We start from the raw sequence: 144,179 nt of genomic DNA, 5'->3' as shown, positions 1-144,179 counted from the left end.
ATTGTGGTGTATTGTGGAATGTTGTGGTGCATTGAAGAGCATTATGGTGCATTGTGGAATGTTGTGGTGCATTGAGGAGCATTGTGGTGTATTGTGAAATGTTGTGGTGCATTGAGGAGCATTGTGGTGTATTGTGGAATGTTGTGGTGCATTGAGGAGCATTGTGGTGTATTGTGGAATGTTGTGGTGCATTGTGGAATGTTGTGGTGCATCGAGGAGCATTGTGGTGCATTGTGGAATTCTGTGGTGCATTGTGGAATGTTGTGGTGCATTGAGGAATGTTGTGGTGCATTGTGGAAAGTTGTGGTGGTGCATTGTGGAATGTTGTGGTGCATTGAGGAATGTTGTGGTGCATTGTGGAAAGTTGTGGTGCATTGTGGAATGTTATGGTGCATTGTGGAATGTTGTGGTGCATTGTGGAATGTTGTGGTGCATTGTGGAATGTTGTGGTGCATTGTGGAATGTTGTGGTGCATTGAGGAGCATTGTGGTGCATTGTGGAATGTTGTGGTGCATTGAGGAGCATTGGGTGCATTGTGGAATGTTGTGGTGTATTGTGGAATGCTGTGGTGCATTGAGGAGCATTGTGGTGTATTGTGGAATGTTGTGGTGCATTGAAGAGCATTATGGTGCATTGTGGAATGTTGTGGTGCATTGAGGAGCATTGTGGTGTATTGTGAAATGTTGTGGTGCATTGAGGAGCATTGTGGTGTATTGTGGAATGTTGTGGTGCATTGAGGAGCATTGTGGTGTATTGTGGAATGTTGTGGTGCATTGTGGAATGTTGTGGTGCATCGAGGAGCATTGTGGTGCATTGTGGAATTCTGTGGTGCATTGTGGAATGTTGTGGTGCATTGAGGAATGTTGTGGTGCATTGTGGAAAGTTGTGGTGGTGCATTGTGGAATGTTGTGGTGCATTGAGGAATGTTGTGGTGCATTGTGGAAAGTTGTGGTGCATTGTGGAATGTTATGGTGCATTGTGGAATGTTGTGGTGCATTGTGGAATGTTGTGGTGCATTGTGGAATGTTGTGGTGCATTGTGGAATGTTGTGGTGCATTGAGGAATGTTGTGGTGCATTGTGAAATGTTGTGGTGCATTGTGGAATGTTTTGGTGCATTGAGGAATGCTGTGGTGCATTGTGGAATGTTGTGGTGCATTGAGGAATGCTGTGGTGCATTGAGGAGCATTGTGGTGCATTGTGGAATGTTGTGGTGTATTGTGGAATGTTGTGGTGCATTGAGGAGCATTGTGGTGCATTGTGGAATGTTGTGGTGCATTGAGGAATGCTGTGGTGCATTGTGGAATGTTGTGGTGCATTGAGGAATGTTGTGGTGAATTGTGGGATGTTGTGGTGCATTGAGGAATGCTGTGGTGCATTGTGGAATGTTGTGGTGCATTGAGGAATGCTGTGGTGCATTGTGGAATGTTGTGGTGGCTTGTGGAATGTTGTGGTGCATAGAGGAATGTTGTGGTGCATTGAATAATGTTGTGGAGCATTGAGGAATGTTGTGTGCATTGAGGAATGTTGTGGTGTATTGAAGAATGTTGTGGTGCATTGAGGAATGTTGTGGTGCATTGAGGAATGTTGTGGTGCATTGTGGAATGTTGTGGTGTATTGTGGAATGTTGTGGTGCATTGTGGAATGTTGTGGTGCATTGTGGAATGTTGTGGTGCATTGAGGAGCATTGTGGTGCATTGTGGAATATTGTGGTGTATTGTGGAATGTTGTGGTGCATTGAGGAGCATTGTGGTGCATTGTGGAATGTTGTGGTGCATTGAGGAGCATTGTGGTGCATTGTGGAATGTTGTAGTATATTGTGGAATGCTGTGGTGCATTGAGGAGCATTGTGGTGTATTGTGGAATGTTGTGGTGCATTGAAGAGCATTATGGTGTATTGTGGAATGTTTTGGTGCATTGAGGAGCATTGTGGTGCATTGAGGAATGTTGTGGTGCATTGTGCAATGTTGTGGTGCATTGTGGAATGTTGTGGTGCATTGAGGAGCATTGTGGTGCATTGTGGAATGTTGTGGTGCATTGTGGAATGTTGTGGTGCATTGTGGAATGTTGTGGTGTATTGAGGAGCATTATGGTGCATTGTATAGCATATGTGCACCCCACCAATGTTAGAGTGAATGTGTACAGTAATTCCACCCCAGGGGGTTCCATTGTACACAACCCAATCCTCTGGACGTTTAGCTGCATGGGGAATCAAAGAGCAGAGGAACGGGGTAAAATCCTTACCCTCCCTACCCATCTGTTGGGGGTCAATGGTTGGCCCATCTATCTAGCCCACTGGAACCTCTGCTGCAATAGAGAAGCTGTGCAGCAAAACCAACAGTGGTCTGGATGATTGGAAAGGGACCTGAGACAAATTTCCTGCTGCCCTGCACCAGCTACTGTGGTACCAATGCACACAAGCACATCAGGACTACAGCATTAGACTACCTCTTTGTCTGACCATTTGTCTCTGCAAAGCCTCTTACAGCCAGGGAGGAATCCATTTAGAACTGGAGTGGATGTTGACGCTACAATCTAGATAGCTGGGCAACAGGGCAAGCCAACTTCATATGTTTCCTTTAATCTAAACCATTAACCCCCAGTCCAAAAGCCATGCTACACACTCAGCCTTCCTCTAGCCTATATTGTCCTGAATAGCTCAGTCTGGGCAACGTTTGAAAACATTTACACTTTGTGTTGCTGTTGTTTGGGTTGCTGTTTTTTTTTTTTTAAGAGAGATGATTTTCTATTTGTTGTCTGCTAATAATTACATGCACCAGTTTCACTTTTAAATATCTGCTTTCAACAGTGTTGAGAAGAGCAGAGTGTTATGGAATAAAGGCTGTTATTATAATTATAACATGAGATAATGTTGCATCTTATGATTTATTTATTACATGGTCCGTTTAGCAAAACACGAGTCACAAAATATGTTTTGAGCTGGGGATGCTTCTTAGGGGGGGACATTTTGGGGAAGGAAATGGGCGTTTTAGAAACGCATTTCATGCATGCACCCACTAACTGTAAGTCGCTCTGGATAAGAGTGTCTGCTAAATGACTAAAATGTAAAATGTAAATGCAATTCTACGTAATTTACATGATAGAAGACATCAGCAGAATATTTTTTAACACCAACACAAGTGGCCAAATGCAGGCTACTGTGCAACTCGCTATTCAGGTAGTGTCACGATCGTCATATATAGAGGAGGACCAAGGCGCAGCGTTGAAGGCGAACATATTTATTTATAGACTGATCACACGATCAAAACGATGACGTGACAGTCAATGGTAATACACAAACCAAATACGAACAAGAAACCACAATGAATGAGTGCCAAACGGCTACCTAAGTATGACTCCCAATCAGAGACAACGAGCTACAGCCGTCTCTGATTGGGAGCCACCCTGGCCAACATAGATCTACAAAACCAGAAAGTGAAACCTAGAACACACATAGACTATACACACCCTGGCTCAACATATTAGAGTCCCCAGAGCCAGGGCGTGACAGTACCCCCCCCTAAAGGCGCGGACTCCGACCGCGCCCACCAAACACCACAGGGGAGGGACCGGGTGGGCACTCCGCTTAGGCGGCGGATCCGGCTCCGGGCCTGATCCCCGCTCCCTCTCCAACCCCCCAAAGTACCCCTGGTCCGGTCTGGCCCCGCTGGCCGGAGCTGGACTGCACACTGGTGGAGCGGATTGCTCTAGCTCCGGCGTGAAGCATCTGACCGGTGCCGGACCAGCCACCGGTGGAACAGGCACGGGCCGTGCCGGCCTGACGACGCACACCACTGGCTTGGTGTGGGGAGCAGGAGCGGGCCGAGCCGGGCTGTCGAAGCGCACCACTGACTTGGTGCGGGGAGCAGGAGCGGGCCGAGCCGGGCTGTCGAAGCGCACCACTGACTTGGTGTGGGGAGCAGGAACGGGCCGAGCCGGGCTGACGAAGCGCACCACTGACTTGGTGCGGGGAGCAGGAACGGGCCGAGCCGGGCTGACGAAGCGCACCACTGACTTGGGGCGGGGAGCAGGAACGGGCCGAGCCAGGCTGACGAAGCGCACCACTGACTTGGTGCGGGGAGCAGGAACGGGCCGAGCCGGGCTGACGAAGCGCACCACTGACTTGGTGCGGGGAGCAGGAACGGGCCGAGCCGGGCTGACGAAGCGCTCCACTGACTTGGTGCGGGGAGCAGGAACAGGCCGGACCGTACTGGGGACACACACCACTGGTCCTACGCAGGGATCTGGAATGGGCCGGACCGGACTGGTAACACACCCCAGTACCTCTCGCCGTGCCTCTACACCTTCCACCCCCTCTTCGACCAGTGGCCCCCGTAACCTGGCGGCCTCCTCTGCCAATCCGCTGGGCCGCTCTGCCGCGGTCTCCTGCTGGCCCGTCGTCCACGGCGTTAGCCCCCCCCCTAAAAATTTTCTGGGCGTCTCTCCTACCCGTGGACCAGGTCTCCATGTCCCTCGCCAGCCTTTCGCCCTTCTGCCACAATGTCAAGCCCTTCTCTTCCTCACTCGGCTTGACCCAGTCGAGGAGGCGAAGGAGATCTGCTAGAGATCTCCCTGGCGATGGCTCCTGGACACGCTGCTTGGTCAAATCTTGGTGGTTTCTTCTGTCACGATCGTCATATATAGAGGAGGACCAAGGCGCAGCGTTGAAGGCGAACATATTTATTTATAGACTGATCACACGATCAAAACAACAAAACGATGACGTGACAGTCAATGGTAGTACACAAACCAAATACGAACAAGAAACCACAATGAATGAGTGCCAAACGGCTACCTAAGTATGACTCCCAATCAGAGACAACGAGCTACAGCCTTCTCTGATTGGGAGCCACCCTGGCCAACATAGATCTACAAAACCAGAAAGTGAAACCTAGAACACACATAGACTATACACACCCTGGCTCAACATATTAGAGTCCCCAGAGCCAGGGCGTGACAGGTAGGATGCAATTTTGTTTTATCATTATTATTACTGTATATCATTATTACTGTAGGCCTATTTATTAATCTAAACCAGTTCTTTAAATATGCAAATCGTGTTTTGTTTCATTCTGTTCAAACATTTTCACTGGCTAAATTAAGTTAAATCTGTCTTTTTAATTGTGTGCTCCGTATTTAGTTTTAGATAAGTAGGCCTTTTGTCAAATAAATATCATTAGCCTATTGCTGTCATTTGTTGGGTTTGGTAGGCACTAGCCTTTATTGGTAATTGCGGCAATATAGCCTGTTAAAAACTTTTGTGAAGGTTTTCAACCAGTTCGCAACGGTTTTGTTTCATTCTGTTGAGACATTTTCTTTGGCTAAATTAAGTTCCAACTGTAATGTTGTGTTTGCCGCGATATAATAATCCTGCTCGTATTTTCCCTATAAACAATGGCTTGACTTATTTTTGATATTACTGTAATGAAGTTTATAAACTTTTGTGAAGGTTTGGTGTGGTGTGGCTATTAGCCTATTCTACTGCTGGCCTATGATATGAAGGCAGTGCGCACCGGCACTCCAACTGACTCTGACAGTTGTGTTTTAGGCCTACCAGAGATACTCCTATGATCTAACAATATAATGCTTATCTTTATAAAAAATATTCTGATCGAAAAATAACGAATAGCCCGTCTGTACACCTACAGTGTATATCTGTATAACAGATGCAGTAGCCTATCTGACAAGGGTAAAGAAATACATGTTGGTGTCGTAACATGCCACCGGCATATCTCTCTCTCTCTCTCACTCGCTCTGGGGCTAGGCCTAAGCTTCTCTTCCTTTATATGTATGTTTAAATATGAATATCATACAGTGGACGCCTAAGCCTATAGGCCTATTCATTCATGCAATGCCCTGATGCATTTAGTGCTCAAATCTCTGACAGCTGAACCATGAGATCATACCAGTTCAGTCAAACCACCAGTCTCCATAAGCAAATAGACTCTAAGTGCAGATTCAAATTCACAGCAGGCCTAGGCTGTACTTAAAAGGTTACAATCAGATTGTTAGCCTATATGTCAATAAAATATGCACTTGAATGTAGATCACAGGGTCAATCAGGAATGTGTGTGTGTGTGTGTGTGTATGTGTGTGTGTGTGTGTGTGTGAATAGAATAAAACAAATAGAATAGAATAGAACAAAACAAATCTGGGTGGAAAACATAACCTTCAGAAAAACATCACTCACTGTAAACCACCAACATTTCCATTTTGAAGGTGCAGTGGTAGAGCTCTAACCACTACAATATTCAGAGCGCACATATGCACTTGCCCGTTATACGTGAAGCACTTGGATGTAGGTATCGAGGGCGAATCAGCATTTCTAATCAATATTGGACACAGCCATATGCAAAGTAGCCTATCAGTTGCAACAATATAACAATTCGCTGCTGTGTTACTTGTTTGCTGTGCCTGTAGAACTAAAGAAGGGACAGCTAGCTGGCAAGTATGGCGGCCTACGGCTACACAGTAACCTGTAGCCGCTATGTGCCTTCCTCCTAGACTACTTCAAGCTTGAGTGGGGTGTCCAACTATGAAGTTTATTCTAGAAAAAATGCATTTGGAAAACAAATATAAAGTAAATGTAATGTAATTTAGAAGTTTCTGCCATAATGCTTCGACACCCCCAGCCTAATAAGACACATTGTTTACCAAAACGAGTCGAAGATCAATAATAGCTGTAGGCTATGCAGTGCACAGTCCACATTTATAAAACCATTCATAACAGCATAAAGGTCCGACCCGAAAAAGCTGTCTAAAACCCTACAACAAAAACTTCTAACAGCAACAGTCATTGGTTACCACCATATCATCGGACCTATGCTACTGATTCGAATAGGAAACGCTTTATTATGTGTAAGACATTAACAGAAGTATAGCCTATAAGACTTACTAAACAATTCAAACTTACGTAAAAACAAAGAATAAGGTGGTGGATCCCACAAGAAGAGTGGCAGCAGTAGATACCGGGATGTATTTTGTGGGTTTAAATCTCTTTCCAACGCTGTTGGGCATTCTGTAATTTCCACATTCCTCAATTATTTATTCCAATTGGAGATGCATACAGATGTAAAGATCCAGTCTGCAATATCTATATTTAACGATTCAGCCAATCTGTATCTAATACGGTTAAACGCACACAGATTCAAAGATAGACAGGCAGAAAATACAGCGCTCCAAATGCTTGGAAATCTACTACTATTCTGCTAGCAGCACTAACGATATCACTTTTACTATGGTAATGAAGAAACCTTCAAAAATAAAAGTCCGCATTTCAAAACATTGCAAGGTGGATAACTCAATCAAAAGATAATACATTTTAATCAATGTCGATTTTTATTGTGCTTATAAGCAATTGCAAAAAGGAATTTATGGAAAAACATAAAAATATGTTTTTAAAAACATTATTTTAGGACCACTATTGAAAAATACAATGTTCAGACTGGTATGTTGACAATATTGGTTTTATATTTCAAAACTATTATTTGTGCCGATGTAAAAGTGGGGTTGGGAGTACTCAGTAGGTTCTATAGAATCTATATTTGGTGTCATTTCATGGCACACTAAATAATATAGAATGTTGCTGGCCTTTTACTTCCACCCATTACATTGGCCACAATGTAAATCACTGTATATGCATTATATATTGGCTTGTAAATTTTAAAAAAATGATTTGTGCCGACCTAAAAGTGGGGTTGGGATTACTCAGTAGGGTCTGTAGCTGACATCAGATCTTTGGCAGCCAATATTGGAAGTGACATGGGGAAGGATTCTTCAGTAATAAGGAAAATTAAAGGTGCACTATGCACAATTCTCTCTGCCATTTCCTGGTTGCTAAAATTCTAATAGTTCGCCTAATTTCCATTTATGTGACAAACCAAGTAAGTAAAGTGTAGAGAATCATTGTACCGTGTAAACCGCAGTGAAATATATTTTCCATAACCCGAAATATTGTATTTTCAGCAGTTTGAAGCTGGTGTACAAAACCGAAAGTAAAAGACGCAAAAACAAAACTTAAGAGCGGGAAGCATAGAAATAGTGCACATAGAACAGATCTACCACTTCTTATACTTGCTTTCAATGAGAATGACAGATATATAACTCATATTTCTATGTGAATTTGGTTGGGTCACCCAAAAAGTTACATATTGCAGCTTTAAGATAATTAGCTTTACTGAGGGGGAATCAGACTGACATGATTTGACAAAACACTCTGCTGCATCTTGGGATGCCACTGGATGCCACCCAAATCTAAAATCAATTGTATACAATGAGATAGTAGTAACATAATCGAATGGTTTCGTTCCAGTTGTATTTATGATTAGTGAGGAGCATACCTAGAGAGCAATTGGGTATGCAGTATAGAATAAAGAAAGGGATGTGTGTGGCAGCAACATAGTACCTGCACAAATGAATAGTGATAGGTCCATAGCACTGCTACATTGCTGCATCCAGGGAGCATTTTCCTGCCTGAAGAGTTTAATCGTGTTTTAGCTGACTGAGATACAGAAAGAATTTTCATCATTGTATGCAAATAAACAAAATGATCCACTGGATTTCATCGACCCACTTCTCTCGTCTTTAATGGGGATACTATAGACGAGTATCTGAGACAATGTTGGAAAATAGTGAAAGGAGAGGCTACTCCATAAGATCTAGATTTCTGTGTCATACCAGCGTGTAAAAGTCATTTAATGCAACAAGCTGGTCAACTCTGTAGACAAGAGTACAGTAAGAAGGAATACGGGTACAGGATGGACATGTACATCTTCAGTTTATTACTGAATTCCACAAATCTTGTTGACATTTGTGACATTGATGTTTGCATAGTTCTTGGTAGCAGACATAATTCCACATTAGTAAGCAGCTCTATTAACAAAATCAAGAAACTAACAAACATTAGATCTAAAAACTGACCCAGAAAATCCAGATTGTAAATCCTTTGATGAACTCCATTTGCTGATGAATTTGAAAGTGATAAACAATGAACTCCAAAAGTATTGGGACAGTGTAAAATGTGTTGTTTTGTCTCTGTACTCCAGCACATTGAAATGATACAATGACTAAGAGATTAAAGTACAGACTGTCAGCTTTAATTTGAGGGTATTTTCATCCATATCAGGTGAACCATTTAGAAATTACAGCACTTTTTGTACATAGTCTGCGTGCAATACTAGTGTTTAACATGATTTTGAACGACTACCTCATCTCTGTACCCCACACATACAATTATCTGTAAAGTCCCTCAAAGACAATGTTTTCCAATGCCTTGCAAAGGGCACATATTGGTAGATGGGTAAAAAAAAGGCAGACACTTAACATCTCTTTGAGCATGGTTATTCATTACAATTTGGATGGTGTATCAATACACCCAGTCACTACAAAGATACAGGCGTCCTTCCTAACTCAGTTCCCAAGAGGAAGGAAACCGCTCAGGGATTTCACCATGAGGCCAATGGTGACTTTAAAACAGTTAGAGTTTAATGGTTATGATAGGAGAAAACTGAGGATGGATCAACAACAGTGTAGTTTCTCCACAATACTAACATAAATGACAGAATGAAAAGGAGGAAGCCTGTACAGACTACAAATATTCCAAATCATGCATCCTGTTTGTAATAAGGCACTAAACTAAAACTGCAAAAAATGTGGCAAAGTAATTAACTTTATGTCCTGAATACAAAGCATTATGTTTGGGGCAAATCCAACACAACACATCACTGAGTACCACTTCATATTTGTAAGCATGGTGGTGGCTGCATCATGTTATGGGTATGCTTGTAATCGCAAAGGACTAGGGGATTTTGGGGGGATCAAAATAAATGGAATAGAGCTAAGCACAGGCAAAATCCTAGAGGAAAACCTGGTTCAATCTAACAGACTTTCAGCAGGACAATAACCTAAAACACAAGGCCAAATATACACTAGAGTTGCTTGCCAAGACAACATTGAATGTTCCTGAGTGGCCTAGTTATAGTTTTCACTTAAAAATCGGCATGAAAATCTATGGCAAGACTTGACAATGGCTGTCTAGCAATGATCAACAACCAATTTGACAGAGCTTGAAGAATTTAAAATAATAATGTAATCTGCAAATATTGTACAATCCAGGTGTGCAAAGTGCCTAGAGACTTAGCCAGAAAGACTCACTGCTGTAATTGCTGCCAAAGGTGATTCTAACATGTGTTGACTCAGGGGTGTGAATACTAATGTAAATTAGATATTTCTGTATGTCTAAAAACATGTTTTCCCTTTGTCATTATGGGGTAGTGTGTAGTAGATGTTACATTCCCCAGCAAGTAAACCAAAAATGCAGCTCAAACAGAAGGAAGAACTAATAGAATCACTGACCAACAACCAAAACGAAACAGATGGGATTTTATGATGGGCTCTGAAAGACACTCATGGGGGTATCCACTGAAAGTTGACTAGCAACAACAACTGGAACCTAAAAGACACCCACCATGAGTGCCCACTAAATTTGCCCAAGAAGAGGCAAACAAAAGAAAAACCCACACCAAACTTAAAGACAGGAAGCAAACCAAAAAGGTGGAGCAAAACAAAATCAGACAAAGGAATGTTTTTTCTAGAACGCAAATAGGACGAGCCAACTTAAGGTGTTGACCCTCCACATTTCTCAAGACAACTGGAGCACTGGGCCAGCCACTCTTTAATAGCACCTGGGCCAGCACATGTGGAACACCTTCCCACTAACGAGATGGCAACCAGCACAGGTGTAACACATACTGACTAACGAGGTGACACCAATCGTTGCGCCCTACGTGCTAACGTGCTAAAAGTCCAACCTCAAAACATAAATGGAAAAACCAAAACCTGTAACTTAGATGGTTGAGATTTTATTTGTATGTAACACAACAAAATGTGGAATAAGTCAAGGGGTATGAATACTTTCTGAAGGCACTGTATGTAAAAAATGAAATTTAAAAAAAGAGCCAAAGACAACAAATTGACCCAAAGCCTGAAGAAAGTTGGAATAAAAAAATATATGTACCAAAACATTTCCACAGGTCCTTTCACATGCCTCCTGATATCAATTCTAAAATGTTTTCTCTGAATAATAAGATAAAGAAGAATAATGTGACAGAAGGCTTCAATGAACCTTTCATTCTTGATACCAGACCTGAGCAACATCCCTCTCTCCCTCACATCCCGGAGGGCCTGAGCCCTAGGATCATGCCTCAGGACTACATGGCCTGATGACTCCTTGCTGTCCCCAGTCCACCTGGTCGTGCTGCTGCTCCAGTTTCCACTCTTCTGCCTGCGGCTATGGAACCCTGACCTGTTCACCGGACGTGCTACCTTGTCCCAGACCTGCTGTTTTCAACTTTCTCTCTCTGCCGCACCTGCTATTTCACCCTCTAAATGCCAGGCTATGAAAGGCCAAGTGACATTTACTCCTGATGTACTGACCTGTTGCAACCTCTATAACCACTGTGATTATTATTTGACCCTGCTGGTCATCTATGAACGTTTGAACATCTTGGAGAAAATTCTGGCCTTAATGGCCATGTACTGTTATAATCTCCACCCTCCACAGCCAGAAGGGGACTGGCCACCCTTCAGAGCCTGGTTCCTCTCTAGGTTTCTTCCTAGGTTTCTGCCTTTCTAGGGAGTTTTACCTAGCCACCGTGCTTCTACATCTGCATTGCTTGCTGTTTGGGGGTTTAGGCTGGGTTTCTGTATAGCACTTTGTGACATCTGCTGATGTAAAAACGGCTTTATAAATAAAATGTGATTGATTCATTGATGATCACAACCATATGTACATTCTCTAATCGAAATCAGAACTGTTGGCTAAATTCAACACTGCAATCTTTTTTATTTTTTTATTTTTTTACAATCTTTGATGCATCTTCATGTTGTAAAAAATTATTTAGGAAATATAGACCCACACTCCATCACAAAGTGTACTCACAAAATAGATAACTTTGCAAATGTTTTACAGACAGCAGCGCTGCATCCAGGGAGCACTTTCCTGCCTGAAGAGTTGAATCGTGTTTTAGCTGAGATACCCAAATAATTGTTATCTTTGTATCCAAATAAACAAAATGATCCACTGGATTTCGTCAACCCACTTCTCTCTTGCTTAGATATGCTAGTGATCAAATCTGTGGCTAATGCTATGCATGAAGATAGCTGTGAAACTTGTCAAACCAACAGAATCCACAATGACCCAAACTTCACTTCAATGTTTAGCATTCCACTTCCAGACATAAAAGGGGCACTTGAAATTATTTTCAAGAAAATGAAATACAAAGTGAGAAGCACACAAAGTAAGTTACATGTGCAGCAGTAGCCTACTCAGTACACAAACAATTTGGACCAGCACTCCAGATATTCTTGTCCTTTATGTTTCTCGTGTAAGGTCAGTCTATAACATATTAAGCAATGACAACAAGTGGTCTAATGACAGAATAATTGACGGGTACCATGATCTGTTGAAGTTACATCTGAAGCAACAAATTGTGTTAATATGCCCTGCGTATTTTGAGAGTTAGCAATTACAGAGTCTGTTTTGTGATAGCAAAGAGGTTATGCCAAATGAGCCTAGAACGGCCCACAACTGGTGGGGTTTTAATGCCGCGTTCAAAACAACTGGGAACTCTGAAAAATACGAGGTCCAATCATGATGTCAGTGATCTTCATGTCGGAAAATTGGCGCTCTAGAAAGAGGCCCGAGTTGCCGAGATGGAATTCCGAGTTGGATGACTGTTCAAATCGATTTTTCCCAGTCGGAGTTCGTTTTTTTCCAAGTTCCCAGTTGTTTTGAACGCACTGAAGTCAGAAGTCGGAGATTCCCGAGTTCCCAGTTACAAGTTCCCAGTTTTTTTGAATGCAGCATAAGCATGTGATAGTGCCTGTGAACTTAATGTCACATTGGACCGTTATAGGCATAGACATGCAACATAAAGTCAGTAGTAGTAATTGCATTACTTTAAATCTTAAAATGATGGATTCCTTAAGCCAGTATGAAAGAGAATTAGAGGATACACTACATCCAATTCAGAAATACCTGGCATTACAGTATATGGCAATGCATGGGGTTGTGTAACAACCTTGTAACAACCGTTGAGCATCTGATCTTATGGTTGATTGTGGAGGAAAGGGGTTGAGTGTGTTAGAGTATGTGCGTGTGTGTGTGTGTTTATCCCACAACTGTTGCAAGGGGGTAAGGATGTTAGGGTGAATATAGGATGAACCACAATAATTGTTTGCTAAAATAATAATTGATTGACAAAAATGTAACGTAATACAATGGCAATCCGGGTTATAGGTAACAATCCTACGCATGAACTGCCAACATTATTACGCATATTAATTGATAATGATGGAAATTAAGATATGCAAGATATTTGAATAGATATATATATTTTTAAATAGCTACAGTGGGGGAAAAAAGTATTTAGTCAGCCACCAATTGTGCAAGTTCTCCCACTTAAAAAGATGAGAGAGGCCTGTAATTTTCATCATAGGTACACGTCAACTATGACAGACAAAATGAGAAGAAAAAAATCCAGAAAATCACATTGTAGGATTTTTAATGAATTTATTTGCAAATTATGGTGGAAAATAAGTATTTGGTCAATAACAAAAGTTTCTCAATACTTTGTTATATACCCTTTGTTGGCAATGACACAGGTCAAACGTTTTCTGTAAGTCTTCACAAGGTTTTCACACACTGTTGCTGGTATTTTGGCCCATTCCTCCATGCAGATCTCCTCTAGAGCAGTGATGTTTTGGGGCTGTCGCTGGGCAACACGGACTTTCAACTCCCTCCAAATATTTTCTATGGGGTTGAGATCTGGAGACTGGCTAGGCCACTCCAGGACCTTGAAATGCTTCTTACGAAGCCACTCCTTCGTTGCCCGGGCGGTGTGTTTGGGATCATTGTCATGCTGAAAGACCCAGCCACGTTTCATCTTCAATGCCCTTGCTGATGGAAGGAGGTTTTCACTCAAAATCTCACGATACATGGCCCCATTCATTCTTTCCTTTACACGGATCAGTCGTCCTGGTCCCTTTGCAGAAAAACAGCCCCAAAGCATGATGTTTCCACCCCCATGCTTCACAGTAGGTATGGTGTTATTTGGATGCAACTCAGCATTCTTTGTCCTCCAAACACGACGAGTTGAGTTTTTACCAAAAAGTTCTATTTTGGTTTCATCTGACCATATGACATTCTCCCAATCCTCTTCTGGATCATCCAAATGCACTCTAGCAAACTTCAGACGGGCCTGGACATGTACTGGCTTAAGCAAGGGGACACGTCTGGCACTGCAGGATTTGAGTCCCTGGCGGCGTAGTGCGTTACTGATGGTAGGCTTTGTTACTTTGGTCCCAGCTCTCTGCAGGTCATTCACTAGGTCCCCCCGTGTGGTTCTGGGATTTTTGCTCACCGTTCTTGTGATCATTTTGACCCCACGGGGTGAGATCTTGCGTGGAGCCCCAGATCGAGGGAGATTATCAGTGGTCTTGTATGTCTTCCATTTCCTAATAATTGCTCCCACAGTTGATTTCTTCAAACCAAGCTGCTTACCTATTGCAGATTCAGTCTTCCCAGCCTGGTGCAGGTCTACAATTTTGTTTCTGGTGTCCTTTGACAGCTCTTTGGTCTTGGCCATAGTGGAGTTTGGAGTGTGACTGTTTGAGGTTGTGGACAGGTGTCTTTTATACTGATAACAAGTTCAAACAGGTGCCATTAATACAGGTAACGAGTGGAGGACAGAGGAGCCTCTTAAAGAAGAAGTTACAGGTCTGTGAGAGCCAGAAATCTTGCTTGTTTGTAGGTGACCAAATACTTATTTTCCACCATAATTTGCAAATAAATTCATTAAAAATCCTACAATGTGATTTTCTGGATTTTTTTTCTCAATTTGTCTGTCATAGTTGACGTGTACCTATGATGAAAATTACAGGCCTCTCTCATCTTTTTAAGTGGGAGAACTTGCACAATTGGTGGCTGACTAAATACTTTTTTTCCCAACTGTATATATATATTGAGGTGAGAGCATTGGAAATGCTTTTGGCAGTTGACCTGCTTCTGTTTTGTGGGTGGCACTGTGTGCTGTTTTTGATGGATGGGTCCTGGCCTCTCGGGGGCCTAGGGTTCCAGGGGGACAGGGGTGGTATGCCGATCACTGGGATGACGGCCCAACTTGGGAGGTGGAGGGGCTTCAGCGGGGGGAATAGTGGAGAACAATTGGAAGGTTACTGTCACGATCGTTTACGAACGAGAAGGACCAAGGCGCAGCGTGATATGCATTCATATTTATTAACGACTAAACACACGACAAAACAACAAACGAAACGTGAAGTCCAAGGTAGCATACAAACAACATACCTTACACGGAACAAGATCCCACAACTAACTCGTGCCAAAAGGCTGCCTAAGTATGGCCCCCAATCAGAGACAACGAGCGACAGCTGCCTCTGATTGGGAACCACACAGGCCAACATAGATCTAGACATACTAGAATCTAACATAGACAAACCCAACACAGAAAATACACACCCTGACTCAACAAATACAAGTCCCTTGAGTCAGGGCGTGACAGTACCCCCCCCAAAGGTGCGGACTCCGACCGCGTCACATAAACCTAACAGGGTAGGGGCCGGGTGGGCATTCCGCCTCGGAGGCGGATCCGGCTCCGGGTGTGACCACCACTTACTCTCCACCTCCCCGTTGCGCCCCTGGTCTGGTCTGGACCTTGGTGTGCTGCTTCCTCTCTCCTTCCTCCCACGAAGTACCACGCCCTGTCTGGACCCTGGTGTGGGAGACCCCGAACCTGGAGAGGGGCTGACGTCTGGGTCTGGACTGGAACCGCTGACTGGAGCTGGACCCGACGACGGTGGATCGAACTGCTCTGGCTCCGGGGTGGAGCCGCTGACCGGAACTGGATCAGGCACCGGTGGAGCGGACTGCTCTGGCTCCGGAGTGGAGCCGCTGACCGGAGCTGGACTGGACCCCGGTGGAGCGGATTGCTCTGGCTCCGGAGTGGAGCAGCTGACCGGAGCTGGACTGGACCCCGGTGGAGCGGATTGCTCTGGCTCCGGAGTGGAGCAGCTGACCGGTGCCGGACCAGGCACCGGTGGAACAGGCACGGGCCGTGCCGGACTGGACACACGCACCACTGGCTTGGTGCGGGGAGCAGGAACGGGCCGGACTGGGCTGACGACGCGTACCCCTGGCTTGGTGCGGGGAGCAGACGGGCCGGACTGGGCTGACGACGCGCATCACTGGCTTGGTGCGGGGAGCAGGAACGGGCCGTACCGGACTGGCGACGCGCACCACTGGCCTGGTGCGGGGAGCAGGAATGGGCCGGACTGGGCTGACGACGTGCACCACTGGCTTGGTGCGGGGAGCAGGAACGGGCCGTACCGGACTGGCGACGCGCACCACTGGCCTGGTGTGGGGAGCAGGAACAGGCCGGGCCGGCGACGCGCACCACTGGCTTGGTGCGAGGGACAGGAACAGGTCGGACCGGGCTGGCGACGAGCACCACTGGCTTGGTGCGAGGGACAGGAACAGGCCGGACCGGGCTGGCGATGCGCACCACTGGCTTGATGCGAGGAGCAGGAACGGGCCGAACCATACTGGGAACACCCACCACTGGCTTAGTGCAGGAATCAGGAACGGGCCGGGCCGGACCGGACTGGCCACACGCACCACTCGATTGGTGCGAGGAGCGGGACTGGGTTCCTTCATTAACCCCCGCTCCTTCTGCTGCCTAACCAGCTCCTCTCGCCGTGCCTCTACACTTTCCTTCTGCTCCCTCTGAACCAATGACCCCCTTAATCTGGCGGCCTCCTCTGCTAAACGGCTGAACCGCTCTATCGCGGCCTCCTGCTGCCTCGTCGTCCACGGCGTGAGCCCCCCCTAAAAAAATGTTGGGCTTGTCTCTCCCCTGTGATCATGGCCTCCATCCCTCTTGCCAGACTCTCGCTCATCTCCTCCCAAGTCCATCCTCTCTCCTCGTCACGCTGCTTGATCCAGGATTGGTGGGATCTTCTGTCACGATCGTTTACGAACGAGAAGGACCAAGGCGCAGCGTGATATGCATTCATATTTATTAACGACTAAACACACGACAAAACAACAAACGAAACGTGAAGTCCAATGTAGCATACAAACAACATACCTTACACGGAACAAGATCCCACAACTAACTCGTGCCAAAAGGCTGCCTAAGTATGGCCCCCAATCAGAGACAACGAGCGACAGCTGCCTCTGATTGGGAACCACACAGGCCAACATAGATCTAGACATACTAGAATCTAACATAGACAAACCCAACACAGAAAATACTCACCCTGACTCAACAAATACAAGTCCCTTGAGTCAGGGCGTGACAGTTACTTAGTAGCAATGCAAATATCATGGTACAGCTATATGGACACTCAATCACTATGGTATTTTTTATTGGTAAATTTACAAACATATATAATGATAAATAGATTTGAAACTTGTATCTCATTATGGTATGTGGTGAAATAAGTATAGCCAGTTATAATTGTAATGGCTTAGCAGATAATAACAAAAGAAGAACAATATTTACATGGCTCAAAGAGAAGGAATCTATTTTTTACAAGGAAACTCATTCAACAATTCTAGATGAAATTGCGTAAATATACTTCTCCCATGGGCAAAGAAACTCAAAAAGGGTGATGATATTAATTAACAGTAATTTCGATCCAAATGTGCAAATTGTCCAAACAGATCTGCAAGGTAGATGGATTATTTAAAATATGTTATTGGACCATAAACAGATATGGCTCATTAACCTTTACGGACCAAATAATGATGATCCACACTTCTTTGACAATATATATAATACATTATCAACCCTGCAAGCAATACAAGACTCTATTATTATGGTGGGAGATTATAATACTTTTTTAAATAGCTCAATAGACCGTAAAGGAAATCACACTACAAACTATCACCCTCATGCTCTTAAGGAAATCGTGAATGTCATGGATACATTAGAACTAGTAGATATATGGAGGCTTAAATATCCTTCTAGTGAGATATACATGGCGGAGACTCAATCAAGCTAGTCGTCTTGCCTTCTTTCTTATGTCATTCTCGTTGGCACCAAAAGTTTAAAAAGTGTTGATAGGGGACAGAATGCGGTCGGACCATCATATAATTTACATTACATTACATTTACGTCATTTAGCAGACGCTCTTATCCAGAGCGACTTACAAATTGGTGCATTCACCTTATGATAGCCAGTGGGACAACCACTTTACAATTTATTTATTTTAAAAATTCTAATTTTTTTATTCTTAATTTTTCAAGTATATTTATAATTTTCATTTGTTTTTTTATATATGTATTTTTTTTGTATTTTTTGTATTATTTTTCAATAAATTATTATTTATCTTGTACCTTTTTTTATTTTTTTCTGTCATAATGTTTATTTTATTTTTTATTTGGTATTCTTTTAAAATTATTTGTTCTATTATTATTATTTTTTATTATTATTTTTTGTGGGGGAGGGGTGGGGGGGGGGGTAGAATGATTACTTTTATACTATTCCAGGTATTCCTTAAAGAGGTAGGGTTTCAAGTGTCTCCCGAAGGTGGTCAGGTGACTCCGCTGTCCTGGCGTCGTGAGGGAGCTTGTTCCACCATTGGGGTGCCAGAGCAGCGAACAGTTTTGACTGGGCTGAGCGGGAACTGTGCTTCCGCAGAGGTAGGGGGACCAGCAGGCCAGAGGTGGAAGAATGCAATGCCCTCGTTTGGGTGTAGGGACTGATCAGAGCCTGAAGGTAAGGAGGTGCCATTCCCCTCACAGCTCCATAGGCAAGCACCATGGTCTTGTAGCAGATGCGAGCTTCAACTGGAAGCCAGTGGAGTGTGCGGAGGAGCGGGGTGACGTAAGAGAACTTGGGAAGGTTGAACACCAGACGGGCTGCAGCGTTCTGGATGAGTTGTAGGGGTTTAATGGCACAGGCAGGGAGCCCAGCCAACAGCGAGTTGCAGTAATCCAGACGGGAGATGACAAGTGCCTGGATTAGGACCTGTGCCACTTCCTGTGTAAGGTAGGATCGTACTCTGCGAATGCTGTAGAGCATGAACCTACAGGATCGGGTCACCGCTTTGATGTTAGCGGAGAACAACAGGGTGTTGTCCAGGGTCACGCCAAGGTTCTTTGTACTCTGGGAGGAGGACACAACGGAGTTGTCAACCATGATGGCGAGATCATGGAGCGGGCAGTCCTTCCCCGGGAGGAAGAGCAGCTCCGTCTTGCCGAGGTTCAGCTTGAGGTGGTGATCCGACATCCACACTGATGGGCATAATAATATTTTACTGAATTTCCACGTGGGCGAGAATATTGGAAATGTAATCAAAGCCTATTGGATGATAACTTGTTTTTAACTAAGACAGATTTTTCCGACATAACATAGGTACAGCAAATCCCTTTATTGTATGGGACACTTTTAAATGTGCCTTTAGAGGTACTCATATCGAAAACAAAAGCAATTTTGGTCAAAAGAGTCCATACTAACAAAGGAAATAGAAGGTCTAACAGAACAGATAGATAGCCCTTAAAAACTGTAACATAGAGGCTCAGAATAAATTAGAGGAAAAACAAAAAGAAATAGAGAAACGTATTCAAGAAAGATCAAGTGTAATATATTATAAAAAATAAAGCAAACTGGATGGAATATAGGGGAAAATGCAGCAAATTATTTTTTAATCTTCAACATAGAAATGCTACCAAAAATAATTTACTGAAACTGGTTACAAATTACGGAGTCACCCATGATTCACCAAATTATATTTTGAAGGAGGAAGCAAAGTACTTTAAGCATATGTTTTCATTTCAGTCGCCTCCATCTCCTCTAACTGAAACTAATTGTAGAGATTTTCTTTCTATTGATAATGTAAAATTAACAGCCATACAGAAAGACTCATGTGAAGGTGAAATTACAGAGGAGGAGCTTCTGGATGCAATTAAAGACTTTAAGTCCGGGAAAACTCCAGGATTGGATGGCATACCAGTCGAGGTATACCAAACCTTTTTTGATATACTCAGAGGACCGTTATTAGCATGTTTTAACCACTCCTATGTAAATGGTAGATTATCAGACACTCAAGAAGAAGGTCTGATTTCATTATTACTGAAACAGGATACAAGTGGAAAATATAAAGATCCAGTCCATTAAAAAAATTGGAGGCCCCTTACACTTCAGTGTTGTGATGCAAAAATTCTAGCAAAATGTATAAAGCATAGAATAAAAAATGTATTGTTGGACATTATTCATTCTAATCAAACAGGTTTTTACATGGACGATACATTGGAAATAATATAAGGCAAGTACTGGAAACAATAGAACACTATGAAAAATCTGGGAAACCAGGTCTGCTATTCATAGCAGACTTTGAAAAGGCTTTTGATAAAGTACGACTGGGGTTTATATATAAATGCCTGGAGCATTTCAATTTTGGAGAATCTCTTATAAAATGGGTTAAAATCATGTATAGTAACCCTAGGTGTAAAATAGTAAATAATGGCTATTTCTCCAAAAGTTTTAAACTGTCAAGAGGAGTGAAACAAGGTTGTCCACTATCGGCATATCTATTTATTATGGCCATCGAGATGTTAGCTATTAAAATCAGATCCAACAATAATATCAAGGGATTAGAAATCCAGGGCTTAAAAACAAAGGTGTCATTGTACGCTGATGATTCATGTTTTCTTTTAAATCCACAACTTGAATCCCTCCACAGCCTCATAGAGGATCTAGATACATTTTCTAACCTCTCTGGATTACAACCAAATTATGATAAATGTACTATATTACGCATTGGATCACTAAAAAATGTTACATTACCATGTAGTTTACCAATAAAATGGTTGGATGGTGATGTGGATATACTCGGAATACATATCCCAAATGAAATAAATGATCTCACTCCAATAAATGTTAATAGAAAGTTAGCAAAAATAGATAAGATCTTGCGACCATGGAAAGGTAAATACAGTACCTGTCTATTTGTGGAAAAATCACCCTGATTAACTCTTTAGTAGTATCCCAGTTTACCTATTTGCTTATTTGCCTACACCTAGCGAACATTTTTGTAAATTATATGAGAAAAAAATATTCCATATTTGGAACGGCAAGCAAGACAAAATTAAACAGGCCTATTTATATAATTAATATGAATTCAGAGGACATAAATTATTAAATATTAAAGCATTAGACCTATCACTAAAAGCTTCAGTCATACAAAAGTTATACTTAAATCCGAACTGGTTCTCTAGCAAATTAGTAAGATTGTCTCACCCAATGTTCAAGAAAGGCCTTTTTCCCTTTATTCAGATTACAACCTCTCACTTTCAGTTATTTGAAAAGGAAATAATCTCCCAAATATCACTAGAGTTGTCCGGGTTTGGCCAGTGTAGGCCGTCATTGTAAATAAGAATTTGTTCTTAACTGACTTGCCTAGTTAAATAAAGCAAAAAAAAAAAAAGATATATATATATATATGTATATATATTTGCGTGAAGAAAAACATATGGGGGATTGGAAGTGATGTAGACAATTACACTGATGGAAGTTACAATCTATCTGCAATATTAAAGCTGATCTACCCCCTAAAAAAAAAAAAAAAAAAAAAAAAGAATGAATGGGGTTGTGGTGGATGTGACATTAAACTATGAATTTTCTCATCGGTACCCCCATTTTAGAAAACAGTTAGACGGTAATAGTTGTGGTGTTTATGTGTGCTTGTTCTCTAACTTTAGTCTTATTAAAGTGCAATGTGAATACTCTTTGTCACAATGGCAAGCGAGACTATGTTTTACATTAGTTATCGGAGGGGAAATTACTTAGTTGAAAGAAGTTAAGGTTTTAAGCTTGAAGAATACAGCAGACTGTCTCCTGTAATGCATTTTAAACTGTACAGAAAAGGCCTTTGCTGACCTTGGTAGATAATCATCACAATATAACTTGTAAATAATCTTCTCTCTGTTATTGTAATAGGCCTATGCCTACCTGGGCGGCAGGTAGCCTAGCGGTTAAGAGTGTTGGGGCAGTAACCGAAAGGTTGCTGGTTTGAATCCCTTCGCTGACTAGGTGAAAAATCTGTTGATGTGCCCTTGAGCAAGGCACTTAAGCCTAATTGCTCCTGTAAGTCCCTATGGATAAGAGCATCTGCTAAATGACTCAAATGCCTTCACTGTATACTGCTAACCTGTTAGGTATTACTTCTAAATAATTGTCTTTATTGCCATTCTGAAAGCATTACATTATCATTTTGACTAAAATGTTTGCCTTATGTGTTTGAGTGTGTATAATGCTGCTGGGTATTTAGACCTCAGTCTCCCATGAAATGACACCATACTGTATAAAGATTATACAGACCCTACTGAGTACTCCCAACCCCACTTTTAAGTCAACACATATAGTAATTATTTCTCTATAAGCCTATATGTAATTTATAGGCCTACAGTGTATTGCATTGGGACCACTGGAATGGGTGGAGTAAAATGTGCTGCTGGGTATGTAGACCTCAGTCTGCCAAGAAATAACACCATACACTCAGTGGCCAGTTTGTTTATTAGGTACACCACCCGTTCACGGAAATGGTTCACTCCTACAGACAGTGAGTCACTTGGCCTTGGCTTGCTCGATGCCCATCGAGGCATTCAGTTACTGTTCGATTGAATGTTGGAATGGGCAAAACGAGTGACCTAAGCAACTTTAAGCGTGGTATGATCATCGGTGCCAGGCGCGCCAGTTCCAGTATCTTAGAAATTGATGGCATCCTGGGCTTTTCATTCACGACAGTGTCTAGAGTTTACCGAGAGTAGTGCAACAAACAAAGAACATCCAGTCAGCGGTAGTCCTGTGGACGAAAACAACTCGTTGATGAGAGTTCGAAGGAGAATGGCAAGAATCGTGCAAGCTAACAGGCGGGCCACAAACAGACAAATAACGGCGCAGTGCAACAGTGGTGTGCAGAACCGCATCTCAGAATGCACAACTCATCGATCCTTGTCACGGATGGGCTATTGCAGCAGATGACCACACTGGGTTCCACTCCTATCAGCTAAAAACAAGAAGAAGCGGCTCCAGTGGGCACGCGATCACCAACACTGGACAATTGAGGAGTGGAAAAACATCGCCTGGTCCAACGAATCCCGGTTCCTGTTGCATCATGCTGATGGCAGAGTCAGGATTTGGCGTAAGCAGCATGAGTCCATGGCCCCATCCTGCCTGTTGCCAACTGTACAGGCTGGTGGCGGCGGTGTAATGGTGTGGGGAATGTTTTCCTGGCACACGTTAGGTCCCTTGATACCAATTGAACAACGTTTCCATGCCCTGAAGCATTCAGGCTGTTCTGGAGGTAAAGGGGGGTCCGACCCGTTACTAGATGGGTGGGTACACCCATCTAGTACTCCCAGTCCACATTTACATCGACACATAGAGTAGTTTTTTCTCTATAAGCCAATATGTGATTCATATGCAGTGTATTGCATTGCAGTGGGTGGAGTAAGGATTCACCAGCATTCTTTATTAAACCCGTTGCCCAGCACAATAGACCAATTTAAGTTTTGTAGACTCTATTGAGTAATTCCAATTACATATATTTTATTAAAAGTGTATTTATTTTCATTTAGCCTATACATTGGCCGTGTTCGAGAGGATCAAAACCGTAATGTATCATGGGTAAATTGTGACTACTGACTGATCTACAAATAATAATGAGTCGTTATTTATGATGGAAGGTGATTTGTAGATCAGTCAGTAGGCAGTTGCCTGCACTGTCAGCTGCAATGTCGAACAAGCCCAATAGCTTTCAACATTCCAGTATTGGTGTAAACTTTCTAAAGAAATGCTGGTATAAATAATACAATATTAAAAATAAAAGTACGTAAAATTATCCTTTTTTTAAAAGGTGGTTGCAATGCTGTGAAAAACAGTTGTACTGCACTAGAGTGCAAAAACAAAATCGATATTTCAAAAGTTTAGCATGTCTTTGTAGGGGGACTCTTATTTTGAAGAAAAATAATCCGGATCGTGCTGCCAACATAATATCCTGCTGCCAGGAGAACGGTAATTGGAAAGCCCACTAGCTATCCAGCCCGCGAGTGAGGTCAGAGATCCGCTTGAAAGGTGGAGCCTATATAGGCTGCGGTTAGACAGGCAGTCCAATTCTCCTGATATTTTGTGAAAAGATCTGATGCGATTGGTCAAAAGTGCAGGGGTATTCAACCGGGGGTCCAGCAACAACAGAATAAACACATTTTGAATGACATACCTACAGTAGAAAATAGTAGAATATTTTATTTCTAATGATGCCAAGTTTATTTCTCAACTCTAATATTAAGAAAATTACACTCATTGAAGCCAATTACACTCACTGGAGTATCTGACATAGGCTTTGAAAAAGCACCCGTGAATAGGCTACCAGTGTTGCAAGTGCTGCTGGCTGCTGGTAAACTTTCTTAACCTGGACATTATTTTTTGCCAATACATGGCTAACCTTTGTTTAACCAGCTAAACAGCCGCTCTTAGCGAAAATGTGTTTAGAGTTACATTTCTAGCTAATAGGCTAAGTTATAGTTTACACTTCCTCTTCCAATTATAATGTGGGGAGGTCAAAATAATGAAAAACTACCAAATATATTCATTTTAAAATATGTTGATTACTTCTCCTTGCCATTATCATTCACCTAATAAAAAATGCTTGAATAAATGGATTTATAGCCTATATTTTATTTTGTTATGTTTGCACATTGAAAAAAAGTCACTCATAATTTGTTTTGAGTCACTTATCATTTGTCCATCATTTGCTCACTCACACATAATATGCACATACATTTATACTGACTCTACACACCCGCACACTCACTCACATGCAAGCTGCTGCTACTCTGTTTATCTTATATCCTGTTGCCTAGTGACCTTACCCCTATACATATCTACCTCCATCACTCCAGTATTCCTGCACATGTAAATATGGTATTGGAACTTACTTTTTCAATATTTGCTGTATATAGTATGCTTACTTATTGTGTATTTCATATTTCATATTCTTATTTCTCTTGTTTTTTTTTCTAGTAATACATTGTTATTGATTATTGTATTGTTGGGCTTTGAGTTTGCAAGAAAGGCATTTCACTGTACTTGTGCATGTGACATTAAAACTTGAAACTTGACTGCAATTTTTTGTTACAAATATCACAGTCAGTTTTACTTGGGCCCTATTCATATGTTTTTCCCCACTAATTGGTCTTTACTGTTTCAGAGCTGATCTGATTGGTCAAAATATCAATTAGTGAGAAGGAAAAGATCAGAATTGGGCTGCCTGTGTAAAGGCAGACTCTGATTCCATGTGTTTTTTAAGATGTGAGCTCCCTCTAGTGATGCATTATTTGTTCGTTTTGTCCAGCGCCATTCGCGTATCGTAATACCTTCGCTAGCTGGTTCTTTGGCTCTAGCGAGACACCGTAGGTCCAAGCCCTGTGCGCTTTCATTTTGGTTTAGCTACTAGCTAAGTGATTCCAAATAGCTTCATAATCTTGACTGGAGTTATTTTTAGCTGGCGATTAAAGTGTTGTTGGAGGGTATTCGCTGTGTTCCTGTACCTAGAAAGTGTGTAAATCCACTGAACAGAGGCGGACCTAGTTAGGTCTGGATTAGCCGCTCCTCGAGACCGCTGGCTGCTCAGTTCTTAAAAGGAATCTCTTTACACGTTGGGTGTCATTAGCAAGTTAGCCCGCTAAATTACCTAGCGAACACATCATCGCTAGGTTTTTACAACATGTCATATCGGAGGACAATCAAACTTGTGTGTGGGTTCGCTGGCGGATCAGCGGTGCTTGTTGCCGCAGCGGAATCCCGTGGTTATTTCGGTGACACGCAAGGAGAGCGAGCAGGTCAGTGGAGTCGGTTCAATATTCTCCAAGCTGCACAGCCAGCGACATGGTCAGCGGGGAACCACACTGTTGCATCTACTCGACATGCCTGGGACTTCAACTGGGATAAGTATGACTCCTTTATTAGCTAAGTCTGATGCAGACTACTGTAAAACATAAAGGGTGTCTGATGGGATGTGGGTTAAATCAAGTAGTTTAGTCTACACTGAGTGTGATTGATATTTGCAGCCAGCAACATGTTGACAGCCTGACAGGTGGCTTGTCAGGGCTCTGGGCAGGTAGGTCATCAAGAGAAATAAACCACCACACAAATCACTGATTTGATCCCTCTGTACTGTACTAGGCGGGACTCGTCCACACTGTTGACAAATGGAAAGAAGAAGGAGAACACCAGTGAAGACCCAAGCTCGGAGCAGGAGAATGGCAAACCCAAAGCCACACGCAACATCCTCCTCATCAGGCACTCCCAGTACAACCTGAGTGGGAATGGAGACCATGAGAGAATCCTCACCCCTTTAGGTTCTGTACCCTGTGCTGCTGTGTATTCATGTTGCTAAAAGCATGAAACATAGACCTAGTTCTCCACTCTGCTCTACAGCTCAACAGTTGCGTTTTAGTGAATAAGAAGAGCATAATCAGCAGCACTCTTTAGAGGTGGTGAAAGTGGTATACGAGTACAATCTGGTAATTTATGGGACAATGTGTTGGTGTTCTGCAGGTCGGGAGCAGGCTGAGTTTACTGGCCAGCGGTTGGCTGCCCTGGGGCTGAAGTATGACATCATGGTCTACTCCACTATGGCCAGGGCCACCGAGACGGCCAACATCATCAGCAAGTACCTCCCAGGTCAGAACCCTAGACCGGCAGACTTTACAGCTGAGGCGTATGCCAGAGTCTATTCAATATTCAGAGACACGCTTGTCTGGTACCACGGGACTAACCAGTACTGTGCATCAGGGGTGACCAAATCTCCTTCTGGAGAGCTACCATCCTGAAGGATTTCCCAGCCTCAATCTAACACTCGTGGTTCAACTTTAGAATCACGTTTTGACTTCAGAAAATGGATTGGTTGAATCAATAGACCATGGGGTTAAATCAGGTGTGTTTGTGTAGAGCTGGAGCAAAAGCCTGCACACCCAGTAGCTATTCAGGAGGAGGGCTGGCTACCTCTGCTGCTATTCATGGTGCAGATATTTACAGTTCCTTCAGAAAGTATTCACACCCCTTGACTTTTTCCACATTTTGTTGTGTTGCGGCCTGAATTTAAAATGGATTCAATTGAGATTTTGTGTCACTGACCTACACACAATACCCCATAATGCCAAAGTGGAATTATGTTTTTTTACATTTTTACAAATTAATAAAAAATAAAAAGCTGAAATGCCTTGAGTAAGTAAGTATTCAACCCCTTTGTTATGGCAAGCCTAAATAAGTTCACGAGTAAAAATGTGCTTAACAATGCACATAAGTTGCATGGACTCACTCTGTGTGCAATAATAGTGAATGACTACCTCATCACTGTACCCAACATATACAGTTATCTGTAAGGTCCCTCAGTCAAGCTTTTAAATGTATGTATATCTGTCCTTGAGCCATTCTTGTCTATTAATGTTCTGAATTATGTCGTTTCATGTTTGGTGTGGACCCCAGGAAGAGTAGCTGTGGCTTTCGCAACAGATAATGGGGATCCTAATAAAATACCAAAGCAGTGAATTTCAAACACAGATTCAACCACAAAGACCAGGGAGGTTTCCAATGCCTCGCAAAGAAGGGCACCTATTGGTAGATGGGTAAAAAAAAAAGCAGACATTGAATATCCCTTAGCGTGGTGAAGTTATTAATTATACTTTGGAGGGTGTATCAATACACCCAGTCACAAGAAAGATACAGGCATCCTTCACTCAGTTGCCGGAGAGGAAGGAAACCGCTCAGGGATTTCATGATGAGGCCAATGGTGACTAAAAGAGTTACAGAGTTTAATGGCTGTGATAGGAGAAAACTGAAGATGGATCAATAATATTGTAGTTACGCCACAATATTAACTTAATTGACAGAGTGAAAAGAAGGAAGCCTGTACAGAATACAAATATTTTTCATATGTTTTTTTAACAGAAATTACAATTAAATCCATTTTAATCCCACTTTGTAACAGAACAAAATGTGGAAAAAGTCAAGGTGTGTGAATACTTCCTGAAAGCACTGTACATCACTTGATACCAAAGCTCTATCTCTGATAACAGCCTCAGAAGCTTCGATCTCAGATTTTCAGATGTAAAAGTTGTCATGAATAGATAATTATTTCACTACTCACCACTAACTAACTTTAATCTTCTGATTTGTTATTGTTATAGGGGTAGAGCTGGTGAGCTGTGATTTGCTTAGGGAAGGAGCACCCATCGAACCTGTGCCTCCTGTTAACCACTGGAAGCCTGATGCTGTGGTGAGAGACACGCCCATTCTCTGTCATATTACCTCCTGTTTAGTTTCCCTTTCACTTATTAGTTACTGCCGTCTGCATCATTCAATGCAATGTATTCCAATGAGAGGTCAGAGGTAATCTCAAACCCTCGTCTGACACGACCACTGTGGACCTCTACCGCTCTACAGCAGTACCACGAGGACGGGGCCCGGATCGAGGCTGCCTTCCGCCGCTACATCCACCGCGCTGACCCCAAGCAGAAGGAGGACAGCTACGAGATCATCGTCTGTCATGCCAATGTCATCCGCTATTTTGTGTGCAGGTGTGTTGGTCTCCCCAGGCAGGCTGAAGCTGGAGCAAAGCCTCATTCAACAAGATGATGCCAATCAACATGATGACTTTGTCCAGCAATTTCACTGTCTTGCTGATGTCTTTGCATTTCATGACTATAATGATGTGCTTTCCAACATCGCATGATGTGAATATTTGTTTTTAAAAATAGACCAGCTCTCATAGCATATTTAGGTTGCTTTTACAGGCTCTCTCCCTCCCTCTGTGTGTCAGGGCTCTGCAGTTTCCTCCAGAGGGCTGGCTGAGGATGGGGCTGAACAACGGCAGCATCACCTGGCTCACCGTGCGCCCCAGCGGCAGAGTGGCACTGAGGACACTGGGAGACTCAGGGTTCATGCCCCCAGACAAACTCACACGGACCTGAGAAATGTTCCACCTACAGTATTCATTCGTTCTCTCTGAGAGCTTCAGATGTCATCGTAGGGTGAACTGAATGGCTCTTGATTTCTCTTTAAGTGTCTTGAAAGTTACTTTTGGTGTTCTTTTTGTAAATTCAACGTGCAATGATGTACTAACTTTTATGTGGTGTTTTGTGATCAACTCCCGTGCCATCGTTTGCCAACTGCAGTGTGAAAGGGGAGTATACAGTATGTTGTACCCTTCCTTCTCTGATTTTGTATTAAACTTAAGGGGAAGCAGGTTTCTCAATGACTGAACTGTTGCTGTAACCAATCACTTAACTCAGAAAGCTGATGTGATGACTGCCAGTGCCCACTCATTGCTTATTATGAATGTAAACGGTATAGTTGAGGGACTGAAGGATTTTAAAACCAAAAGCGTTCTACATTTGTATGGCTTATTTACTGTAATGCTGTAAATGCTTATCATGTTCAGTCCTTTTGTATTTGGATCAAGGCATCATCTGAGGTTTAGATAGTTGTTGTATTCAGTAGAAACATGCAATAAAGGAGACATGTAAATGTTTTGTGTTCCTCACTAGTACATCAAATAAGTACTCTTAGTCATAAAATAGGGTTAGCTCAAGCTGGGACAAAAGTAATGATATTGTCTCGAGACTTAACAGCAAATCCAATGCACCTTTGTGTTGGCACTACAAAGCTTGAAAATTACACAATGTAATATTTGTTAGTAATTTGTTAGAGGACAAGAGTGCCACCACCATTTCAGGCAGTAACAATGTTAGCAAATGCTCAAAGGACAACAATTCAAAGCTGATGAAACATATTTATTAGTCGGAAGCAAATGAGAAGATCTGGACATACAGAAGACGGGAAAATTCGCGATGAATCCTTTTTTAAAACAAAGCACAGAATGCCAAAGCACAATAAGCATGTTTAAGTATTTAGGTGCAATTTGCAGAACTCCACATTCATAAAACATTTGGAGACCAGAATGAAATCTGTCACCTGTGAGCACCAGTACGACAGACAATACAATCCTCTCCATGAAATAGTTTGTGCCTCTGATGATCAAGGTTTTAATTCACATTCAATATTACTCACGTCTCTCATGCTGACCCAGACTGACAATATAGTAAGGGTGATTTCTATTGAATTTGGATTGATAGCTGTTGACTTCTAGATTAGCTTTGCTGGCTAGAAAACCATACATTTGACAGCAGTTTGTAAATTGACTATTTTTACAGTGATAGCGATCTTCATAGAGTTTGGCGATTGCAGGTTCTTGTATAATCAATGGCTGACTGAATGTGCATGAGTAAACATGTCTTTGCAGTAACCTGTTATGTACAGTTTGGTATTACTCTGACATATTTAGAAAATCCAAGACGAGTTCAAGAAGTTTTGCTTTCAGCTTTTGTGTGAGACTGACAGTTGTTAAAGAAGTAAAGTGTGAAGACAACACAGAAATTACCAGGATGCGCAAAGAAACATTGGTACCTGGAAAATGAAAACGTTTCAATTTATTAAATAACAAAATAAAAACATGGAAAAACTCGGAAGTGTATTATCATTTTCCCCATGTTTGCTTTGCAGCCATTTGTTGGGTTAGCTGCAGTAGGATGGTGGTTGCTATGCTGTTGTGTGTCAGTATGCATCAACTTTGACCAAACAGTACAGGATGTGGCTAATTCTGATTGGAGACTGACTGGTCCATCGTTTCTGAAAATTAAGGCAATTCCTGAACTGAGAAGAAACTAAATAACTGGCAGTTGGTTTTGTGCTACTGTCTGACATACCATAAATAACTCTACAATATATATTTTTTTTACTTTTTAAAAACATTTTCAGTTAGTGAATCCTATCGAGGATTCTATTCTGAGGTTTAACAAACATCTACTCAATCTTTTGGGGAGTGCAGCTGTATTACCGGTTATTCAAAGTAGACAGCTATGATGCAGGTGTTTCACACTTACTATGAATAATATTAATTAATGTCTATTCAACACTCATACAGTATGTAGTACAGACTGAAGGAAACATGTTTCTTTTTTTAAAGTCTGAGTGTACGTCACAACCCAACATACTGAGAATCTCGTATGTATGCAATATATAGAAGTAGAACCATACACCATTAATACAAATCTTCAAGACACTTGTGCATATTTTGTTAGGTAGGTGGTTTTGAGCTCTGCCATATTTAACCACCTTGGTGGCAGAGTTGTAGCCTATCGTTTCTGTCCAGGTGGGGTTAGGGGTCAGGCTTGGAGTTGGCTAGGGGTCATTGATGTGCCTGAGGCGGATGCGCTGGATGTAGCTGGCGTGTGCAGGGCTGTAGCGGCTGGGGCTGGGGAAGTCTGGAGAGCCTGTGTGCCGGGCGGGACTGAAGCGGCCACCAGCAGGGGACACCTGACTGCTGACAGGAGAGCCGTGTGTGAGGGGAGAGGCCTGATGTACCCTGGGTCTGCTTTTTACCACCACAGGGCTGGGCCAGCTGAAAGACAAACAGAAACAAAACCATAATTAGAGTCCGCATTTATTTGGTTGTTTCCATACGATAGCAACTTAAATTTTAAGCACTTGTCAATGTGTTTCCATATTTACAAGTTAACTTGCAGGCAATGACAACTGTTCATGTGCATGGAGGCATTTTTTGTTTTTGCTGTGAAGAATCGTCAAACCAACCTTTGCATGTCTGAAGAGGTGTATGTCTGCATTGTGCTTTTCCATTTCTGAATGCTGGGGAACTTCGAGGGGTCGATGTCTATGGCTTCTATTGCTGACAGGACCTCTCTGTCCAACTTGGTTGGTGAATCGCTGAAAGACAAAACAAGAGTGTTGGCAGATTTCATTTCTGTTGTTTAATTAAAAACCTCAGAATCTTCACCGTAATCCTCATCACTCACCCTTCAATGAAAAGTCCTCTTCTGATGTGAGGTGGGGTCCGTGCTAGGAACTCATGGGAGTTGTCCAGGGACGTATAGGAGCTGGATGATCCGGAGCTGCTCAGATCCCTCCCCCCGTGATCCCACGACTTAGATCTGGCGCAGAGCGTGCGCCCCGACACCGTCCCTGGCCCCCTAGTCCTCTGGCCCAGAGCCTCCAAGCTCTCCTCAGCCGTGAAGTACTCCTCCGAGCTGCCGCTTCCACCACTGGCCCAGTCTTCCACCTCTCCCTCCCTCACACACCTCTCCCTGTCCCCAGGCTCCAAGCTACAGCCCCTCTCAAACACAGAGTCCTCGTTGGTGTCACCCCCCAGCGTGAGGCGGCCCACCCCGGATGCCAGTTCGTCCCGGGAGAGTCCCTCCCTGTGTCCCCCGCTCCTCCTCCGCTCCCTGTCCCTGGTAAGGCCGTCCAGCCCGTCCTGCAGGGACATCCTCTCAAACTCCACCATCAGGTTGGAGATAGGCGATAGCAGGCAGGAGGGGGACGAGGAGGTGCGGGGGGACCTCTTGTCCCCATTGTGAGTCCTCTCTGCCCCCGTGGAGGGACACAGGCCGTTGTTGCAGACAGGCGAGAGGAGGCTCTCTGACATGGAGGAGCTCAGAAGGTCTCGCTCGGCAGCTGTCTCGATGAGGTCATCGGCGCCGTGGTGGGAAACGGGCAGGATGTGGAACTCACGGAGGCCCAGCCCACCCACGGCGCCCGCCAGACTGTCCTTAGAACACGCTGAGGTGATGCTGGTGAGCGCCGCGTTCTGACGGTTCTTTAACTCCTCCAGGCTGACGTCATCACCCTCGTCCAGGAAGGCCCCCACTGAGATGGAGTTGCAGAACTTTTTGGGCTTGACTGTGAATGGCAGAGAGGAGGGGAAAATGTTCATGTTAAGCTACAAGAAATACATTTACTGGTCAATCTAAAGTAGTATAGGAACATCAATTCAAGACTGTGATGGCTGCATCTCATCCCTCTCCTTTCTCAAACTTGATAATTGGAATTCAATACCACTGCTATACAGTTTATCAAGAGCAACTGGTGAGGATAACATTACCTGGGGAAGGGGTTCTGAAGCGGTTGCTGGTTACGTTCTCCCCTGCCTCTTCGTGTGCACGCTGACTGAAGTCCTTCTTGTTGAGGTACTCCTCCAGCTTACGGAGGCCGCCTGCAGACGACAGGTCTGTGAAACTGTCCAGGAAGTCCCAGTACTCAGCCCAGGGATGGCCCAGCTCCCTGGCAAGGACTCTGTAAGGGAACACATAATACACTGCTGTTGGAGAAGCATGCCTACATTGTAGTGTGTGTAAAAATGTATTCTTCCTTTTTTCGCTCGGGTTCTAAGATATTCAAATGTCAAAGTGACTGCACTGGTAAAGTAAAGGAGACACAGTAGAACATGGTTGTTGAACGTTGTGGACTTGTAGACGAACCTGCCCACTCTCTCTGCTCCACGGTCAGGGTCAGACTTCAGGATGTGCTGGAAGTGCCCCGCCCTGTCTCTGGGGGGGGTCTTCCACACCCGGCGGAACTCATCTGCCTGCAAGGAAGACACCAATTAATGTTACATACATCCTGTGTTTCTACAACAGCTTCCCACATGAAAATAAAGAAATAAGGTGTGAAAAGAAGACATAAAAGGAGTGAGGTGAAAGAGAACAATGTGATAATGACCTTAGATGGGCTGAGTGGGCCAGCGAATGCCCTGACTGCCATCACTGGATCCATGGGACTTCGTGTGAGCCTGGGAGCCAGCGAATGAGGAAGAGTTTCTGATGGCTCAGGTGACCAGGGAGCACCAATGACAGGCTGGGATGAGTTGTCTGTGGCCCTCAATAAGGGTATATAACAGCGATCTGTGACAGAAGAGAAGGTGTTATTGGGTAAATAGGTAAGAATAGGAAAACATAAGTCCTGTGATTGGGAGGCAGTGCACTTACCTTCCAAATAGTCACATATCTTCTGTTTCACCTCTTGGGTTTTGTTTTTTCTTTCACAAATAACCTGTCAGGGAAACAGAAGAATTTCATGAAAATCAAATAGTAATGTGGACTAATCAGCAGTCGGTAGCTAGTTTTAAAAATCTATATATATCTGGAGCAACTCACATCAGATGGTTTCTGGTCGTACTTGTTCTTGCAGTTTTTATCTGTATCAGGATGTGAACACAGGACATTCACCACTTCTGGACACCCGAACTTACAGGCAAAGTGGAGTGGTGTCTCAAAGCCCTGGGACAGACAACCAAAGTTAAACACATACAGCATAAACAGAGGCAATTCAATCCAAAACACACAAGTCGGTTACAGCTAAACCTAAACATGGAATAGGCATGCACTCAAAAAGTAGTTTCAAAGAGTTCACTTCATTAGTCCGTTTTTACAATTATTTTATCTGCATAGGGGAATAGGCTAAAAGGCTTATTCAGTGTTAAACCTACAAGGCAACAGGCAAGATACATATGGAGAGAGCCGGTGGTGTAGTGGAGGGTATAAGCAGGTATACGCTGTATACCCACTTTCTTTTAGTGGGCATTGTGTATACTCCCTCCTTAATCCCCACGATGCGTATCAAAGTAGTGTAGTGGAGGTATACGCCGTATCAATTAAGGCTGATAGAACAGATCAGAATGTTTAGCTTAAAATGTTGATCAACTATTATTTCTTCACATTTTAAGCGCAGCAATGTGCACACGGCGGTAGGCCTCACCGCAAATGTCCCAAAATGCAATTTGCGAGAAAACACTGTTCTAAAATGCGCACCGCACATGGACAGAGATGGAAATATCCACTAAGAGATTTAGAAAGAGAGACCTAAAAGATGAAACTACTGTATAATGGACCGCTAATTTGACTAAGATAATGCCTTTGGCTGCTAGACAATGAAAGAAAGTTGATTTGAAAACCAATTGAACAGAAGAGCACATATGAGAAAGTATTTATAAAATAATAATTTCTATGGTGGGATGATTTTGGCTAAATGCTACTTGAAGCAAGGTAAGACAAGCCTCATAATATGAAATAAAAAGTCCAGGTTTCAAACAATTAAGAAACAGGAAAAATATAGACGCTAATGATAGGCCTAACTATCTTCTGGTAGATGGAAAGGCTTTCCCAAAACCTTCTCAATTAAACATTAACTAGCTACAAAGTAGCCTATGCCTACCTGGCAGAATGATATCATGATTATTTGCATCAATCCAGTGGCCATTTGTTTTGCAAACTCCATCTCATGTGCACTACAGAAACACCGCTAACCAAAAAAAAAACTCTGCTATGTGCTTACACAGTTGAATTAAAAGGTAGGCCTAACTACACACAAAAAGGGGAAAATCAGAAACCTGTGAATTTCTGACTCAGTTGACAGCCTCATTTATCTATTTCAATAGCAGTCCTACTATTAGCAAGATACAGAGTGTCACTGTCAAAAAAATCTTCACACAGGTCGCCTTTCCTTCGCCGGGCACAATTTGAGTATACCCACTTCTCCAGGCACCACTACACCACTGGAGAGAGCAGTATCGTAAGTATACTCACAGCTTTGTCTGGAGTGTTGAGGTACAGGTCCACGATGTATCGGATGCGTTTCTGCAGCATGGCCTCCAGGTCATCAGGGTACATGAGCCTCATGAAGTCAGGGTTCTCCAGGGTGTCCAGCAGGAGCTGGGCAATCCCTGGCTCGTTCTCCTTGGCTGCCACGTGCATCACGTTGTACCTACACCCCTCCTGGGAACACAGAGGATTTAATTTAGTGTGAGGAAAACTTTTAGGATTAATTCTTCTGCAAACTACATACCGATTGATTTCATCCACACCACATCATATCAATCTTCATCATTACAGTATATCAATCTGGTGCAGTAGTATAGGCTATATTAAGATGGAGCACATCCACTATAGATTATTGTTCCACCCTGACTCACCTGCACTACGGTGGGGTTGTCTCCAGAGCCGATGAGATAGCGTGGGTTGCTCCAGACCAGTTCACTGAAGGCCACCTCATCCCCCTTCTCCACAGCCTTCCTTAGCTTGGCTGTCAGATCCTGGCAGCGAGGGCTTTTGAAGCCGTTGGCCCTCTCCCTGTTGACGGTGTCTACCTCCATGACAGGGATGTTGTCTACAGCGACAGACCAGAGAGATGGAGACAACAGATTAAAACAGATCAGCAGAATGCGATTAACAGCTTACTCGTTTGAGATTTGGACGTGTCCAAGAAATGAAATGCTATCCAAATACCCTTGAAAAGCACTGCCTTTGTGTATTTCTCTAGGAATTCTAAAAGAAGTACTGAGCTAATAAATTGTCCTCAGCCCAACACTCACCCTTGCAGAAGACCAGGCCTGGTTTGACAGGAGAGACACAGGGGGCAAATTTACTGGGAGAGGGGTAGTAGTCACAGATCCCTTTGGCAAATTTCTCAGCATCCTCTCGACTGGAGAAGGCTTTAAAGCGAGCTCCTTTCATCATCTTAACAGCCTGAAGAGCCTCCTTCTTATCGCCATACACGTGGGCCCTCTCTGGAACAGGAAGAACAAATAAACATTGAAAATGTATGTTTAGATAGCTCCTGATGTCTACCTACAAATAGAAACATTCCAGAATTGGATTTAGAATCGATCATGGTCAGATATGCCATCACAAGCAAAGCAGCTCAAAGTCTTACTACTGCTAAGAAAAATGGAGTCGCCATGCTAATGCAGAAGGCCATAAGGTGACAGATGTTCTATGGATCTCAACCACTGACTTCAAGTCAAAACAAAAATAACCCCTGAAGAGCATGATGTCAAATCAAACACAGCAACATAAAATGTTTGAATTGGACCTTGACTGTGGTGTGACAGCATGCAGGGTCAAGTTCATTCTCGTATCAACATAGCTAGCTTTCCAACAGTTCTCTGCCTTTGCATGTGAAAATAAATAATTACATAAACTTTTGACTGATTAACAGGCCAAAGTACATTTCAGGGATGGGTGATTCCTCACAAAAATTAGAACAAAGAAAGACGATGATTATTCATAGGTCTTTTGGAGGAAGGATTGTCGATATACATTTGAATCTTAAGCATAATAATTATGCTTTCAGATACAAATACATGACATATACACTATATATACAAAAGTACGTGGACTCCCCTTCAAATTAGTGGATTCGGCTATTTCAGCCACACCCGTTGCTGACAGGTGTATACAATCGAGCACACAGCCATGCAATCTCCATAGGTAAACATTGGCAGTAGAACAGCCTTACTGAAGAGCTCAGTGACTTTCAACGTGGCACCATCATAGGATGCCACCTTTCCAACAAACCAGTTAGTCAAATTTCTGCCCTGCTAGAGCTGCCCCGGTCAACTGTAGGCACTGTTATTGTGAAGTAGAAATGTCTAGGAGCAACAACGACTCAGCCGCGAAGTGGTAGGCCACACAAGCTCACAGAACGGGTCCGCCAAGTGCTGAAGGGTGTAAAAATTGTCTGTCCTCAGTTGCAACACTCACTACAGAGTTCCAAACTGCCTCTGGAAGCAACATCAGCACAATAACTGTTTGTCAGGAGCTTCATGAAATGGGTTTCCATGGCCGAGTAGCCGCACACAAGCCTAGGAACACCATGTGCAATGCCAAGCGTCGGCTGGAGTGGTGTAAAGCTCGCCGCCATTGGACTGTAGCAGGGCTGCCCAATTCCAATCCTGGAGTACTGAAACACTTCTGGGTTTCATCCTCTCCTAATCAAGGAATAATTCATACCTGGGACACGAGGTGAGCGCAATTAACTACCAGGTAGAAACAAAAATAGAAGTGTTCGGCCCTCCAGGACTGGAATTGGGCAGCCCTGCGGTAGAGTATATTATATTAAACAATATATTTTAAAAATTGGCAAATCAAAAAAAGTATATTTTAAATATGCATGTTTATAATTTTTCTATACTGATCAATTAATGTCAGATTTTTAAGAATTGAAATCAAAGTACTACTCATAGCAGAGCAAGTGGTACAGCTTCATACAGTGCATTCGGAAAGTATTCAGACCCCTTGACGTTCTCCACATTGTTACATTACAGCCTTATTCTAAAATTGATTAAATAAAAATTCTAATCAATCTACACACAATACCCCATAATAACAAAGCGAAAACAGGTTTAGAAAGGTTTGCAAATGTATTAAAAATAAAAAACAGATATACCTTATTTACATAAGTATTCAGACCCTTTGCTATGAGACTCAAAATTGAGCTCAGGTGCATCCTGTTTCCATTGATCATCCTTGAGATGTTTCTAAAACTTGATTGGAGTCCACCTGCGGTAAATTCAATTGATTGGACATGATTTGGAAAGGCACACACCTGTCTATATAAGGCCCCACAGTTGACAGTGCACGTCAGAGCAAAAACCAAGCCACGAGGTCGAAGGAATTGTCCGTAGAGCTCCGAGACAGGATTGTGGGGAAGGGTATCAAAAAATGTCTGCAGCATTGAAGGTCCCCAAGAACCCAGTGGCCTCCATCATTCTTAAATGAAAGAAGTTTGGAACCACCAAGACTCTCTTCCTGGACTGGCCGCCCGGCCAAACTGAACAATCGGGGAAGAAGGGCCTTGGTCAGGGAGGTGACCAAGAACTCAATGGTCACTCTGACAGAGCCCTAGAGTTCCTCTGTGGAGATGGAAGAACCGTCCAGAAGGACAACCATCTCTGCAGCACTCTACCAATCAGGCCTTTATGGTAGAGTGGCCAGACGGAAGCCACTCCTCAGTAAAAGGCACATGAAAGCCCGCTTGGAGTTTTCCAAAAGGCACCTAAAGGACTCAGACCATGAGAAACAAGATTCTCTGGTCTGATGAAACCAAAATTGAACTCTTTGGCCTGAATGCCAAGCATCACGTCTGGAGGAAACCTGGCACAATCCCTACGGCGAAGCATGGGTGGCAGCATCATGCTGTGGGTATGTTTTTCAGCGGCAGGGACTGGGAGACTAGTCAGGATCGAGGGAAAGATTAACAGAGCAAAGTACAGAGAGATCCTTGATAAAAATCTGTTCCAGAGCACTCAGGACCTGAGACTGGGGCGAAGGTTCACCTTCCAACAGGACAACGACCCTAAGCACATAGCAAAGACAACGCAGGAGTGGCTTCGGGACAATTCTCTGAATGTCCTTGAGTGGCCCAGCCAGATCCCGGACTTGAACCCGTTCCAACATCTCTGGTGAGACCTGAAAATAGCTGTGCAGCGACGCTCCCAATCCAACCTGACAGAGCTTGAGAGGATCTGCAGAGAAGAATGGGAGAAACTCCACAAATACAGGTGTGCCAAGCTTGTAGAATCATACCCAAGAAGTCTTGAGGCTGTAATCGCTGCCAAAGGTGCTTCAACAAAGTACTGAGTAAAGGGTCTGAATACTTACGTTAATGTCAACCTGCCCGCTTGACCCTATCCCCTCCTCTCTTCTCCAGACCATCTCCGGAGACCTTCTCCCTTACCTCACCTCGCTGATCAACTCATCCTTGACCACTGGCTATGTCCCTTCCGTCTTCAAGAGAGCGAGAGTAGCACCCCTTCTCAAAAAACCAACACTCGATCCCTCTGATGTCAACAACTACAGACCAGTATCCCTTCTCTCTTTTCTCTCCAAAACTATTGTGCGTGCCGTCTTTAGCCAACTCTCTTGCTATCTCTCTCAGAATGACCTTCTTGATCCAAACCAGTCAGGTTTCAAGACTGGTCATTCAACTGAGACTGCTCTTCTCTGTGTCACGGAGGCTCTCCGCACTGCTAAAGCTAACTCTCTCTCCTCTGCTCTTGTCCTTCTAGACCTGTCTGCTGCCTTTGATACTGTGAACCATCAGATCCTCCTCTCCACCCTCTCCGAGCTGGGCATCTCCGGCGCGGCTCACTCTTGGATTGCGTCCTACCCGACCGGTCGCTCCTACCAAGTGGCGTGGCGAGAAGCTGTCTCCGCACCACGTGCTCTCACCACTGGTGTCCCCCAGGGCTCAGTTCTAGGCCCTCTCCTATTCTCGCTATACACCAAGTCACTTGGCTCTGTCATATCCTCACATGGCCTCTCCTATCATTTCTACGCTGACGACACACAACTAATCTTCTCCTTTCCCCCTTCTGATAACCAGGTGGCGAATCGCATCTCTGCATGTCTGGCAGACATATCAGTATGGATGACAGATCACCACCTCAAGCTGAACCTTGGCAAGACGGAGCTGCTCTTCCTCCCGGGGAAGGACTGCCTGTTCCATGATCTCGCCATCACGGTTGACAACTCCGTTGTGTCCTCCTCCCATAGTGCGAAGAGCCTTGGCGTGACCCTGGACAACACCCTGTCGTTCTCCGCTAACATCAAGGCGGTGACCCGATCCTGTAGGTTCATGCTCTACAACATTCGGAGAGTACGACCCTGCCTTACACAGGAAGCGGCACAGGTCCTAATCCAGGCACTTGTCATCTCCCATCTGGATTACTGCAACTCGCTGTTGGCTGGGCTCCCTGCCTGTGCCATTAAACCCCTACAACTCATCCAGAATGCCGCAGCCCGTCTGGTGTTCAACCTTCCCAAGTTCTCTCACGTCACCCCGCTCCTCCGCACACTCCACTGGCTTCCAGTTGAAGCTCGCATCTGCTACAAGACCATGGTGCTTGCCTACGGAGCTGTGAGGGGAACGGCACCTCCGTACCTTCAGGCTCTGATCAGTCCCTACACCCAAACGAGGGCATTGCGTTCATCCACCTCTGGCCTGCTGGCTCCCCTACCTCTGTGGAAGCATAGTTCCCGCTCAGCCCAGTCAAAACTGTTCGCTGCTCTGGCACCCCAATGGTGGAAAAAGCTCCCTCACGACGCCAGGACAGCGGAGTCACTCACCACCTTCCGGAGACATTTGAAACCCCACCTCTTTAAGGAATACCTGGGATAGGATAAAGTAATCCTTCTACCCCCCCCCCCAAAAAAATTGTTTTTGTAAAGTGGTTATCCCACTGGCTATAAGGTGAATGGACCTATTTGTAAGTCGCTCTGGATAAGAGCGCCTGCTAAATGACGTAAATATAAAATGTAAAATATTTCAGTTTTTGCTTTGTCATTACGGGGTATTGTGTGTAGATTGAGGGGGGGAAAAAACAATTTAATCAATTTTAGAATAAGACTAACGTAACAAAATGTGGAAAAGGTCATGGGGTCTGAATACTTTCAAATGCACTGTATGACACAACACCAACGTTTGCTTTGTAGCACCTACAGATTAAATAATATAGTCTAAAAGGAGGTCTGGGTAAGGCCAAAATGTCACAAATATTCTAATTTAAATTAATTATTTCTCAATTATGCTTTACGACACGTCAAATATAAGTCAACAATCCTTCTTCCAAAAGGTCCCTTCAATGGATTAAATGTAGTAAAAAAAATAAAAAATCATGGTCTTCTTTTGTTCTAGTTTCGTGAGGAATCACCCGGATATTTTACATCCGTCCCAGTGAAAAAACTGCGTCTTACCATTTGTAGCCAAGACATCTTCCCACAACGGACACACTCCATAGAACAACGTTGGTGACATTTGTGCTGTCTTTGAAGGAGTCTTTGCTTTAGACTGAGAATCAGGGTCTTCCACACGGATATTACAAGGGGTCCTTGACATTACTGTCAGGCCAAGTTCCTCTTCCTCTGGGGGATTGAGCCCCATTCCGTAACCAAAGTCCACCTCATCACTGACAGCCTTAAGAGAGTCAGTGCCAGTGGGTGCTGATGTTGTGGCACATGATGGCACCGGTTTGGCCTGCTCTGCTGCACTGGCGGCCATTGCACTGCTGCCTGGGCCTGCAGTGGTGGCATTACTGCTACTGTCCGTCTCTGTGGCGCTGCTGCTGCCCTCGGCTTCTGCCAGGACGCGGGCCAACTTCCTCTCGAAGATGGCGCGGGTGGTAGCCGTGATTGGGCCGCACTTGAGGTCGGCCCTGGTGAATTCCTCTCGCAGCTCGTCTGCACTCAGCCCTCTCAGCCTGCTCAGAACCGCCTCCATGCTTCAGTTTGGCAACCTGCATGGAGGGTGGGGGGGGGGATTTGATATTCAAACTGCTGTGTAATGATATTGACACTAACAGTATAATACAATGATTAATGTGCCTAAGGCTACTTCTTAATCTTTGCATGGCAAGGAAATAGATTTTAAATGTATTTAAGAAGAATGAAAAAAACTGAACAGACCCCTTTTGAGCTTATTGATAACAAGTGCACCCTATTCACCCTGATCCCCTACTAGACAGCCCATAAGTATGGCTCTGCCATCAAAGGACAAAAAGGGGTAGCTGTAACTGTTTCAAAGACTGGAATAAATTATTTCTCATGGATATGAAAAACCCCTAAAATAAACCCTAACCCCACTGCAGCCCGCCTACGTGACGCTTGGTTTTTAAGCAGCTTCACAAACATGCAAGCCATAATGAACGGAACCGGCGATTCGAAAGCTTTGCGGGGGGGTAAATATAGGTTTGGATGGAATAAATCACATTTTAAACCCCTTTGTGTTCGATGTTTTTAAACATCACCGATTTCGGAGGAGGCGTGGGAATATTTAGAATCTTAATCGATTCAATCGCATGGTGTCACGCCCAAGTGCCATTCCTGTTATCTATTTTCGTGCATTAACAATTTGATACCTCATGTCTTCATGGTAATTTTACTGATATAATCTATTTTAACACAGACTTGATTACATCAGATTCCAAATGTATATCCCTACTTACCAGACATCATCTTAATTGCTTTTCGTTCATGACCTGAAATATATTTTCATATTCAGCAGCAAAGAAACTGTTGAAACAGACAATGCTCAAGACCGTCTGGAATCGTCTCATTGTTTACAAGACATTGTGCGCATGCTCACTTCCAAGGCACGGCTCATGCTAGTGGGGGGGGTTTGATTATTCTGGCCCGGGCTATACCAGCTATGGCCCGTAACTTCATCGGGCGAAAAGGGGAGGGAGGAGAGCCAGTCTCAAATCGAACAGTAATCTGGGCCGCTCGCTCATGTTGTCAACAAGGTGCATCGTTCATAAACATAGAACATCTCTTATCCATAAAATAAATGTTTGCATTTTCAAACAAGTTTTCATTGGGAAGGCAGATAAAGCGTTTTAATCAAAAGCAATCACTTTTGCATGTGAAAACAGAATCCTACTCACATTACTACACGTGCTTAATTAAGTATATTTTGTTTTGAGCCGACTTCACCGTCGGACAGAGCTGGCACCTGGCTCACGCCCGGGAGGCAGCGCGGTTCCAAATCGAATGGAATAAACTTTCAGCCGGTGCAAAACACTCCTACACTAGCTAGCCTAGTTATCAGTCCAAACCAAGCTAGTAATGGTGATGTTGCTAGAAACCGTTCACTGTGCAAGCGATGAATCTCGAAAGGCAATAATCAAGAGACAATGGGCACCTATCTATAACACCCATCTATAATTGGGTTCTAGCAAGTTGGATTCATCTCACAATTGTTAGCTGACTAAATTAGTTAAGAGTTTACTTGCTAGCTAGCTACACCGGAGGTTTAGCCTAAAAGCTAGCAAGCAACACACTTCCCCTATACAACATTGGTCACTTTTGGCTACGCGGAGAAAAGTATACCTTCACAACATTAAAATCACTTTGATCCTTCAGAAAAACACCACCAGTTAGCTACCTAATTTAGCTAGCAGTGTATGACTAAGTAGCTAACTCGGTAGACGTACGCTAGTTACTGTACAACCAACAACAGTTAGCTGTGCCAAATGTAGATTGAGTAAACAGGTTGGATAACACATGGATATATTTTGTTAATGCAACAACTGGTAAGTTTGGACTTGAAAATGACAACATAATCAACGTACACCTCCTTGCTTTCCTCCTGCCGTGTCCTGTCCTCACCGCGGCGGTTTCAAAATGTGACGACAAAGGACCAAGGTTTTGACTAACATAATGCCTGATCGAAATTGAAACTGTACTCTGAAGTGAGCCATGCTAGCCAGCCAGCCAGTCATAATCAATCATAAAAAAACGATATCCTAATAACAAATTGGATATGTATCTCCAAATATAAAAGATATCTATGGAAAAGCTAGTTTCGAAAAAAAAAAATGAAGCATGGGATCAATTAATTTACTAATTAAAGGTAATTTAATCAATTATAAGTCCTACAGCCCGTATAACTATCAAATGTTAGTGTATGAAATAAGAAAATGGATGAGCATTGACGAATAGTTCAACTTTATGAGAAATACAATTATATACAGTACCAGTCAAAAGTTTGAACACACCTATTTTATTTTTATTTATTTTTTACTATTTTCTACCTTGTAGAATAATAATGAAGATATCAAAACTATGAAATAACACATGGAATCATGTAGTAACCCAAAAAGTGTTAAACAAATCAAAATATATTTTATATTTGAGATTCTTCAAATAGCCACCCCTTTGCCTTTAATTTTTTTATTTATTTTACCTTTATTTAACTAGGCAAGTCAGTTAAGAACAAATTCTTATTTACAATGAAGGCCTACACCGCCAAACCCGGATGACACTGGGCCAATTGTGCGCCGCCCTATGACAGCCCTTGATGACAGCTTTGCACTCTTGGCATTCTCTCAACCAGCTTCATGAGGTAGTCACCTGGAATGCATTTGTGGAATTTCTTTCCTTCTTAATGCGTTTGAGCCAATCAGTTGTGTTGTGACAAGGTAGGGGTGGTATAGTCCCATGTAGCTCAGTTGGTAGAGCATGGCGTTTGCAACACCAGGGTTGTGGGTTCTTTCCCATGGGGACCAGTATGAAAAAAAAAAAATGCACTCACTAACTGTAAGTCGCTCCGGATAAGAGCATCTGCTAAATGACTAAAATGTAAATGTCAAATGTGGTATACAGAAGATAGCCCTATTTGGTAAAAGTCCAAGTCCATATTATGGCAAGAACAGCTCAAATAAGCAAAGAGAAACAACAGTCCATCATTAATTTAAGACATGAAGGTCAGTCAATCTGGAAAATGTCAAGAACTTTTAAAGTTTCTTCAAGTGCAGTCGCAAAAACCAGCAAGCGCTATGATGAAACTGGCTCTCATGAGGACCGCAACAGGAAAGGAAGACCCAGAGTTACCTCTGCTGCAGAGGATAAGTTCATTAGAGTTAACTGCACCTCAGATTGCAGCCCAAATAAATGCTTCACAGATTTCAAGTAGCAGACACATCTCAACATCAACTGTCCAGAGGAGACTGTGTGAATCAGGCCTTCATGGTCGAATTGCTGCAAAGAAACCACTACTAAAGGACACCAATAAGAAGAAGATACTTGCTTGGGCCAAAAAACATGAGCAATGGACATTAGACCGGTGGAAATGTGTCCTTTGGTCTGGAGTCCAAACTGCCGTGTCTTTGGGACAGAGTAGGTGAACGGATGATCTCCGCATGTGTGGATCCCACCGTGAAGCATGGAGGAGGAGGTGTGATGGTGCTTTGCTGGATATTTATTTAGAATTCAAGGCACACTTAACCAGCATGGCTACCACAGCATTCTGCAGCGATACGCCATCCCATCTGGTTTGCGCTTAGTGGGACTATCATTTGTTTTTCAACAGGACAATGACCCAACACACCTCCAAGCTGTGTAAGGGCTATTTTAGCAAGAAGGAGAGTAATGGAGTGCTGCATCAGATGACCTGGCCTCCACAATCACCCGAACTCAACCCGATTGAGATGGTTTGGGATGCGTTGGACCGCAGAGTGAAGGAAAAGCAGCCAACAAGAGCTCAGCATATGTGGGAACTCCGTCAAGACTGTTGGAAAAGCATTCCAGGTGAAGCTGGGTGAGAGAATGCCAAGTGTGCAAAGTCGTCATCAAGGCAAAAGGTGGCTACTTTGAAGAATCTAAAATCTAGTTTGATTTTTTAAAACACTTTTTTGGTTACTATTGTTCTACAATGTAGAAAATAGTAAAAATAAAGAAAAACCCTGGAATGAGTAGGTGTGTCCAAACTTTTGACTGGTGCAGTGTGTGTGTGTGTGTGTATATATATATATATATATATATATACACACACACACAGCATATATATATATATATATATATATATATATATATATATATATATATATATATATATACAGTTGAAGTCGGAAGTTTACATACACATAGGTTGGAGTCATTAAAACTCGTTTTTCAACCACTCCACAAAGTTCTTGTTAACAAACTATAGTTTTTGCAAGTCGGTTAGGACATCTACTTTGTGCATGACACAAGTCATTTTTCCAACAATTGTTTACAGACAGATGATTTCACTTATAATTCACTGTATCACAATTTCAGTGGGTCAGAAGTTTACATACACTAAATTGACTGTGCCTATAAACAGCTTGGAAAATTCCAGAAAATGATGTCATGGCTTTAGAAGCTTCTGATAGGCTAATTGACATCATTTGAGTCAATTGGAGGTGTACCTGTGGATGTATTTCAAGGCCTACCTTCAAACTCAGTGCCTCTTTGCTTGACATCATGGGAAAATCAAAAGAAATCAGCCAAGACCTCAGGAAAAAAATGGTATACCTCCACAAGTCTGGTTCATCCTTGAGAGCAATTTCAAACGCCTGAAGGTACCGCGTTCATCTGTACAAACAATAATACGCAAGTATAAACACCATGGGACCACGCAGCCGTCATACTGCTCAGGAAGGAGACACGTTCTGTCTCCTAGAGATGAATGTACTTTGGTGCGAAAAGTGCAAATCAATCCCAGAACAACAGCAAAGGACCTTGTGAAGATGCTGGAGGAAACCGGTACAAAAGTATCTATATCCACAATAAAACGAGTCCTATATCGACATAACCGGAAAGGCCGCTCAGCAAGGAAGAAGCCACTGATCCAAAACCGCCATTAAAAAAGCCAGACTACGGTTTGCAACTGCACATGGGGACAAAGATTGTACTTTTTGGAGAAATGTCCTCTGGTCTGATGAAACAAAAATAGAACTGTTTGGCCATAATGACCATTGTTATATTTGGAGGAAAAAGGGGGTGGCTTGCAAGCCGAAGAACAACATCCCAACCGTGAAGCACGGGGGTGGCAGCATCATGCTGTGGGGGTGCTTTGCTGCAGGAGGGACTAGTGCACTTCACAAAATAGATGGCATCATGAGGAAGGAAAATTATGTGGATATATTGAAGCAACATCTCAAGACATCAGTCAGGAAGTTAAAGCTTGGTCGCAAATGGGTCTTCCAAATGGACAATGACCCCAAGCATACTTCCAAAGTTGTGGCAAAATGGCTTAAGGACAACAAAGTCAAGGTATTGGAGTGGCCATCACAAAGCCCTGACCTCAATCCTATAGAAAATGTGTGGGCAGAACTGAAAAAGCGTGTGCGAGCAAGGAGGCCTACAAACCTGACTCAATTACACCAGCTCTGTCAGGAGGAATGGGCCAAAATTCACCCAACTTATTGTGGGAAGCTTTTGGAAGGCTACCTGAAACGTTTGACCCAAGTTAAACAATTTAAAGGCAATGCTACCAAATACTAATTGAATGTATGTAAACTTCTGACCCACTGGAAATGTGATGAAATAAATAAAAGCTGAAATAAATCATTCTCTCTACTATTATTCTGACATTTTACATTCTTAAAATAAAGTGGTGATCCTAACTGACCTAAAACAGGGATTTTTTACTAGGATTAAATGTCAGGAATTGTGAAAAACTGAGTTTAAATGTATTTGGCTAAGGTGTATGTAAACTTCCGACTTCAACTGTATATATATATATATTTTTTAAACATTTTATGTATTGGAATTAATCAGTTTAGCAGTTCTATGCAAATATTTGCAGATTAAAAGATTGAACAGCAAATACAGTTAGGTTTATTTACAGAACTAGTATCCCAGCTCCATGTACCAACAAATGTTATGTATTCAAATATACAGATAACAGTGAACGGTAGCTTGGAAGATACAGCCAACTGAACATAGCTTTCCCTTTGACTACAGGTTGTTCCTTTGAAAATACCCATGTTATTACAGTGTGGTTAAAAATAGTCAATTTACTTTGACTGGTATGATACAGGTTGTCTGGAAATGAGCATACTGGCATATACAACATCAGTTACATCACAACTGCATGTGCTGTAGGTTATGGTGCCCATTGCTGTGTCTTCATTTGGATTTTCAACAATTGTGTCAGTTTGAATAAATATGTTTGATTTACAGGTTGCATATTATAACATTCTCAAATGTGTTTTTTTGCTCATCACACTATTACATAATGATCAAGTCATTAAATTATAGGAAGAAGTAGAGAAAAGGAAGTATATTCTTATATAATATATTAACCTCTGCAAAGAATAATCAGTTTCCCTTGACAGAAAACCAACCTCAAATGAATTAAACAAGCAATTAAGGGATGGACATTTTCTGGAAATATGAAGCCATAGTAATAACACAAATGAATACATTTGAGTGCATCTCACTCAAAGAAATAGTAACATTTTGCGTAAAGGTTTTCTTACACCTTCCCCTCAGTCAGTTACAGGAAGCCCTCATTAATTGTGCAACATCGGTTGAGACTACCCAAATATTTAACAATAAACCATTCAGTTTGGATTTGCAAACACACACTATCAATAGGAATAATGATACTTTCATTCATAACATTTAGGCCTTTAAAAAATATTCCTTATTAAGGCTTTGCAAAACACATTACTACAGTCCAAGTCAGACAACAAACAAACTCCCAATTTTATACATAGTTGAGAAGAATGTTTCCACACAGTTGCAGAGCCCACAATGATGTCGATAGAAAGCTTTAAAAAAAAAAGCTAACACTGCTTTTTCAACAAGAAGCAATTCAAAACCGAATAGATTGATGTTAATAACATTAACTGAAATGTGAGGCGTACTAAAAGGAGATTGATGGTGATTCATCACAAACAGTTGGAAAGCCATAGGGCCATTTAACCAGATGACTCTCTACATCCCAAATCAACCCCTAGCCTACACCCTACACACTTGTGTAGACCTGAGAGGATTGAATAGGTGTAGTATGGTTACTGCTTCACAGTGCCTTCTTATAGGCTTGGTGGAATGTTTTGCCAAATTGCTTCACTCAGCCAATCATTTCAGATCTACAGTAATGTCTAAGTGGGGGGACTAGGGATTGATTTGGAATTCAAGTTTATGGAATGACTGGCTCTCATTCACAGTTCAGAGGGGTCTGTCACTGCAGTATGTGTTCCTAACAATATAGCTTATAACAACAATGGCAGACACTTTCTGCAGGCTTTAAACTGTCTCACTTATCTAACTGGAGCATGACAAAGTATATCAAAAGTACCAGTATTAGCAAACAAACTTCTACCATAATTAAACTGGGGTAAGGGTCAGTTGCCATGGCAAATTTTGATTGTTTGAGAGACAGAAGAGAATAGGCCTTACATGGGGTCTATGACTTCAAAGCAGAAGACCTGAGGAATCACCTAACAGAGGAGTTGTCAATGTTATTTAAGATTCAATATTGTAATTCCTGAACTGTAAATAAATAAATAAATATGACAAATGACAGCCATAACAGAAATATAGAAAAAGTCCAAATAAAGAGTAAAGCAATGGTATAAGTACAAATTACTTTACCCAAGCATTGTCTGTGCTAATGGGATAATAACGCCAAATGTTGGCAGCAATTGATAAGAAATGGGGGGAAATGGTTAGGTAGGGAGGTAAAAAAATAAGTGGCCTTGTGGATAAAACTCCACTCTGTCTATCTGAGAAGGTACTGCATTACGATGGCTGTGCCTCTTCCTCCGCTCCTCCTCCTCTGTTACTGTCCACATGGTTTAGAGGGGTGGATGTTGTGGAGTCATTGTCCAGCGGCACCCCCAGTCGAGCCAGTTCCTCCTCTGCGTTAGTCCATGACGTCATGGACTCGTGCACGGTGACTGTGTGCTCCTCCATCTGCTTCTGAAGGCTGTCCATCTCATGCCTGCAGGAAACAAACATTCACTTTAGTGTACTGGCATTGGATTCCTATTACATAATTATAATACACCATCCACGTGAGACAAATACGTTTCAAGAATAAAGGATTTCTATCATATTCTTTGTCTTTCATTATGGTTATCAGAAAACTATTTGGAGCTACAATAGCATATTTTCCACACAGGTTTTCCACTCCCAGAAGGTAAAGAAGATATGGTGGTATTTTCTTACTTGAGCTGGCGCAGACAGTTGTGCAGGTTATTGAGGGGCTCCTTGTTGACGGAGGCGGAGGGCTTGAGCAGCTCATCCAGCAGGGAGGCAGGCACAGGGCATTCTGGGATCTTCACCGGGGTCACTGGGTTCGATGGGTTTGATGGCTCCATCCTCTGCTGCTCAATCAAGAATGCAACACATCAGCACAAAAAGGAAGCCTGCATTCTGTGTGATATATGCTGTCAAGTGTTATTAGGAAATAACTTTTCATATCCTTCATCAAACCAGAACAAAACATACAGTATACCATGTTACACTTGGATATCCAGCGCCTTCTCAAAGCCATTGGATGAGCTGAATATTCTACCAATCACACCAATATTGAAATACCATCCCTACTGATATAAACATCTAAATAAGAAAGTGCACTTCAGTCTCAGCCAGGTAGGTCTCAATTTGACACAACACCAATATTAAAATTCCATAACACTTGACAGAAATAAAACAAAATGGCCTCTTCTTCCTCAGGTAGCTTACCTTCCGGAGGCGGTTCTGTTTGAGGTCCAGTTTGAGCTGCTGGTTCTGCAGCAGGACAGTCTTCATGCTGTTCCTCAGCTCCCCCACCTTGGCCTGCAGCATGAACTTATCTTTCCTGGTGCTGCTCAGCTCCTCCTGCACAGACTCCAGTTCCACCTTAATGCCCTAGAATGCAGAGCAAGGCAAAGTCAGGCACAAAATGGCAACACAATGGACAATGATAGAGAGATGCATCTGTGGTTTAGAGTGGATGATAGCACTATGCAGTGGAGCTAGCCAGCTATGTCCTCACTACCCTGTTGGGTGTGCGTGCATGTGCATGATCACATCTATGTGTGTGTACCTGTAGAGCTGTCTGCAGGCTGTCCAGCTCCCTCTGGCTGCACTGCTCCACCATCTCCAGCTGCTGTCTCTGGGCCTCCATTTCCCTCTGTCTCTGCTCAACCTCCCACTTCAAATCCTCCACCTGGGGGAGAGAACAGTCAAGAGTCAGTGACCGATGTCACTTTCAATAAACTACTCCCCATTCAGTCATGGGTTGTGTTCAGTAGGGCACACTGTAGCAAAACAAAACTGTGTGTTCTTAGTGGAAAAGTTCCAAACCTTTTCTCCCTACTGAACACGACCATGGTTGTGTCTATTGTATAGCGTGATGTGGCATAGCTAGCTACCTCCTGGTTGGTGAGGGGCTGCTTGCTGAACTGCTCATCCAGCTGTTTCTGGAGGATCTGGAGCTGGGAGTGGGCCTCTGACAGCTCCTCCTGGAACCTGGAGACCTCCTGAGAGTGTTTCTCATCCTGAGCCCTATGGAAGGAAAGGAAAGGATGTTAGGGTAAGACAATGTTAAAATCAAGGAGAAACATAAGATCAAAATACAAATATCACGTTGAGTTAGATGGGGTTATTCCCTAAAATACAAGGACCGAGCATTCCCTAACGATTCCATCAACTCATAGGGTAATCAAAATAATCTCTCAATCTGTTAAACACAGCGTCATTCCATGTCCATGTCTTCTTCACTAAATTATAAAGTGCAAATTTAGACTCACTGTAGTTTGTGTGCCTCGCTGTGCAGGGCTTTGACCAGCTCCTCTTTGGCCTGCAGGTCCTTCTTGATCTCACACAGCTCCAGCATGGCTGCCCGGTAGTGCCGCCTGTTGTGGGCAGCCTCTGCCTTGGCTGCTGCCACCTAGTACACAACACACATTTACAGTCTGTCTCCAAGGGCTTATATAAGTGCATTACAGTATGTTACAATGTGTTAATGACAACATAAGACTATGTTGTGGCTAGGCCAGTCTGTCTCATTCAGGGGCTTGTATGTGTATGTAATGCGTTACAATGTGTTAATGACAACAGATTATGACTATGTTGGTGTGGGTTGGGTTGGGAGCCTTTACCTGCTCTTTCAGGTCCTTGACTTTGGCCTTTTCCTTCTCCAAGGCGACCTGTAGAGTCTGGACCAGCTGTTTCATCTGCTGGTCTTCCTCCTCTTTACGTTTTAGTACTGCTTGCACCTGTGGAGAAGGGCAAGGAAGAGAATAGAAAAAACAATCCCCTCGGTTAGCTTTTTAATGAAAAAGGGCAACCATCAATGGTCATATATAATGGTGTTATCGTATGGGTTAAGTAATTGAATTGATCAGTGATAGTAGTAACTGAGAATGTAACATTGAAGCCTTTTACCTGGAGGTTGAGCTGGACCAGGTCTGCCTCTCTCTTGGCTAGGGCGGTCTCCAGAATATTGGAATGCTCCCGCAGTGCATTGTGGGACTGCCCTAGTCCCGTCAACTTCCCTTTCTCATGTTCCAGCTCCAGGGATAGCTTCTTGTTGGCGTCTTCCAGCCTCCTAATCCGCCTCTTGAAGCATCGTGCCTCCTGCAGCTGTGAATGACAAAGATATACGATTTTACAATCAAACCTTTGAGAAGCACTTATACCATTGGCTGTGAGTAATTTTCAGAGGGGTTGGGATAGCATAGCAGAACACACATTTCCATTGGACATTTATGGACAAATAAAGTAATCGCTAAGGGAAAATTATGTCTGACATTTCAAAGTGGAAATGTTTTAAACATATTTTTTAACCTAAAATATACATTACAAGTTTTTAAAGTTATCCTGCAAAAGGGTGATCAAATCAAGATCATACATTGTAGGTAAGACAACCACTCACCTCATCCTCAAGCTCCATGACTTTCTCCTGGTACTCCTCCAGCTCAGTGCTGGTGAGGGAGATGACCTCCTGAAGCTCTTTCTCCAGCGTTGCCTTGCTGTGGCTCACAGCCTGGAGCTCACTTTGCAGAGCCTCAATTTTATCCTGGAACAAGTATAGGTTTAGATCAGTAGGCTATAGAAATATCACCACAGCTAAGGATGTGCTGAAATCTTATATTATGAGTATGGCCACAAGTCTTTCATGACCACATGATGTGACCAGAAACAAACTCTGGATCCTAGTTCCTAGTTAAGTCATTTGATCAGAAAAAACACTGGGCCCTTATGAGGGTAGTACTGTACCTGCAGGGCCTGGTTGTTGCCTCCGTCTGAGACCTGGGCCTTAAGTTTGACCAGCTCTGCCTCGGTGGTCTCCTTTTCGGCCAGGGCTTCTTGGAGCCTGCGACTCAGGATGCCCACTGCGTTCTCATAGGCCTTGTGTTTGACCTTCATCTCCTTTTGCGCGCTGGTCAAATCTGTCCCCAGCCGCTTCATTCTCACCTTCTGCTCTGAGATGGCCCTGAGAGAGGAAAATAAGAAAATTAGACACATCAACAGTATTGCACATCTAAGCAATCTTACTAAAAGAGATTAAGAGATACATATTCACATTCATATTATTATACCATTTTTAGAGATTCATAGTGAATCTTGTTGGGCCATTACTATGGTAACCAGGCTAGTTCCAGAAGTCTGTATGGCTTTATAAACGTTGTGACTCACTTCTTGGCTTCCGACTGCATCTGCTCCACCTGTTTCTTCAGGCCCTCATTCTCCTCCGTCACTGCTGCTAGCTGGCTCTGGTCAAACTGCAGGGACTGTGGAGGGGCATCAAACGCACACTGATTATTATCAAATGCCTATCAAAGATAGCCGGATAAAGCAATGGGATATGTAATGTAAGAACTGTCATGGAAGTAATGCAAAGAAAACCCTTAGAAAATCCTAGAAAAACCTAAAGCTGCTAGGGAGGCATTGTGTACCTGGATCTGTGTCTCCAGCTGATCCCTCTTGGTCTGCACGGACTGCAGGTGGTTCTCCAGGCTGTTCATCTGCTGCGAGACCCGGATCACCTCCTTCTGCAGCCGGCTCTGCTCCAGCTCAGCCTTCTGCTTCTCCCCCTGGGCCTCCAGCAACTCTTGCTTCAGCCCCTTCACCTCCGACACCAGACGCTTCTTAGTGGACTTCAGCTCGCTGATCAACTGCTCCTTGGAACTGGCGTCCCGCCGATAGGCCTCCACCATCACCTGATGGGTGGGAAATGGGAAGGGGTGTGAAGAGATTCATCCCGTGTATGAATGTGTGTGTCTGTGTGTGTAAACAATCCTCCCAAAGGCAAACAAGTGACAAGCACCTTTTGCTGCATGAACTGCTCTTTCAATTTCTGAGCTTGTTTCTTCAGGGTGCCGTTTTCCTGCTGCAGAGTTTCAATCTAAAAATAAAAAGGAGAAGGTGTTTACGTTCTACTTAAGCTCAAACATGGTTGCTCAACAGCCATAGTAGGATTGTGTGTGATGGGACCCATGGGCTCCACAGCGGTTTGTTTCTCACTTGTGAGGCTTTGACCTGGACCTCCTGCCTGAGCTGATCCAGGAGGTCCGAGGACACTAGCACCTCCTCCCCCAGCCTCTCGGCCCCCTCGTCCAGCTGACATTTGTCAGCCCTGGCCGCCTGGAGGGCCACCTCCAGCACAATCTTCTCATTCTGCAGGTACTGGATGTTCTCGTCCTTGGCGTTGGTCTCTGTCTGCAGCTCTGCCAGCGTGGCCTCTAGCTCCAGGTAGCGGGCCTCCAGCTGGTTGATGGACTGCTCTTTGGTGTGAAGGCTCTCCTGAGTGGCTGTCAGCTGTCTCATCAGCTCCAGGTGCTCCTTCTGGAGGGCCTCCAGCTGCAGGTCCTTCTGGGATAGGGTCACCTTCATCTGTGGGGGACGCAGAGAGGAGTTACATTAGGCAACTGTTGCTGCAAAATAGCAAACCAGTGAGCGGACATTCAGTTTTTGAACCTTGTTTTTGTCTAGCTCGTGATATTATTTTGGATGTGCGTAAAAGACCCACCTTTCATTGATATTAGACCACCCACCCAGAGTATCAAATACCATTCATTTGAACAATACAAAGGTTGTCATAAGTGTTTTCATAAACCCACAATTAGTTACTTACCTGCTCTAGTTCCCTCTCCAGAGAGCTGGCTGTGTTGGCCAGTTTCTGTAAGTGATCTCGCTCCTCCTCAAACTCGTCCAGCTTGTGCTGGAGGTCGTCCTCCACCATGCTCTTGGCATCCTGGATCTGCTGGTAAGCAGCCTCCTGGGTCATCATGTCAGTCTACGGCCAAAGGGAGGACAGAGAGGTCAGGTCACACACTGCTTAATAACCTCAATTCTATCTCATCATATTATATTTTGCCAGTAAATCTTATATTCTTTTTCAGTAAAATGTTAAATAATCACATTACACAATATAACAAACACCAATCACATAACTTGTCATATTTCCTCATTTTCAAGGGGACAGACCTCAATACTCTGCAGCTGTACGGCAATGCGCTCCTTCTCTTTGATGGAGCGATGCTGGGTTTCTGTCAGCTGGTGGGACAGAGTCACATTCTCCAGCTTTAGGTGCTCCATGACACCAATCTGGGTCATCTGCCCAGCCTGGGGGGAAAAACATGTAAAATAAGTCAAACAGCATATCAACTCTGTACCACATCAACTCTGTAACATGTCAACTCCGTAACACATCAATTCAATAGAAGGAAGGAGGAGCCCTTCTCACAGATAGCCTTACCTGCATGTTGGCCATTTCACCCTGGAGCCGGACCCGAGCCTCCTGGGCCAGCGCTAGCTGCTGCTGGTACCATTGGCGGACCTGCTGCAGTGAGTCAATCTCGGCCTGGGAGGTCTTCAGCCGGCTCTGCAAGGTGCTGCGCTCTAGTTGGACCTGCTGGAGCTGAGTCTGGAGGCCACCCATCTGCTGACGCAACTCTTGGACTGCAGAAGGACCATAACAAATCATTCACAAAGCGTTTGTATTTAACACGGTAATAAGTGACGCATCGAATTTCATTAGTATTATTGTGTGGAGCATGTTGTGAGGAGATGGTAGTTTAAAAGCATGATGCCAAAACTGGGCTCTCCATCCATCCAATTTACCAGCATTGTCCCTGGAGGTCACGTTCTGCTGCATCTCCTCCACTTTCCCCATGAGCCTCTGGTACTGCTCCTCGGCCACCTGCAGGTCGTTGCCAAGTGACGAAAGGCCGGCGTTCTTGCGCTCTAGGTTGCCCTGCAGCTCCACCATGGCCCTCTCCAGCTGGGAGCAGCTCTGGCGCAGGGTGGACACCTCCTTGTTGAGGGAGCTCTGTTTCTCCTGGCTGTCCTGGGCCTGCTCCACCTGGTCCCGCAGCTGGGCGTTGACTGTAGCCAGCTGGGCCTGGAGCTCAGTCTTCTCTTTCAGAGCCTGGAGAGGAGAGGGAGGAATTGTAGGGTGTAGGGTATTAGTCTAGCTATTCCAGTGACGGTAAGTCTGAACATGTAAGGAGTGTTAATTACCTTAGTTGATCCTACGTTTAGAGAGTTAGCCATTGAAGACAGTAAAGTCTTTACTACATTGTCTGTATGTTAGTTATACCTGGTTGGCCTCAGAAGACAGAGACTCTAGCTGGCCCTCCAGTCTCATCTTCTCCTTCAGAACCTGGAGCATTTCATCATGTCCCATCACAGAGCTCTCTAATGACACACTGTAGGAAACAAGCAATTAAACAATATAAGCAGAAATCTAGCAAGTGCTATTGACTGGGGAATTCTACAACAATCCAACAATTCATGGTCAATTATGACAGGAAAAGTAAGCAAACATAAACCAGTGTACATGCAGATTCGATGTATAACAGCAATGATGTAAAGCGGACTAGTGTTCCTGCTTATTTACTGTCTGCAATAGCAATGTGCTTATGTTATACACTAGTACTACACCAGTCAGTTTAAGTGATACTATGTGTTATTACAGAAGTGATGTGTGCTGATGATTTATTTATTTTTCAGACGCTCTTATCCAGAGCGACTTACAGTTAGTGAGTGCATAAATTTTTTCATACTGGCCCCCCGTGGGAATTGAACCCACAACCCTGGCATTGCAAACGCCATGCTCTACCAACTGAGCTACACGGGGCCCTGATGATGGTGTAGCCTACCTGCTGGAGAAGCTGTCCCTGCGGCTGTGTGGTTCTCCAGTCTCCTCCCTGTCCTGCTCCAGCTCTAGCAGGTGCTGCTCATCACTGGCAGCCTGCAGAACCTCTTGCAGCGAGGGGAAGTTTCCCATAGCCTCTGGGGCAATCTCCCTACCCTCCACTGTGTAGTTCCCGCCCCTCTGCCTGTTCACTGCTGCAGCCAGCATGCCGTAGGTCCCAGTGCCCCTGGTGGAGGTAGACACGCTGCTGTAGGTCGAGCTGTCGCTGTCATTCCCGTCCCCACCGGGCCTTGACCCCATCCCTGACTCGCTGCCGGCGTCCACCTCCGAGATGTCCTGGAAAGACATTGACGACCCCAGCGGGGCCTCCAAAGAGGTTGTCTCCGTGGAGCTGACCTCTGACCTCATGCTGCCCTCTGACAGGGTGGACACAGAGCTCAAGTTGGACCCCAGGGAGCCCATGGAAGAGTCTGCAGACGTCCTGACCCCACCACCACCACTAGTGCCCCCTGCTGGCTCGGGAGTCTTGTAGTCGGCCAGGGAGTGGATCTTGCTGGGGCGGGTTGACCGTGACTTCCTCTCCTTGGCTGGGGGGATGCCCAGGCTGCCCAGCTTTGGGCCCCGGGGGACGCTGGTCCGCAGGAAGGAATACTCTGTGGTCATTGAGGTGGTGCTGGCCCGGGGGAGAGCCTCTGGGTGCATCATGAGGTCTGGGTCCAGAGTGCTGAATCCAGTGCGGCTCTTTAAGGTAGAGCGGTGGGACTGGATGAGGAGAGAGGGTAGTGTGAGCATGAGCAGAGGATGTAGTCTACTTCAGCCCAGCGTTTCCCCTAGCTTGTTTTCTTGTGTGGGCACAAAAAAGCAACATTCAGGGCTGCAAACACCAGACCATTCAACGGAAACTAACAGAGGATCATTATTATACTATACTGTTGGTAGTGGATAGCAACAAATCTAGGCAAGAAGGCCTGCCATGCCAAAATAATGCTAGGGGAAACACTTCTGCTTCAATTCAACTCTGTAAAGCTTGCAACTGACAGCTTTATCCGGATTAATGACTGCCTGGTGACTGACGCTGTTCACACACACACACACACACACACACACACACACACACTCACCGTCTCCTTGTGCCTCTGCACCCTGTACTGTTTGAGCTGCTCCTCCAGGCGTCGCCGAGCATCATGGCGGATCTTCTCCTCATTCTCCATCTCCAGTGATGTCTCTTTGACAGCTACAGGAAGAGCAAGTTTAACATTAGAAATAGAAGAGCCTAACTGCACCACCATACAACACAGAATATGCTAACAATAATAATAATAATAATATAATATGCCATTTAGCAGACGCTTTTATCCAAAGCGACTTACAGTCATGTGTGCATACATTTTTGTGTATGGGTGGTCCCGGGGATCGAACCCACTACCCTGGCGTTACAAGCGCTGTGCTCTACCAGCTGAGCTACAGAGGACCACAATAACTTAGACATTGTCATACAAGCATACAATACATTTTACAAGGAAACCACAACTATGTGTGCTACAACTACTTTGTACCTCAGTTTAGAGCCATTTTTATGTAAGAAATGAGAGTGCTTGTATGACATTGTTATCCATCCACCATGGTTAGTGAAAAGTGTATGCACTCACTAACTGTAAGTCGCTCTGGATAAGAGCGTTTGCTAAATGACTAAAATGTAAATGTTAGTTACCAAGTGAAACTGCATGCAACCCAGTACTTACAAAGCCAAATGAGTAAGACTCAAATCAATCCCATATATTAGCCAGTCGCTTAGTTATTACATTAATGTTAGTCAAATGTGACACACAAAATGGTCTAGTATCCAAACGTATTTTGTTTTTAGTCTTTTTTGGTTAGTTAGTTTGCAGTCAGTTGGTGATATGCCTGATTGATGATGCTCTGACTGCAATTGGCCAGGTGTGCTGAAGACCAACCAACAGGTGTCAATCAGTGCAACTTAGAAGTTAGCATGAGGACTTCCTGATTGCAGCATCACTTAGAGCAGAATGCACTATGAACGGAACGAAACCAAGAATGTGATACTATAAATGAGTTTATGTACAGTACCAGTCAAAAGTTTGGACACACCTACTCATTCCAGGGTTTTTCTTTATTTTTTACTATTTTCTACATTGTATAATAATAGTGAAGACATATGCAAATAGCACATATGGAATAATGTAGTAACCTAAAAGTGTTAAACAAATCAAAATATATTTTATATTTGAGATTCCATATCAAACAGCCACCCTTCGCCTTGATGACAGCTTTGCACACTCTTGCCATTCTCTCAACCAGCTTCACCTGGAATGCTTTTCCAACAGTCTTGAAGGAGTTCCCACATATGTTGAGCACTTGTTGGCTGCTTTTCCTTCACTCTGCGGTCCGACTCATCCCAAACCATCTCAATTTGGTTGAGGTCGGGGGATTGTGGAGGCCAGGTCATCTGATGCAGCACTCCATCACTCTCCTTCTTGCTAAAATAGCCCTTACACAGCCTGGAGGTGTGTTGGGTCATTGTCCTGTTGAAAAACAAATGATAGTCCCACTTAGCGCAAACCTGATGGGATGGCGTATCGCTGCAGAATGCTGTGGTAGCCATGCTGGTGAAGTGTGCCTTGAATTCTAAATAAATCACAGTGTCACCAGCAAAGCACTCCCACCCCATAACACCTCCTCCTCCATGCTTTACGGTGGGAAATACACATGCGGAGATCATCCGTTCACCCACACCGCGTCTCACAAAGACACGGCAGTTGGAACCAAAAATCTCCAATATGGACTCCAGACCAAAGGACAACTTTCCACCGGTCTAATGTCCATTGCTCGTGTTTCTTGGCCCAAGCAGGTCTCTTCTTCTTATTGGTGTCCTTTAGTAGTGGTTTCTTTGCAGAAATTCGACCATGAAGGCCTGATTCACACAGTCTCCTCTGAACAGTTGATGTTGAGATGTGTCTGTTACTTGAACTCTGTGAAGCATTTATTTGGGCTACAATTTCTGAGGCTGGTAACTCTAATGAACTTATCCTCTGCAGCAGAGGTAACTCTGGGTTCCATTGCTGTGGCGGTCCTCATGAGTGCCAGTTTCATCATAGCGCTTAATGGTTTTTGCGACTGCACTTGAAGGAATGTTCAAAGTTCTTGAAAATGTCCGTATTGACTGACCTTCATGTCTTAAAGTCATAGCCATAATATGGACTTGGTCTTTTACCAAATAGGGCTATCTTCTGTATACCACTCCTACCTACCTTGTCACAACACAACTGATTGGCTCAAACGCATTAAGGAGGAAAGAAATTCAACAAATTAACTTTTAAGAAGGCACACCTGTTAATTGAAATGCATTCCAGGTGACTACCTTATGAAGCTTGTTGAGAGAATGCCAAGAGTGTGCAAAGCTGTCATCAAGGCAAAGGGTGGCTTTTTGAAGAATCTCAAATATAAAATATATTTTGATTTGCACAGGTCCCGTGTAGCTCAGTTGGTAGAGCATGGCATTTGCAACGCCAGGGTTGTGGGTTCGATTCCCATGGGGGGCCAGTATGGAGAAAAAAAATGTTTGCACTCACTAACTGTAAGTCGCTCTGGATAAGAGCGTCTGCTAAAATGACAACAAAAAAATGTGTTTAACACTTTATGGTTACTACATGATTCCATATGTGTTATTTCATAGTTTTGATGTCTTCCTATTATTCTGCAATGTAGAAAATTGTAAAAATTAAGAAAAACCCTTGAATGAGTAGGTGTGTCCAAACTTTTGACTGGTAGTGTATGTGACACAGTAAACATTCTATGTGGGAGTGGTTAGCCTAGTGGCTCACAGTAAACAAAAAGCTTGAGGCAAAATGAGCCATATTCTGTAATATAACTAATAAACGTAAAATACTTTGCATATCATGGTACCTGTAAGCCTAGGCCGTCATCCAAAACAACATTCACCACAACCCACAAGTAAAGGATTAGTTCAAATACAGCCACTACCAAGAGAAGCACCAAGACCCTAATCAAGCAATTAAATGACCACTGGCATTGCACAAAGTTAGCAGGCTCAAACCACAAAAGCAGATACTCTCTCGATATAGCTCTTTAATGGGAGTGTAGTAAGCACAGGCAAGGGAATTAAAATAGGGTATGGGGTAGGCCTAAATCAATAAGTCAACCTCTGAAGCAACATCCCAAAGCAAAAGGTGTTTGAAATACAGGGGGCGGGGGACGGGCTCTCACTGCAAGAACAGGTTACAGTATGCTTACACAATTCAGTCTCCTGCATAGGCATACTCAGTCTGAGCGACTGCAATGCATCGCCCTTGTGAACAGGGCCCTCAGCATTAGTTCCCTCAGACTTCTCTAGCATGGCTGGTGGGAAAGCGGCCACACCTTGGGATGGCTCTTTGGACTGGCGGCTGACGGTGGGGCTGGTGCCCTGAGCAGGGGGCGATGGAGGCGGCAGGGGGCTATTTGGACGGCCGTCCCCTCCAGCGCCTGGCCCCGGGCCCTGTGCCACTTGTTCTCCATTAGGCACCACGTCTGCTTTGAAAGAACCTGCAACAAGGGAGTGGGGTGAGTTGGGGGTTGACAGGGAAGTGTGTCAGTAAAGTAGGTAATTTACGGCATCCATCCATCCAGTTTGTATTTCACCACACAATAAGAGAGGATTGTGATATACTTGAAATAAAAAAAGGAAAGGACTCTGAGGCAAGGCTCCTTTGCATGACAACGTCTATTGTGGCTTTCACAGGTCAAACAAGCTTTGTTGTCAAGCCAGAATAGCTCTTTAGGAACTGGAAGTGGCAGTTTGATACTATTCATTTTACATGTGTCAATATGGGCAAACTATTTTTATTGAAGGTGAGATGTGTAGGAATAATGACAGCATGCAAATATGCCTTAGTGCAGTTGAGGTGACTGCGAAGTGACATGTCTTGTAGGTGAGTTATGAGGCTCAGATCTCTGTCCAGACAGTTCTGCAATTCCTCATGCAAGTACAAAGAGAGATGTAGCAGGGAGGGGCAGATGGCCTGAGGCGGCCGAGTAATGGCCTTTTCTCTGTCCGGTCGCACACAAGCATGTCATGCATAGTTGGGAAAGAATACTGGTAGAAGACAGAGGAATTGCCTCCATATAAGGAGCTCCTATTACTGCAGATTCCCCTCAACAATAACAATGTTTTCACAATGATGTACTGTGAAAATAATACAAGCATTCAGTTATGCTTTCCTATTAACTTCTGAAATGAATTGTTCTCCTACGATTAACTGGTTAAGGAAGAACACCCTCCATTGTTTGATGATGAGAGTGGATGGAATCATTAAATCAGTCAGCATTAGGTCAGTCAGGTTGCCTAGAATGTCTATACTTAAAAAATAAAGCTAATCAAACCCTATCATTTGAGGGGCATGCTAGGGCATTAACTAGGGCAACACTTACCATTAACAACATCCCTCGATATTGTCGGCTTCTCCAGCCCTTTCTTCAGTAGCTGAGCATCATTCTCCACAGGATAAGCACCATCCACTTTGGACTGCGGTATCAGGTCTAGCTGAAGGTTTTCTCCATTGGTTGTCTCCATCTCAGCAACTACTGCTTTGTGGTTTACCATTTGCATACAGAATCAAATGATGTTGCACTGGAGCCCATGGAAGGGAGATGGTAGTCTCAGGGTGTAGCTAAAATCCTTTCAAAACATTTTCTTCCCGTTTGTCCAGTTGAAAAGGTTGAATACAATTCATGCGTCCAAGGCAGGACACCCCAAAACAATGGTCTTCCCTGAAAATGTAAGGTTTAGTTAGTTAAGGTTTAGGTAGTATGAGCATCATAAAGTATTTAATCTGATCAAAGAAAGAGTAATCTAAATGCAAACTAGCCGTAATCTGAAAAGATTTGCCACCATGATGCCATCGTGATGGCGTAGTGTGGATGTAGCGAAAATAACAAAAGGGGCGTGGTCTGCAATAATAACATTGCAAATGTATTGATAAAGTACTTTATTTGCAATAGATTTGGTCAAATGTTCTGACCAACTGTGAGAATGTGGTTGGGAGGAACAGCTCCACTAAGCAATAGCTAAAGCTGTCTAGCTAGCTAGCTAACGTTAAGTGGATTGAGTTACTAAATATAGCTAGCTAGCTAACTTCATTGCCTAGCTTACGTTACGTTAGGCCTTTGAATATTGTAAGTAACGTTAGCTACTAGGCTAACCAGTTTTGCAGGCTATAGAAACAGATATTCGGCAGCTTTACAACACATTCGTTGCCTTGCTTATTTCCCGACTCGTAATAGCCAGTTAACAGTTAATAAATAGTTGCTAGTTAGCTAGCCAATTGCAATGACAGCAGCAGCCTAGACTCACGTTAGCTTTGTGGCTACTAGCTAGCCATCTAAGGCATCATGTGATATGGGAAGTTAGCTTGTTGGAAATTGAAACAAATTATCTGTCACGGGTTATGATGATGGCTGGCCTTTACAAACGACATGCATTTCGCTACACCCGCAAAAACATCTACTAGACGTATATGCGACCAATACATTTGATTGGATGTAGTAACAAGCAAGGTAGCTAGTTGGCTTTATCAACCTGTCAAGCAAAAACAGCCTACGTTTGTTAGTTAACACATCAGCCCCAGAACGTTACTTTAGTTATACAAATATTTTCATTAACTGTGTGTTGTGATCCTGCCAGGCTATGGAGCTAGAATTATTCTAGAACGTCCCGATTTCACACCAGTTCACGAAGTTGTGTAATGTATATATCAACGCACAATGTGAGATTGTGAAAAGGTTTAATAAATAACCATAATATATATATTTAAAAAAATTGACATGACAATGGTTGAAATGCACAGAAAATGTTTATAAAGCCAACCTTTTTCAGACGACTTTTCGTTCTGCTTCTACGTGGCTAAATGGATGCCATTATTTTACTTGTCGGACGAGAAACAGGATACTTGACATCATTTTGTAACTTGATGTCTAGTAAACACCTATTAAATAATTCTCTCTTTGAGAATTATATATTAATTATTGTTATTTTTCTCTATCTAATAATGTATACATTATAAGGCTATGCTTGGAAATGAGACCGCTTTAAAGGCAAAAATGTCAGACCAGTTGCTGGCCGAACTACAATAATGAACGGACACCAATGACGTTTTGTCTCGCGCGGGGAGTTGTGGGTGTTAGAGCCCGCCCCTTTGTAATGAATAGAAAAACATGTATTCCCCCTGGCGGTCGTGGACTACAACTGCGCCCTATTTATCAGAAATTGTTTCTAGTTTTGTCAAAACTGTAGTTGGGAAAAACGTGTATTTAGTTCTGTATCCCCATAAAATAAAAAGGTTATAGTGTGTATTACCATGTGGGTGTTTTACTGTCATTATGATGTCTCTATGCAAAATAGGGTCTTAAAACGTGTGATTAGATAATGCCTTGTCATTAATGATGATGATTGTTTCTAACTACTCAGCACTCAACTGAAGACAAATTACACTGATCAAAGATCTAATCAGTTGCTTATAGCATATGGCAAGAGAAGATCAGTAGATCTAAGGTTTCATTAATATCAATTATTACACAGCTAGTGACAAATACAAATATGCATTGCCTATTATTCTATCCATTTGCAAAAATATCACTCCAATGACATGAATAGAAATCTATTTTAGTGTAGTTAGGAATACAGTCTACTACACCTTTTCAGCATTGAATAGGTTGTGATTCATGAATTTCAATTGTCTGACAGTTTAATGACCTCAGATAGGAGATAAACGTGGCAATTGAGAAGGAACAGTCAGACAGGGGCTTGAACCAGCAACCCTTCAGTGTAGTGCAAGCACATTTTCACCTGTGCCATAAAGGTCCAGACGTCTTGGCAGAGGTAGCAATACTTTGAATAGGGAGGCTACATAAGGATTCCTCTGGCCTGCACATGTAGTCAATAAGAAATGTGCAGAATCTTGTTTCACCACAAGACTGTCCCATGTACTCGCTGATGTGCTTATGAGTGAGCATGCTCAAGGAACAGTGGCGACCCATCATTCAGGGCAGGTGGGGCAGAGCTCATTGAGTTAATAAAGCCGCATACAAACATGGTCTGGCATGCATCTACATTTTGTTGTTGTTGAGTTTGCCCCACCAAGATGTACATGCTAAAATCGCCACTGTCAAGGAATGATTCATTAACATTGACAGGGCAGACAACAGATGTTATTCCCTCCTGATTTGCCCTTAACGCTGTTAAAATCAGCCAAACAATAATGATTAACGGTTTAGTGAGCATATTGTTCTATAGACCTACAGCACTGTTAATCAGCATGCTTATGAATATCAGCTAATCTTATTAACTCCATACAGATGATCTTCAGAGCATTCTTAAATATGCTTTTGTAAACTTTACACAAACGGATTCTCAACTCTGCATAAGTCAAGTAATATATGCTACATATGCTACGTAGCCGTCCTATATGATGGTATATTGCCTCTGCCAAGAGGCGTGGGCTTTTATGGCACAGGTGGTAGTGAACTTGCCCTGTAACCAGAGGTCCCTGGTTCAGCCCTGCTCCGCTCCAGCTTTCCCCTCTCAATTTTCTATAAATTAATTCATAAAGTCACTATACCCACACCTACACTGGTTCAAGCTCGCTCTTTGCCCTATGTTTCGATGTCATCCCCCCCTCAATTGCTTCATTGGTGGCATCAGTGCAAGAGTAGGCTTCACATGTTCACATTGGGTTTGTGCTCCGGACACTTCTTGAGAAAAAGGGGAATAGTGTAGCCTGTTTGAGAGTACTACTACCCCTCTGTCAAGATGCCTGGGCTTTTATAGCACAGGTGGCAGAGCTCTGCTCCTCTTAAATCACTACAAAACCATAAAGTTACTCCAAAATCAATGGTCTGTAGCTGACCTACTACAAGGAAATGTAGGTTACGGTTCCTAATCCCACAGATGTGCATTGGAAGCTGTGTTTGTCAACATTTTGTGGACAAATAAGACTGACTGCCAAATTGTGGGCGCTTCAGCACAACCCCCTGTGATTTCGGTATGCGGGTCCACGAATGATGAAAGCGCGCTCCCGAGACTTCAGGTGAATGGAGAGTGGGAGCGAGAGCGGGTCCCGGTTCAGTGTGCGTCGGAGAAAAGGACGAAATAAGGAAAATGAACTGCAACAGCTCGTTCTGGGCACATGTGTTCATGACAGCGTATCTGCTATGGGTCACGGGATGTGTTGCACAGAAAGTAAGTAATACATGGCTGCTCTTTGTTTACAGTCTCATTTGCCTCATGAAAAAGCGCAATCAATCGTTTCACCCGTTAGCGGGCTTCTAGTGACTGGCAGAAAACTTGTAAGCAAGAATGAAACACGTTTCCTTGTTGTGTAGTTGGTACCCATACTGGGAAAGACAGAATATATACTTTCCAGGGTAATTTGTCATTATTGTGAACACACATGATGTAATGCACTGTAAACGTGTTGTGTTAGAATAGTTCAGTGAACACAGCACCCGTCCATACAGGGATCACGTCCAGAAGTTTGAGTATAGGTTTACATGAATAATCAAAAAAAAAAAAAAAATGTTTTATCTAATACCATTATACTCTAAAATAATCTATAATCCTATCTAAATCCACAAAAAAGGTTATTGACATGCATTTCAATAGGAAGCTTCCAATTCTAATCATTCCAAATTCAAAGTCATGTTGGGTTGTTAATTAAGGAAAATAAGACATTCTTTTATGGGATTTTCCATTGGTCGTGTTGTTAATGAATGCATAATTGCAGATATCAGCTTTTCACAACTGTAAGACATTGCAAATATACATCAATACATCAATATTATGTTATAGCCAGGTGTTTGAACTGAACATCTTGAGCAATGACGGACTTGTAGAGACGGCTCAGGGCTTCATGCCCTCTTCTATCCCTCTTCTCCATGTATCTGTCTGGTGAAGGTCAGGCTTGGCAAGGTACAAGGGAGAGGGGGTTGTGGAGTTCTCCTTTTAAAATCTAAAGAAGTAACTAAAAATGGTTATAATAATAAAATAGAGGAGGAGGGGTTGGGAATAGGATACGAACCCGGTTTAGGGTAAGAGGACTTGGGTTGGGGGAAGGGGTAAATAACTTTATTAAAAATCGGAAGTAGGGGATGGAAACTTGTTCTTCGGGATGCTGGGAGGGGAGTGGTTTTATAATATTTGAATAGTGGGATGAATGGTTATTTTTGATGTTTGTGTCTCAATTGAGTTCTGTGAAAAAATCTAAAAATCAACTTACAGTGCAATAAAACCGGCGTTTAGGTTGTTAAAATGTCAGCTTCTATTGCAGTGCCCCACCATCCTGGACGGATGAGTTTAAAAGGGTATAATGATTTAAGTAGGTCGGGTAAAAGCCAGGCCTTAAAATTGTGAGATATCAGCGGGAATAAGAGTGGATAAAATCACAATAAAATGCATAAAATATCCACTCTAAAATGGGTTTTAAAAGTGATAAATATGCTCAATATTTAATAAGCAAGGAAAGGGAGGTGCTGTATAAGGGAGGTGCTGTATAAACATCTGTGCGGGTCAATTTATTCCTCCCGAATCATGGGCTTCGGAGATGGATTGTCCACCGACCTGAGGGTTCAGAGATTCAGATTAAGATTTGGTAAATCTTGGTAAAGCTACATTTACTACCATGGGGAGAAACACATCCTCAGCGTGACTGTACCTTAGTAGAGGTTAGCGGCAATGGTATGCAGAGTCAGACAGAGAGCAGACAAATGAGAATTGGAGCAGAGCAGAGAAGGGCATGTTCACCTCCTGTTCCTCTCTCTGGCTGTGTCCCAAATTTCCTATAAAGGGCTCTGGTCAATAGTAGTGCATTACATAGGGAATAGGGTGCCATTTGGAACACAGTGCCGGCTCATTCTCTCACTTTGTGGTGAAAACAACCCACGCTGCCTGCCTGACACTGACATGAACTTCATGTCTTCATTCTTGAACCATAGCTCTCATGAATCACACTGTACATACTGTAGAATAGAGACACCTTACCCCTGCTCTCTGCAGGTAGCTACACAACACACAGCAGTTTCTGTCTGAGAGAGGGGGTTCCTAGTACAGTAGTATTTAAGTGTAACCCAACCGGCCCTTACAATTCATTGTTGGAGTGTTACATGGCACAGGATTGCATGGTATGATCAGTGGCTTTTTTCCCCTGGTTATTGGGTTTCCACATCCACACTATGGTGGGGTTTGGAGGTGTAACTCACCTGAAACATGTTCAGCTGGTTGTGCAGCAGAGATGATGGTGCATTAGTCCAGATGACACTCTCCTTAGGGTTTATTCTCAATTCGTCCCAATTGTTGGACATAAAAGACTGTAAAAACACCAGCAAATCAACTCCAAGTGATTTCAATGTAGGAAATCTTTTACAAAGTATTCCCACGCATAATTGAGAGATATATGTGATCTGTTGTCAATTTGCAGTCTACAAATTATTTGTAATTATGTTCTGACACTACAGTATTGACTTAAGTAGCATAAGTATATGTGCAGTATCTGGGGAGAAGGAAGCTATTGATCTGCCGCTGTACTGTAAATAAAATAGAAGGCAGACATGACCCAGTGAATCCAAAACATTACCATGTTATAAGTAGTGTCTAAGGGCCATGTGAGTGTGGTATTTAATTATGTTCAGTTGTTAGCATTTGGGAAAGACCCCCTAATCTGTTCAGTGCTTACAGGTGATTAACAGAGTCTGGCAGAAGGCGTTCTTTTTAATGACCAAATCCTTCCTGACAACTTTGGCAGCAGAGTCAGATTGCAATACTATAAAATAATGATCCCACTTCCTGTGTATTCTGGTGCTGTAGCCTACTGTCTCCACTATGAGTTGAGTGTGTCACAGTCATTGTATGTACAGTATGTCTATGGCATAAAAGGCTTACCTGTGTCATTGCAGAGTTCTCCCTTGGGCCATGTTAGAATAAATATTAGCTATGACAACATACTACTATAACACTAGGAAGGAGAATCGATAAGGCCACGAACTGTCAAGACTCATCCCCATCCACTGTGACTGAGTGAGGGTGAGCAGCAGAATTCTTAGAACTGAACAACAAAAGCCCTTGGTATATTGAATTGTCAGCATCCCCAGCTTTAATTTCTGTGTGCATAGGGTGCTCACTATCTTTGCAATTATCTGCCTGAGGGGGCACTCTAAATGATGGCTTTGTCCTCTTGTCCTCTTTTGTATTAAGTTGATTTTTGGTACAGCGTAAACAAGCTTGGTATTCATTTCATCCACCCCCAAAATGCATCGTTCAACTCTGATAAATCCATTACCCTAACATCTACACAAATGAGAGCATGTTTGACATTAAAATATACTGTAATATTGCAATCATTTAATTGCTTATTGTAATGTTGATTAAATGAAGCATCCATTTGATAGAGGGAACAACCCTAAAAATAGAACCACTGAGGAATTCATCCCCTAGCTAAATGTTTACATTCCATAAAGAGACTAGTTCATACTGTAAACACATATTGGTTAGACAGTGAGGTTGGCATGGTTGTAAATAACCTGCACTGTTACTTTAAATGAGATGAATGGGCCAGGCAGAGAGAGAGAGCTGCCCTGCCCTGCTAGCTGGCCTTGCTGGTCTGGCTGTGTGTGTTGTTGTCATCCTGCATGGTGGGGCTACTCGCTCAGCTGCTGAGAGATTAATTACTTAGGATGCATCCATTCGCTGCCTGGGTCACATTCCAAATCTGGAAATGATTTCTCCAAATTGGTCCAAACCACCATGGTGACAGATAACACTGACTGACTGCATCTCACCCACATGCTTTACTTCCTAGGCATACTTAGTTTATGACTGTTACTGCAACCTTCCATCCAGAGACGAAGAAAAATACAGGGAAAACTGTTAATTGGTGTGTGCACTGCAAATCTGGAACCCCTCCATCCAACAGCCCGCCCACCCAGCCACATATCTATGTGGAGTTGGAGGGTCCACCACCACCACAATGCTGAACATTCCACTGTCTCATGCAGAGCAGAGATCATTTGTGGCCCCAACATTGACGACCAAAGAACATTATGGTCTTGATGTAGGTTTGTAAAGGTCCATATGTTGTGCAGTGATTAGAGCATGAAGACTATGCTCTAGTCAGTGGGGGCAGCTTCAGTTAGAGCCCAATCAGGAAGCTAACCGGTTGTTTGTAAATTCATCCTGAGTGAATCTGAGGGAACGGGATAACCGCATGCACACACACACACCATACTTATTGTATAAGTTGTGGTCTTGTGTATCAGTGCCTTTTCACAGCTGTGGACAGACAACACGGGTACAAGGACCTCCTTTCTTCTCTTAAAAAATATATAGTTATATACAAATGTATGTGGACATCCATTCAAATTATGGGATTCGGCTACTTCAGCCACACCCGTTGCTGACAGGTGTATAAAATCGAGCACACAGGCATGCAATCTCCATGGACAAACATTGGCAGTAGAATGGCCTTACTGAAGAGCTCAGTGACTTTCAACATGGCACCGTCTAAGGATACCACCTTTCCAACAAGTCAGTTTGTCAAATTTCTGCCCTGCTAGAGCTGCCCCGGTCAACTGTAAGTGCTGTTGTTGTGAAGTGGAAACGTCTAGGAGCAACAACGGCTCAGCCGCGAAGTGGTAGGCCACACAAGCTCACAGAACGGGACCGCCGAGTGCGTAAAAATTGTCTTCATGAAATGGGTTTCCATGGCCGAGCAGCCGCACACAAGCCTAAGATCACCATGCGCAATGCCAAGCGTCGGCTGGAGTGGTGTAAAGCTTTCCGCCATTGGACTCTGGAGCAGAGGAAACGCGTTCTCTGGAGTGATGAACCACGCTTCACCATCTGGCAGTCCGCCAGACGAAACAGGGTTTGGCGGATGCCAGGAAAACGCTACCTGCCCCAATGTGTAGTGCCAACTGTAAAGTTTGGTGGAGGTGGAATAATGGTCTAGGGCTGTTTTTCATGGTTCGGGCTAGGCCCCTGAGTTCCAGTGAAGGGAAATCTTAATGCTACAGCATACAATGACATTCTAGACGATTCTGTGCTTCCAACTTTGTGGCAACAGTTTGGGGAAGGCCCTTTCCTGTTTCAGCATGACAATGCCACTGTGCACAAAGCAAGGTCCATACAGAAATGCTTTGTCAAGATCGGTGTGAAAGAACTTGTCTGGCCTTCACAAGTCCCCGCAGCAATGTTCCAACATCTAGTGGAAAGCCTTCCCAGAAGAGTGGAGGCTGTTATAGCATCAAAGGGGGGACCAACTCCATATTAATGCCCATGATTTTGGAATGAGATGTTTGACGAGCAGCTGTCCGCATACTTTTGGTCATGTAGTGTAGCTATTCTAGCTTCTATGACACATGGATCTAGTATGCTCCATTGTAGAAATGACCCTAAAGTCTTTGGTATAGATTTCTGTCAGTGTCTGACCTGACCAGCAACAGTGGCTAAATGATTGGACTGAGACAGAGCGACTGAGGAGCTGCTGAGTCCTGGGCTATATACATCATCTGGGGGTTGGCACAGCTGAAGCGTTAGCTTGTGGAACAGTGTCACTTTTCTACTCCCAGTAAATAGCGCCTGTGAGAATCCCTGCCCCCTTTTGAGGGGCCCGTCTGGCTGTTTATGAGCCAGTTAGGGGCTGTTTGTGCATGTGAAGGAGTGAGGGAAGGGAAAGAGTGAGTGTGTGTGACAGCAAGTGCTATGGGAAGTTGGGCGTCAGTGTGTTGCAAGGTTTTAGCTGGGGGTTTCATCATACTAGTTGTATACTCACTAACCTGTTGCTAAGGTTCAATTAGGCAATAGTAGATTCCTCTAAGCTCTTCAGTTAAGTTTCAAGTTTTATTTGTCACATGCACAAGTACAGTGAAATGCTTAAAGGGCAACTCCACCACTTTTCAACCTAATTTTCATTATCTCCAGCACTATACCAGGCGGTGTCAGAGGAAGGACCTAAAAATTGTCAAAGACTCCAGCCACCCTAGTCATAGACTGTTCTCTCTGCTACCGCACGGCAAGCGGTACTGGAGCGCCAAGTCTAGGTCCAAAAGGCTTCTTAACAGCTTCTACCCCCAAGCCATAAGACTCCTGAACAGCTAATCATGGCTACCCGGACTATTTGCATTGTCCCCCCCACCCCACCCCCTCTTTTACGCTGCTGCTACTCTGTCACTTTAACTCTACCCACATGTACATATTACCTAAATTACCTTGACTAACCGGTGCCCCCTCACATTGACTCTGTACTGGTACCCCCTGTACAGTCAGGTCCATAAGTATTTGGACAGTGACACAATTTGCATCATTTTCGCTCTGTACGCCACCACAATGGATTTGAAAGGAAACAATCAAGATGTGCAATCAAGTGTAGACTTTCATCTTTAATTTAAGAGTTTTGTCTAAATTATTGTATGAACCGTGTAGGAATTATAACCATTTTTATACATAGCCCCCCAATTTTAGGGGCTCAAAAGTAATTGGACAAACTAACATAATCATAAATTCAATTGTGAGTTTTAATACTTGGTTGCAAATCCTTTGCGGTCAATGACTGCATGAAGTCTGGAACCCATAGACATCACCAGATGCTGGGTTTCTTCCCTGGTGATGCTCTGCCAGGCCTTTACTGCAGCTGTCTTCAGTTCCTGCTTGTTCTTGGGGCGTTTTGCCTTCAGTTTTGCCTTCAGCAAGTGAAATGCATGCTCAATTCGATTCAGGTCAGGTGATTGACTTGGCCATTTCAGAACATTACACTTTTTTGCCTTAAAAAAGTTTGGGTTGCTTTCGCAGTATGCTTCGGGTCATTGTCCATTTGCACTGTGAAGCGCCGTCCATTGAGTTTTGAAGCATTTGGCTGAATCTGAGCAGACAATATAGCCCTAAACACTTCAGAATTCATCCTGCTGCTTTTGTCAGCAGTCACATACATCATCAATAAATACAAGGGAACCAGTTCCATTGGCAGCCATACATGCCCACGCCATGCTTCACAGATGAGGTGGTATGCTTCGGATCATGAGCAGTTCCTTCCCTTCTCCATACTCTTCTCTTCCCATCATTCTGGTACAAGTTGATCTTTGTCTCATCTGTCCATAGATGTTTTTTTAGCAAACTGTAATCTGGTCTTCCTGTTTTTGAGGCTTACCAATGGTTTACATCTTGTGGTAAACCCTCTGTATTTACTCTGGTGAAGTCTTCTCTTGATTGTTGGCTTTGACACAGATACGCCTACCTCCTGGAGGGTGATCTTGATCTGGCCAACTGTTGTGAAGGGGGTTTTCTTCACCATGGAAATAATTATTCTGTCATCTACCACAGTTGTTTTCCGTGGTCTTCCGGGCCTTTTGGTGTTCCTGAGCTCACCAGTGCGTTCTTTATTTTTAAGAATGTACCAAATAGTTGATTTGACCACACCTAATGTTTTTGTAATCTCTCTGAAGGGTTTGTTTAGATTTTTCAGCCTAATGATGTGTCACGATCGTCTACGAGAGAGGAGGACCAAAGCGCAGCGTTGGTAGCGAACATATTGATTTTAATGTAATACACGAAAATACAGAACAAAACACGATCATGAAGTCCTCAGTGACAACGACTGAACATAGAACAAAAACCCACAACACTAAGGTGAACACTGACAGTTTAAATATGGCTCCCAATCAGAGATAACGAGCCGACAGCTGACACTCGTTACCACTGATTGGGAGTCACACGACCAAACAATGAAACACAACCAAATACAACACAACCAAATGAACACACCCTGGCTCAAAATACACAGTCCCGGAGCCAGAGCGTGACAGTACCCCCCCCTAAAGGCGCGGACTCCGACCGCGCCTACACCCCAAATAGGGAAGGGCTGGGTGGGTATTGCTCCTCGGAGGCGGCTCCGGCTCCGGGCTTGACCACCACCCTACTACAATCCCCCCGCAGTGTCCCCAGTCCGATCTGACCCAGTTAGCTGGATCAGGACTGCCGACGCGCACCCCTGGCTTGGTGCGTGAGGCAGGAATGGACCGGACCTGGCAGACGATACGCACCCTTTGCATGGTGCGTGGAGCCGGAACAGGCCTCACCAGGCTGAAGACTCGCATCCCTGGCTTGGTGCGAGTAGCAGGAATGGGCTGAATCCGGCTGACGACTCGCACCCTTGGCTTGGTGCGAGTAGCAGGAATGGGCTGAATCCGGCTGACGACTCGCACCCTTGGCTTGGTGCGAGTAGCAGGAATGGGCTGAATCCGGCTGACGACTCGCACCCTTGGCTTGGTGCGAGTAGCAGGAATGGGCTGAATCCGGCTGACGACTCGCACCCTTGGCTTGGTGCGAGTAGCAGGAATGGGCTGAATCCGGCTGACGACTCGCACCCTTGGCTTGTTGCGAGTAGCAGGAATGGGCCGGACTGGGCTGGCGACGTGCACCACAGACCTGGTGCGGAGAGCAGGAACGGGCAGAGCCGGGCTGACGAGACGCACCACAGGCTTGATGCGGAGAGCAGGCACGGGCAGAGCCGGGCTGACGACGCACACCACTGGCTTGGTGCGGGAAGCTTGGATGGGCCGGACTGTACTGGGGACACACACCACTGGTCCTACACCGGGATCTGGAACGGGCCGGACCGGACTGGCAACACACGCCAGTACCTCTCGCCGTGCCTCTACTTCCTCCATCCCCTCTTCGACCAGTGGCCCCCGTAACCCGGCGGCCTTCTCCGGCAACCCACTGGGCCGCTCTATCGCGGCCTCCTGCTGGTCCGACGTCGTGAGCCCCCCCCTAAAAATTTTCGGGGCGTCTCTCCTACCCGTGGACCAGGTCTCCATATCCCTCGCCAGCCTCTCGCCCTTCTGCCATAGTGTCAAGCCCTTCTCCTCCTCACTCGGCTTGACCCAGTCCAGGAGGCGAAGGAGATCTGTGAGGGATCTCCCTGGCGACGGCTCCTGGACACGCTGCTTGGTCCCATCTTGGTGGGTTTTTCTGTCACGATCGTCTACGAGAGAGGAGGACCAAAGCGCAGCGTTGGTAGCGAACATATTGATTTTAATGTAATACACGAAAATACAGAACAAAACACGATCATGAAGTCCTCAGTGACAACGACTGAACATAGAACAAAAACCCACAACACTAAGGTGAACACTGACAGTTTAAATATGGCTCCCAATCAGAGATAACGAGCCGACAGCTGACACTCGTTACCACTGATTGGGAGTCACACGACCAAACAATGAAACACAACCAAATACAACACAACCAAATGAACACACCCTGGCTCAAAATACACAGTCCCGGAGCCAGAGCGTGACATGATGGCTTGCTTCACTGGAAGTGACAGCTCTTTGGACTTCATATTGAGGGTTAACAGCAACAGATTCCAAATGCAAATGCCACACTTAAAATCAACTAGACCTTTTATCTGCTTACTTGTAAATGAACTAATGAGGGAATAACACACACCTGGCCATGGAACAGCTGAGCAGCCAATTGTCCAATTACTTTTGGTCCCTTAAAAAGGGGGGGACCACATATCAAAAGTGCTGTAATTCCTACACAGTTCACCCGATTTGGATGTAAATACCCTCAAATTAAAGCTGAAAGTCTGCCATTTCAGCTCATATTCATTATTTAATTTCAACTCCAATATGCTGTGGTAGACAGCTAAAATAATAATAACTTGGTCAATGTCAAAATATTTATGGACCTGACTGTATATAGCCTCCCTACTGTTATTTTATTTTACTGCTGCTCTTTTTTTCCCTTAAAACTGCATTGTTGGTTAAGGGCTTGTAAGTAAGCATTTCACTGTAAGGTCTCCACCTGTTGTATTCGGCGCATGTGGCAAATAAAATTTGATTTGATTTGATACCAGTGTCTACATATGTAAAAATTGCACATTTCTACGTTTTGTAGAAATATATATATATATATATAGAGTGGGGAAAAAAAGTATTTAGTCAGCCACCAATTGTGCAAGTTCTCCCACTTAAAAATATGAGAGAGGCCTGTAATTTTCATCATAGGTACACGTCAACTATGACAGACAAATTGAGATTTTTTTTCTCCAGAAAATCACATTGTAGGATTTTTTATGAATTTATTTGCAAATTATGGTGGAAAATAAGTATTTGGTCACCTACAAACAAGCAAGATTTCTGGCTCTCACAGACCTGTAACATCTTCTTTAAGAGGCTCCTCTGTACTCCACTCGTTACCTGTATTAATGGCACCTGTTTGAACTTGTTATCAGTATAAAAGACACCTGTCCACAACCTCAAACAGTCACACTCCAAACTCCACTATGGCCAAGACCAAAGAGCTGTCAAAGGACACCAGAAACAAAATTGTAGACCTGCACCAGGCTGGGAAGACTGAATCTGCAATAGGTAAGCAGCTTGGTTTGAAGAAATCAACTGTGGGAGCAATTATTAGGAAATGGAAGACATACAAGACCACTGATAATCTCCCTCGATCTGGGGCTCCACGCAAGATCTCACCCCGTGGGGTCAAAATGATCACAAGAACGGTGAGCAAAAATCCCAGAACCACACGGGGGGACCTAGTGAATGACCTGCAGAGAGCTGGGACCAAAGTAACAAAGCCTACCATCAGTAACATACTACGCCGCCAGGGACTCAAATCCTGCAGTGCCAGACGTGTCCCCCTGCTTAAGCCAGTACATGTCCAGGCCCGTTTGAAGTTTGCTAGAGTGCATTTGGATGATCCAGAAGAGGATTGGGAGAATGTCATATGGTCAGATGAAACCAAAATAGAACTTTTTGGTAAAAACTCAACTCGTCGTGTTTGGAGGACAAAGAATGCTGAGTTGCATCCAAAGAACACCATACCTACTGTGAAGCATGGGGGTAGAAACATCATGCTTTGGGGCTGTTTTTCTGCAAAGGGACCAGGACGACTGATCCGTGTAAAGGAAAGAATGAATGGGGCCATGTATCGTGAGATTTTGAGTGAAAACCTCCTTCCATCAGCAAGGGCATTGAAGATGAAACGTGGCTGGGTCTTTCAGCATGACAATGATCCCAAACACACCGCCCGGGCAACGAAGGAGTGGCTTCGTAAGAAGCATTTCAAGGTCCTGGAGTGGCCTAGCTAGTCTCCAGATCTCAACCCCATAGAAAATCTTTGGAGGGAGTTGAAAGTCCGTGTTGCCCAGCGACAGCCCCAAAACATCACTGCTCTAGAGGAGATCTGCATGGAGGAATGGGCCAAAATACCAGCAACAGTGTGTGAAAACCTTGTGAAGACTTACAGAAAACGTTTGACCTGTGTCATTGCCAACAAAGGGTATATAACAAAGTATTGAGAAACTTTTGTTATTGACCAAATACTTATTTTCCACCATAATTTGCAAATAAATTCATTAAAAATCCTACAATGTGATTTTCTGGATTTGTTTTTCTCATTTTGTCTGTCATAGTTGACATGTACCTATGATGAAAATTACAGGCCTCTCATCTTTTTAAGTGGGAGAACTTGCACAATTGGTGGCTGACTAAATACTTATTTCCCCCACTGTATATATATATATATATATATATATATATATATATATAAAGTTAAAAAGTTCTACCCAATGACATCATCAAAAGTTAAAACATTTTATAAACAGTGATTTTCAAACACAATGAGATTCGCGGTGAAGTGTGGAGTAAGAAAATACTCACCCTCTGGTTTTGAAAATCACTGTTTATTTTGGGACTTTTCTTCGTATTTTTTTAACAGCAGATCATAGAAACGTGAAGTTTTCACATATGTAGACACTGGTTTGGTGCTGGAGATAATGAATATGAGGTTGAAAAGTGGCGAAATTGCCCTTTAACTTGCAAGCCCTACCCAACAGTGCAGTATTCAATATAAAAAAAGTATAACTAATAAACATATACAATAAAAACACGAAAAATAAGACAGGAAGCTATATACAGGGTCTGTGTCAGTACCAATTTTCCAATGTGCAGGGATACTGGAGTATTTGAGGTAGATATGTAAACAGGGATTAGGAGAAAGTGACTGGGAGAAGGATTAATAATAGTAAACAGTATGATAGCAGCAGAAGTGGTGGGTGGGTGTGTGTGGGTGTTAAGGCGTCAGCATGCTTCGGTTCGGCTGGCGCCTAGCCGAACGAGTGTGCTCGCATTCTCCCTTAATCTAAGATAACTCAAGAAATCTGTCATTAATTTGGATGTGTTTGCCGAGGAGATCTTAGTCGTCCAATTTACATCTAACTAAGATGTTTGGTGCAGTATCTCTCAAGTGAAAAAATGTGCATGAAAACTATTAATCTCTCGTTGAATGACAACAAACACTTAATTTAATCCCTACTGTTGACCAATTACCGACGAAGGGGCGTAGACTTCAGCTACCGACTTCGGCTTGCCTCAGGAAAAAAGGTTGTGTGCACGAACAGCCGGAAAAACGAGAAGGGTGCAATTGCGGTCCACAATTCGGGGCCTTTCTGCATGTGGGCATTCCATCTGCAGGAACCCCTCTTCATACTTATTTTTTTTGTCATTTAGCAGAGAGCTCTTATCCAGAGCAACTTACATGAGCAAATAGGGTCGACAGACTTTTCACCCAGTCGGCTCGGGGATTAGAACCAGCGAACTTTCGGTTACTGGCACAACGCTCTTAACCACTAAGCTACCTGCCGCCACAATACTTCTATTGGTACCTCATTATACTTCTATTGGGGGAGGGGGGGGGGGGAACAAATGGGATGCTCAAGGGGAGGCGTTCCTGCAGATGCAGAAATGCCCACATGCAGGAACACCCAAAATTGTGGGCTGCAGTTGCACACTATTGGAAAAAACCCTTCCCAAAGACCAAAAACTTCACAAAATGTCGTCATAATATATTCACACACTGTTCCGAACTGTTTCGGATGGGAAGCATGCGAACACCTTTAGTGTGTGTGTGTGCAAGAGTGTCAGTGTAGGCTTGATAGATGGGTATACATGTAAACATGGCTGAAAAGTGACTGGTAGCAGGAATATATATAAATACTTATGTTAATATACTAATGGTAATACATGTAAACAGGAGTGATAGTGACCAGTAGCAGGATAAATAGATACAGTGGATACTATTTGTAATGGCAATCAATAATCAATGAACAGCAACGTAGTAGTAGTAATAAATCAAATTAATAATAATTTTAGCAGCAGCGTACAGTGCATTTGGAAAGTATTCAGACACCTTCACTTTTTCCACATTTTGTTACGTTACAGCCTTATTCTAAAATGGATAAATGTTTATTTTTTCCCCCTCATCAATCTACACACAATATCCCATAATTACAATTATGGGATATTGATTATATTATTACATTATTATTACAAAGCAAAAACAGGTTTTTAGAAAAGAAACCCGGAAATATCACATTTACATAGGTATTCAGACCCTTTACTCAGTACTTTATTGAAGCACCTTTGGCAGCAATTACAGCCTCGAGTCTGGCACAACGCTCTTAACCACTCTTGGGTATGACGCCACCTCTCAAGCTCTGTCAGGTTGGATGGGGAGCGTCGCTGCACAGCTATTTTCAGGTCTCTCCAGAGATGTTCGATCGGGTTCAAGTCCGGGATCTGGCTGGGCCACTCAAGGACATTCAGTGACTTGTCCCTGAAGCCACTCCTGTGTTGTCTTGGCTGTGTGTTTAGGGTCGTTGTCCTGTTGGAAGGTGAACCTTCAGCCCAGTCTGAGGTCATGAGCGCTCTGGAGCAGGTTTTCATCAAGGATCTCTCTGTACCTTGCTCCGTTCATCTTTCCCTTGATCCTGACTAGTCTCCCAGTCCCTGCCGCTGGAAAACATCTCCACAACTGTCACGCTCTGGCTCTGGGGACTCTTGTATGTTGAGCCAGGGTGTTAGTTTCTTTGTGTAGTGTCTATGTTTTGTTTTCTATGTTCTGTTCTAGGTTATGTGTTTCTATGTTGGCCGGGGTGGTTCTCAATCAGAGGCAACGAGAATCAGCTGTTGCTTGTTGTCTCTGATTGGGAACCATACTTAGGCAGCCTTTTGTGCACTTGTGATTCGTGGGATCTTGTTCCGTGTAGGTTTGTGTATGACCGAGGACTTCACGTTTCGTTTTATTGTTTTGTTATTTGTATTGTGTTGCTAAGTACACTATTAAAGAGATGTACGCATAACACGCTGCGCCTTGGTCCACTCATTATGACGATCGTGACAGAAGATCCCACCAATACAGGACCAAGCAGCGTGTCCAGGAGCAAACGCCGGAGGTAACGTTAGTGGATGTCCTCCTCGGTTGGGGGCAGATAACGGAGGAGGAGGCCGTCCGTTACCGGAGGGCGATGAAGGGGGAGACCCAGGCAGGAGAGGAGAAGCGGCGCCAACCGGGCCGTCGTCGGACAGGCGAGAGGCACCCCAAGAACATTTTTGGGGGGGGCACACGGCATGGACGACGGGGCGGCTGGAGGCAGCTACAGGGCGAGTTTGTGGATTAGGAGAGGAGGCCACCGGGTTTGGGGGGCTGGAAGGGAGGTTGGCGGAGCCTAGAGGTAGAGCAGAGCCAACTCCCCGTACTCAGGCTAGGCAGCGTGAGACTGGGCAGGTTCCGAGGTATGCGGAGCTGCGTACTGTGCCGCGAGTGGTCCGGCACAGTCCTGTACGTCCTGTGCTAGCACCACACACGTGTCGTGCTAAGGTGGGCATGCAGCCAGGACGGAGTGTGCCGGCTCAACGCTCGTGGCCTCCAGTACCCCTCCTCGGTCCCGGATATCCTGTGCCAGTGCCACGTGCTGTAGTGCCAGTACGAGTACACAGCCCTGTACGTCCTGTGCTGATGCCTCACACAGAGTGTGTTAAAATAGGCATTCAGCCAGGACGGGTTGTGTCAGCTCTTCGCTCCAGACCTCCAGTCCGTCTCCACAGCCCGGTCCGGCCTGTTCCTGTTCCCCGCACCAAGCCTGTGGTGTGCGTCACCAGCCCGGCCCGGCCTGTTCCTGCTCCTCGCACCAAGCCAATGGTGCGCGTCGCCAGCCCGGCCCGGCCTGTTCCTGCCCCTCGCACCAAGCCTGTGGTGCGCATCGCCAGCCCGGTCCGGCCTGTTCCTGCCCCTCGCACCAAGCCTGTGGTGCGCGTCGCCAGCCCGGCCCGGCCTGTTCCTGCTCCTCGCACCAAGCCAATGGTGCGCGTCGCCAGCCCGGCCCAGCCCGTTCCTGCTCCCCGCACCAAGCCAATGGTGCGCGTCGCCAGCCCGGCCCGTTCCTGCTCCCCGCACCAAGCCAGTGGTGCGCATCGTCAGCCCGATCCGGCCCGTTCCTGCTCCCCGCACCAAGCCAGTGGTGCGCGTCGTCAGCCCGGTCCGGCCCATTCCTGCTCCCCGCACCAAGCCAGTGGTGCGCATTGTCAGCCCGGTCCGGCCCGTTCCTGCTCCCCGCACCAAGTCAGTGGTGCGCGTCGTCAGCCCGGTCCGGCCCATTCCTGCTCCCCGCACCAAGCCTGTGGTGCGCGTCATCAGTCCGGCACAGCCCGTGCCTGTTTCACCGGTGCCTGGTCAGGCACCGGTGCCTAAGCAATCCGCTCCACCGATGTCCAGTCCAGCTCCAGCCAGCGGGGCCAGACCAGACCAGGGGCGCTACGGGGGGGTTGTTAGATGGTGGTGGTCACGCCCGGAGCCGGATCCGCCTCTGAGGTGGAATGCCCACCCGGCCCCTCCCCTGTTGGGTTTATGTTGGCGCGGTCGCAGTCCGCGCCTTTGGGGGGTACTGTTACGCCCTGGCTCTGGGGACTCTTGTATGTTGAGCCAGGGTGTTAGTTTCTTTGTGTAGTGTCTATGTTTCGTTTTCTATGTTCTGTTCTAGGTTATGTGTTTCTATGTTGGCCGGGGTGGTTCTCAATCAGAGGCAACGAGAATCAGCTGTTGCTTGTTGTCTCTGATTGGGAACCATACTTAGGCAGCCTTTTGTGCACTTGTGATTCGTGGGATCTTGTTCCGTGTAGGTTTGTGTATGACCGAGGACTTCACGTTTCGTTTTATTGTTTTGTTATTTGTATTGTGTTGCTAAGTACACTATTAAAGAGATGTATGCATATCACTCTGCGCCTTGGTCCACTCATTATGACGATCGTGACAACAACATGATGCTGCCACCACCATGCTTCACAGTAGGGATGGTGCCAGGGTTCCTCCAGACGTGATGCTTGGCGTTCAGGCCAAATAGTTCAGTCTTCGTTTCATCAGACCAGAGAATCTGGTTTCTCATGGTCTGATAGTGTTTAGGTGCCTTTTGGCAAACTCCAAGCGGGCTTTCATGTGCCTTTTACTGAGGAGTGGCTTCCGTCTAGCCACTCTACCATAAAGGCCTGATTGGTGGAGTGTTGCAGAGATAGTTGTCCCTCTGGAAGAGTCTCCCATCTCCACAGAGGAACTCTGGATCTCTGTTAGAGTGACCATCGGCTTCTTGGTCACCTCCCTGACTAAGGCCCTTCTCCCCCGATTGCTCAGTTTGGCCGGGTGGCCAGCTCTAGGAAGAGTCTTGGTGGTTCCAAACTTCTTCCATTTAAGAATGATGGAGGCCACTGTGTTCTTGGGAACCTTCAATGCTGCAGAAATGTTTTGATACCCTTCCCCAGATCTGTGCCTCGACACAATCCTGTCTCGGAGCTCTACGGACAATTCCTTCGACCTCATGGCTTTTGTTCTGACATGCACTGTCAACTGTGGGACCTTATATAGACAGGTGTGTGCCTTTCCAAATCATGTCCAATCAATTTAATTTACCACAGGTGGACTCCAATCAAGTTGTAGAAACATCTCAAGGATGATCAATGGAAACAGGATGCATCTGAGCTAAATTTTGAGTGTCTGTCACGCCCTGACTCAGGGGACGCTTATATGTTGAGTCAGGGTGTGTATATTCCTTGTTGTGCTTGTTCTTTGTTATAGGATCTAGTAGGTCTAGATCTATGTTGGCCGGTGTGTTTCCCAATCAGAGGCAGCTGTCGCTCGTTGTCTCTGATTGGGGACCATACTTAGGCAGCCTATTGGCACGAGTGGGTTGTGGGATCTTGTTCCGTGTGAGGTTTGTTGTGTGTTACCTTTGGACGTCACGTTTCGTTGGTTTATTGTTTTGTCGTTGTTTTATTAAGTTTAAAATAAACATGTATGCATATCACGCTGCGCCTTGGTCTGACCCGTCTATGAACGAACGTGACAGTGTCATAGCAAAGGGTCTGAATACTTATATAAATAAGGTATTTCTGTTTTTTATTTTTAAGAAATTAGCAAACATTTCTAAAAACCTGTCTTTGGTTTGTCATTATGGGGTATTGTGTGTAGATTGAATAAAATAAAACTATTTAATCAATTTTAGAAAAGACATAACAAAATGTGTAAAAAGTCAAGGGGTCTGAACACTTTCCAAATGCACTGTAGGTGTGAGGGGGAGCAGTAGTTGTTAGCCATTTAACAGTCTAATGGCCAGGGGCTAGAAGCTGTTTAGAGTCTGTTGATCTAAGCCTGGATGCACCGGTACCACCTGCCGGACAGGAGCATGGAGGACAGTCCATGTCTCGGGTGGCTGGAGTCTTTGACAATTCTTCGGGCCTTTCTCTGGCAATCTTTTGGGCCTTTTTCGGACAGTTGTTAGGGAGTTAGTGTTTATTTAGATTTAGAAATTGGAATTGCGTTTCAAGTTTATATTCCAAACAGCAAAACAATATAGAAGGCTTTTGTGTTAAGTTCAAACTACCTTTTTGGTTATTAGCATTTTAGTTCTGACATAGGATTCAAGTTCCTTAACAATATAATTATGGTAAACCTCAAAATAATGACAGTGTTTAATTTGACATTCCACTGCACAAGTCATTTCACACAATTATTTGCTTGGTTGCTTAACTTTTGTACAAGGATCGTCTAGTCATCTCTGTGTGGCATAACTGTGACACGATGACCGACCAGCAGGGTCTTATGTAAACTTTCTGCCTGCTCCTACTTAGTAACATCACTTCATTAAAATGTTATCTCCCATCCCACCATGAAGTGGTGCAACCAAACGGCACTGTGGCCCATTGTGCCCCATGAGAAAAGGTTTTCTTGAATAATGACCGCCTTGGCTGCCACTGCCAGTGGAGAGGAGAGGCCTGTGTCTGTGATGTAACAGAATTGGGATGTTTGACATTATAAGAATGTCCCATTTCCATTATACACTGTGGCACTTTGGAGACTATTCATGTGTAGTCCACCTTGTGCATCACATCACAGTGAGGGCAGCAGACCTCCAGATAGCCAGCCAAGTCCTACTGCAGCCAGGGCCATGGAGATGACACAGTCCCTCCTTGACACAGTTATCTCTCTCTCTCTCTCTCTCTCTCTCTCTCTCTCTCTCTCTCTCTCTCTCTCTCTCTCTCTCTCTCTCTCTCTCTCTCTCTCTCTCTCTCTCTCTCTCTCTCTCTCTCTCTCTCTCTCTCTCTCTCTCTCTCTCTCTCTCTCTCTCTCTCTCTCTCTCTCTCTCTCTCTCTCTCTCTCTCTCTCTCTCTCTCTCTCGCTCTCTCTCGCTCTCTCTCGCTCTCTCTGATTGGGGGGATGGATATGTAGCCCACAAACTGTCAATAGAAAGAGCATGGATAAAGAAAAGTGGATTTGGTCACAGACACACACACACCCCTTCTCCCCCTCCCCCATGTTGTCAAGCTGTTCATTCTATAGTGTATTGCACAACACCGTTGAGCAAAACTGAAAATCTGCTTACTCTCTGCAACCTCTCGGGAATGGCATTTGACCAGTTCAAATGTAATCTGCGTAATTAGGTGTTGTGGTTGTCGCATTCACGACCTGAGTTCCTAGTAGGTCCAAGGCCATTTTCTCATTTGTACCTTACTATGATGTAATGCTTTCATGCTAAACTGCATTCTGAGAAAGAAAAAGGCCATTATACATCACTCTTAGAACTCGTTGGGCATCAAAGTACTGACTGTACCATGACGTTTGTAATTTATCACTGTTACATCAGCATCCATCACTATTATATTGTATTTACCAATGGGCAATTCCACAGTAACAGAATGACGCCGAGATGCTGATTTTTCACTTTAAAAGTGTGCCAAACAAAAACCATTGATTGCAGTTAGACAAACCATACAAATTTATGCACAAGGACTACTTTTAACAATTGCCACTAGAAATTTTACAAAAACATATTTACTCGAGAACAGTGCAGGTGTAAAGTTTGGTAACAGAATGATGCTAAAATCTCCCTCAGTTTTTTTATGTGACCACCTTTTCCAAAAACGGTTAAATATCTACTCCGAATTAAAATTCAAAGATGTCTGCAGAAAGAATGGGATGTCAGCTATGATACGACACCTTGAGATTGGAAAAATCTATTTTGGTTATTGAACTACAGCAAGTGAAGTGGATTAACAACCAGTAACAGAATGACATCATGAGTCCCTGATCTGTACTATACAGAAATGCATAGTTATGAATGTCATTCTCTTTATGGTGATGTATCCTGAATAGATACATGAAGGTAGACATTTGTTATATCCTCCTTTGCATGTTTGGGTGTTATTCTACACACTGGCTATTATTCTAATGAGCTCTGCTCCGAAACAAGACCAAATTTGGTTGGTCAGGACCTAACCAAATCTGTACCAATCATAGAAGTCTATGTTTCACAAGTTTGGACAGCACAGTACAGTAAATTATACTGTACTCTACTCTAGTGTGCTGTACTTTGCTGTACTGTACTAAACTCTACTCTATTGTACTGAACTATACTCTACTCTACGTTTCTTTACTGTATTGTTCTGTGCTCTACTGTGCTGTCCAGACTTGTGAAAAAGTATATGATTGGTTCAGATTTGGACTGACCAAATTTCTACTACTTTTCAACGTCCATGGATGTCCGGTGTCGGTCGGTGCTCAGTGGGTGAGAGGGCTGGTTACAGTAAATGGAAAGAGAGGGGGCTCATGGGGAGGTGGCGGTAAGAGCCAGGAGTGGTGACATTAACTGGAGAGAGAGACGAGAGACATGAAATGAGGAGGGGGTGAACAATGGGAAGTTCTTGATGTTTGTTAAAAATATATATATATACAATGCATTCGGAAAGTATTCAGACCCCTTCCCTTTTTCCACATTTTGTTACGTTCCACCTTATTCTAAAATATATTAAATAAATAAAAATCCTCATCAATCTACACACAATACCCGATAACGACAAAGCAAAAACAGGTTTTTAGAAATATTTGCAAATGTATTAAAAATAAAAAACAGAAATACCTTATTTACATAAGTATTCAGACCCTTTGCTATGAGACTCGAAATTGAGCTCAGGTGCATCCTGTTTCCATTGATCATCCTTGAGATGTTTCTACCTGTGGTAAATTCAATTGATTGGACATGATTTGGAAAGACACACACCTGTCTATATAAGGTCCCACAGTTGCAAGTGCATGTCAGAGCAAAAACCAAGCCATGAGGTCAAAGGAATTATCCGTAGAGCTCCGAGACAGGATTGTGTCGAGGCACAGATCTGGGAAAGGGTACCAAAAAATGTCTACAGCATTGAAGGTCCCCAAGAACACAGTGGCCTCCATCATTCTTAAATGGAAGAAGTTTGGAACCACCAAGACTCTTCCTAGAACTGGCCGCCTGGCCAAACTGAGCAATCGGGGGAGAAGGGCCTTAGTCAGGAAGGTGACCAAGTACCTGATGGTCACTCTGACAGAGCTCCTCTGTGGAGATGGGAGAACCATCCAGAAGGACAACCATCTCTGCAGCACTCCACCAATTAGGCCTTTATGGTAGAGTTGCCAGACGGAAGCCACTCCTCAGTAAAATGCACATGACAGCCGTATTGGAGTTTGCCAAAAGGAGAAACAAGATTTTATGGTCTGATGAAACCAAGAATGAACTCTTTGGCCTGAATGCCAAGCGTCATGTCTGGAGGAAACCTGGCACCATCCCTACGGTGAAGCATGGTGGTGGCAGCATCATGCTGTGGGGATGTATTTCAGCTGCAGGGACTGGGAGACTAGTCAGGATCGAGGGAAAGATGAACGGAGAAAAGTACAGAGAGATCCTTGATAAAAACCTGCTCCAGAGAGCTCAGGACCTCAGACTTGGGTGAAGGTTCACCTTCCAACAGGACAATGACCCTAAGCACACAGCCAAGACAACGCAGGAGCAGAGAAGAATTGGAGAAACTCACCAAATACAAGTGTGCCACGCTTGTATTGTCATACCCAAGAAGACTCGAGGCTGTAATCGCTGCCAAAGGTAAAAGGTCTGAATACTTATGTAAATGTGATATTTCTGTTTTCTTTTTTCTTTTTTTGGGCAACAATGTCTAAACATCTGTTTTTGCTTTGTCATTATGGGGTATTGTGTGTAGATTGATGAGGGGGGGAAAACTATTTAATCAATTTTAGAATAAGGCTGTAACATAACAAAATGTGGAAAAAGTCAAGGTGTCTAGAATAAGGCTGTAACATAACAAAATGTGGAAAAAGTCAAGGTGTCTGAATACTTTCCGAATGCACTGTATATACCGTATATAATGTAAATGTGATGTAACTTACAATGTATGATATTAATACAGTTTTTAAATAATAAAGATATCCTAATTATACTTTTTTTAAGCAAAAAAAGTAAGAAAACAAGAGATGATGCAAACAACTGATTGTATTTAATGAAAGAGAAAATAAACAGAGAAATATGGTTTTAAAGCTGATCTTGTTGGGGTTTTTTTACTTTAAAAAATACTGTTTTCACACCCTTGATTTGACCACCATGCGACAAACAGAGAAATAAAAAAGTTATAAACATAACAGTATGCCAGTGGAAAGGAGCACAGTAGCAGATGACCCAGCTGTGGTTTGTGACAACTATGAATTCCCATGGTAGACAATTCAGTTGCAGTCATTCTGTTACTGATTTTTGGTATATTACGCGTTTTAATCACTTAAATCATAAACCAAATTGTTATCAGTAAAAACACTATAAAGAATTGTTAGGTCTACCTTTACTTGTTACTTCTGTGAACTTTCATTATCCTCCCTCCTCATGAGGGAGAGAAATTCGAAAATATCTTAAATATATGTGGTTTTTGGTAACAGAATGATAAGACACAACTAGGCAATATTTCTTAATCTTACAGAAGGCAAATCATATCTGCAAAACTAAATATGTGTTGATATTAGTTGGCAGGGGTCTTAACTTCAACATTATTGTGTTTTGCTGTATTTCTAATACCTTTTTAAGACTTTTGGACCAGAAATCAAAGCATTTGCTTATTCTTAATCTTTAGGATGGAAACTGGTTGGAAAATGTATATATGCCTTCATTTTCTAAAATCTATAGACTCTTAGCTTTCATTTGACACCAAATTTGATGTGCTCCTATGAACGTCATGTTAGTGCTCATGGGGCTTTTTACATGGAAATGCCCCAATGCATAAATTAATAATTAATTTATGTTATTTGGTGCCCAAACTTGTGTACAATCAGTGTACTGTGTCCACAGCAATAAAATGTGTTTACAACTTAAGTTCATCTTAAATTCTTTAACAGAAGCTGACCAGTGGAATCAAAATAGCCCCATAATGTCAAAGATCCACCACCATATTTTACAGTAGGTATGGGGTTCTTTTCTGCTTATGCATTCTCATTTTGATGCCAAACCCACTACTATTGTGCGTGACCAAAGAGCTCTATTTTCATGTCATCTGACCAAAGCGCTGGTTCCAATCCAAGTGTCAATGTCGTTTAGCAAACTTCTTGCCTGGCTACCAAAACTCTTTGCTCCGGCCAAATGCTAAGCCACGCCCAGTGAGTCTGGATCTGAGTACCTCCCCGACGATTTCTAGAATGGAAATCCAGTATACACCATCTGTTTGGTCCCAGAAACCAATGGGTTGGGCCAGAGTCAGAACACGCATGGGTAAAGCAGCGTATGAAAATTCGTCATTGGCTTTGATACTCTGATTGGGACTTTGTTTTGTACAACACCCCTCACTAAGTAGGTAGCGAACGATAGAGCAGCGGAAGAATTCAGTTTGAGTCAACAGACAAGCAAATTCCAGGTGTTTACATTTGTTGGATGACATGTAAATAGAGCTCTTTGGTCACGCACACCAGTGGTGGGTTTAGCATCGAAATGAGAATGCATAGGTAGAAAGGACCCCCATAACTACTGTAAAATATTTTTAATTTACCAGACGCTCTTATCCAGAGCGACTTACAGTTAGTGCATACATTATTATTTTCATACTGGCCCCCCGTGGGAAACGAACCCACAACCCTGGCGTTGCAAACGCCATGCTCTATCAACTGAGCTACCTCCCTGCCTGCCATTCCCTCCCCTACCCTGGACCAATTGTGCGCCGCCCCATTGGTCTCCCGGTTGTGGCCAGCTATAGCAGAGCCTGGATTCGAACCAGGATCTCTAGTGGCACAGCTAGCACTGCGATGCAGTGCCTTAGACCACTGCGCCACTGGTGGTGGATCTTTGATGTTATGGGGCTATTTCTTCTTGGATTTTTCAAAATCCACAAAGAAATGGTTAGTTTGCCACAAAATCTACATTTTGCAACGGCTATCTCAGTCTCCGAATCACTCACCCGTTGTCGTCACTTCCTGTTGAACGAGGAACGAGGGAGATCTCGGCTTGTTGTTTTGAAAGTCTTTTGAAAAAGTTTAGTTACTAGCTAGCTACCTTTTTGAGTTTGGAGCCTGAGAAGCGGTTGGCATCAGTTGCTGGGACTGCTACAATCTGTCCAGTGATTCTGCCGACCAAGGCTGGGTCTGAGGAGCTGTTTGGCGTAGGAGCTAACCTAGCTACTAGCTAGCTGTCTATCAAGCTAGCAGGATTTTCTTGAGGGCTTGAACAAAGACCGCGACGCGGTTAGCCATTGTGGCTGGGACCGCAGATTGCCCCTGCTGTTTGTTGTTGCATTTTCAATCTTCCCTACGACCTGCCCTGTCTGGAACTTTGAGGAGTAACAGCGTAACCTACTGTTGTTACCATGACAAAGACCAAAGCCGGCTGGAGTACCGTTGGGGACAGTGGTGTCTCTCTATCACAGGTGAAGGATCTTTTAAACGAACAAAAATAGTTCTACAAGCAGTTGTTACAACAACAAGAAAATAGCTTCAAGTGTTTTGCCCAAATACTGGTGGAGTCAACTAATAGAAGAATGGACGACCTTGGCACATCTAAAGCCTTTTTCTTTTGGGGTGTTGCTATAGGCCACCAAGTGCTAACAATCAGTATCTAAATAATATGTGTGAAATGCTTGATAGTGTATGTGATGTAAACAGAGAGGTCTACTTTCTTGGGGACCAGAATACTGACTGGTTTTCATCAAGCTGTCCGCTCAAGAGGAAGCTTTTCACTGTAACCAGTGCCTGTAATCTGGTTCAGGTTATTAATCAACCTACCAGGGTGTTTACAAACACTACAGGAACAAGATCATCCATGTATCGATCACATTTTTACTAACACTGTAGAACTCTGTTCTAAAGCTGTATCCGTACCCATTGGATGCAGTGATCACAAATAGTGGCTATATCCAGGAAAGCCAAAGTTCCAAAAGCTGGGCCTAAGATATTGTATAAGAGATCATACAAAATATTTTGCTGTGACTCTTATGTGGATGATGTTAAACATATTTGTTGGTCTGATGTGATTAATAAGGAGCATCCAGACGCTGCACTTGATGAATTTATGAAATTGGTTCTTCCAGTTATTGATAAACATGCACCTGTCAAGAAACTGACTGTTAGACCTGTCAAGGCTCCATGGATTGATGAGGAATTGAAAAACTGAATGGTTGAAAGATATGGGGCAAAAGGAGTGGCTAATAAGTCTGGCTGCACATCTGACTTTTCCTTTTATTTTTTTTATTTTATTTTTTTTAGGGGGTAGATCAGCTTTAATATTGCAGATAGATTATAACTTCCATCAATGTAATTGTCTGCATCACCTCCAATCCCCCATATGTTTTTTTCTCTCGCATATACAGTGGGGAGAACAAGTATTTGATACACTGACGATTTTGCAGGTTTTCCTACTTACAAAGCATGTAGAGGTCTGTAATTTTTATCATAGGTACACTTCAACTGTGAGAGACGGAACAAAAATCCAGAAAATCACATTGTATGATTTTTAAGTAATTAATTTGCATTATATTGCATGACATAAGTATTTGATACATCAGAAAAGCAGAACTTTATATTTGGTACAGAAACCTTTGTTTGCAATTTCAGAGATCATACGTTTCCTGTAGGTCTTGACCAGGTTTGCACACACTGCAGCAGGGATTTTGGCCTACCCCTCCATACAGACCTTCTCCAGATCCTTCAGGTTTCGGGGCTGTCGCTGGACAATACGGACTTTCAGCTCCCTCCAAAGATGTTCTATTGGGTTCAGGTCTGGAGACTGGCTAGGCCACTCCAGGACCTTGAGATGCTTCTTACGGCTGTGTGTTTCGGGTCGTTGTCATGCTGGAAGACCCAGCCATGACCCATCTTCAATGCTCTTACTGAGGGAAGGAGGTTGTTGGCCAAGATCTCGCGATACATGGCCCCATCCATCCTCCTCTCAATACGGTGCAGTCGTCATGTCCCCTTTGCAGAAAAGCATCCCCAAAGAATGATGTTTCCTCCTCCATGCTTCATGGTTGGGATGGTGTTCTTGGGGTTGTACTCATCCTTCTTCTTCCTCCAAACACGGCGAGTGGGGTTTAGACCAAAAAGTCAGGGACAAGATTGTAGACCTACGCAAGGCTGGAATGGGCTACAAGACCATCGCCAAGCAGCTCGCTGAGAAGGTGACAACAATTGGTGCGATTATGCGCAAATGGAAGAAACATAAAATAACTATTAATCTCCCTCGGCCTGGGGCTCCATGCAAGATCTCACCTCGTGGAGTTGCAATGATCATGAGAACGGTGAGGAATCAGCCCAGAACTACACGGGAGGATCTTGTCAATGATCTCAAGGCAGCAGGGACCATAGTCACCAAGAAAACAATTGGTAACACACTACGCCGTGAAGGACTGAAATCCTGCAGCACCCGCAAGGTCCCCCTGCTCAAGAAAGCACATATACAGGGCCGTCTGAAGTTTGCCAATGAACATCTGAATGATTCAGAGGAGAACTGGGTGAAAGTGTTGTGGTCAGATGAGATCAAAATCGAGCTCTTTGGCATCAACTCAACTCGCCGTGTTTGGAGGAGGAGGAATGCTGCCTATGACCCCAAGAACACCATCCCCACCGTCAAACATGGAGGTGGAAACATTATGCTTTGGGGGTGTTTTTCTGCTAAGGGGACAGGACAACATCAAAGGGACGATGGACGGGGCCATGTACCATCAAATCTTGGGTGAGAACCTCCTTCCCTTAGCCAGGGCATTGAAAATGGGTCGTTGATGGGTATTCCAGCATGACAATGACCCAGAACACACAGTCAAGGCAACAAAGGAGTGGCTCAAGAAGAAGCACATTAAGGTCCTGGAGTGGCCTAGCCAGTCTCCAGACCTTAATCCCATAGAAAATCTGTGGAGGGAGCTGAAGGTTCGAGTTGCCAAACGTCAGCCTCGAAACCTTAATGACTTGGAGAAGATCTGCAAAGAGAAGTGGAACAAAATCGCTCCTGAGATGTGTGCAAACCTGGTGGCCAACTACAAGAAACGTTTGACCTCTGATTACCAAAAAGGGTTTTGCCACCAAGTACTATTTCCCTCATTAAAATGCAAATCAATTTATAACATTTTTGACATGCGTTTTTCTTGATTTTTTTGTTGTTATTCTGTCTCTCACTGTTCAAAGAAACCTACCATTAAAATTATAGACTGATCATGTCTTTGTCAGTGCGCAAACGTACAAAATCAGCAGGGGATCAAATACCTTTTTCCCTCACTGTACATATAAATACATATACATTCATATATATATATATCCTTTAAAAATATATATTTCCCTTTATTACTTTCCAACCCCACCACCCCTTCCCTAATTGGAGTAAACTAGTGAACAACAATGCTTAGGCCTCTACTTCCAGCTTATACATACTATATACATTTTATGGACACAGTCAATTTTACAATAATTCTATTTTGTTTGTTTTTACTCATGAACTTCCTCTACCCTCAACCTCTCTGATCATTTTCATGATGTCCATCCGGTTTGCTTCTATATGCCATATCTTTCTAACTGTGCTCTTTCACAAAAGCTCTCAACCTATAACCTAAACACTTATTATGGACACAGCATGCTTTACATTAGTTATCTTGTTGTTATTAGTACATCTGCACATTTGACTTACTGCAAATTGAGAAATTATGTGACTAAACTTAACAAAAAGAAGAAGAAACTGTATTATGAAGCCAAGATCAATTATATAAAACTTTGGAGTACTTTAAATGAAATTATGGGCAGAAAGACAAATTAGACTCCATCTTTTATCGAATCAGATGGCTTATTCATCACAAAACCATTTGATGTTGCAAATTATTTGAATGATTACTTCATTGGCAAAGTGGGCAAACTTGCCAACAACAAACAGTGAGCCATCGTACTCATGTATAAAAAACTAATAATGAAAGAAAAGCATTGCAAGTTTGAATTTTGTAAAGTTATTGTGGGAGAGGTAGAAAAATTGTTATCGATCAATAATGACAAACCTCCTGGCATTGACAACTTAGATGGAAAGCTACTTAGGATGATAGCTGACTCTATAGCCACTCCTATCCCTCAGGCCTGGAGGGAAGCCAAAGTCATTCCGCTACCCAAGAGTGGTAAAGCGGCCTTTACTGGTTCTTACAGCAGACCTATCAGCTTGCTGCCAGCTCTTAGCAAACTGTTGGAAAAAATGTGTTTGACCAAATACAATGCTGCTTCTCTGTAAACAAATTAACAACAGACTTTCAGCATGCTTATAGAGAAGGGCACTCAACATGTACTGCAATGACACAAATGACTAATGATTGGTTGAAAGAACTTGATAATAAGAAGATTGTGGGAGCTGTACTGTTAGATTTCAGTGCAGCCTTTGATATTATTGACCATAACCTGTTGTTGAAAAAACATATGTGTTATGACTTTTCAACCTCTGCCATATTGTGGATTCAGAGCTATCTATCTATCTAATAGAACTAAGAGGGTTTTCTTTAATGGAAGCTTCTCTAATGTCAACATGTAAAGTGTGATGTACCGCAGGGCAGCTCTCTAGGCCCTCTACTCTTTTCTATCTTTACCAATGACCTGCCACTGGCATTATACAAAGCATGTGGCCATGTACGCTGATGATTCAACCATATACGCATCAGCAACCACAGTTAAGGAAGTCACTGAAACCCTTAACAAAGAGTTGCAGTCTGTTTTGGAATGGGTGGCCAGTAATAAACGGGTCCTGAACATCTCTAAAACTAACAGCATTGTATTTTATACAAATAATTCCCTAAGTCCTAGACGTCAGCTGAATCTGGTACTGAATGGTGTGGCAGTTGAAAAAGTTGAGGAGACTAAATTACTTGGTGTTACCTTAGATTGTAAACTGTCATGGTCAAAACATATAGATTAAATGGTTGTAAAGATGGGGGGAGGTCTGTCTGTAATAAAGAGATGCTCTGCTTTTTTGACACCACACTCCACAAAGCAAGTCCTGCAGGCTCTTGTTTTATCTTATCTTGATTATTGTCCAGTCATATGGTCAAGTGCTGCAAATAAAGACCTAGTTAAGCTGCAGCTTGTCCAGAACAGAGTGGCACGTCTTGCTCTTCATTGTAATCAGAGGGCTAATATTAATACTATGCATGCCAGTCTCTCTTGGCAAAGATTTGAGGAAAGACTGACTGTGTCGCTTCTTGTTTTTATAAGAAGCATTAATGTGTTGGAAATTCCAAATTGTTTGCATAGTCAACTTACACACAGCACTGACACACACACTTACCCCACCAGACATGCCACCAACAAATTCAAGGAAACGTACAGTATTAGACAGAGCCATGAGTGCATGGAACTCCCTTCCATTTTATATAGCGCAAGTGGACAGCAAACCTGGTTTAAAAAAACTAATAAAGCAACGCCTCATGGATGAAAGCCTCTCCCCCATGTGACCTAATTGTTGTGTGTATGTACTGACATGTATATGTAACTGATAGATGCACACACACACTACATGTTAATGTTTTTAAATGTATGTAAATTGTAAAGTATTTTGTCTGTAATGTATTTTTCGTTATATGTCGGACCCCAGTAAGACTAGCTGTCGCCATTGACGTCGGCTAATGGGGATCCTAATAAATCAAATCAAGTCTCCGGACTTGAAACCCATTGAAAACCTGTGGTTAAATTGAAGAGGGCAGTCCATAAGCGCAGACGAAGGATATCAACACAGACAATGCAATCGCCATCACTCTGCACACTGCCCTATCCCATCTGGACAAGAGGAATACCTATGTAAGAATGCTGTTCATTGACTATAGCTCAGCATTCAACACCATAGTACCCTCCAAGCTCATCATTAAGCTTGAGGCCCTGGGTCTGAACCCCGCCCTGTGCAACTGGGTCCTGTACTTCCTGACGGGCCACCCCCAGGTGGTGAAGGTAGGAAACAGCACCTCCACTTCGCTGATCATCAACACTGGGGCCCCACAAGGGTGCGTGCTCAGCCCACTCCTGTACTCCCTGTTCACCCATGACTGCGTGGCCAAGCACGCCTCCAACTCAACAGTAGTAGGCTTGATTACCAACAATGACGAGACAGCCTACAGGGAGGAGGTGAGGGCTCTGGGAGTGTGGTGCCAGGAAAATAACTTCTCACTCAACGTCAACAAAACAAAGGAGATTATCATGGACTTCAGGAAACAGCAGAGGGTGCAGCCCCCTATCCACATCGACGGGACCGCAGTGGAGAAGGTGGAAAGCTTCAAGTTCCTTGGCGTACACATCACTGACAAACTGAAATGGCCCACCCACACAGACAGTGTGGTGAAGAAGGCGCAACAGAGCCTCTCAACCACAGGAGGCTAAAGAAATTTGGCTCAGTACAGGTGCATCAAAGCTGAGACCGAGTGAAAAATAGCTTCTATCTCAAGGTCATCAGACTGTTAAACAGTCATCACTAGCACATTAGAGGCTACTGCCTATAGACATAAACTAGAAATCACTGGCCACTTTAAGAAATGGAACACTAGCCACTTAATGTTTACATATCTTGCATTACTCATCTCATATATATATATACTGTATTCTATACTATTCTATGGTATCTTAGTCACTTTAATAATGTTTACATATCTTGCGTTACTCATCTCATACAGTGGGGAGAACAAGTATTTGATACACTGACGATTTTGCAGGTTTTCCTACTTACAAAGCATGTAGAGGTCTGTAATTTTTATCATAGGTACACTTCAACTGTGAGAGACATAATCAAAAAAAAAAATCCAGAAAATCACATTGTATGATTTTTAAGTAATTAATTAGCATTTTATTGCATGACATAAGTATTTGATCACCTACCAACCAGTAAGAATTCCGGCTCTCACAGACCTGTTAGTTTTTCTTTAAGAAGCCCTCCTGTTCTCCACTCATTACCTGTATTAACGGCACCTGTTTGAACTCATTACCTGTATAAAAGACACCTGTCCACACACTCAATCAAACAGACTCCAACCTCTCCACAATGGCCAAGACCAGAGAGCTGTGTAAGGACATCAGGGATAAAATTGTAGACCTGCACAAGGCTGGGATGGGCTACAGGACAATAGGCAAGCAGCTTGGTGAGAAGGCAACAACTGTTGGCGCAGTTATTAGAAAATGGAAGAAGTTCAAGATGACGGTCAATCACCCTCGGTCTGGGGCTCCATGCAAGATCTCACCTCGTGGGGCATCAATGATCATGAGGACATATGTATGCCCTTACTGCCCTTCTATCTGACCTGGCTGTGAGGCTGCGAGCTGTATCAGCAATATAGAGGCCGTTGAGTTGCAGAGTTGCAGTCAGAAGGAGGTTGGGTGAGGGGGGTACTGGGGCCAGACCTATCAGTCCCTTTTATACAGTCATGATTGAAAAGTACATCTAGATTTGGCTTCTTAAAATAAACTGTCTGAGGGAATGCCTTTGATAAATGCACGCATATGGAAAGAGATGAGATGGTCCATGTAGCAGCAATCAAAGTGCCTGTCTGGTGTTGGTCGACTCCTTTTACACGCACACATACAGTACACGCACACACCATGTCTTGAACGCATTTTAAATGTGTTCCCAGCCAGAGTACTAGTGTTGCCTGAGGGTTGGTTGGTTTGTTACCTGTCTGGTGGTGCTGTGCTGGTTGAGCCCCGGCTGGGTCTTCGCTCGGTTCCCACAGTCCCGAACCTGAACCTGGGCTGAGAGGAAAGCTCATAAACACACCATCCCCCCTACAAAGGTCTGGACCTGAGCTCTGGGCCCAGCGGCCCCAGCCACACATCTGCCTCTGCTTAGCTAGGCTGAGGTTCCCCTCAATCGTCCACCCCACACACCTGGGAATCATTACAGCCAGCTCAGCGTGTTTGAAGAAATACCCTCCCCAGAGTTACTCAAGCACAGGCATGCAAGGCACCGCCACCGCTTTGATATACTGGCTGGCAGAGCAGGAGGGTTGAATAGCCCAGGTCTGGATGCTTTTTGTTGTTTTGAGGCAATCTGAATTCAGCTCAACTGGGTTATTTGTTTAAAAGACAGACGTAATTTGTATTTCCAAGTTCTGCACTAAAAAAAGTCACTAGATGTTAACTCTTTTTTAATTTCTGCAGATTTTCTGTAACTGTTTGACAAGTGCTAGTATGTGTCGATCATTAGAGATGCTATCATTTTAACGTACACTCATGTCCCCCTCACCAAGCCCCTGAATGTTGTGATTGCAGGTCTACTTTGACTGTGGAGCGAAGATGGATGTGGTGGATGTCCAAGGCCTCATCCTGTCTCCTGGTTTCCCCTATAACTACTCCTCAGGGACCCACTGTGTCTGGCAGTTCTTTGTGCCCGTCGGCCACCAGCTCATGCTGGAGATATTTGACTTTGATGTGTTCGAGAGTCACGAATCCGCGGCCCAATATGCTGCCATCTCTGACTTGGAAGAGGACGATGCTGAGGCTGACGATGGGGCAACTATCCCACCTGGGGGTCCCATCACAGATAAAGATGCCACCGTATCTCAGGCTCAGAGGGTCACAGCGAAAGCCCCCCGGTCCTCCTCCCAAAACGACAAGGTCATGCAGGTGGTGGTGCAAGAGCAGTCCACCAAGATGGAGATAGCCAAAGTCTCCAACTCTGCTAAAAGGTCCACCTCCGATGCCACCTCTGACCATGCCTCCCCGCAGCCCCTCCCAGACCTCCTCCTACCAGGGGCCCATGTACCAGGAGAGAAGGCAATGAACTCAATCACCTCTCCTCTCCTCAGAGGCAACACTGACCTTAACCCTAACCCCAGAGCATCAGCCCCAGACCAAGTCCTGGCTGTGGTTGTAGACGAGGCCACCACTCAGACCCCTCTGCTCCCCACAGACACAGACACAGAGTCAGTGAGCCCTGAGACCCAGCAGTCTGTGGTGGACGCCTGCCCCCACGACGTCCTCTACATCTCGGACCTCCTCACCTTCTCCTCGCGCTTCTGCGGCTCCAACCGGCCCTCCAGCAACCAGCTGGTGTTTGGCTCCAGCCAGGAGATGGTAGAGGTCATCATGGAGTTGATCACCACCACCCACTGGGGCCGCGGCTTCGCCCTGCTCTTTTACTACCACAACCGGACAGAACCAGGTGGAGATGACCCCCGGCATGCCTACGCCCCTACTGCGGCCAGCAAAATAGACTCTCTGCTGGCCGCCATGAGTGGAGCAGCCTTCTTTGCCATGGTGCTCACCAGCGCTCTGTGTATCATATTCAGGTATGTAAAAGCATGCAGAGAGCGTTATTGTGATATGATATCCCTTTGTTACACACGTGTTGTGCTATAAATAGGTTTCCCTGACTACCTGAGATCAAACCAGCGCCTGAAAGAATTGTGCCAGAACATATCCTTTTGTCCTACACGCTTTGTAATGGCTTTCCCTATTGACTCCCAGAGACATAATGTTCTCAAGCATAAACAAACAAGACAGTGCACAATGGGAATGACTGTCCCTTTATGAACCTTGTGGGTCACCTGTGCAACATCTTCAGGTACATTAAAGCAAGGCATGCAGAAAGAATGGAGTCATAAAGATACCTTTGTCAAACATGTTTTGTGCTATAAATACATTTCCCTGACAACCTGAGACAAGCATAAACATAAACAAGACCGTGCACATTCTGCACAATGGGAAGAATTGTCCTTTTATGACCCTCTTGGGTCTTAATTTCCTTGGAAACTGGCACAGTGCTTTTCCTTTGAGATGGCACAACTGTTGGGTCTTTGATGTTGGCCAGTGTGACGAAGTTTCCTCCCATGAATGAGATGGTAGCCGTGAATGGGATAGTTTGCCAGTCAGTCCTCCTCCAGCACACAGTGTGCTGCTACTGCTGTGGATGGGCTGGCTGTTGCCTCAACTGGAGGCCTTGGTCAGTCCCTGATTCACACACAGGTTATTGAGAATAACCAATAATATATTTCTACTGTACAACCCATTTCACAGAGCTGTATTGTGGTACAGTATATCATAAAGTATTGTGTGTATTTTAATTTTTTAAACAGCAACAAATTCTGTTGTCAAAAAAAGAGTGCTTTCAAGTTGAGTTGGGTTGACTAGATTGAGGAGAATTTGCATAGAGATGTTTATCTTTATGGGAATTTGAACCTTCCTGGAGGGAACTAGAGAGGTGAATCAGGCCAGTAGATTAAACGGTGATGCTCATTTAGTCACCCGGCATGGATGATATTACACCCTGCGAAAACTGATACTGATGCTAATGTTGTCTCCTCATGGGATCGACCGAGGGAACAACCTGTAAATTACACCTTTTGATATGTTGTTCTTGTTCTACTAAACAACCACAATGGCACCTAGACGGGACAGTGGCTCACAGCACAGCAGCACGAGGTTCTCCGCTCTCCTTGTTTTCCCTCGGCTCGCTTTTGTATGGCTGTGTTTCTCTGTCCATTGGAATCGATGCCAGGTGCTGCACCTCGAACGGCCCTCTCTCGCTCACGCTCTCATACCCATAATTGAGGACTGGATAATATCAACATAACAGTGAGTGTCCTTTGAGCACAATAAGCCCATTAGTACAGTTCTTACTTCTTGCTGTTAATGAAAGGGAAATTGAAAACACACTTCTAATAAAATGAAAGACTTCCAGGAACAACAACACATGCATAAAACATGATCAGGAAGCCAAGGAGGGCATTGCCATCATGCATAAAATAGCCATGCATGGTTAGAGAAATCCCCCATGCATGTTTGAGAGAAGTTACAGTTGTATTAGTCTCGTCCTGGGGCCATGTTTTTAATTGTGCCAAAAATGTATACACAAAAGCATTTAGATCTCAGTTATTGAACATAATCACTTTAAGTCAACACTTTCACTGTTATGTTGATATTATCCAGTCCTCAATTATGGGTATGCAATTATACTGATGCCTTTATAGTGAGACCACCCCAGATAGTGTAGTTTATGGCATTACATGGGTTTAGCTACTAGAGCCGTCCTTGAGAGAAACAACCTGGGGCAAGTTTAGGCTGTTTGTATGTAGTGAGTCAGCTAGCTAGACTCTGATTATGTTTGTAAGAAGAACTTCAGTGAAGGCAATCTAATCTGTTCCAGTTTCTAATTGTGGGAGAATGTTGATTTTGTACATTTTCTTTGTCAAATTTGGAGAGCAGTTGCTCTAAATAAGACAAGCTTTCACAAATAGCATGAAAGAAAATGTCGCCAAAAGTCAAGAAAGTAAACAACATGCATAAAAGAAAGGATGCTAATGGTTTTCAAAGATATGTTAAACAGTCAAAAAACGCATAACTGAAATGTTGTGGCTCTTTTTTGTTTTCCAGACCTAAACTATGTCCGAAAAGAGCCAGTTCCTGCTCATCCAACAACTCTGAGGTAAACGGATAAAGACCCCTGTCTGTCTGGACATTCCTTTGTAGGCTAACTTCTGACTGGGATCAGGGAACATTTCCTTCATATCCTCTAGACCAGGGATGGGCAATTTTGAAGGGGGTTGGTGCCACAAAAAATCAGCAGTGGCTCGCGGGTCTGCGTACCCACATCCATACCCACACATGCAGTCAGAGCCAGTCCTAGCCTTATGGGGGCCCTAAGTAAAAATTTGCAGTTTTACAGCTAATTTCCTGCAATTCTAAGCATTATATCTGAGTGAGAGTGACTAACAAAATCATTGGGGGCCTCCTCAGTTGGTAATTCGACCATGATTACAAAGTTTAGATAGCTGGCTAGACTAATTTACCAATAAATTAATTAATTGCTGACATGGGCTGAGTGATTATATATATATATATATATATATATATATATATATATATATATATATATATATATATATAAATAATTACAGAATATCAGCTGACTGCTTCTTCCCTTAATAGTTATTGCATAGTTTGGAGCTGTGCTTTGGGTCATTGTCCTGTTGTAGGTGGAAATTGGCACCAATCAAGCGCCGTCCACAGGGTATGGGATGGCGTTGCAAAATGGAGTGATAGCCTTCCTTCTTCAAGATCCCTTTTACCCTGTACAAATCTCCCACTTTACCACCACCAAAGCACCCCCAGACCATCACATTGTCTCCACCATGCTTGACAGACTGCATCAAGCACTCCTCCAGCATCTTTTCATTTGGTCTGTGTCTCACAAATGTTATTCTTTGTGATCCGAACACCACAAACTTTGATTCGTCTGTCCATAACACTTTTTTCCAATCTTCCTCTGTCCAGTGTCTGTGTTCTTTTGTCAATCTTAATCTTTTCTTTTTATTGGCCAGTCTAAGATATGGCTTTTTCTTTGCAACTCTGCCTAGAAGGTCAGCATCCCGGAGTCGCCTCTTCACTGTTGACGTTGAGACTGGTGTTTTGCGGGGTACTATTTAATGAAGCTGCCAGTTGAGGACCTGTGAGGCGTCTGTTTCTCAAACTAGACACTAATATATTTGTCCTCTTGCTCAGTTGTGCACCGGGGCCTCCCACTCCTCTTTCTATTCTGGTTAGAGCCAGTTTGCACTGTTCTATGAAGGGAGTAGTACACAGCGTTGTACAAGATCTTCAGTTTCTTGGCAATTTCTCGCATGGAATAGCCTTCATTTCTCAGGACAAGAATAGACTGAAGAGTTTCAGAAGAAAGTTCTTTGTTTCTGGCCATTTTGAGCCTGTAATTGAACCCACAATTGCTGATGCTCCAGATACTCAACTAGTCTCAAGAAGGCCAGTTTTATTGCTTCTTTAATAAGCACAACAATTTTCAGCTGTGCTAACATAATTGCAAAAGGGTTTTCTAATGATCAATTAGCCTTTTAAAATGATAAACTTGGATTAGCAAACACAACGTGCCATTGGAACACTGGTTGCTGATAATGGGCCTCTGTACGCCTATGTAGATATTCCATTAAAAATCAGCCATTTCCAGCTACAATAGCAATTTACAACATTAACAATGTCTACACTCTGATCAATTTGATGTTATTTTAATGGACCAAAACATTTCTTTCGAAAACAAGGACATTTCAAAGTGACCCCAAACTTTTGAACGGTAGTGTATGTATGTATATATATATATATATATATATATATATATATATATATATATATATATATATATACAGTACCAGTCAAAAGTTTGGACACACCTACTAATTCCAGTTTTTTTTTTTTTTTTTACTATTTTCTACATGGTAGAATAATAGTGAAGACATCAAAACTATGAAATAACACATATGGAATTATGTAGTAACCAAAAAGGTGTTAAACAAATGAAAATATATTTTATATTTGAGATTCTTCAAATAGCCACCCTTTGCCTTGATGACAGCTTTGCACACTCTAGGCATTCTCTCAACCAGCTTCACCTGGAATGCTTTTCCAACAGTCTTGAAGGAGTTCCCACATATGCTGAGCACTTGTTGGCTGCTTTTCCTTCACTCAGCCGTCCGACTCATCCCAAACCATCTCAATTGGGTTGAGGTCGGGGGATTGTGGAGGCCAGGTCATCTGATGCAGCACTCCATCACTCTCCTTCTTGGTAAAATAGCCCTTACACAGCCTGGAGGTGTGTTGGGTCATTGTCCTGTTGAAAAACAAATTATAGTCCCACTAAGCCCAAACCTGATGGGATGGCGTATCGCTGCAGAATGCTGTGGTAGCTATGCTGGTTAAATGTGCCTTGAATTCTAAATAAATCACTGACAGTGTCACCAGCAAAGCACCCCCACACCATAACACCTCCTCCTCCATGCTTTACGGTGGGAACTACACATGCGGAGATCATCCGTTCACCCACACTGCGTCTCACAATGACACAGCGGTTGGAACCAAAAATCTTCAATTTCGACTCCAGACCAAAGGACAAATTTCCACCGGTCTAATGTCCATTGCTCGTGTTTCTTGTCCCAAGCAGGTCTCTTCTTATTATTGGTGTCCTTTAGTAGTGGTTTCTTTGAAGCAATTCAACCATGAAGGCCTGATTCACACAGTCCCCTCTGAACAGTTGATGTTGATGTGTCTGTGACTTGAACTCTGTGAAGCATTTATTTGGGCTGCAATTTCTGAGGCTGGTAACTCTAATGAACTTATCCTCTGCAGCAGAGGTAACTCTGGGTCTTCCATTCCTGTGAGAGACAGTTTCATCATAGCGCTTGATGGTTTTTGCAACTGCACTTGAAGAAACGTTCAAAGTTCTTGAAATGTTCCGTATTGACTGACCTTCATGTCTTAAAGTAATGATGGACTGTCGTTTCTCTTTGCTTATTTGAGCTGTTCTTGCCATAATATGGACTTGGTCTTTTACCAAATAGGGCTATCTTCTGTATATCCCCCCTACCTTGTCACAACACAACTGATTGGCTCAAACACATTAAGAAGGAAAGAAATTCCACAAATTAACCTTTAAGAAGGCACACCTGTTAATTGAAATGCATTCCAAGTGACTACCTCATGAAGCTGGTTGAGAGAATGTCAAGCGTGTGCAAAGCTGTCATCAAGGCAAATGGTGGCTCCTTTGAAGAATCTCAAATATAAAATATATTTTGATTTGTTTAACACTGTTGGTTACTACATGATTCCATATGTGTTATTTAATAGTTTTGATTTCTTCACTATTATTCTACAATGTAAAAAATAGTAAAAATAAAGAAAAACACTGGAATGAGTAGGTGTGTCCAAACTTTTGACTGGAACTATATATATATATATATATATTTACTGAACAGAAATATAAACACAACATGCAACAATTTCAAAGATTTTTCTGAGTTACAGTTCATGTAAGGTAATCAGTCAATTGAAATAAATTAATTAGGCCCTAATCTATGGATTTAACATGACTGGGCAGGGGCACAGCCATGGGTGGGCCTGGGAGCGCATAGGCCCACCCACAATCAGAATGAGTTTTTCCCCACAAAAGGGATTAATTACTTACAGAAATACTCCTCAGCACCCTGACCCACCCGCCCTCAGACGATCCCGCAGGTGAAGAAGCCGGATGTGGAGGTCCTGGTTACACGTGGTCTGCTGTTGTGAGGCCGGTTGGACGTACTGCCAAATTCTCTAAAACGACGTTGGAGGCGGTTTTGGTAGAGAAATTAACATTCAATTATCTGGAAACAGCTCTGGTGGACATTCCTGCAGTCAGCATTCCAATTGCACGGTCCCTCAAAACTTGAGACATCTGTGGCATTGTGTTGCATGACAAAACTGCACATTTTAGAGTGGCCTTGTATTGTCCCCAGCACAAGGTGCACCTGTGTAATGATCATGCTGTTTAATCAGCTTCTTGATATGCCGCACCTGTCAGGTGGATGGATTGTCTTGACAAAGGATAAAACGCTAACTAACAGGGATGTTAACAAATTTGTGCACAACATTTGAGAGAAACAAGCTTTTTGTGCGTATGGAACATTTCTGGGATCTTTTATTTCAGCTCATGAAACATGGGACCAGCACTTTACATGTGGCGTTTATATTTTTGTTCAGTGTATTTATTTATTTTTCTAATTGCACCTTGGGTATTCTACTATTCTAACTCTCAACAGTAAGTTGAGACCGCGACTGAGTTCTTAAAAATAAAAATCCCCCACCCCAAAAAAAATATTTTGGGGGGGGGAATTGATCCGTGGGCCTACAAAAGGTGGGCCATGCGGCCCGCCAGTTGCCAATCCCTGCTCTAAACTACAGACACTGGAGCAAATACAAATACCCTACACTGGCCTGGTGCTCTTGTTGTCCAACTTCTCCCACGCAAGGCAGGCAGCCCCAGATGTAGACAGGTTCACTAAAGGTCAGACTGACTAACACCCATAAAGCAGAACTGGACAAGTTACGTTTCCCTATTTTCTAGTCATGAGATGAATTTGTCATTGAGGTGTCAAAATGTGTCCATCTGGGATTGAACTTTAGTGTGCTAAAAAAAGAAGAAAAACAGTCCTACACAAGTTCTGGCCACTTTAAGCATCTTATTGCCACTAGATAATAATAATAATAATAATAGGCCATTTAGCAGACGCTTTTATCCAAAGCGACTTAGATCATTATACCGACTGGTTATCAAAACATTTGATTAATTGACGAGAACAACTTCAGTTCATATGGCTGTATTTCATAGTGTTGTGCAGCCCTACTCCGTTGGTGTATGTGGAGTGGTAGGTTTGTGTAGTAGTACTTGCTGACTCTAAACTGTACTGACTGCTGTAGGTGCAGGAGGGAGTGCAGAACTCTGGAGCTGATGTCCGTGAACTGCAGCTGGTGACTCCTAATCAGCCCGGCCTGGAGGTCCCTGGCCCTGCAGAGAACGACAACAACAACCACTCTCTCAGCCTCACACACAGAGGTGGGTATACGCACGTGGGCAGGCTCACGCGCACACACACACACAAAACACACACACTCCATCTACTTTCTCTCTCCCTCTAACACTCCCCTGTTTTTCCCTCTCTGCTTGTGCTCCAGCCGCCTAGCCTAGTCTAGTCAATCCCCTCGCTCCGCCTGCCCTGCGCCCCGTCTCTTTCTCTCTCCATGATCGAGGGGTTGACAATGACTTTATCTGCCCCTAAACTGAACTTACATGTTCAGCGTAAATGGGACACTTATTTCATTACGCTCTGAAACTATGACCGAAAAATGGTACACTGGGTCTGACTGTCAGACCTCCAAAACATAGTAATAGAGCTGGCAGGATTCTACCACATACTGAATTATCTCATGGTCTCATGGCCATATAATGGCTCTAAATCAGGGGTGTGAAACATACGTCCCGCAAGGGGGTCCAATCTGGCCCGTGGGTGGTTTAAAAATGTTTATTTTTTGGGGGCGGGAGGAAACAAAGTCGATATACTTTCAAATGACTAAAACCAAATCAAAATTATAATGGACCTACATTAATAAAGTTTCTTGACTGTGTCCAGTTTGCTAATAAACACCTTAATAAAAGCTAGACAGTCAAAGCATCGAAAATTCAAAAATCTATGGATAGAGGACAATTATTTAGCAAATTTTGACAGCAAGGAAATATAACACATTTTCAGTATGTCCCTCTGAACCTTGTTGAATACCGAATGTGGCCCCCGGGGCGTACTTTACTACGCTTTTTGATCAGCTCTGTGTCATGCGCCTGACTTCGCCTACCGCATTACACTGACGCCTTGACAGAAACACGCACATAATATGGAGTCAGCAGGTACAGCAATGCCAGCCGGATCGATGGAGGAACGCGTCCAACAACAAGCGGCCATAATCCAGGCTCTCGGCACCGCTATGGAACGAGTGGTTAATACAATGGAGCGATGGGAGAGAGGAGGTATCCCTATACCTCCTCCAATTACACCACCACCAACACCGCTGTCCACCTCTTCACCATCTGGGTCCAGTGGGATTCGGCTCTCGCTCCCGAGGGCTTATGACGGTACAGCTGCCGGGTGTCAGGGTTTTCTGCTCCAGGTAGAGCTCTACCTGGCAACCATCCACCCGGCTCCCTCGGGATACAAGAGCGTGTCCGCCCTCATCTCCTGTCTGTCCGGTAAGGCGCTCGAGTGGGCCAACGCCGAGTGGGGGGGAATAGATGCCACAACTGTAAGCTATGCAGAGTTTACCCGCCGCTTTAGGGCGTTATTCGATCATCCACCAGAGGGGAGAGCGGCGGGTGAGCGTCTATTCCACCTCAGACAGGGGAAGAGGAGCGCGCAGGAGTTTGCACTGGACTTTCGGACTCTGGCTGCCAGCGCAGGATGGAATGAGAGGGCCCTCATCGACCACCACCGTTGCAGCTTAAGGGAGGACTTTCGTCAGGAACTGGCCTGCAGGGACACCAACCTAAACCTGGATCAACTGGTGGATATGTCAATCCGACTGGATAACCTGGTGGCCACCCGCGGACGTCCGGATCAGGGGCCGTCCATTCCATCCCCCAGCACCTCCGACCCTACCCCTATGGAGCTCGGAAGTGCTGCTCTGAGGGAGACCGGTAGAGGGGCCGTCCCCTGCACCAACTGTGGCCGCTGAGGACACACTGCTGGTCGGTGCTGGGGAGGGCCTTCAAGGAGTCGAGGCAGTAGGCAGAGCACTGGTGGACTGTTTCAGGTGAGTAGGCACCCAACTCACCCAGAGCTCCCTGTTGCGCATATGTGTATAGATGTTGTATTTCCAGAGTTTTCTTCTCATTCCCAGCATAAGGCGCTAGTAGATTCAGGCGCAGCTGGGAACTTTATTGATCGTCAGTTTACCCGTAGGTTAGGGATTCCTATTGTGCCCGTTGATGTGCCCTTCCCTATACATGCCCTAGATAGTCGCCCTTTAGGGTCAGGTCTGATTAGGGAGGTCACAGCTCCACTCTGGATGAAGACGCAGGAGGGGCATGAGGAAACAATTTGTCTATATCTGATTGATTCTTGGGGCTTCCCTGGTTAACCTCTCATGACCCCACTATTTCATGGCAACAGAGGGCTCTCAAGGGATGGTCTAGTCAGTGCTCGGGGAGGTGTGTAGGTGTTTCCGTAGGGGCAACTACGGTGGAAAGTCCAAACCAGGTTTCCACCATGCACATTCCGCCTGAATATGCCGATTTGGCTCTCGCCTTCTGTAAAAAGAAACCTCCAGGTAGGGGCTGCGCTTCCCCGGAGTCACGTGTATCCTCTGTCACAGGAGGAGACGGCGGCTATGGAGACATATGTCACCGAATCTCTGAGGCAAGGATACATCCGGCCTTCCACTTCCCCTGTTTAATCGAGTTTCTTTTTCGTGAAGAAGAAGGATGGTGGCTTACACCCATGCATTGACTACCGTGGTCCTATTCAGATCACTGTAAAATACAGCTATCCACTACCTCTGATTGCTAGTATGACGGAGTCATTGCACGGGGCGCGCTTCTTCACGAAATTGGATCTCAGAAGCGCGTACAACCTGGTGCGTATCCGGGAGGGAGTTGAGTGGAAGACAGCATTCAGTACCACCTCTGGTCACTATGAGTACCTCGTCATGCCATACGGTTTGATGAATGCTCCATCAGTCTTCCAATCCTTTGTTGATGAGATTTTCAGGGACCTGCACGGACAGGGTGTAGTGGTGTATATAGATGACATTCTCATATACTCCGCTACACGGGCCGAGCATGTGTCCCTGGTGCGTCAGGTGCTTGGTCGACTGTTGGAGCATGACCTGTATGTGAAGGCGGAGAAATGTCTGTTCTTCCAAGAGTCCATCTCCTTCCTAGGACACCGCCTATCCGCGTCAGGTGTGGAGATGGAGATTGACCACATTTCGGCCGTGCGTAATTGGCCGACTCCAACCACGGTGAAGGAGGTGCAGCGATTCTTGGGTTTTGCCAACTACTACCGGAGGTTTATCCAGGGCTTTGGTCAGGTAGCGGCTCCCATTATCTCCTTGCTGAAGGCAGGACCGGTGCGTCTACAGTGGTCAGCTGAGGCAGACAGGGCTTTTGGTCATCTGAAGGACCTGTTTACTTCGGCTCCAGTGCTGGCTCATCCGGATCCCTCCTTGGCATTCCAGGTTGAGGTGGACGCGTCCGAGGCTGGGATAGGAGCTGTACTGTCTCAGCGCTCGGGTACGCCACCGAGGTTCGCGATCGATTTATCTATTGGGCTCACACGTCACCCTCCTCTGGTCATCCTGGCATCGGTCGGACAGTGCACTGTCTTAGTGGGAAGTACTGGTGGCCCACTTTAGCCAAGGACGTGAGGGTTTATGTTTCCTCCTGCTCGGTGTGCGCCCAGTGTAAGGCACCTAGACACCTGCCCAGAGGGAAGTTACAACCCCTACCCGTTCCACAACGGCCGTGGTCCCACCTATCGGTGGATTTTGTTACGGACCTTCCTCCCTCACAAGGGAACACCACGATCCTGGTCGTTGTGGATCGGTTTTCTAAGTCCTGCCGTCTCATTCCTATGCCAGGTCTCCCTACAGCCCTACAAACTACTGAGGCCCTATTTACACACGTCTTCCGGCACTACGGGGTACCTGAGGATATTGTGTCGGATCGGGGTCCCCAGTTCACCTCAAGGGTCTGGAGGGCCTGACCTCAGGTTTTCACCCCGAGAGTAATGGGCAGGTGGAAAGAGTCAACCAGGATGTGGGTAGGTTTCTGCGGTCATATTGCCAGGACCGGCAGGGGGAGTGGTCAGCTTATATCCCCTGGGAAGAGATGGCCCAAAACTCACTCCGCCACTCCTCTACTAACCTTACTCCTTTCCAGTGTGTGTTAGGTTATCAGCCGGTCCTGGCACCTTGGCATCAGAGCCAGATCGAGGCTCCTGCGGTGGATGAGTGGTTTCGGCGCTCGGAAGAGACCTGGAACGCTGCTCATGTACACCTGCAGCGGGCCATCAGGCGAAAAAAGGCGAACGCCGATCGCCACCGCAGTGAGGCCCCGGTGTATGCACCGGGGGACCGGGTCTGGCTCTCGACCCGAAACCTGCCCCTTCGCCTGCCCTGCCAGAAACTGGGTCGGCGGTTTGTGGGGCCATTTAAAGTCCTGAGGAGATTGAACGAGGTTTGTTATAGGTCAAATCAAATCAAATCAAACTTTATTGGCCACATGCACCGAATACAACAGGTGCAGACATTACAGTGAAATGCTTACTTACAGCCCTTAACCAACAGTGCATTTATTTTAAATAAAAAAGTAGAATAAAACAACAAAAAAGTGTTGAGAAAAAAAGAGCAGAAGTAAAATAAAATAACAGTAGGGAGGCTATATATACAGGGGGGTACCGGTGCAGAGTCAATGTGCGGGGGCACCGGCTAGTTGAGGTAGTTGAAGTAATATGTACATGTGGGTAGAGTTAAAGTGACTATGCATAAATACTTAACAGAGTAGCAGCAGCGTAAAAAGATGGGGTGGGGGGGGGCAGTGCAAATAGGCCAGGTAGCCATGATTAGCTGTTCAGGAGTCTTATGGCTTGGGGGTAGAAGCTGTTGAGAAGTCTTTTGGACCTAGACTTGGCACTCCGGTACCGCTTGCCGTGCGGTAGCAGAGAGAACAGTCTATGACTAGGGTGGCTGGAGTCTTTGACAATTTTGAGGGCCTTCCTCTGACACCTCCTGGTATAGAGGTCCTGGATGGCAGGAAGCTTGGCCCCAGTGATGTACTGGGCCGTACGCACTACCCTCTGTAGTACCTTGCGGTCGGAGGCCAAGCAGTTGCCATACCAGGTGGTGATGCAACCAGTCAGGATGCTCTCGATGGTGCAGCTGTAGAGGTTTTTGAGGATCTGAGGACCCATGCCAAATCTTTTCAGTCTCCTGAGGGGGAATAGGCTTTGTCGTGCCCTCTTCACGACTGTCTTGGTGTGTTTGGACCATGATAGTTTGTTGGTGATGTGGACACTAAGGAACTTGAAGCTCTCAACCTGTTCCACTACAGCCCCGTCGATGAGAATGGGGGCGTGCTCAGTCCTCTTTTTTTTTCCTGTAGTCCACAATCATCTCCTTTGTCTTGGTCACGTTGAGGGAGAGGTTGTTATCCTGGCACCACACGGCCAGGTCTCTGACCTCCTCCCTATAGGCTGTCTCATCGTTGTCGGTGATCAGGCCTACCACTGTTGTTTTGTCGGCAAACTTAATGATGGTGTTGGAGTCGTGCATGGCCATGCAGTCATGGGTGAACAGGGAGTACAGTAGGGGACTGAGCACGCACCCCTGAGGGGCCCCCGTGTTGAGGATCAGTGTGGCAGATGTGTTGTTACCTACCCTTACCACCTGGGGGCGGCCCGTCAGGAAGTCCAGGATCCAGTTGCAGAGGGAGGTGTTTAGTCCCAGGATCCTTAGCTTAGTGTTGAGCTTTGAGGGCACTATGGTTTTGAATGCTGAGCTGTAGTCAATTAATAGCATTCTCATGTAGGTGTTCCTCTTGTCCAGGTGGAAAAGGGCAGTGTGGAGTGCAATAGAGATTGCATCATCTGTGGATCTGTTGGGGCGGTATGCAAATTGGAGTGGGTCTAGGGTTTCTGGGATAATGGTGTTGATGTGAGCCATGACCAGCCTTTCAAAGCACTTCATGGCTACAGACGTCAGTGCTACGGGTCGGTAGTCATTTAGGCAGGTTATCTTAGAGTCCTTGGGCACAGGGACTATGGTGGTCTGCTTGAAACATGTTAGTATTACAGACTCAGTGAGGGACATGTTGAAAATGTCAGTGAAGACACTTGCCAGTTGGTGAGCACATGCTCGGAGTACACGTCCTGGTAATCCATCTGGCCCTGCGGCCTTGTGAACATTGACCTGCTTAAAAGTCTTACTCACATCGGCTACGGAGAGCGTGATCACATAGTCATCCGGAACAGCTGGTGCTTTCATGCATGCTTCAGTGTTGCTTGCCTCGAAGCGAGCATAGAAGTGGTTTAGCTCGTCTGGAAGTCTTGTGTCATTGGGCAGCTCGCGGCTGTGCTTCCCTTTGTAGTCTGTAATAGTTTTCGATCCCTGCCACATCCGACGAGCGTCAGAGCCGGTGTAGTACGATTCAATCTTAGTCCTGTATTGACTCTTTGCCTGTTTGATGGTTCGTCGGAGGGCATAGCGGGATTTCTTATAAGCGTCCGGGTTAGAGTCCCGCTCCTTGAAAGCGGCAGCTCTACCCTTTAGCTCAGTGCGGATGTTTCCTGTAATCCATGGCTTCTGGTTGGGGTATGTACGTACGGTCACTGTGGGGACGACATCATCGATGCACTTAATGATGAAGCCAGTGACTGATGTGTTGTACTCCTCAATGCTATCTGAAGAATCCCGGAACATGTTCCAGTCTGTGCTAGCAAAATAGTCCTGTAGCTTAGCATCTGCGTCATCTGACCACTTTTTTATTAACCGAGTCACTGGTGCTTCCTGCTTTAGTTTTTGCTTTTAAGCAGGAATCAGGAGGATAGAGTTATGGTCAGATTTGCCAAATGGAGGACGAGGGAGAGCTTTGTATGCGTCTCTGTGTGTGGAGTAAAGGTGGTCTAGAGTTTTTTTTTCCTCTGGTTGCACATTTAACATGCTGGTAGAAATTAGGTAGAACGGATGTAAGTTTCCCTGCATTAAAGTCCCCGGCCACTAGGAGCGCTGCCTCTGGATGAGCGTTTTCCTGTTGACGTATGGCCTTATACAGCTCATTCAGTGCAATCTTAATGCCAGCATTGGTTTGTGGTGGTAAATAGACAGCTATGAAAAATATAGATGAAAACTCTCTTGGTCAATAGTGTGGTCTACAGCTTATCATAAGATACTCTACCTCAGGCGAGCAAAACCTCGAGACTTCCTTAGTATTTGATTTTGTGCACCAGCTGTTGTTTACAAATATACACAGACCGCCACCCCTTGTCTTACCGGAGTCAGCCGTTCTATCCTGCCGATGTAGCGTATAGCCCGCTAGCTGTATGTTGTCCATGTCGTCGTTCAGCCACGACTCGGTGAAACATAAAATATTACAGTTTTTAATGTCCCGTTGGTAGGATAACCGTAATCTTAGGTCATCCAATTTATTCTCAAATGATTGAAGATTGGCTAATAGGATTGATGGGAGCAGCAGTTTACTCGCTCGCCGTCGGATCCTTACAAGGCACCCTGACCTACGTCCACGATATCTCCATCTCTTTCTCATGCGAATGACGGGGATTTGGGCCTTGTCGGGTGTCTGTAGGATATCCTTTGTGGCCGCCTCGTTGAATAAAAAATCTTCGTCCAATACGAGGTGAGTAATCGCTGTCCTGATATCCAGAAGCTCTTTTTGGTTATAAGAGACGATGGCAGAAACATTATGTACAAAATAAATTACAAATAACGCGGAAAAACACACATAATAGTACAATTGGTTAGAGGGCTGTAAAACGGCAGCCATCTTCTCCGGCTTCCTCTTAATTACTGTATTAACCCCTCGTTCCATGTGTCTCTCCTCAGGCCGGTAGTAGCTGGTCCACTCCAGGAGTCTGAGGTACGGAAGGTTCCTCAGCCCCCACTGGACATCGAGGGGGCACCGGCGTACTCGGTCCGGTCCATCTTGGATTCGAGGCGTCGGGTGGGGGGCCTGCAGTATCTCGTGGAGTGGGAGGGGTACGGTCCGGAGGAACGGTGCTAGCATCCTCGATATCTCCATGTTGAGGGATTTCCGCCCTGCTCCGCGTCCTCCTGGCCGTCCCCGAGGCCGGGGTCGGCGCACGGCTGGAGCCGCGCGTCAAGGGGGGGTACTGTCACGAATTCAGCCGAGGCTGCCCCTCCTCCTTGCTCGGGCAGGCTTCAGCGTTCGTCGTCACCGCAGTACTAGCTACTACCGATCCATGTGTCTATGTTCGACTTGTTTTGTCTTTATTGGTCATGCCTGTTTCCCATCATGTAGTTATGTCTTCCCTATTTACCCTCTGTCTCACACTGTGTGTTGTGCGTGTTTGTTCATGTTTTGGTTGTCGTTAGTGTGCAGGTTTGTTTCCTACCTGCGTGGAGGTTTTGTTCATACATTTTGTTCTACGAGTAAAGTACGCTTTTTGACCAGCTCTGTGTCCTGCGCCTGACTTCGCCTACCGCATTACACTGACGCTTTGACAGCAGCATTAGAAGTCTCAATGGAAAATGGCTTTAGTTTTGGAGTAACACTGGGTTTATCCCAGAACAATCCAAAGTCTCGCTCATTGTTGCTGAGCCCACAGAGAGACTTACAGGTCATGACATTTAACCTATATAACAGCGTGAGAGCTTTTGGAACACCATGTTTCTCCTCTCACTGAGTTCAACGATGTCACTATGAGTTAACAGGAATATGAGTGGACAAGTACAGTGGCTACACAGTGTACTGGGTGCACAGTGCAGTCATTTACAGTAGCCTATGGAGACCAATCTGTAACACTCCATTTCAAGTGCTCTTTTAGGGACAATACATCTGACTGTTCAATGTAGCAATGTTTTAATTGTAGGCTATCTGTCACCATACAAGTATATGATTAATAAAACCACTTTCCCTTTTCTTTCCCAGGTTCCCCAGAAAGTGTTGGTGGTGATATGTCCCAGCATGCTGAAGTGGACCTCTCATCCAATGGTCTCACAGAACTGGACTTGGGGTCAGATGAGGTGTTTATCATTTCGTCTGTGCCTAATCCAAGCAGCAGACTGCCGTTCTCGGCCCACACGGTAAGGAGCGAGGCAAGGCAGGTAACCCAGAACCCAGGTGAGGACCCATGGTGGTGCTTTCCTCTAGGGTGACACCCAAGCAGTAGCAGGGAACCCAGGCTAGGGCCTTGGTGGTGCCCTCTTCTAGGGGTGACACTCAGGCAGTAGAGAGAACCCAGGCTAGGACCCGCTCTAGGGGTGGGTGACACCCAGGCAGAAGGCCCCGTCCTGCCAAGTATTTTTTCCTTGAATTCGCAACCCTCTGCTGGTAATAGCTATGAACCACACCGCCTGGTGGTCGAGGTGTCAGAGTATAGAAACACAGTGACAGGGGATTGGCTGTAGGAGAGGGTTTGATACAGCATTTTTGCTTGTGCTCTATTGGAATAAGAGTTGGCATAAGGCAGGCCTGGCAGCTATTAGGGAGCTGGCGAGCTTTCCTGCAGCCTAGCCTAATGGATGTATTATCTGTGAAGCCAGTTTCCCAGCTCTAATTCTCTCTGTGTGTGTGTGTGTGTGTGTGTGTGTGTGTGTGTGTGTGTGTTCATGCGCGTTTGCGTGCTGTGGTGCATTGCTGTGTGTGGTCTGTATGTGTTTGTGTACTGTTTGTGCAGATTGTGTGTATGTACATATTTGTTCAGACTGATGATGGGAAGAAGGACTCGCACAGGAAATCCGTCCAGAGCCTTATCCGTTCATGTAACTAGCTAGATGGAACTCGCATTAATTTCTCGTGGACAAACTACATAAACATAAATGGTACCGTAGCTCTGTCACGATACAACGGCATGTGTGAGATAAGGAGCAGCATTAGTTCCGGTGCTTGTGTTTATCGTCACTGGTTATTTGGACAAATCACAATTTTACTGATTTTAGCATCTTTAGAATTTCAGAAGGGGAGGGGACATTTGGCCTATAAACTTGCCCGTAACTTGTAAAGAGAGAGGGTGGAGCTCTTCATTCTGGTTCCGATCCTCATTCTATCTCTCCTCTTAACGCGTATGGACCCAGAACTTCATCGAGCATCTGACCAATTACAGAGGACTTTAGTTCTGGGTTAACCAAGATTACGCTTGTGTAAAATATTTGCATTGAGTGTATTTTGCCAAGTGAGTAGTTTGCATGCGCCATGACAGCTAACATTAGCACTATAAGCTTACACCCACTGACTGGCTGTGGCTAAAATGAGCCTAGCTATCTGCGTCTGCATTGTGTCCAACTCTGTCATGTTTCCGAGTAGATTATTTATCACGAGCTCAATTCCCGCCACATTTTAAGCCCCACCTACACAAACTCGTGATTTGTTGGGAGAGTTGTATGTCTGTCTGAAGAGCACCCTCCCCAAAATGGCCAAGAAAATCTGACATGATCCTCAGACCTAGTGCTGTTGCCCTAGGTCTAGGATTTCCGAGACTAAGTGTGGGGGGTAATACAGGGCTCTGTTTCACATCTGGGTGGCTTATCCTCCACCTTTTTGCCCAAACTGCAACAAGTTACCATTGGTGGGGGGCTTTTGTGGTGAGCAGGGCACTTCATTTAAAACCTTCCTAATTCTTGTCTAGACTAAGCGAGCTGTTAATGATTCTGTGTAAGGATTATCTGGCTCTTTCTGGGAGGAGTACCCCCCCCCAAACCTGAATAATGATACGTGACTGATGTGCCCTTCACCCCTGACCTGCCATTCCTATTAGCGCTAGGCCCGCATTCACAAAGACTCTCAGAGTGATCTAAAAGGCAAAACTGATCCTATATCAGCAGTCCTATCTGAGAATCTTTGTGAATACGATTGCAGGAATCACTGACTGCACCCACTACCAGGCAAGCAGCACTTGTTGTTTTGAATTGCATGTCTGATTCTGTGGTTTGCTTGCTGCCCTTTTAGGTCAACGGCGATTGGAGGTTCAGTTCAGAGCTTGAATATAATGTGACCTCTGATACAAGCGAGCTATTTTTATTAGTGATAATTTCTTGTGAATGAGTCTCATTCACGCTCTGATGCCACTGGTGGAGAAAACTCCATTGGCTGAGGGCTCAAGTCAGTTGAACACACATTGTATTTAAGCAGTGGCTGTTTTTCCCATGGTCAAATAAAAGTATAGACTAATCACAGGTAGATGCTTCCAGTCTCCAGAATAAGTGTGTGCGTTCCATGGCAGTAAATTGTAAACTAAGACACTGTGTAAACATTGCTACAGTGGGTTCAGTGGGTTCATTGGGTTCGAGCGGTTCTACTCTTTCAGATGCTTCCAGTTTTCCAAATAAGAAGTCTGTTTTCAAACTACTGTAGGCCTACCCCACATGCACACAAATACACTGAATGCCGGGTTTGATTGAATTCCATCTGATTTGTTTGATGTGTGTCTCTCCTCTCGGCAGCGGGAGAGGTTTCTAAGGCACAGTGACACCGGCCCTGGCCCTGTGACTGACTGGCCCTCTCTAGACCCGGCTGCCTCCCCCACAGAGACCAGGGCTGCCCAGGATGGCAGTGCCAGCTGTGCCCGGCCACGGGCCTGGAGTGTCCGTACCTTCCAGGACTTCCTCCCTCCACTGCCCCAGTTACATAAGAAGTGGTGCAGTTGGAACTCCACCAGTCCCTTCACTAAGCTGGTGGACAGCGTTAGTTGCTATTATGTTATTGGTCATTCAGCAGATACTGTATTTCTTTACGTTTACATTTTGGTTATTTAGCAGACGTTCTTACCCAGAACGACTTACAGTCATGTAATGTATGTTTGCAAGTGGATTTTTTTATAGCAAATGTTTCATTACTCGATGCATAATGCATAAACCATGAATGTCGGGTTGCACTGCAGAGGGATATGTGTTGACTAGATATTGTTCCCCCAGGCACCGTCCAGCTTTGTGTCAGACTGCCGTGGGGAGAACAGCAGGAAGGTGTTCTCCGACCCCCAGCTGGAGGCCCAGAACGACCGTAATGCCTCTGACTCCTCCATGAGTAACGACTCGTACCCCTTGGCTCAGCCAGCCCAGCGCCAGCGCCGCCTCAACTCCACGAGCAACCTTCGGCGTTCCCGCTTCACCGGGCCCTGCTTTGGTCTGCTCTCTGGGTCTGGCCCCTCAAACAGCACCAAGGCCCCCGGGGGCCCCCACCTCCAGGCCTCCCCGTCCGAGCCCAGTAACGGCCCCTCTGGGCATGGTGTGATTTCCCTCGATTTCCCAGCGGAGAGCGACCACGTCAGTGTCCCTGTGTTTTCCATCTGTGAGGAGGAGGACCGGCAGCCCCTGGTCCTGGCTGAGCACCTGGGCCAGTCCCCCATGCTGAACGGACTGAGCCGGGGGCCGTACGAGGGGAAGGCGCCCGCCAGTGGAGGCCCCAACCCTGGTCCCCAGAGTCCAGCCAACGGCCCCCTCCTCCAGAGGGAGAGGTCAGAGTGGAGGCCATGGGGGAGTCAGGCCTCAGGAGGGGCCAGTCCTTACCCTCTCCCTCAACCCTCTGACTCACCCACAGCCGCCAACCCCACCGAGTTAAAGTTTGCCTTCGTGCAAAGCACAGCCAATCATATCCAGATGCCTTCCCTCAGCCAATCAACAGTGCCATGCAGTGTGACGGCCAAGGAGATGTGACCAGTGAAAGTCCAGCATCCAGACCATGTGACAGACAGAGCATGGACTACTGGGTTGGCCCAGCAAAGCAATAATTAACTATTTTTAGTTCCACTTTTGTCAAATGCAAAACTTACCTTTTTGATTACTGAAATCAACTTTTATATGACATTTGTACATTCTTGAAGTAAATTGCTTCATGGTGACAAATTGGATGTTTTCATACTAGTACCCACAATATATTTTTTTATCAAGTTAAAACCACTTCATCAATATATGCTGTATACCACACCAAGGCGTTTTCAGCTTCAGTATAATTTGTTTAAAAAATTAAACTTTAAATCATGTTGAATATGGATGTTAAAAGAAACCATGCTAGTATTTTCCAAGAGCACTTAATTTCCCAACTCATCTGAGCACTTTTGTACCAGTTAATCGTTTTGATACTTTTCATCAAATTGAAAATTATTAAACATAAGCACTTTCAACGCAATAGCTCACTCATGCTTGTGGATTTTGTGCTGAAATGTGCCAACTTCTGCCTTTTGTCCAACAACCATGGGCCTTGAAGCAGTGAATTATAATAGCACCACAGAGCTCCATGGGGACTGTATACTATTGCTCTGTGCCCTCCAGTGTTAAACTGATATAGATCACACGCAGTTTATTAACTTCAACGCTACAACAATGTATACAAATGTATTCCTAAGGCTGATACTGGGATATAAAAGGGAATTGATCATTGTAAAAATAAAAAAAGTGACAAATGCCGTAACTAACATTCAATAGATGTAGGCATATATGACCAGCTATAAAGATAAATGTCGCAATTGTAAACCTAGAAAATAAATAGGGTTGGTGGGAATTTGTGCAAAGAACTTTTAATAAAGGTTGTTATCTACGTAAATTGCTGCTTCAGTTCTTGATCATTTGATGTCAGCAGAAAGTAGTAGGTAGCAAGTCATGCATCTTAAACACAATGAGGGAACAAGTATTTGATTAGTGCAGTAAAAAAACAGACATGGATCCATATACCGAACAAGAAGTATTTTAGAATTGCTAATACAGGGTAGGGGCACAACTCCAGCCTTCAAGGATCACAGTCCTGCTGGATTTCATTTCTACCTGGCTCTATATTGATAAATCAATATTTAAAGAGTTTTCTGCCATTAAAAAGCTACTTCTCATTTTTGAAAACGGGCTATGTGGCATCGATATGAGTCAAACAATTATAGTGTCAAGATCTACTACAAAGTGTAAATAGGAAGATGATGAGAAAAAATTGTTAACCCCCCCCCTCCCCTCCCCTCCAAGACAACGCTTGTTTGGCTTCAGTCATGGCCACTGCATTTCTTAATGACCAAGCCCAAAAAACGAGGCCAAATCAGGAAGTTCAGCCCCCCTTTAATGACCAAGCCGAAAATTAGGCCAAATCAGGAAACCCCCTTTAAGTTGATTGACTAAGTGCAGTGCATACACCTGGTTGAACTCCCAGAGGGGTATACTACGATTTTCTAAAGCTAGCTTCAGTTAGCTTCACATTGCAGCTCAGGCTTCATCCAAACTATGACGGTGGATATTGCTCATCCGCCCTGCCGCTAAGTCTAGCAGGCTTGTAACTGCAAAATTCTTCATTGAGACAATGCTGAAACATCGATCCATGGGCGAGTCAGTGCCCCATTTTTCATTTCTCACAAATTCAGCAAATTCTGTGAAATAGATTTGTTGAAATGCAGTCTTTATTCTATTACTTATTATTATTAATGCCATCTTTGGTGTGCTTATCAATGCAGGAGCACCTTTTTCCCACTCCTATCGATAAAGTAATTGTATTAAGTCAAACAAGTTTTACTGTGCGTGAAGTTTCAAATGCATTCTGTCATTACTAAATGTGTAATGTGATAGGTATTTTAACATGACTATTTAACAAAAACACAACATTTTATCAGCCATCTTCCTCAAATGAAGGGGATGATGACGCAATCGGAGGGAATCTGATTTAATTGGTCCTCAACTCGCGGGGGGTGTAATAAAGGGCTAGTGTACTAATTTGGTTAGAAATTAGTACACTATTTGTTTTCTTAATTTTTTCGTTGTGCTTTATCAGGGGGTGCTGCAGCACCCTCATCACCCCTACTTCCCGCGGCTATGGACGTATGTAGTATAGGGCTCAGAATTTGTATTTTTTAAACAGAAACCCCCGAGGGCCAGAGTTGTGTTCCCCTGCATTAAACGTAACTAAGCGCTCGATTCAATCCGTACCGTGGAAGTTCAGCGCTATAGCGTGATAGAAATTGAAAAGCAAGGTTTGCGTTGACTGCATTCACGGTAAACGCTGCATATGTCGGCTCAATCGGAAATGACCTTTACATTTCAATCGTGCTACAGCGCTGAACTTCCGCAACACGGATTGAATTGATCCCTGAGTGCTGCTCTACATGCCCATTCAGTCAGTCCTCCACTTCATAGAATCTATTAAACAAAGTACAGACGGGATTGTTCTGAACGTCTTGGGAGGATTTGATGAGGTAGAATTAAACTTAAGCTTGATCCAGACTTTAATCACAAAGTGAGTAAATATTTGCCATAGAATACATTGTTTCTCTAGGAGAGAATGCAAAGCACCCTCCAAAGCCTCTTTAACACCAATTCCGGATCGGCGGCTTGCACTGTTGTTGGCTTAGGGTGCCCAGATCCTCCTGTTGGAAATAATTAAGGTTCAGCTCTGCTGTGCTGTGGGGAGGGATCGGCTGGCTGGGGAAGGTTGTGCTGAGCTAGGGCCTGAGCCTCTCAGGAATGCCACAGTGCGAACCCACAACAGGGAAACCATGACTTAAGACCACAAATTAAGACATGAGCTAAGGCCTCGGGCAGAAAGCGGGCTGATTATTTGTCTCCCTTTATACCCACTCAAAAAACCCTGGGTGCGGGGTTGTGAATATTGCCACTAAACAGTCGTCACAATGAGGGTATATCGTTAGGCTACGTACAGTGCATTCTAAAAGTATTCAGACCCCTTGACTTTTTCCACATTTTGTTATGTCTTTTCTAAAATTAATTAAATAGTTTTATTTTATTCAATCTACACACAATAACCCATAATGACAAACCAAAGACAGATTTTTAGAAATGTTTGTAAATGTATAAAAAATAAAAACTGAAATATCACATTTACATAAGTATTCAGACCCTTTACTCAGTACTTTGTTGAAGCACCTTTGGCAGTGATTACAGCCTTGAGTCTTCTTGGGTATGATGCTACAAGCTTGACACACTTGTATTTGGGGAGTTTCTCCCATTCTTCTCTGCAGATCCTCTCAAGCTCTGTCAGGTTGGATGGGGAGCATTGCTGCACAGCTATTTTCAGGTCTCTCCAGAGATGCTCGATCGGGTTCAAGTCCGGGCCACTCAAGGACATTCAGAGACTTGTCCCGAAGCCACTCCTGCGTTGTTTTGGCTGTGTACTTCGGGTCATTGTCCTGTTGGAAGGTGAACCTTCGCCCCAGTCTGAGGTCCTCAGCGCTCTGGAGTTTTCATCAAGGATCTCTCTGTACTTTGCTTCGTTCATCTTTCCCTCAATCCTGACTAGTCTCCCAGTTGCTGCCGCTGAAAAACATCCCCACAGCATGATGCTGCCACCACCATGCTTCACCGTAGGGATGGGGCCAGGTTTCCTACAGACGTGACGCTTGGCATTCAGGCCGGAGTTCAATCTTGGTTTCATCAGACCAGAGAATCTTGTTTGTCATGGTCTGAGAGTCCCTTAGGTGCCTTTTGGCAAACTCCAAGCGGGTTGTCATGTGCCTTTTACTGAGGAGTGGCTTCCATCTGGCCACTCTACCATAAAAGGCCTGATTGGTTGAGTGCTGCAGAGATGGTTGTCCTTCTGGAAGGTTCTCCCATCTCCACAGAGTAACTCTGGAGCTCTGTCAGAGTGACCATGGTGTTCTTAGTCACCTCCCTGACCAAGGCCCATCTCCCCCGATTGCTCAGTTTGGCCGGGCGGCCAGCTCTAGGAAGAGTCTTGGTGGTTCCAAACGTCTTCAATTTAAGAATGATGGAGGCAACTGTGTTCTTGGGGACCTTCAATGCTGCAGACATTTTTTGGCACCCCTCCCCCAGATCTGTGCCACGACACAATCCTGACCTCATGGCTTGGTTTTTGCTCTGACATGCACTGTCAACTGTGAGACCTTATATAGACAGGTGTGTGCCTTTCCAAATCATGTCCAATCAATTGAATTTACCACAAGTGGACTCCAATCAAGTTGTAGAAACATCTCTAAAATGATGAATGGAAACAGGATGCACCTGAGCTCAATTTCAAGTCTCATAGCAAAGGGTCTGAATACTTATGTAAATAAGGTATCTTTTTTTATATATATATATATATATATGCAAAAAAAAATTGCTTTGTCATGAGGTATTGTGTGTAGATTGATGAGTAAAAATGTAATTTATTTCATTTTAGAATAACGCTGTAACGTAACAAAATGTGGGAAAAGTCAAGGGGTCTGAATACTTTCCGAATGCACTGTAGGTAGAGTTAAAACACCAATCCCAAGTTTCACACACATTGATTACACAAGGACATTTCTCAATGGATGTTGTAATAGAGAATAAAGAACAGAGTTGTAGCCTACACCATTTCTGCAGTGCTTATTACAGTTCAGCTTGGGGCCGGTATTCAAACAAACACAAAGGACCAGTAAACTGTGATAGACTAAGGGAATTTCTGCTTGAACAGATAGACATCTGTGGCCTTTACAGCTAATTTAATCTCCATGAATGTTTGGGAAATTGCCTTCAATCTATCGCTGTGTACAGGTCATTAATCTGTGTTTGTTTGAATTCCCACCTAATTGTAATCTTGTGTATCATCAAAAGAACAGTTGGGTGCCGATCGCGGGTTATAGGCATTGCAGCTTTTAAAAGGCAATTTCCGATTGAGCTGGCATATGCAGCGTGTACTGTGAATGGGATCTCCGCGAACACGGGAACATTGCTTTTCAAACCCGCAATGCCTATAACCCACAATCAGATTGAATCCCAGCCTAAGTATTCAAATGAGTGATTCAGATTTTTCAATGTGTGCGAGCTGAATTAGAAGCAAATACCCTCAAAGCTAGTCTTGCTTGTAAACAGATCTAATACAAACAGTTTGCACGCTCTACTTTTTCCCCATCTTAAATCAATGCTGTAATTTAAATGTCACAATTTACAAAGTCACATTTACAATCTGATGATTTAAAACAACTATAATCTCTTAATTTCATTTCTTTCAAAGTTATTTAAAACGTTAAATTGCATCAGAATGTAATGACTTGCATACCCCCCCCCCCCTCACACAAGGCCACATGAATAAAATAGTATATCAGGCTATTCTAGCTAGCCTAAAGGTCTCTGATAAACAAACTCTGTTATAAGATTGATATAAAATGCTCCAAGGTTACACTTCAATATGGCAACATATATTGAAAAACGTCCTCATTGTATGAACTAGAATACAAAGCAACAATTCATAATACTGTCAGTTTAACATTGACACACATGAATTCCTGAAAACGTTGGGTGGTTTCTGCGAAATTGGTCTTGCAAAACAATACAGAATGGTAATCCTTACTAACAAGTATGATACAACCAGTATGGATCAAGTCGTTGGCTTAAATCAACATGTTTAGCCAACACCACTAACCTAATATAATGCAAAAAGGAGGAACAATTCTACCCCACGAACCCTCTAGTCTAGCAAACCATTGTGCATTCTAACAAAGAAACTGCATTGGCCGTTACTACTAGTTCTCTAATACACTACTTTAAAATCAGCTTTACGTTGATTATCCCAGGCAAAGCATATAACTCTACACCCCCGCCTTTCCCAGCCTCAGATAAAACATTTCAACCCTTACCCCTTATTATCCCTGCCTGAAGAACTGAAATCCTGTACAACTAACTATCCATGGATTCTCGCTCAGCCCTATAATGCTCAGCTTGTACATGGCTTTTAGCCCTTGTCAGGAAATCCACAAAGAAACCCAGCAGAAATCCCCTTTTCACAAAACTACGTATAACCTCCCTTTTCCAATAAATACAGATGGCATTGTCTTTCCAGTTAGAAGTCTTATTAATATGTGGAAGCAGCAACTGTCTGAATTCAAAATGGTCCCACTGAATATCTTTGTCATCCATATAAATCACAAGAAACCTCAAAGTCTGTATATGCATAGAAGTCTTTAAACAACATAGCTGTGATTCAACCTAGTTTGTTTGGGGGAAGGTTCCAACATATGAATACTATTTAGATGTTTAGAACACAGTTCGCTGCAGTATTTTCACAGAAAAAGTAGGAAGCTCTAGATTCTAATTCAAATACATAATTCTCCAAGATATCTAAAGCACTACACCACAAGTTAAGAGAAAAACAAAATCAATTGATCCTTTTCTTTTTTTTGTGCTAACTACTCAGGCACGGAAATAGAAAAGGTATCAACAGCTTACTAATATCAATATGTGCCTTATAAGCTACCGTCACAAAAGATGCCATTTCATCCTGTGTATAACAGTACATGTATGGCCAATGTCCATTTTGATTGCCAACTGTTCTCAGTAGGTGTATTTTTTTTTATCCCTCACCAAACTAGTCATATGATCAGGTACCCAAAAGGACATGATAATGTAATAAAGGGTGATGACCATATTCCTCATAAGATATTAGTCTATGATCATCATATAGGGGAATCAGGTCCTACTGACCATAGCATTATCCCACTCACTCCTACTATACCTATAACACTAGGCTAATCATGACCTAGCCAGTCTTCTCAAAAGAGTTTGATTGTAATTTCTGCATATAATCAAATACGTAAAGTCTATAGAGCCTGTGAGAGAACTAGAAATTATTACCTAAGAGAGATACCTTTCCTCAGGGCAAGAAGCTTCTTAATAAAGGGGGGAGGGGGGGACGACGACGATCCCTTTGTATAGAGACAGACAGTAATACAGGAGATCATTGGAAGTCAGTCTTCGCTTCAGTGATTGGATAGGAGCCTTGCATAGCAGGTCACCCACGAGGCTCTTCAGCTCTTGAAACGGGTCTGCTCACATATGTGGTTGAATTTCCTGCAACAAGGTGAAAAGGAAACAATACAAATGTGTCACATCATGAACCAGAGCTGCTGTGTGAGGAGCTGTGACGTGTGAAGGAGTGATTGCAGCTTTCCTCTACTAGCAGGTGTGATTGGCCAAGCTGATACAACAGTGTCCTCTGCTGGTAGAATGCATGTACAGCCACACTGAAGCCTCCAACAGTGACCACACAACTATACAGACACTACATACATAAAACTATGTCATGACCAAAGGTATGTGGACACCTGCTCGCCAAACATTTCATTCCAAAATCATGGGCATCAATATGGAATTGGTCCCACATTTGCTGCTATAACAGCCTCCACTCTTCTGGGAAGGCTTTCCACTAGATGTTGGAACATTGCTGCGGGGATTTGCTTCCATTCAGCCTCAAGAGCATTAGTGAGGTCGGGCACTGATGTTGGGCGATTAGGCCTTGCTCGCAGTCGGCGTTCCAATTCATCCCAAAGGTGTTCGATGGGGTTGAGGTCAGGGCTCTGTGCAGGCCAGTCAAGTTCTTCCACACCGGTCTCGTCAAACCATTTCTGTATGGACCTCGCTTTGTGCACGGGAGCATTGTCATGCTGAAACAGGAAAGGGCCTTCCCCAATCTGTTGCCACAAAGTTGGAAGCACAGAATCGTCTAGAATGTCATAGTATGCTGTACGTTAAGATGTCCCTTCACTGGAACTAAGGGGACTAGGCCGAACCATGAAAAACCGCCCTAGACCATTATTCCTCCTCCACCAAACTTTACAGTTGGCACTATGCATTGGGGCAGGTTGCATTCTCCTGGCATCCGCCAAACCCAGATTCATTCGTCCGTCTGCCAGATGGTGAAGCATGATTCATCACTCCAGAGAACGCGTTTCCACTGCTCCAGTCCAATGGCGGTGAGCTTTACACTACTCCAGCCGACGCTTGGCATTGCGCATGGTGATCTTAGGCTTGTGTGCGGCTGCTCAGCCATGGAAACCCATTTCATTAAGTTCCTGACGAGCAGTTATTGTGCTGGCTTTTGTATGTACAGTGGGGGAAAAAAGTATTTAGTCAGCCACCAATTGTGCAAGTTCTCCCACTTAAAAAGATGAGAGAGGCCTGTAATTTTCATCATAGGTACACATCAACTATGACAGACAAAATGAGAAAAGAAAATCCAGAAAATCACATTGTAGGATTTTTTATGAATTTATTTGCAAATTATGGTGGAAAATAAGTATTTGGTCAATAACAAAAGTTTCTCAATACTTTGTTATATACCCTTTGTTGGCAATGACACAACAGTTTTCACACACTGTTGCTGGTATTTTGGCCCATTACTCCATGCAGATCTCCTCTAGAGCAGTGATGTTTTGGGGCTGTCGCTGGGCAACACAGACTTTCAACTCCCTCCAAAGATTTTCTATGGGGTTGAGATCTGGAGACTGGCTAGGCCACTCCAGGACCTTGAAATGCTTCTTACGAAGCCACTCCTTCGTTGCCTGGGCGGTGTGTTTGGGATCATTGTCATGCTGAAAGACACAGCCACGTTTCATCTTCAATGCCCTTGCTGATGGAAGGAGGTTTTCACTCAAAATCTCACGATACATGGCCCCATTCATTCTTTCCTTTACACGGATCAGTCGTCCTGGTCCCTTTGCAGAAAAACAGCCCCAAAGCATGATGTTTCCACCCCCATGCTTCACAGTAGGTATGGTGTTCTTTGGATGCAACTCAGCATTCTTTGTCCTCCAAACACGGCGAGTTGAGTTTTTACCAAAAAGTTCTATTTTGGTTTCATCTGACCATATGACATTCTCCCAATCCTCTTCTGGATCATCCAAATGCACTCTAGCAAACTTCAGACGGGCCTGGACATGTACTGGCTTAAGCAGGGGGACACGTCTGGCACTGCAGGATTTGAGTCCCTGGCGGCGTAGTGTGTTACTGATGGTAGGCTTTGTTACTTTGGTCCCAGCTCTCTGCAGGTCATTCACTAGGTCCCCCCGTGTGGTTCTGGGATTTTTGCTCACCGTTCTTGTGATCATTTTGACCCCACGGGGTGAGATCTTGCGTGGAGCCCCAGATCGAGGGAGATTATCAGTGGTCTTGTATGTCTTCCATTTCCTAATAATTGCTCCCACAGTTGATTTCTTCAAACCAAGCTGCTTACCTATTGCAGATTCAGTCTTCACAGCCTGGTGCAGGTCTACAATTTTGTTTCTGGTGTCCTTTGACAGCTCTTTGGTCTTGGCCATAGTAGAGTTTGGAGTGTGACTGTTTGAGGTTGTGGACAGGTGTCTTTTATACTGATAACAAGTTCAAACATGTGCCATTAATACAGGTAACGAGTGGAGGACAGAGGAGCCTCTTAAAGAAGAAGTTACAGGTCTGTGAGAGCCAGAAATCTTGCTTGTTTGTAGGTGACCAAATACTTATTTTCCACCATAATTTGCTAATCAATTCATTAAAAATCCTACAATGTGATTTTCTGAAGAAAAAAAATGCTCAATTTGTCTGTCATAGTTGACGTGTACCCATGATGAAAATTACAGGCCTCTCATCTTTTTAAGTGGGAGAACTTGCACAATTGGTGGCTGACTAAATACTTTTTTTCCCCACTGACTGTATGTATATGTATATATTTAAGCTTGGACTGTGGAGACCTATTCAGAAGATAATGGCCACATGTAACTTACGTGGCGTGGTGTGCCTTTACTTGAGTACGGCAGTTGCGTCCCCAATAACAGTCAGGCCGAGACGTCACAGCAGCTGTGGGAAAGAATATTAAACAAATCAAGCTTAATTCCTAATTCGGACATGCTAGTTCATTGCCATCTCCCAGTCTACTGCCGTTAGAGGCTGTGTCGTTGTGGGCAGTGCTCTCTCTCACCTGGAAGCTCCGAGGCAGGGATGTTCTGTCTGTATTTGTAGGCCAGCTCCTTGAAGGCACGCAGGCCGCAGCAGAAACACATTATGGCGTTACTGTTGATGCGATAATCTGGGATAGAAAAAGTGGAGAGTGAGAGTTACTAGTGTGTTCCAAAGTGAGGTGGAAGGATGCTCTGCACTGTCAGTAGGACTTAGAACCATGTTCAAGATGGGAAGCTTAATGGTGGCGTTCCAGTTTATCGTTTTTGCAGTTGTGTTGATTATCATATCTCATAACATCTGCAGATGTGGCTCAGAAACACTTTATTATGATGTAGCAAATTTCTGAGAGATGTGCAGTGCAACTGCAAAAAAGACAACCAGGAATGCTTCCAATCTCAAGTTTTATGCGAGGTGAAAAGGATAGTGTCAGACTGACCAGAGAGATAGAAGGTTCCCTGTTGCAGGCCCCGAAGACCCTCCTGTAGCATGTCCCTCCACGACATCCCTCTGGCTGCCAAGTAATTCTGCAAGCAGAAGGGATGACAGGTTATAGATTATAATATTAGACTTTATTGATCTCCATAGTAGAGAAATTATAAACAAATGCAAAGGAAATACATTCACTTAAACTGGGTTATGTAACCAGGGGCCGGTTTCCCAGACACAGATTAAGACTAGTCCTGGACTAAAAAGCATGGTCAATGGAGAATGTCATTGAATGTGTTTTAGTCCAGGACTAAGATTAATCTGTGTAGATGCTGTTTCTGGGTGTACAGACAGACCAATGGTTAGAGCCGAGGAGTATAAAAAGGAAGTACCTGGAGGATCTCTGATTCATAGTTATTGCTGTTCAGAACACCGTCCAGACATTTGTCTGTAAGGTTGAGTTCTGTGGAAGAAGACATGGATATTATATTTCTCATACTGGTAAACATGCTACTGCAATGTGATACGGTAACAAATGATGAGTAAGACATCGGGATAATATAGGAAATGTATCTTGGTAAATTTCCATTTGCAACCACTACTGTCAATAAACTTTCCACAATGATAGTGTTACCTCGGATATCACCCAAAAGGTCTTGTTAACTAAGCATCACAGCCCAGTGTGAAGTTTGTACCTGTTCTTTTCTAAGGTCAATTAAAGAACTATCCACAAACTTGGTATCAAGTACTACAACTTGATACTAATTCTCAAAGGGATAGTTTGGGATATTGGCAATGAACTTGTGGATAAAAATGTTATGTCTGCGTCCAGTATGAAGGAAGTTCGAGGTAGTTTCGTGAGCCAATGCTAAGCTAGTGCTAGTTAGCGTTGGCTAACGAAACTACCTTTAACTTCCTTCATACTGGATGCAGAGACATACATTTTTTATCCATGAGTTCATTGGACTGCCAAAATCACGAACCTTAAATTACCATTTTGTTCAACCTTGTATTCTTTATTTACCTTTGAATATATCAGGGACAAACTTTGAACCAGTGCTTAGTAAATCTAGCCATTAGGAGTACTAGATCAGAGACAAACCATTGAAATGTGCTAGACAGCCCTGACAGCCGATCCTCTGGCAGCCCCAGTACATGTGGCAAAAGGGCTGTTGGCACGTCACACCTGCCCAACACAAAGAACCACATCCATCAGCATATTCAGCCAAAGCAACCGTGCAGTTGGTCCATTAACATTGACTGACAGGCGTGTGGGCCACACACATTGCTGAGCGGAGAGTTGCTGGCCAATGAGCTCGGCGCGGCGGTCTGGCATGGGCTGCAGGCAGCAGGTGCAGATGACATGGCTGCCCCGAGGGCGGCACGTGTACTCCGGAGGAGCTGCAGGAGGAAGACAGGACACAGAGGGAGACATCTCAATAGGATACATATCTTCTGGGTCAAGGCCCTGAAGGGTGCACACTGTACTGCAGATGGTCAGATGCACTACAAGAATTCTAACACATTTCTGTGTTCAGGCGAGTGCAACATATTGATAGATAATTTGATCTGTAAGTGCACTCCATTATGTTGTCACTACATCAACCAATACAATGTAGAATTATTACATATCAGATATAAAAGCATTATATAAATGTAATCCATTATTGTCATGATCACCAGTTCGGCACATAGTTCAGTACCTGTAGTTGGGAGGTCAGAGCATGTTGATGGCCCCTCTCCAGGGGGTTTCCCAGCCCTGTCCTCAGGAGTTGGTGGGGCTGGTCCTAGAGGAGCTGGCCCTGTGGCCCACAGTACCTGGCTGACCTCCTTCCTGTAGCCTGGACACTGTCTGCACATCACAAAGGGTTGGCTGTGGACACACAACAACAGGAACAAGGAGAAAAGGTTTCAGAGGGAGAAAAACACACAACAACGCGGTCACACACTCTTGGTGACATACACACAAGACCACAAACACTTTCACGCATACACACAGCTACCCTTTTATCTGACCTGATATCAGAGGTGTCACTGTCGTTGTCAGAGAGCTCAAAGAGATAATCAGAGCTGCCCTCTTCATCAGAGAAGGAACGCTCAATCTTTGGCTGCAGCATGTCCCGGGTTATCTTGTTGTGGCTGTCCATGCTCTTCAGGTCCTCCTCACTGCGACACTTCTCTGTGGACACACAGGGTCAATATTTCAATGCTTTATCCACACACAAAAAGAGATGGTACAAACAAAGGCCCACATATTTTATAGGCTCGCCCTGTACAGATATTTGGGAAAAGGCACAAAAGACAAGGAGAAACACAAGACAAGATGCACAAATGCCGTGTTTAACAGGGGGAAGAGCTGGTGACTATCTCCAGTACTGTTAATGGAGGTACAAGGGTAGAGTAGGGCAGATTGGACACAAACCTGGGTGTTGGATAAGGTAGGCCTCCACCAGGTTGTTGAGGATGTGATTCTTGCGGATCCTCTCTACGGGGCAGCGACAGGTGGGGCAGAGAGACGAACGCTCCATCCAGCCAGAGTAACACGCAGCACAGAAGGTGTGCATACAGGGCTGCAGGCTAGTTGGGAGACACAGGGAGATGATAACATGAACAATGAAACACGCAGTAGCGGCAGCTTTCTGTCTTATAGAATGGAATTACTAGGAATTATAACATTTTGTTTATATGACTATATATTATATTTATTGAAACCTTTATTTTTCCATCTGCTGCGAAAAGCCACAAGCAATGAAAAAGTGGAGTGGGCCTATTTTCTAATGTAGTAATAGGTAGAGTCTTGCTGTACCTGACACAGTCATGAAGTAGGTCCTGACAGATGATACAGGTGAGCGACTCCTCCATTTTGTCAGTCTTGGCTCCTTCCACAGTCACAGCAGCTTTTCCCAACAGATCCCTGATAAGAGTTCCCTTAGCTGGGCCCGGGCCCACCACCTCAATACTGGAAGTATGTGGCAGTCCAAAATCATAGTTCTTATCTAGAGAAGGAACAGGGAAAAACTGTTACACTCAAGTGTCACCAACCAAGTATCAAGACCCCACAATGTAATGACACTGACCAGCACTGTCAGTTTTCCTCTTCTTTCTCTCTGGCTCCATGTCCCCCTCTTCCTTATCCAGCATTGTGACTCTGCTCTGGGCTTCAGTCTGTCGTGCATTTGTTGAGCAGAGGAGGTAAGAGTTGGGCTCCTCAGCCTTGCCTACAGAGGACGCAGCACATTCAAGACCCTCAGAACCTGAGAGACAAAGAATTAAAAGCCCATGAGATTGATGCAAATTCAGTTACCTGTGCCTGTCCTTCAATATCAGGAGATTTACAAGTAGTAGTGATCATAAAAGTCTGATCATATCTGATCAAGTCTATCATATTATCAGTTGGCCAGAGCTGTCCTTGAATTAAAGGATTTTGAAAGAGGTAAAGAGAGTGAACAAAGCTGGCACAATTTAAGGGAGACATGATATACCGGTTGAATAATTTGAGGGGGGAGGGCGGCATGCTTCACAGTTACCCAAAACATAGATTTACATAGAAGCCTCCCTGCTTCCCCTCAATGAGGACCATATAGAGCAAGCGCAGGCCAGATGGAAAGCCTACCTGAGGCAGAGGAGTGCAGGAGGGAGGCTGCAGAGGAACATTCTGTGGAGGGGGAGAACGTGTGGAGGAGGTGGGAGGAGGAGGTTGAGGGCTGGGGCTCCTCTAAAGCCTGCTGCTCCCGTGGAGGTCCAACCAGGAATGGCTCCACAGACACTGCTGCTGGAACAGGGCAGGGCTGGGCTTTCTGCTGCATATCTGAGCATTTGGTGGCACCGCCTGACAGGATGAGAATGGGTGGTAAGCAACAAACAAGCTAATGAAATCAGCCTGCAAATGTTTTTCATGAAAAATATAAGGTCGCCATCAAACATCACATTGATTTGGGTATTTACTACTTACCAATTGAGTCTTGTGAGAATGTCCTCTCTGCTTTTATGGACTGATATATGTAGGCAATGTCTGTAGGAGCAAGAGATTGCACACCATTCTTATACTCTACTCAGTTGTTGAGGCAAACTTTTGTGAACAATTCATTAAATATCCCAAAAAAGGGAACATATTACTCTTATTTTGATAGGTCAGCTAAACTAATTCTTGAACAACTCAGTTTACACAAGTTAATTGTGTATGTATTATATAACCAAGGTGGCAGCAGTGGGAGGTACACAGGAAAACAAGTGGCCTAAAAGACCTGTATGCACTATGAACTACTGATTTATAAACACTTTCTGAAGAAACTAAGAAAAGCGTTATATTCTTTCTACAGCGGTTCGTTTTTTAAACTTACACAACACTCACAATAATATGAAGTAGGCCTATATTAAGCTGGCAACCGTGCCCTATGCTCTGTGTTTATTTAACCAATTTGTTGAAGTTATATTATCTTAAGGAGATATAACCAATGTAAAACAGAGAAACCAACATTATCGTGTAGCAACAAAGCGACAACAGAGTGAAACACCCTAATCAATATAGGAAAGAACATACTTTGCTCTGGCTCGTTTTTCCTGTACACAAAGTAGATGACATCTCCATTCTGCAGCATATGAATCTGCTTTTTCACCAGCTTGGACATGTTAATCACTGTACCATTGGTGCTAGAGGGGTGAAAAACAAAACAAAAACACTAATCAGTCATTTCTGTAGTGGATTTATCAGCAGCCTTGGAAGAAATCCCAGACTAGGGATGCAGTTATTATTATAGCAGCAATGAACAGGGCATTGATTAAATAGTAGCTTCTCTTCATAGGATGTATAGGGATGGAATTGTATCCTACACTATTGAGTAACTAAACTGTCGCATTCAACTTTTCTATTGCAGAGGTTTCCACAATATTCAGGAGCAAAACAGAGTTACCACTGTGCTCAATGATGCTTAGCATAATGCAGTGGGTGTGTGTCTGTGTGTGTACACTAGAGTAATGTGTGTAGAGAAGACCTTGCTGACTCAGAGCATGGTAAAACATAACCTCTAATTACTGGTTAGTGCCATTTGCCTCATTGCCTGCAAGCTGGTTGCTTTACACTGACAATTAGACTGCACTGTGATGTGCAGGCAAAGATCTGTTCAATCCACCATTAAATCCACTGATCAGTCACAACAAACAGGACAATCTGCATAACATATTTTTCTATTATAATAAAACCTAACATAGACGCAGGTTCAAATCTATTTAGCTTAATTAGGCTAACAGATGTCAAATGCATTACATTACCATGTTATCACATTGTTAAACATACATAATTGATCAGTTGATCCTTGAAAATTGACCTACATTGAGCCTATAGGCTATACAGGACTTAGAAGAAAAAAACCCAAAGAAAAACCTATTGACAAGACACCCTCCTCATACCTCATGTCCTCTAGCCACACCAACCCTGAGCTCTCATCCTGGACTATCTTACAGTGATCCCCTGAGACCAGTTTGCTAGCAGGAAAGGAAAGATCACAGCCTGGTGAAAGAAAATGATGGTTAATAAAATGCACAGAAAATCACAACATAGTCTAAGATTACTATTTTCAACATGATTTGAATAAGCTAGATGTTTTCAAATGTTAGGCTACTTATGGAGCTGTTGTGCTATATCATGTGTAAAAAGCATTACTTTGTTTACGTCATGTTACTGTAAACAAGGCCAATTAGGACCTATTCATTATCCATTTTAAAATACCAGGAAAACATGGCTTTAGGCAATGGGCAGTTGATACTTTCACGAGTGGGCTCCGAATTACCAGACTGAGATTGTACAATTATGCAGATTTATTGTTGATACATTCTTCTCTTCTTCTTTTATACCATATTGTGGGTCCTGCATAGCATACTAGCTTATTAAACTCAGACACTTTGTATTGGAAAGAAGACTCCTGGAATTCAATATAATAGAGACTAAACCTTTCCTTGAGCAAAATCCATACAAAAAAACGTACTATTCTGCACACGTTCTCAATAGACACCTTTGTTATCATCAGAGGGGCTGTTTACGTTTAGTGACATAGGGCACTGTGCCTTGAATGAACTGGTTTTATTAAAGAGCCCAGACACTGCCTGGCACTCATGTCTATGACATGGTATCTTTTGTCACAAACATCAAGACATTTATAAACCAGATCCTCAAAAACAAGCAACATTCATTATATTTACCGTATTTTCCGCACTATAAGGCGCACTTAAAAGCCTTTCATTTTCTCAAAAAACGACAGTGCGCCTTATAATCCGGAGCGCCTTATGTATGGATCAATTGGTTAATTGGTTGATCCATACTGGTTGTACACGGCGCTCAAGGTGCTCTGTCAAAATGTTTCAGTATGAAAAACCAATAAAAACAATTTAATAATAATGAAATGTTTCAGTACGACTGGTAAACTACAAAGCCGCACCACTTGCAGCATTACGGTAGCCAGTACACACCGGTATTGTGCTTACTCACAGTCCCACACCACTTGTGTGTGTATAAAGACCCCAAAATGGCACCTTTCAAGAGACACGCTTACGACGCAGAGTTCAAGCTCAAGGCTGTCGGTCATGCAGTAGAATATGGGAATAGAGCAGCAGCGAGAGAATTCAACATTAATGAATCAATGGTACGGAAGTGGAGGAAGCAAGAAGATGACCTGCGCCAAGTAAAGAAGACTAAACAGAGTTTCCGCGGGAACAAAGCGAGATGGCCACAGTTAGAGGACAAACTCGAACAGTGGGTTGTTGAACAGAGAGCAGCAAGTAGAAGCGTCTCTACAGTCACTATTCGAATGAAGGCAACAGCGCTAGCACGGGACATGACAATCGATGAATTTCGAGGCGGTCCTTCTTGGTGCTTTCGTTTTATGAAAAGACGTAATCTCTCCATCCGCACACGAACTACCGTCTCGCAGCAACTGCCAAAAGATTACCAAGAAAAGCTGGTCACTTTCCGCGCATACTGCAAAAATAAGATCACTGAAAAGAAGATCCGGCCAGAGCACATCACCAACATGGACGAGGTTCCACTCACCTTTGATATTCCCGTGAACCGCACTGTGGAGAAAACGGGGACCAGTACGGTGTCTGTACGTACCACAGGGAATGAGAAGTCATCCTTCACTGTAGTTCTCGCCTGCCAGGCTAATGGCCAGAAACTTCCACCCATGATTATTTTCAAGAGGAAGACCTTGCCAAAAGAGAACTTTCCAGCCGGCGTCGTCATCAAAGCTAGCCCGAAGGGATGGATGGATGAGGAAAAGATGAGTGAGTGGCTGAGAGAAATTTACGTCAAGAGACCGGGTGGCTTTTTCCACACAGCTCCGTCCCTATTGATCTACGACTCAATGCGCGCCCATATCACCGATGCTGTCAAAAAAAAAGTGAAGCAAACTAATTCGGAGCTTGCCGTCATTCCGGGTGGATTAACTAAAGAACTCCAGCCGCTAGATATTGGTGTCAACAGGGCGTTCAAAGCTAGACTGCGAGCTGCGTGGGAGCAGTGGATGACAGAAGGCGAACACACGTTCACCAAGACGGGGAGACAGCGCCGGGCGACTTACGCCACTATCTGCCAATGGATCGTGGATGCCTGGGCTGATATATCGGTCTCAACTGTGGTCAAAGCTTTCACGAAGGCAGGAATAATATCTGAACTGCCAGGCAACAGCAGCGACACTGACTCGGATAATGACGAGAGGGAGCCGGGCAGGTTGGATGCCGTAGTCGCCCAACTGTTCAATTCGGACACTGAAGAAGAAGAATTCGAGGGGTTCGTGGATGGGGAATGAACTGAAAAAGTGAGCTTTACGTGTTATATGTAACTGAACAATGTTGAGTTATGCACTAACGTTTGATTTAGTGGTATCAGACTGTTTCTTTTACTACGTGTTTACTGAATCAGGGAAAGGTTCCCCTCCACGTTTGGGAGAAGAGTGAGCAAGGCTGGGAGATATTGTTAATATGCACATTAACGTTTGAACAACATTACCATGGGAGTGAACGGAGTTGTCAGAACGCTTAATAAAGTTTGACTTTATCTGACTGTTTTGTTGACATTCCTTTTAGCACAGCTCCATCTAGTGGATGCATAACGCAACCCCAGTCAATTCGTTTGACTACAGTATCTTCTATTCTATGCGCCTTATAATCCGGTGCGCCCTATATATGAAAACAGTTCTAAAATAGGCCATTCATTGAAGGTGCGCCTTATAATCCGGTGCGCCTTATAGTGCGGAAAATACGGTAGTTAAAAGTGTTCAAAACACTTTTTTTCAAATAAGTGTCATGTCTTATAGAATATATTTTACACATTACTATTATTGTGGGAGCAATAATCATTAATATTTAGAACATGTATTTTAGTAGCTCATTAAATATTTACATAATGTATAGATAACAGTTAAGTGTCCTACCACAGAACTTTCTATATCTTTCAGAAATTAGCCTACAATATGGTGAAGTGACTTAATCTCACTGTGTGGGATAGTAATTTTACCTTTTCTTCGCCCGACAGTGCATTCCCTGTTGACAAGCAATACTTCAGATTCAGTGTCCACCTTTACTAACTTCCCCCATGGTTGACTTCTTCCATGCTTCTCCATGTCCAAAGCTGGTACGTTCCAGTTTTCTAGCTATAACTTTTGATCAAATCATGAACATTAGAGATGCAAACACACTTCTTAGATCGGTGGCAGCAAATATGTCATCCAAGTATCGAAACCTATTCTAGTTGAGAAATGTGGAGCACTTGCTAGCTAGGTAGCTAACATTAGCTACTAGCTAACTAGCTTATTTTAGGAGTATAAACAATGAAGCAACCACCCTGTTTGGAAGAAGAAACGTCAACGTCAAGATGTTACTGTACCTAGCTAGCTAAGCTAACTACAGTAGCTAAAACGTTTGATTAGCAAGGTATTTAGAGTTAGTTGATCTTTGAAGCTAGTCAATCAAACAACAAAACAAGTCAATGGTGGACATGCGACGACAATCAACTTCGTTCTAAAAAAAAATAAGCACGCTAAAGCGGGCTGCTAACGTTAGCTAGCTAAGTTACTAGTAGCTAGCTAGCTAGCTACCGTTAGCTATCAAACTGCTTAGCTATCAAACTGCTTATCAGATGCTAGAAACGAGAAAGAATACGATTTAGCTACCTTGAAAATAGAGTTCAAAAGCGCGATTATTTCGTTCGATTATTTTTGCTTGAAGATGTTTTGTGCTTTCATTTTCCAGCTTGGCACATACACACACACTAGTTTACTTCCTGGCAACCAAAGGTATTTACAGGCAGCAGCTGATGGAGGAGGGGCGGAGAAAGTAGTCTGGAAAAAAATACAGGTTAAGACAAGAGGACTCGAATATCCCACAACTTGTTTGCAAAAATGGGACCAGGTCCCATTAATTTGTTTATTTTCTAACGCTTCCGCGTGGAATTATTACATTGTCTTAAAGCTGTATTTTTGGTCGAAAATATACTGTAATGCCAATGCCAAAACCCTGGATATACAACCATTTTCTTTAGGAATGTAGTGAAGTAAAAGTTGTCAAAATTATAAATATTAAATAAAGTAAAGTACAGATACCCCCAAAAAACTACTTAAGAAGTACTTTAAAGTATTTTTACTTAAGTACTTTACACCACTGCATGCAGCTAGAGTTAGGGTTAGGGTACCGTGTAACTATGTTTGTCCTCTGTAGTTGCATGCCTTTCTTTCTTTGCTGAAATCCATACTTTTTAATAAAACGTTAATCAAATAGAACCACCGACTGTTTCCATGTTGAGTTTCAATTGGCACATGCGCATTTGCGCTGAGTTGCCATCTTAGAGCAACAGCAATGAGGAAAACTGTCGGTGGTTGTATTTGATTAACGTTTTATTAAAGCTGCAATATGTAACTTTCTTGGGTGACCCACCAAATTCACATAGAAATGTGAGTTATAGATTTGTCATTCTCATTGAAAGCAAGTCTAAGAACTGGTAGATATGTTCTATGTGCACTATTTCTATGTTCTTAAAGGGTAGGTAGCATCAACATAACCACATGTAACATATGGATTTGCATTAGAATACGCATCAAAAGTCACAATACAAAGTTACACCTCAATTTTCTATTTTTCAAGTTATTACATAAAACTGATCAGAATTCCGGAAAATGCTGAAGTAATGCCGGAAAAAACATTTGAGAGGTGTGACGTAATATGGAGGACCCGGCAGGGCAGCCCATTCCCTATAACCATCAAACTCAACTCTGGAACTCAAAGCCAGTTCCACTGCTTTTTTTCATTGTTCCCCTCTTTTTTTCAAACAAGTGTCATGTCTTATAGAATATATTTTACACATTACTATTATTGTGGGAGCAATAATCATTAATATTTAGAACATGTATTTTAGTAGCTCATTCCCACGGGGGGCCAGTATAAAAAAATATATATATGTATTCACTAACTGTAAGTCGCTCTGGATAAGAGCGTCTGCTAAATGACTAAAATGTAAATGTAATTAAATATTTACATAATGTATAGATAACAGTTAAGTGTCCTACCACAGAACTTTCTATATCTTTCAGAAAATAGCCTACAATATGGTGAAGTGACTTAATGTCACTGTGTGGGAAAGTGGTCCTCTGTAGCTCAGCTGGTAGAGCACGGCGCTTGTAAAGCCAAGGTAGTGGGTTCGATCCCCGGGACCACCCATACACAAAAATGTATGCATGCACGACTGTAAGTCGCTTTGGATAAAAGCGTCTGCTAAATGGCATATTATTATAGTAATTTTACCTTTTCTTCGCCCGACAGTGCATTCCCTGTTGACAAGCAATACTTCAGATTCAGTGTCCACCTTTACTAACTTCCCCCATGGTTGACTTCTTCCATGCTTCTCCATGTCCAAAGCTGGTACGTTCCAGTTTTCTAGCTATAACTTTTGATCAAATCATGAACATTAGAGATGCAAACACACTTCTTAGATCGGTGGCAGCAAATATGTCATCCAAGTATCGAAACCTATTCTAGTTGAGAAATGTGGAGCACTTGCTAGCTAGGTAGCTAACATTAGCTACTAGCTAACTAGCTTAGCTTAGAAGTATAAACAATGAAGCAACCACCCTGTTCACCCCTGATCAGAATTCCGAAAAATGCTGAAGTCATGCCGGAAAAAACATTTGAGAGGTGTGACGTAATATGGAGGACCCGGCAGGGCAGCCCATTCCCTATAACCATCAAACTCAACTCTGGAACTCAAAGCCAGTTCCACTGCTTTTTTTCATTGTTCCCCTCTAATCAGGCAATAATTTAGAAGTTTTGGGACACTGTAAAGTCCATGGAGAATAAGAGCACTTCCTCCCAGCTGCCCACTGCACTGAGGCTAGGAAACACTATCACCACCGATAAATCTACAATAATCGAGAATTTCAACAAGCATTTTGCTACAGCTGGCCATGCTTTCCATCTGGCTACCACTAACCCGGCCACCAACTCTGCACCCTCTGCTGCAACTTGCCCATGCCCCCCCCGCTTCTCCTTCACACAAATTCAGACAGCTGATGGTTTGAAAGCGCTGCAAAATCTGGACCCCTACAAATCAGCTGGGCTAGACAATCTGGACCCTTTCTTTCTAAAACTAGCCGCCGAAATTGTCGCAACCCCTATTACTAGTCTGTTCAACCTCTCTTTCATAACGTCTGAGATCCCCAGAGATTGGAAAGCTGCCGCGGTCATCCCCCTCTTCAAAGGGGGTGACACTCTAGATCCAAACTGCTACAGACCTATATCCATCCTGCCCTGCCTTTCGAAAGTATTTGAAAGCCAAGTTAACAAACAGATCACCGACCATTTCGAATACCACCGTACCTTCTCCGCTATGCAATCCGGTTTCCGAGCTGGTCACGGGTGCACTTCAGCCACGCTCAAGGTCCTAAACGATATTACAACCGCGATTGATAATAGACAGTACTGTGCAGCCGTCTTCATCGACCTGGCCAAGGCTTTCGACTCTGTCAACCACCGCATTCTTATTGGCAGACTAAATAGCCTTGGTTTCTCAAATGACTGCCTCGCCTGGTTCACCAACTACTTCTCAGATAGAGTTCAGTGTGTCAAATCGGAGGGCCTGTTGTCTGGACCTATGGCAGTCTCTAAGGGGGTGCCACAGGGTTCAATTCTTGGGCCGACACTTTTCTCCGTGTATATCAATGATGTCGCTCTTGCTGCTGGTGACTCTCAGATCCACCTCTACGCAGACGACACCATTTTGTATACATCTGGCCCTTCATTGGACATTGTGTTAACAAACCTCCAAACGAGCTTCAATGCCATACAACAATCCTTCAGTAGCCTCCAACTGCTCTTAAACACTAGTAAAACTAAATGCATGCTTTTCAATCGAACGCTGCTGGCACCCGCCCACCCGACTAGAATCACCACTCTCGACGGGTCTGACCTAGAGTATGTGGACAACTACAAATACCTAGGTGTCTGGTTAGACTGTAAACTCAACTTCCAGACTCACATAAAGAATCTCCAATCCAAAGTTAAATCTAGAATCGGCTTCCTATTTCGCAACAAAGCCTCCTTCACTCATGCTGCCAAACATGCCCTCGTAAAACTGACTATCCTACCGATCCTTGACTTCGGCGATGTCATTTACAAAATAGCCTCCAACACTCTACTCAGCAAATTGGATGTAGTCTATCACAGTGCCATCCGTTTTGTCTCCAAAGCCCCATACACTACCCACCACTGTGACCTGTACGCTCTTGTTGGCTGGTCCTCACTACATGTTCGTCGTCAAACCCACTGGCTCCAGGCCATCTATAAATCACTGCTAGGCAAATCCCCGCCTTATCTTAGCTCATTGGTCACCATAGCAGCACCCACCCGTAGTCTGCGCTCCAGCAGGTACATCTCACTGGTCATTCCCAAAGCCAACACCTCCTTTGGCCGCCATTCCTTCCAGTTCTCTGCTGCCAATGACTGGACCGAATTGCAAAAATCTCTGAAGCTGGAGACTCTTATCTCCCTCAATAACTTTAAGCATCAGTTGTCAGAGCACCTTACCGATCACTGCACCTGTACACAGCCCATCTGAAATTAGCCCACCCAACTACCTCATCCCTATATTGTTATTTATTTTGCTCTTTTGCACCCCAGTATCTCTATTTGCACATAATCTCTTGCACATCTAGCATTTCAGTGTTAATACTATTGTAATTATTCTGCACTATAGCCTATTTATTGCCTTACCTCCATAACTTGCTACATTTGCACACACTGTATATATATTTTCTGTTGTATTTTTGACTTTATGTTTTTTACCCCATATGTAACTCTGTGTTGTTTTTATTGCACTGCTTTGCTTTATCTTGGCCAGGTCGCAGTTGTAAATGAGAACCTGTTCTCAACTGGCTTACCTGGTTAAATAAAGGTGAAATAAAAAAATAAAAAAAGACCCGGGACACCAGGTGGGTGTAATTAATTATCAGGTAGAACAGAAAACCAGCAGGCTCCGGACCTCGTAGGGTAAGAGTTGAATACCCCTGCTCTATAATGTAAACTCCAACAGAAATAACTTCAAATGTATAACTTCAAATGAAACCAAATCGTTTGCACTCATGACTACTGGTTTCAATGTAATTTTCTGCCAACTTACAAGCAAATACTTTATGAATATATTGTTACATATCAGCTTGCAAGGTTGCTTGCCAACTAGCCTGCTAACGTTAGCCCTACCAGCCTGCTAACGTTAGCCCTAAAAGCCTGCTAACGTCACGTTAGCACTTCATGAGTCAGCCAGTTGCTATCAATGCCTAGCTTGCAGCTACATTAAAGTAAACCAACGTTTTTGAAATACATACCCACAGCTAACCATTTTTGCGTCTTTTACATTCGGTTTTGTACACCAGGTTCAAGCAAACTGAAAACATAATATTTTTAGTCATTGAAAAAAATGCGAACTATTAGAATTTTAGCAACCAGTAAATGGCTGACGGATTTCTGCATATTGCACCTTTAAAAAGTATGGATTTTAGCAAAATAATAAAGGATTGGAATGATGTTCATAGAGGATGGCATGAGTATATCTGTGAAGGGAGCATGGCAGCAGTTGGTGGCTCGATACTGAGTTTCCTGAAGTCCCGCACGGAGATGGAATTCATGTTGGAGGCCCGGGCAAGGAAGAGGACGGATGGCGAGAAGAAGCGAGGCAGAAAGAAGGGCGCGAGGTGCAAACCTGAACCGACTGTGAAATACAAGCCGAGTACTTCCTCCTTTGAGTCAAGTACAGGAGAGAAAAATGCATGTTACGCACCTGAAAACACTGAGCAATCGACGGATAGTGAACTTGAAATTGATCCTGACAAAAGTGAGGAGGAAGATTCTGCGTCGTCAGGTGAGGTGAAGGCTTCAGAGCCTCACCCCAATGATCAGGAGATTGCCAGAGATGACTCTGGCCCAGTGGGAGTACAATTTGTGGAGAAAGTGGACCCATGCCTTTTGGCCGATCCGTCTGTGGTATCAGGCTGGGTGAAGAAGGAGTTGGGTTCTGTCAATCCGGTCAAACTATCCAGAGGTGAACTTGTGTCGATTTTTTGTGTGTCTGCTGCTCAGAGGGAGAGGGGCGCTGCACGTTTTGAGACTCGGGACGAAAGCGGTGTCCTGCTTTGCTCTCTGGAGCAGAGCGACGCCGAAAGGCTTGAAAACTGGGGTGGGGTTGAGTGTTAAGGTGGATTGAAGATTCCAAGGTGAGAGCAGTGCAGAAATGGTCATATGCTGAGGCAGTGAGGAAAGTAGAGGATGGTGGGGGAGCCTGAGAGGATCCCTGTGAGTAGTAGGCCAGTACAGAGTGACCCGAACAGTTTGTGCTTTAGTAAGGTTGGCTTCTTGGTGTTTATTGCATAATTGTATCGCACAGATAGAAAGGGAATCCAATAAGATTTAATTGGTAGTAGCAGCAGCAGAGAAGTCTTTGGGTATCAGAGATTTTAGTGCAGAAGAACTACAGGGGGTTTTGAGAGAAGGGGTTCCAGCCTGCCAGGCCAACGGCCTCCCAGGCCAACAAATGTGCAATGTACTTTCCAAACTGTGAAAGGCATCAATACGTAACAAAGCGTCTAGTCTGCCGGAAAGCCACAAAAAAAAAGAAAAATAAGGCATGCAACTACAGAGGACAAACATAGGGTAAGGGCATAGCAATTACAGAGGACAAACATAGGGTAAGGGCATAGCAACTACAGAGGACAAACATAGGGTAAGGGCATAGCAACTCGAAGGAGTCAGAGGTTCATAAAAAAAACTATA

The 144,179-nt window shown here is 44.1% G+C and overlaps 5 protein-coding genes across 7 annotated transcripts; 2 read left to right on the top strand and 3 right to left on the bottom strand.

Annotated features, from left to right (window-relative positions):
- The first annotated feature begins 25,477 nt into the window (after positions 1-25,477).
- LOC311141580 (serine/threonine-protein phosphatase PGAM5, mitochondrial-like) lies at positions 25,478-29,611 on the top strand. The gene is made up of 6 exons (XM_084176949.1): positions 25,478-26,029; positions 26,264-26,439; positions 26,639-26,764; positions 28,270-28,358; positions 28,526-28,659; positions 28,902-29,611. The coding sequence occupies exons 1-6, from the start codon at positions 25,806-25,808 to the stop codon at positions 29,050-29,052; spliced, it is 900 nt and encodes a 299-aa protein (XP_084033075.1). The 5' UTR covers positions 25,478-25,805; the 3' UTR covers positions 29,053-29,611.
- A 355-nt stretch (positions 29,612-29,966) lies between these two features.
- On the bottom strand, positions 29,967-43,875 carry ankle2 (ankyrin repeat and LEM domain containing 2). 3 transcript variants are annotated; one of them, XM_084176947.1, is made up of 13 exons: positions 43,839-43,875; positions 41,467-42,005; positions 36,303-36,497; positions 35,904-36,097; positions 35,518-35,706; positions 34,090-34,212; positions 33,922-33,985; positions 33,656-33,837; positions 33,415-33,521; positions 33,039-33,229; positions 31,954-32,836; positions 31,733-31,864; positions 29,967-31,541 (listed from the first exon to the last, which is right to left on the bottom strand). In XM_084176947.1, exons 2-13 carry the CDS (start codon positions 41,987-41,989, stop codon positions 31,322-31,324), a joined length of 3,003 nt encoding a protein of 1,000 aa, XP_084033073.1. In that variant the 5' UTR covers positions 41,990-42,005; positions 43,839-43,875; the 3' UTR covers positions 29,967-31,321. The 3 variants fall into 3 exon arrangements, with proteins under 3 accessions (XP_084033073.1, XP_084033072.1, XP_084033074.1); XM_084176946.1 differs by lacking the exon at positions 43,839-43,875 and adding an exon at positions 42,714-42,831; XM_084176948.1 differs by lacking the exons at positions 41,467-42,005; positions 43,839-43,875 and adding an exon at positions 36,644-36,715.
- A 3,952-nt stretch (positions 43,876-47,827) lies between these two features.
- Positions 47,828-64,204, bottom strand: LOC311141300 (golgin subfamily A member 3-like). The gene is made up of 24 exons (XM_084176595.1): positions 63,996-64,204; positions 62,561-62,899; positions 61,385-61,675; positions 58,234-58,346; positions 57,117-57,874; positions 56,555-56,663; positions 56,077-56,383; positions 55,712-55,914; positions 55,441-55,578; positions 55,088-55,249; positions 54,478-54,846; positions 54,281-54,358; positions 53,910-54,173; positions 53,650-53,744; positions 53,230-53,446; positions 52,886-53,029; positions 52,396-52,593; positions 52,110-52,226; positions 51,759-51,898; positions 51,381-51,513; positions 51,053-51,175; positions 50,710-50,874; positions 50,191-50,348; positions 47,828-49,963 (listed from the first exon to the last, which is right to left on the bottom strand). The coding sequence occupies exons 2-24, from the start codon at positions 62,736-62,738 to the stop codon at positions 49,762-49,764; spliced, it is 4,662 nt and encodes a 1,553-aa protein (XP_084032721.1). The 5' UTR covers positions 62,739-62,899; positions 63,996-64,204; the 3' UTR covers positions 47,828-49,761.
- Positions 64,205-66,217: 2,013 nt separating this feature from the next.
- On the top strand, positions 66,218-119,373 carry LOC311141302 (uncharacterized protein). Its single transcript, XM_084176596.1, has 7 exons — positions 66,218-66,365; positions 98,058-99,076; positions 101,160-101,211; positions 106,023-106,158; positions 114,775-114,929; positions 117,285-117,524; positions 117,756-119,373. Exons 1-7 carry the CDS (start codon positions 66,285-66,287, stop codon positions 118,491-118,493), a joined length of 2,421 nt encoding a protein of 806 aa, XP_084032722.1. The 5' UTR covers positions 66,218-66,284; the 3' UTR covers positions 118,494-119,373.
- Positions 119,374-122,909: 3,536 nt separating this feature from the next.
- Positions 122,910-138,159, bottom strand: LOC311141303 (E3 ubiquitin-protein ligase CHFR-like). The gene is made up of 18 exons (XM_084176597.1): positions 138,041-138,159; positions 137,386-137,527; positions 134,286-134,385; positions 133,420-133,529; positions 132,832-132,891; positions 132,493-132,708; positions 131,957-132,133; positions 131,686-131,875; positions 131,302-131,456; positions 130,896-131,058; positions 130,583-130,752; positions 130,164-130,280; positions 129,982-130,065; positions 129,272-129,342; positions 128,890-128,977; positions 128,473-128,580; positions 128,279-128,351; positions 122,910-125,591 (listed from the first exon to the last, which is right to left on the bottom strand). Exons 2-18 carry the CDS (start codon positions 137,489-137,491, stop codon positions 125,549-125,551), a joined length of 2,031 nt encoding a protein of 676 aa, XP_084032723.1. The 5' UTR covers positions 137,492-137,527; positions 138,041-138,159; the 3' UTR covers positions 122,910-125,548.
- Between the last annotated feature and the right edge of the window lie 6,020 nt (positions 138,160-144,179).

Source organism: Coregonus lavaretus, assembly GCF_964263955.1.
Source record: "Coregonus lavaretus genome assembly, chromosome: 14".
Classification (NCBI taxonomy): domain Eukaryota; kingdom Metazoa; phylum Chordata; class Actinopteri; order Salmoniformes; family Salmonidae; genus Coregonus; species Coregonus lavaretus.
Note: the sequence above shows the minus strand (reverse complement) of the source record. Positions and strands in the feature narration are given on the sequence as shown.

Coding starts and splice junctions, on each gene's coding strand:
- LOC311141302 (XM_084176596.1), top strand. CDS start 66,285: ATGAACTGCAACAGCTCGTTCTGGGCACATGTGTTCATGACAGCGTAT. Junction 101,212..106,022: donor GCTCATCCAACAACTCTGAG/GTAAACGGATAA, acceptor TGACTGCTGTAG/GTGCAGGAGGGAGTGCAGAA. Junction 106,159..114,774: donor TCTCAGCCTCACACACAGAG/GTGGGTATACGC, acceptor TTTCTTTCCCAG/GTTCCCCAGAAAGTGTTGGT.
- LOC311141300 (XM_084176595.1), bottom strand. CDS start 62,738: ATGCAAATGGTAAACCACAAAGCAGTAGTTGCTGAGATGGAGACAACC. Junction 54,174..54,280: donor AGCAGTTCATGCAGCAAAAG/GTGCTTGTCACT, acceptor CCCACCCATCAG/GTGATGGTGGAGGCCTATCG. Junction 51,899..52,109: donor TCAAGGACCTGAAAGAGCAG/GTAAAGGCTCCC, acceptor GTTGTGTACTAG/GTGGCAGCAGCCAAGGCAGA.
- LOC311141303 (XM_084176597.1), bottom strand. CDS start 137,491: ATGGAGAAGCATGGAAGAAGTCAACCATGGGGGAAGTTAGTAAAGGTG. Junction 132,134..132,492: donor CCTGCACTCCTCTGCCTCAG/GTAGGCTTTCCA, acceptor TTTGTCTCTCAG/GTTCTGAGGGTCTTGAATGT. Junction 129,343..129,981: donor CTGTCTAGCACATTTCAATG/GTTTGTCTCTGA, acceptor CTTCTTCCACAG/AACTCAACCTTACAGACAAA.
- LOC311141580 (XM_084176949.1), top strand. CDS start 25,806: ATGTCATATCGGAGGACAATCAAACTTGTGTGTGGGTTCGCTGGCGGA. Junction 26,030..26,263: donor TGGGACTTCAACTGGGATAA/GTATGACTCCTT, acceptor GTACTGTACTAG/GCGGGACTCGTCCACACTGT. Junction 26,765..28,269: donor CATCAGCAAGTACCTCCCAG/GTCAGAACCCTA, acceptor TTATTGTTATAG/GGGTAGAGCTGGTGAGCTGT.
- ankle2 (XM_084176947.1), bottom strand. CDS start 41,989: ATGGAGGCGGTTCTGAGCAGGCTGAGAGGGCTGAGTGCAGACGAGCTG. Junction 33,230..33,414: donor GGAGCAGAGAGAGTGGGCAG/GTTCGTCTACAA, acceptor GTTCCCTTACAG/AGTCCTTGCCAGGGAGCTGG. Junction 31,542..31,732: donor ACCTCTTCAGACATGCAAAG/GTTGGTTTGACG, acceptor TTTGTCTTTCAG/CTGGCCCAGCCCTGTGGTGG.